The 111,165-nt window shown below is 40.6% G+C and overlaps 5 protein-coding genes, 2 long non-coding RNA genes and 1 pseudogene across 9 annotated transcripts; 3 read left to right on the top strand and 5 right to left on the bottom strand.

The window, feature by feature from the left end:
* The first annotated feature begins 3,933 nt into the window (after window positions 1-3,933).
* Window positions 3,934-14,088, top strand: LOC146361525 (uncharacterized). Its single transcript, XR_014799397.1, has 3 exons — window positions 3,934-4,057; window positions 11,662-11,824; window positions 12,170-14,088. It is a non-coding gene; the product is annotated as an uncharacterized LOC146361525 (long non-coding RNA).
* Window positions 14,089-15,923: 1,835 nt separating this feature from the next.
* On the bottom strand, window positions 15,924-49,667 carry LOC146361526 (protein NLRC3-like). 2 transcript variants are annotated; one of them, XM_084920711.1, is made up of 10 exons: window positions 49,606-49,667; window positions 48,018-48,155; window positions 47,835-47,933; window positions 27,450-27,525; window positions 27,057-27,285; window positions 25,118-26,903; window positions 22,728-22,901; window positions 21,930-22,100; window positions 21,167-21,213; window positions 15,924-21,034 (listed from the first exon to the last, which is right to left on the bottom strand). In XM_084920711.1, the coding sequence occupies exons 2-10, from the start codon at window positions 48,104-48,106 to the stop codon at window positions 20,475-20,477; spliced, it is 3,231 nt and encodes a 1,076-aa protein (XP_084776837.1). In that variant the 5' UTR covers window positions 48,107-48,155; window positions 49,606-49,667; the 3' UTR covers window positions 15,924-20,474. The 2 variants fall into 2 exon arrangements, with proteins under 2 accessions (XP_084776837.1, XP_084776838.1); XM_084920712.1 differs by lacking the exon at window positions 49,606-49,667 and adding an exon at window positions 49,169-49,276.
* Window positions 28,940-30,226, top strand: LOC146361527 (zinc finger BED domain-containing protein 4-like). Its single transcript, XM_084921248.1, has 2 exons — window positions 28,940-29,468; window positions 29,719-30,226. The coding sequence occupies exons 1-2, from the start codon at window positions 29,104-29,106 to the stop codon at window positions 30,224-30,226; spliced, it is 873 nt and encodes a 290-aa protein (XP_084777374.1). The 5' UTR covers window positions 28,940-29,103.
* Window positions 49,601-55,434, top strand: LOC146361528 (uncharacterized). 2 transcript variants are annotated; one of them, XR_014799395.1, is made up of 5 exons: window positions 49,601-49,708; window positions 50,167-50,287; window positions 51,028-51,226; window positions 53,445-53,552; window positions 54,048-55,434. It is a non-coding gene; the product is annotated as an uncharacterized LOC146361528 (long non-coding RNA). The 2 variants fall into 2 exon arrangements; XR_014799396.1 differs by having other exon boundaries at window positions 53,448-53,552.
* Window positions 55,435-62,519: 7,085 nt separating this feature from the next.
* LOC146361529 (uncharacterized) lies at window positions 62,520-67,202 on the bottom strand. Its single transcript, XM_084920733.1, has 7 exons — window positions 66,769-67,202; window positions 66,439-66,684; window positions 66,045-66,302; window positions 65,013-65,315; window positions 64,643-64,912; window positions 63,110-63,193; window positions 62,520-62,963 (listed from the first exon to the last, which is right to left on the bottom strand). The coding sequence occupies exons 1-7, from the start codon at window positions 67,008-67,010 to the stop codon at window positions 62,897-62,899; spliced, it is 1,470 nt and encodes a 489-aa protein (XP_084776859.1). The 5' UTR covers window positions 67,011-67,202; the 3' UTR covers window positions 62,520-62,896.
* A 2,264-nt stretch (window positions 67,203-69,466) lies between these two features.
* On the bottom strand, window positions 69,467-71,238 carry LOC146361530 (protein NLRC5-like; annotated as a pseudogene).
* Window positions 71,239-76,310: 5,072 nt separating this feature from the next.
* LOC146361531 (uncharacterized) lies at window positions 76,311-92,281 on the bottom strand. The gene is made up of 13 exons (XM_084920735.1): window positions 92,024-92,281; window positions 91,819-91,902; window positions 91,610-91,672; window positions 91,110-91,193; window positions 90,019-90,089; window positions 85,125-85,186; window positions 84,757-84,812; window positions 84,069-84,283; window positions 83,120-83,385; window positions 82,073-82,186; window positions 81,557-81,698; window positions 79,533-79,573; window positions 76,311-79,273 (listed from the first exon to the last, which is right to left on the bottom strand). The coding sequence occupies exons 1-13, from the start codon at window positions 92,131-92,133 to the stop codon at window positions 79,010-79,012; spliced, it is 1,572 nt and encodes a 523-aa protein (XP_084776861.1). The 5' UTR covers window positions 92,134-92,281; the 3' UTR covers window positions 76,311-79,009.
* On the bottom strand, window positions 92,269-93,885 carry LOC146361532 (uncharacterized). The gene is made up of 5 exons (XM_084922360.1): window positions 93,643-93,885; window positions 93,310-93,558; window positions 92,916-93,173; window positions 92,394-92,696; window positions 92,269-92,293 (listed from the first exon to the last, which is right to left on the bottom strand). Exons 1-5 carry the CDS (start codon window positions 93,882-93,884, stop codon window positions 92,269-92,271), a joined length of 1,077 nt encoding a protein of 358 aa, XP_084778486.1. The 5' UTR covers window position 93,885.
* Window positions 93,886-111,165: the final 17,280 nt, after the last annotated feature.

Consider the following 111,165-nt stretch of genomic DNA (forward strand, 5'->3'; position numbering starts at 1 on the left):
TAATGCCTGATGCATTAGTTGTACACGGAAGACATCATGCTTTCTTTATATTGCCAGATAAAATAATTTAATAAATAATAATTTAAAAAAACTTGTATTAAATAAGAAACAAATGATGGTGGTCACAGTGGCATCATCAAAATATAAAAACTAAAAAGTAAGCAGAATGTGATGGGATCTGACTACTTCCTGAAATTCTTCTTTAGCTGTCATTAAAGTGAACAGTCACACAACACATGGCCATTTTTATGCATAGTTCCCTGTTTTAAAAGGCTCAAAATTATTTGAACAATTGACTGAAAAGCAATTTAATGAGAATGTGAATAAGCCATACTTATAACTATAGTTAGCTCTAAAAGTTCTTTTAGCGAGAAAGCAAAAGCTTCAGAAGCCAAGATTAAACTGAAAATGATAAAGGAGAGAAATAGATCATGATCTGAAGTATATCATATCATCTGCCAAGAATGCTGGAGGCTATGTTATGGCATAGGCATGTATGGCTGCCAGTAGAACCAGGTCACTAATATGTATTGATGATGTGACTGTTGATAGAAACAGGCAGAATTCTGAAGTGTACAGGGTTATACTCTCTGCTCAGATTCAGACAAATGCTGCAAAAATGGTCGTACAGTGCTCCACAACGCAAATAGATAATGTCTCAAAGCATACCTCTAAAGCAGGGGTTGGCAACCCTGGGCACTCGTGCCACAGCTGGCACGCGAAGGGTTAACTGATGGCACAAGACGCAGTGAATTAATCTGAGAAGGTGCATAAAAAAATAAATGGTTGGGCCAGCGCTGCACATCGCAAATTAGCTCGCATAGACACATTAGTTGTGCCGCTTCTTAATGACGGTATCTTAGCTAACAACCCCAAATACCAGATTCAACTTGTAATTGGTTAAAAATAACTTAGCCTACCAGTGAGAGGAACGCTGCTAACTGGCAGGTTTTTCAAGCGATGTTGAAATTTCCACATTCCGACACTTCAAATGCTTCAGGAGCTGTCCGCTCAGGCTACATGTTCTCTCACTGCCAAAGCGTAACATTTTACGCTAGGTGACAAATGGTCAACATATTACGTTTTCGGCTACCCACCACGTTCCTAAATGACGACCTCGGAAAAATGAGGAAATATGAGAACCGTCTGGCCTGAATCTACACATGTTCGCTCTTTTTCTTCAAATCGCTTACAAACACGCTATTTAACGTCATTAAAGTCCTGGTTAAGGTTAGGAATAAGGTTATGGTTAGGGATAAGGTTAGGTTTAGGACCGGAACACATGGCTGGAATGTATATTACGGCGGGACCGTCATTTCAGCCATAACCCGGCGCGGACCATGAGAAAGCACGTCCAGCGATTTAGCTGAAAACATCGGAAGATCCGTTTTGTCGGCCATCCAAAGGTTCAGCAGTAGTGCACTCTCAGCAGCTGCAGTCTCCACTTCACAATCGCTGCAGGATATGTCCAGAAAAATCGCTGGACAAGCTCGTAGGCAAGAAGTGAAGCAGCTCATGGTGGGGAGAAGTGAGGGGGAGAGCAGACACAATCTGACCACTACTGGCACACTTTTGCACCAGAGGTCTTCGGAAAGCTTTTATTTTGATATTTCCTTTGATCCGTACAATAAATTTGCATGTTAGCCTAAATATTTAGTTTTCTGTAACATTTAGATTTAACACTTAAGCATAAGCTTTTATAGAGAAAACATCAATAACAGTAAGTAGGTATTTATACCCATCGTTATGATCAGATAACGCTTGCATATTGCACAGGTCAGCTTGGAACTGATTAAGAGGTCTCGGGACAAACACTGAAATGACTGAAAGATTAATAGGCTCTGTTTTGAGTTTTGTTCAAAAAAGAATGACTTCATATAGGGAAAAATATATATCACATGTGCAGGACACCTTAAACTAGTTTTTTAATTAAGCAGCAGGGCAGAGCAAAGTCGGGGCTGTATCAAGACACGAGGACTAAACCCCAATTCAACCAGACCCAGAACTGATCCGGAATTAAAACAGGATTACAACAGTTCAAAATCAGGACTACTGAGGACTTAACCAAGACAGAACCAGAATCAGAACTAGATGATAGTAGCACTAAAAATCATCATATACCTGCACTACACTTGTTTTTTTTTTTATTCTACCCAAAGTCCACTATTTAGATTGAGAAAAGTTTATATAATTATTTAGCCTTGTTGTGCAAACAAGCCTGCAGAACTTAATAAATATAGAATTTGAAAAATAGCAAACCTAAAAAGAAACACTAGGTACAAGATACATGAGTACCTATGATACGGTGATACTTTTGGTAAACAACCATTTGACTAACATGTGTGTCTCACCTGCTCTTGTTCCATCTCTGTTCTGTCCTCTCTCTCTCCGTTCCTCTCTCTCCCTCTTTGTGCTGACAATCATCAAATATACAGTTGAAACCAGATATTTACACACTCTTCAGATCAAAACACAAACACTTTTTTAATTGTAACATCAAATCAGACTAAATGTTTATTTTCTTAGATTGATAAATATAAAAAACACTTTTGTTAACTTTAAGAGTAAAGAGAGAAACTATCTGTATTTCTTAATTGCAAATGGCACCAAACTGTATTCAAACTGAGCCACATTTATGGAGCTCCACAATTCTTTTTCTGGTGTTTTGGTTGACATCTCTTGCTTTTCCCATGTCACAGAAACAGGCTCTGTGTTTTGCCTTATATGCATCCACAGGTGTGCCACCAATTTACTCACATGGACTCTACTAACCTATCAGAAGCTTCTTCAGCTCAGAATGGAATCGTCTGGAGTTTTCTTATTAATTAACAACAAACTTAGTGTATATGTACTCCTAAATTTGATCAAAGTGATAATAAATAGACAGATCTCTCTCTCTTTATTCTGACATTTAACTAATTCAAAATATATTTCAATATTTATCTAAAACAAAAGTTTACTCTAAATTGATGTTGTACAGTAAAAATGTTTTATGTTTTCTCCCTAAAGTGTATGTAAATATCTGGTTACAAATGTGAATATCCTGCTGTGTACTGAAATTCCTCTTGTTTTGCATAGAAATATACTGAACAACATACAAAGCATAATACATAAAATAACATTTACCTGAGTTTTTTCTTTGAAAGAACCCTCTAATGTCCATTCTTATATTTCAGTACATAACTGAAACCGATTTAGTCGGGGAGGGTAAGAACTGAAAATATGAAATAAACACACGTAAGCTAAGACTCTCTAAAAAAATAGCATTTGTTCGGCTTTTCATTTCGCCATTTGTTGATTCATTTGAAGAGCAAGTAACGTAATATTGGTCAAGTGATCAGTTTGATATCAATCTTTCGTGATACACCGTCATATTTACATTATTTGTACAGTACGAATGATTTGCTTTGGTACCTGGTCGAACTTAAGCTCTCCTTAGTATGGCTGGCTCCGTTTCTCCAACAGCGCACTCACAGGCAGCAGCTGCCCCGCCCTCTCGCTCAGTCGCTTAGTGCCTGAGCTCGGATCATACCAATATCAGGGGGGATTCACGCACAGTCGTAAATTCCCACAGTGTGCACTATGTGCTTCGAATATTGTGTGTACTTTTTGTTTTATACAGTTGTCAGCCAGACATCTAACTATGAAACAAATTACACTCCAAAAGACCCCGGGCTTCTGACAAAACAACCCGGGCTTAAGCCCAGTAAGCCACCCCGACGCTCCGCCCCTGGTACTGGTTTCATCTTGCACGCTTTTAACCAATTTTTGCACGTCGCCAAAACTACCAGGATGAGATGGGTCATAATAAGCTCGTTTCAATAAAAGCTGCTCAGCCATGTGTGTATAAAAGGCCCCAAAGTTCATAGAATAGTTTTACTGGCGTTTATAAGTTTATATAAGTTCATGTAATATTCAGTCTTGTCAGTTTGGGCCAGCCCACCTTCTAGTGACATCATCCGGTTAGTAAGGTGGGCAGTTTAATGTCGGATGAGCAGTGTTGGTCCGGAGGGGGTGCACTGATTCCTGGGGAATGTTATGTGTGCGTAAATGACAAGTAAGTAGTGACCTGTGTTGTATTTTGCCTTTGTTTGTGTCAGTACTGTAGTATGTTACCATTTAGGAGCTAATGTAGTCCATAGTTGGAGCGGTAGGCCACGCATGCAACGCGTGAGTTCACCCTCATTTCATATGCTAATTTATGTTGTTAGCTTACCCCGGTTTAGCTTTGTTGACGCATGTACGGTCGCTCGTATGTCCATAATGTCAGTCCTGTGTTATCAGACCTTCTCTGTATGTTGTATGTGATGCTTGTGATTGTTTACTTTGAAGTAGCGGAGTTTGTAGCGAACAATTAGGTACGTGGATTAATAAAATAGCGAATGTAGTTTGACCGGAAGTATGGTGTCCCGCTTGCCCTTCACAATAAGAGCATTATAGCGGATTATAATGGGGGGGCGCTTTTATTTTTGTACAACTACCGGAAGTAGTTTCTGTGTACTGACGGTTGCTTAACCCCGCACTAATGCTGTTTAGTTGCATAGTGTGAGCAGTTTGAAGTGTATTATATTTTTCTGATCTTTATATGTGATTATGTTAACTATATTGTATTATGTTTATATTTGAGTATTTGACTTGTCTATTCTCTTTATTTATCGTTATTTCCCTTGTTTATTTCCTTTGTAGGAAACCACACACACACACACCTATGTACACTCGCTGTGTTTACAGCCCCAGAAATTGAGTGGTAACAATAAAGTGCCTCAAACGGAACCGCAAGCTCCCTCCTTCTTTCATACTCTGGGACAATTTGGCCTTAAGTGGTGTTCTGGCCGACACACCGGGGTGACCGTAGTGCTCAAAGACTGAATCAGTGCGACAGCCGTGCCTATCTTTGATATCTCCACTACAATGTGTGATCTTTGAAGTTATGTTTAAATATGGTTTTATTTCAGGATCAACCTGGTTATTTATTTCATGTAATGAGTTTCCAAAAATATTTATTTGATGTAATGAAACCAAGAGATTTGAACGGGGTAAAACAAACAATGAGATTGATTCTTGCAATGCTTTTAAAAGAAAGTTTTATTTGATGTAATGAGTTTACAAAACAGTACATCTGATGTAATGAAAACAATACATTTGATTGAGGCAAAAACAAATCATAACATTGATTTTGTAAAACTTTTCCAACAAACAAAGCTAAACATTTATTTATCTAAAAGTAAAAAAAAAAAAAAAACATTGAGAAAAGTAATAGGGAAGAGAAGAAATACTGATTACTAGTCTAGCCAGAGAGTGTATTTCTCCTCGATGACTTTGTGGATTACTGTCCTGGTAACCTCCGTGACGCTGGTGTAACGCCAAGTTATATAAGGACTAGTTTTATTTCAAGGGATGAGTTGACTGACTGACGCGCAGAAGAAATAGTTCTTTATGGAGCCTAGATGGTGTGAATGATGAGACCAAAGACTGCAATATCTTGTACCAAAAATATATTGAATAAATGGGGGAAAGGGGGAAATGGAACAAAATAATTAATACAACACACAACATAAATGTCCACAATTAAATGATAAGTCAATCCTGTGATTTTTTTTTTGTGCAAGAGTCCTTTTGCTAAGAGTCCTTTTTGGTCCTTTTCTTTTTAAAGTTCACTTTTAAGGTATTCCTCCTTAGGGTCCAGCTTCATACAGTGGGGAATATATGTCCGTAATCCAAAGACGGCTAAGTGGGGGAAAAGAGGGGAAAACAAAGAATGGTCCTACCGGCTCGTCACTTCAATATGAAGAAGATTAATTCAAAGGTAGGGAACAAAACCTGACCGCTGAGGTGAAATGAATTGAGGGGAGAAAACGCTTTGTTTTCCAACACCGTTCTAAATGCCATAAGCGTACAGCCACAGCAGGAGTCGAACCCGGAAGTATCCCTCTACAGCCGGTTTTCAAGGTTGCCGCGACGTGGAAGGAGCCAATCAAGAGAGGGACCTCAAATCAGCTGACATGGGTCATGTGACAGGGAATAGTTGATATGGGTTACACTGGCGTCGATTTCTTGCAGAGTGCTCTCTATGTTCCGGGCGACTCAGAGGTCAAAGAGATATGCCTGAGCAATGCCTCAGCCGCTGGTGGTGCAAAGCCTTCTAGGTGCCGAATTTGTAATAAGGTGCTGGTGAAATGTCCATTCCAGAATCTTTTACAGAGTTCATCATAGTACCGGAAAAAGTAATATTTTTCTAACGGGAAAAGACAAGAATGACATCTCTGCGAGGGGTGGGAGATCTCACATCCTTGACAGACATATTGCCGGTGTTTCTGGATTAGCGAATTAATTATGTATTGTACCATTAGTTTAGTGAGTTCCAAAACAGCGGTGGGGAGCAGACTTGCAGCCTCATCGTCCACGGCCGAAGGCTGTCCACGACTCTCTTCGCGCTCTCGGAAAAGAGCTCGGCAGACAGGATCCCCCAAAGCCCAGAGCTCCTTGGGCTTAAGTGAGGTGCCCTGGCGGACCCTGAAGAGTCGCCGGGGGTCTGGTCTGGGGATTGCCAGCCGAGAGTCGCGAGTTGGAGGTGGCTGGGTGAGTTCCAACCTTGAGGGGATAACGGCGGCTGGGTCTCTGCAAGCATAGCAGCCAGATCTGGTGGTGGGCTGGCCAGAGGCGGTGTAGCCAGATGCCCTGGAGGGCTCGGCGGAGGGGTAGCCAGATGCGCCGGAGGGCTCGGCAGCGGGGAAGAATTAGCAGAAGGCTCGAAGAATGCATGAGCCGTAGCTCTGAAACTGTCCTGTGTGAGCATTGTCGGGGGGTTGTGTGAAGAAGAACTGAGCGCTGTGATTTTAAAAAGGACTGGTAGAGGAGGAGGCTGGGTAAGGGGCTGGATGAGGGGTGGTGCTAAGTAGAGCGTGTTGGCGTTTTTTTGACGATAACCATTTCCACTGAACTCTGACTCTGCTTAAAAAGGTCTAAGATTTTCCACTCTTTTTGCCCACCATTTTCAACCAGTCTTGCGTTACAATTCGGAGCATAGTGTTGAAAACACCAAACTGGCTGTTTGAAAAGTCCAAAACAAATTCATCTGTGAGAGCGTCTTGAGTTATCTGCCGGCTCGCTCTACAGTACCAACGACAGAATGGCGTGCTCCATGTTTCCCACTGCGTGTATGTAACGATTTTTCTCACCAGGTTTAAAGGCTGTTGCTGCTGTTCCTGTTTGAAGGGTGGATACGCATGAGCCTGTTTGAAGGACGGCTACGTCTGCGTGTGTTGATCCCTGGTTAGCGATTGTTGCGAGCTCGTCTCCCGCAGGCTCTTCTCTACGGGGGCCCCTAGAGACAAAGCACGTACAAACTCCAAAACACATGCAAACTCCAAAACGCGTACAAACTCCAAAACACATGCAAACTCTAAAACACGTACAAACTCTAAAACACGTACAAACTCCAAAACACGTGCAAACTCCAAAACACGTGCAAACTCCAAAACACGTACAAAATCCAAAACACATGCAAACTCCAAAACACGTACAAAATTCAAAACACGTGCAAACTCCAAAACACTTGCAAATTCCAAAACACTTGCAAACTCCAAAACACGTGCAAACCATAAAACACATGCAAACTCCAAAACACAACGGAAGTGCTCCAGGACGCTAGGGGCAGTGTTGAGCTTTTGTTACCTAGTAACTACACAAGCCAGGAAGTACCAATGACCGGATTTGGGCTGTATCCCAATTCAGGGTCTGCAGCCTTAAAGGCCGCATTTTAAGGCCGATTACGTCACAGCGACACGACGAAGGCTGTCCCAATTCAAAGGCTGCTCGAAATGCGGCCCTCAAATGCGTCCTTCATGTCCCTGAATTTTAACCCTTTAGAGCCGGTCGGAGCGGGCACGCTCTGTTTTGCGTAACTATTTTTAAATCCCGGTAGCTCTGAAACCACGTAAGCTAGCGCAATAATTTTTTTTGCATATGAAACCGGAGGAGTTGTACTTACATCTTATGCCATCAGCTTGTCCTCGGTCACAGTTTCCTTCCACATAAAGCTTTGCAAAAACTGCATAAAAAGCACTTGCAGCAACAAAAACATAATATTCCAGAAACACGCTTTGCCGATCCGATCAGCTGTTCATAACACTTCCTACGTTGGAATAGACGTCAGCGCGAACTTTTGCATGTCCGCCATTACCTGCCCGAAACCGGAAGTGACGTCATTTTCGCGGAAATGTAGTTCTTTTTACCATCAGGGCCTTAGGGCCTATACTGGTCTTTTTAAAAGTTATCTTTGACTTTATGACTTTCTGTGTCTTTTCTGGGATGCTTAGGACTCATATTGCACTGCTGGAAATAGTTTATTTTGATGCATATGCTGCTTTTTTTGCAAATTTGCAGTATAATATTTATTTTCGTTTTTCCTGCACTATATAAAAATTGGTATATTTCAAAAATAAAACTATGAAGACCACTCAAAATAAATTTCCTGTGGTAGGAAACTATTTTGTGCAACTTTTTTGTATTTACAGTTTTGAGGGATAAGCCTCTTAAATTTCTCTAACTAGAAATATATGTTAAAAAAGCAAAAACGATTTTCAATTTTTTTGTAGTTTATTGCACTTTTTTGCAATTTATGTAATTACTATGCACTTAATGAATACATATTATTAAAATCTGGGCTATAATTGTTGTATTGATGTATAGCAACTTGAAATGCTCCCAAAAATGGCTCCACAGCATGTAAAAATATAATATAAGCTCTGGCTGACTTGGTTCTATGGTAGGTCTTAAAGGGTTAAGGATGGGTCGGTGTAGCCTTCATGGCCCAACATATCCCAGACTTCATAGCGCAGCGGTGGGTGTGGATAATTTTGCCAAAAAAAACGGCGGAAGCGGAGCGGCCGAAGAGTAAACTTTTAAAAGTAAGTACTGAATATTATGTCACTTATTTATGCGCAAATGTTTTTATAATGAAGAACATTAAAACATTGCCGACATGTGGCCAACAGTAAAGTTATGTGCCATTAGCGATGTTTGTACTAACTTGTTTTTAAAGCCTTTACTTCAAAATATACGCCGTTCAATAGTCGGCCTTAATCTTACAGAGAATGTGATGATTTTATGAGTAATTAAAGTCAGTCATATATCCACAAACACAACAAGCTGAAAGTCAGCGAATGCTGCTCGGTTTGCAGTCCTGAATATCACGGCACAAGCAGGATTCACTGCACTGTTAATGTTAGCTATGTTATATTGCTGCCTCTGTTCGGTGGTGTCGAGCCAAACGGACTTTAACGTGTGTTCGAACGAGCTGACGGTTCACTCGTTAAGCTGAAAGAAAGATGCTTTAATCACAGGAGTCACACATGTGTCCACTGTACCATCTGGGAACTCTTCTTGTTTAGCACTCGTAATAACACAAACACTAAATCCTCCTTCTCTTGTGCTGTTTTGTAGCAGTGTATACACCTGAGACTGTCACCTGTCTGTCTGTCCTGCACTCTCTCTTTTTCCTTCTCTCTGATTGTGTAATAAAAGTATGAACATGTATTTATAAGTTACACTTGTGTTTGAATCCTGCAGCTTATCACACATTTGATTTCCATGTGTGACAACTGCAAGTGTGCAGAGTGAGGACAGACTGAGGGACCCACTGCTGCACATCATCTGTGAGGCTTTGCACCCCTGATGATCCACCAGGACAAACTCAGCAGTGTGTGAGGAAGAGCCAGCAGCAGCTGACAGATGGAGAGAATAGACAGACTGTTCCCTGTTTGTGAAGGACTGCTAGAAAAGTTTAAAATCACTGACTGTCTGTCCTGAATCAGTCTTATTAGGTAATGTTCAAATAATTATATCATTCCAGTGTTTTCAGTGTGGGAGAAAGTACTCAGGGTCTTCAAGTGAAACACTATGAAAGACAGCAACAAGTTAAATGTTCAGAAACCTAAAGTATGTATCAGCAGCAGAATGGACCTAAAAATAAATGTTTGTTTCAGTTCTATGAAGCTTTGAGTATTTTGGATTAGTAGCACTGCTGTGTTTGTTGCATCATATTATTGTAATTGTTTATATGCTTTATATATTCTGAGCTAAGTTGATCTATAGTGTTACATCATATTCTATAAGGATGTTATGTGTTTGTATACTTTCTGCCCAGTTTGACCCATTTAGCAGAAGTCAGCCTGTTTAAGGCTCTGACGTCTATTCTGTATGACTTAAAGCAGTTATGACATGGTATGATTTTCTCACCCAATAAAGGAATATTTAATATATCGGTCTACTCTTCATTTTATCAGAAACAATTATCACAGCTCGTACATTTCCTTTTTATACATATATGTTAGCAATGAGCCAAATTTAGTAATGCCAACATACTGAAGGAACAACATTTGTCTCTTATATATGATACACCTATATATGCACTGTCAAAGATACTTGTCTTTGAGTGAAGATTTAAGGTGATAAGACATAAATAACTGCAACTTGAACTTGAACTGTACTGAAGCTCAGTATTTGACACAGATTTCACGTTAACTGCCGTAATAGCTAATAATGATTAATATAATAACTATAATATTGGCCATATTATATTTACATTACCAAAGTGATATGACTTAAGTCTCATGAACAACATTAGCTAATTGTTATTTACTAGCTAATCTGAAAATGACCGTTCAGTACAGAAATGAAGCCCAAAAATCATGTTTTACAGTCCTGTGGTCTCAGCCTCAGATACTTATCAAATCACACAAAGCTCATGTAGAAACAAATGAACAAAATAGGTTCTCCTTCATTTCTGTCAAACAAAGCTGTATGAAATGTTTCCAGCTGTTAGTATCATGGTTGCTAGGCAACCTGGGCAGTGCAACGGAAACTAGACCGTCCCATACAGCCCATGTGTTGAGAAGGGTCTGGCTGCAGCCACTGGGGAGCCCCATATTGGGACCTCCACAGTAACCGGAAACACGTGATCTCCACAGTAGGCGGAAATACGTTCCCGCATGGAATTTTTTTTTTTTTTGTCTCGTTCCTGCATGGATCATTAACCTTGCAAATCCATCGTAAAGGTTGGTACAGAGTCTTCCATGTATAAATTTGCTGTTAATAATTATATAATTCTAGGAATCATCTACTTTGCTTACACTGATGTTGGCACTTTGTTAGCGTTACAACTGTCATACCCCTGAGGTATCTAAACTTAAGTAAGGAATGTGTGCACTTTTAACACCTCTGACTAGCATTTAGTGGTCCCTTTCAAACGTATTTGATTTTTGCTTGTTATTGAACAAATTCACTTCACTGCTTTTCACTATCTGACATCAATGCACATTGTTCCATTTACTTCATATTGCGCTTTATTCATGTCTTTCATTCCACCTGCATCAACATTGTAAAGTTTGTCACAAAGAGGTTTATACATTTATAAATACTAATATTCTCTATTCCATTCTGTTCTGCTTTTTTATTGCCCAGATTTTAGTTAGACTTTGTTAAATTGTCTGTTATATGTCAATAGATACGTATATCACAAATAAAAGTGTCTTGTAAATTATGTTTTTGTAAAGAATTGTCTCCCCAAATCTCTTACATGCTAACTGTAATGTGTTATTTCTGCTAAAACCTGAACTTAAATGTGTATATGGTGTTTATCTGTTTTTCTCTCTGTTTTAGATCCACATATCAATTTGGAATTCTGCCACCAAGCCAGAATTGCAGGAATGCACCACGTGTTGGCTGTTTCACTGTCCTCTGTGCCCCACTTTCAGCCCTACTTTCAGGGCAAAGATCAAGGAGCAAATAAATGGACACATTAAAAATGCTATGCCTTTCAAAGGTATGTTGGTATTAAATATACATCATAGTTAAAGTTATAAATATGCACTTCTTTTCAGCACTTCTGCAGTCTCTTTGTTGACTTAAAAATTGCTTTTCACATGGTACCGTTCAGCGTATTCATCAGCAAGAGAAAAAAGTGTGTTTTCATTAAATATTTTTTTTCCTGTTCACCACATTTCTTGACAGTTCTTGTGATCCACACCATTTTGCTTTCATTATTGAGGATGGCTTGGATATTTTTGTTAATATGTACAATCTGATTGTTAGATAAACTGATTGCATTCTATACAACTACATTTAAATTACATGTTGTTGTTTTTCTTCTTTTTTTTCTCTGTTACAGACAAAATGATATGCCGGTGCACTTTCACTGCCCTGTCTGTAACATGACAGTCATACAGCGTGGGGATATGGCAAGTCAATTATTGTCATGTCAGCATTCAGGACTGCTCCCCACTGAACTCTCTGTGGAGCCCCATCTCCCTCTCGATGTCTTGTCTCCAGCATCTAAACCATTTTCTGAATCTTTGGTAGAACATTCATGTGCTCTACCCTCTGTGCTAAATGAAACTGCGGCTTGTTGAAAGTCCATGGAAATGAAATGCCCTCACTGTGGTCTTAGTCTTCTTAAAAAAACCCTTCAAGGCTCACATGATGAGGAGGCATTCAAACAGGTCAATAGATGTTTGCCTGGCCTGTCATCTGCAGTGTTTTTGTGTAGAGAGACTTCTTCCTCTTTGTTTTTCAGTTTGCAGAGGACATGGAGCTCTTTTTAAATGTGTTGACGAGCAGAGTCTACAGGTCAATGCGATGTTTGACGCTTAATGGACAGATGAAGGCACTGGCTGTTTGTTTGTGTTTTTTATGTGTTGTTGGGTTTTTTTTTTTCAGTGTACAGAATTCCAATTAAGCTTATTATAAAATGTTGTTCACTTGTTTTATGTCCATACTTATAGTAAAAATTTTAGTGTAAATGTAACAGCTAGGGATGGGTATCGTTTAGGTTTTATCCGATAACGGTGCCGGTGCTTAAACGGTGCTCAAACCGGTGCTTAAAGAATGGAGAACACAAAATTGGTCCAGAAACCTCTCATGTTCAGCTGTTTTTTTGTAAAAAGATAACAATGTTAGCCTTTTCTGCAGCTATAGGGCATATATGGTATCATTCTTGGCTGGAAGCAGTGCTTAAACAATGGAAAAAACACAAACTTTGTCCAAAAACCTCTCATGTTTAACTGTTTTCCACTTTTTCTTTGGTCATTTTAGCCTTTTTGGCCAGGGTGAAGGGAGTATCTGCCATCAAACAAGAAGACAGCCGCATGTAACTACGACATGGTGTTTGCTAGTTCACCTTACATGCATTAATGTAATAACGTGGTTAGCCTACTCAACGTAAATTACACACGAACAACATTAAGCTACTCACACAGAGAAGAATGGCTGCTGCTGCCATCATCATCATTTCTGCTACACTGGCAGGGCTAGGGGCCAGGACTCTACTCTTCGGGTTTTTGGGGGATGTTGCTAACTCCGGGACCGATAACAGGCACCACACCCGCAGTAGATGTGCACGGTGTGAGGTCTCGCAGCAAGCTATCAAATACGGCGCATTTCTCGGCTTTTAAAAAAAACGCTATGCGTCGCCAGGTGTTTCATCGGATTTGAGGTGTTACCTCCTTTGCACAGTATCAGCTTAAAGCACTTGTTGCAGGCTGCTGAGTTTGCATATTTTGCTGTGAAGTACAGCCAGACTTTTGACCGCTTCGCCTTGGGCATTTTTAATCTGTAGCTCTGCTCTAAAAGAACGTACGTACCTGGACCCGCCTACTATCCTCGGAAACGTAAAATGATTGGCTAGAATCTAAAGTGTATCACAGCTCAGGAAAAAAAAAAAGCACCGAAATAAAGCACCGAAATGTGCGCTGCTTTTCGCTCTGGTTACTACCGTTTATGACAGAACCGGTGCCATCATGGCACCGGATACCGGTACCCATCCCTAGTAACAGCATTGTTTATACTTGTAACTTCAAAGAAAAAAGCTTACAGTTGCTATTAACATTAATGTATTATCCTGTAATCAATAATATTTTTATACATTTATGCCCTCTGGGCTCTATCCTGACTACTACACTGCAGTGGACCAAAAGAATGACACAGGTTTGATCTTCAGGATCTAATAGTTGTGTGTGTTGTGCATGACATTGCAACGCAAACATGTATTTGCAAGATAGACTGGAATAAATTATGATGCATCAAATATTACACAGGCTGCAGAGAGTTTTTGTTGATACAGACTATTGAGCTTTGAGTTTCCCAGTCAAACTTAGCTTTGAAGCACATGCTAAAAACACTTTTACTCTTGTGCATTTCATAACAAGACACCATAGCCAAAATATTAACAAAATATATATTAATAAAAGATTCAAAGCTGCAGCACATACAGCAACAAACACTGTTAGTAAATGTGTCCTGGACTTTATGCAGGTACAGAAAGTGCTGCTGCTGTAAGTAAGCATAACAGCTTCCAGATCACTTATTTTTCTGGAAAGATGGCAAGAAGGGAATTACTGCTCATTTCTACAATCTCACAGATCTTGGAATACAAGCCTTTGTCCCATGAAAATCACTTCACAGTACTAAGAGTCCACTAAAACATACAAATGAAGAGTGATCCTGGAAGAAATGGGGCACACACTAGTGAACCTCAACAATTGCAAGACGGCCTTGTCCCCGATGCTTATATGAAAAATAAATAAATAAATAGGAAGATTTATGAAACCATTAGGACTTTATCACCTTTTTATCTGAAACGTTACTGGTACTATATATGACCTAACAGGCATTTAAAGAGTAAAAAAAAAGAATGTAGATAAAATTTTGGTTTTGATGAAAAGGACTGGAGCTAATTTAAAGAGTCAAGTCGGTAAAAGTAGATAAATGTTTTAATAAATACACATTTTACAGCATTTTGTGAACATACACAAAAGTGGCCATTTTTGGCAACGAACAAGCTGAGAGAGAGTTTTATAGTTTTTGCTCTCCTTGAACAAAAATAACAGTGCATAATAATGTTGATGTTAATCAATTAGATGTCCCAGACTCTGCTATTAATAATACAGAAGTCCGTCGTTTATCGCGGGAGTTACATTCGCTACGGGAAGTAGCCAACTTTATTTTTTTTACAATTATTATAGATGTTTTAAGACTGTAAAACGCCTCACTACATGCTTTATACACTTTCCTCAGACATGCATGAACATTTTCACACTTTTCTCTTTTGTTTAAACACTCGTAAAGTTCAACCCATCATAGAAACATAAGTCCAGTATTATAAAACGAAACTGTGCAAAATGTTTCGTGGGCAGATTTATATAAATTCGACAAGCTAAACGCATTCTGTGCTGTACAGCAGCGGTCCCCAACCTTTTTTGCACCACGGTCCAGTTTAATGTCAGACAATATTTTCACGGACCGGCCTTTAAGGTGTTGCAGATAAATACGACAAAATAAAATGATACAAACAAAGACAAAAACGGTGGTATTTTGTAAATATAATAATAAACACGAATTCGGCTGTGTAATTGTGTATCTTTATGAGCAGTGTCCTCCTGAAATGCGCCAACAACATTGCGAGTAACGTCCTCCTCTCTGCTTCTTGATGCTCTCTGGTCGCTATGGTAACGCGTAAATAGTTCTTTCAAAATAAGACACACGACCACAACACGGGAAAAGACCCAGGGAAACCAACTCAATGGACCGCTGCAGGAGACACTATACTAAGTTGGTCTACAGCAATCAGAACGCACAACACAATGTACTGTAAAAAAATAAAAAATAAATCAGCGAAACAGTCCACAAAAGGTGAACCGCGTTATAGTGAGGGACCACTGTACAATAATTTCCAGTAGCACTGCTGATATATGAAATGGTGAGTTTTGAGGTTGTCTTCAAACACGTGCATTGTACTAGAAAAAGGTGTTTGAAGGATTAAAAATGTAAAAAGTAATGACTAGTTTATATTTATGAAAAAACCTTTATGCAGAAAAAGTAGCAAAGAAACAAAAACATAACACATGGACACTTTTTCCACAAACAAGCTGAAGGGATGGTGATTTTTTTTTTTAATAAACCCAGAGTGTTAAAAAAACACTTTAATTTATTACATTTATTTATCAGCAGCATCAATAGAAAAAAAAAAAACAACACAATTTCGTTTTAGCTGTCAAAGTCGATTTCTTGCTGTCAAAAAGTCATGGACTCTGTGGCTCCTTTAAAAACCAGGCAGCCTAAGGCTAAACCTGAGCCTTGGTTTAATGAGAGCAGTCGTGCTGTTAAGAGGGAATGTCGTCAAGCAGAACGGAGGTGGAAAAAGGATAAACTGCATGTATCATTTCAAATTCTAAAAGACTGCTGGCATCGCTACCAGAACACTGTTAAAGAGGCAAAAATGGAATATTTTGCAAATATTATTTCTTCCAACTGTCATAACCCACGTGTGTTGTTTAGGACCATTGACACTGTTCTTAATACTCCATTGAATGTCTGTTTGGAAGTTTCTCCTGAGATTTGCAATAATTTTCTGAACTTTTTTATTGAAAAGGTTGTCACCACCAGGGCTCTTATCACAGCTCCTGACTCTGACCCCTCTGTCTCTGTCCCTTGCGCTGCTGTTTTCACTCAGTTTGAGCTTGTGACGCTCTCCACTTTAGAGGATGTGGTTCGCCATATTAAGCCCACAGGTTCCCCACGGGATCCTGTCCCTCCACAATTCTTTAAAGAAATTTTTCCTAGTATACAACAGTATGTCCTTGACATTATTAACAGCAGTCTGTCTTCTGGTATGGTTCCTGCAAATTTCAAACATGCAGTAGTACAGCCACTGCTTAAGAAACCTGGCCTTGATCACACAGTTTTAGCGAACTATAGGCCTATTTCCAAGCTGCCTTTAGTCTCCAAGGTTTTAGAGAAAATTGTTTTTAGTCAACTGAAAGATTTTCTAGATGAAAATGGAATCTTTGAGGTTTTTCAATCAGGTTTTAAAACCCTTGACAGCACAGAATCTGCATTATTAAGGGTTTTTAATGACATCCCTCTGGCATGTGATTCTGGTAACCATGTTGTTCTTGTCTTGCTTGACCTAACTGCTGCCTTTGACACCGTAGACCACAATATTCTAATTTCTCGATTACATGATGTAGTGGGTATTGGTGGCACTGCACTTAATTGGTTTAGGTCTTATTTGTCAGATAGAACTTTCTCTGTCAGCCTTCTCGGTTACGAATTGTCTTCTGCTCCTCTGTCATGCGGCGTCCCACAGGGCTCAATTTTAGGGCCACTGCTCTTTTCACTGTATCTACTGCCTCTGGGTTCTATCCTTAGAAGGCATGGGATCTCATTTCATTGTTATGCCGATGACTGCCAAATTTATTTGCCACTAAAACACAAGGATGGCATCTCCATAAAACCTCTCTTGACATGTCTAGATGACATTAAAGCTTGGTTGGCTCTAAACTTTTTAAATTTTAATGAAAAGAAAACAGAAGTGTTGGTGTTTGGACCCAGTGGTCCCTGTGAGTCCTCCTCTGTTGTTTTAGGATCCCTGGAAGTCTATTTTAAATCTGTTGTTACTGACCTTGGTTTTAAGTTGGACAGTGATTTTAAATTGGACAACCAAATCAGAGCAGTGGTGAAGTCCAGTTTTTATCATTTAAGGCGACTGGCAAGAGTAAAATCTTTTCTTTCGAGGCAGCACCTTGAAACAGTGATCCATGCTTTTATTTCTTCCCGTCTGGACTACTGTAACTCACTTTATGTGGGGGTCAGTCAGTCATTGCTCTCACGTCTGCAGCTGGTTCAAAATGCGGCTGCACGACTCCTAACAGGAACTCGAAAAAGAGAGCATATAACCCCCGTGCTAGCCTCTCTGCACTGGCTGCCTGTGTCTTTTAGAGTTAATTTTAAAATTCTTATGTTTGTTTTTAAATGCCTTCACAGTCTTGCCCCGCCTTACCTCTCTGAGCTTCTTCATCCCCACATACCCTGTCGGTCTCTCAGGTCAGCTGACCAGCTGCTCCTGGAGGTACCGAGATCCAGGAGGAAGCTCAGAGGGGACAGGGCCTTCTCTATTGTGGCTCCAAAATTATGGAATAATTTGCCCATGCGTGTTAGAGAGGCCCCTTCACTGTCCAGTTTTAAATCACGTCTTAAAACCCACTTTTATTCCTTGGCTTTTAACCTCAGTGAGACTTCGTTTTCTCTTTTAATTGAAGTAGTTATTTAATTAATGATTTCACTCTTCTTTTCTTTGTTTTTTTTATTTATATCTCATGTAATTTTATTTTACAGTTCCAATGTACAGCATTTTGTGTCAGCTGTGGTTGTTTTAAAGTGCTTTATAAATAAAGTTGATGATGATGATGATGATGATGATGATGATGATTTAACTGAAGTTACGTGTTTCCGGTTAGTGTGGACGTCACGTGTTTCCGGTTAGTGTGGAGGTTGCAATATGGCGCTCCCCAGTGGCTGCAGCCAGACGCTCTTGCATGTGTTTGCAACAAACTTGCCGTTTATTTTGCAAATCGAGCTCAACACTGCCCCTAGCGTCCTGGAGCACTTCCGTAGTGTTTTGGAGTTTGCATGTGTTTTGGATTTTGTAAGTGTTTTGGAGTTTGTACATGCTTTGTCTCTAGGGGCCACCGTACTTCTGCACTTCGCGTGTCGCAATGAGGCTCAAAACAGCCCAGTCAGACGAAGTAAAGGCAATCTGAGGTGTTAGAGGGCCAAAACTTTCACCGGCTTTTAGTTGGTAGAAATAGACCTCGCTCTCTCTGAGGCTGAAGGCGTAGCCTCAAAATCCACTTGAGCTGAGACGGAATCTCTCTTCCAAGGGGTTAGTGGGTGCTGGCTGAACCCTACAGAGATGCATTTGTGTGACTTGCGCTGGCGTTGCGGAAGCTCTGTAGCTGGTTACAGGGGTCTGGGCGAGCAGGGTCAGGTTGGCAGGTCTGGCGTCCATGTTGTTTAAGAAAAAAGAGAGAAGTCTTTTTTCTTTTCTGGGAGGAATAAAAAAAAGAGTTAAATTTAAGCCTAAATGTTAGATTATTTATCCTGAGTAAGAGCCAGCCAGTGAACCTATAGCAGAGAAGGTAAATCGGCCCTGTAACCGATTGGCTATCTGGGGTGCCGTGGGAGCCACCCATTTGATATGTGATTGGCAGCGGAAGAAGTTAGGCACGCCTCGGAGGCAGAGTTGGTCTCGGGCGCAAAGTTTCGAAAATAGGCATAAATCATTTTATTGGGGTCATAAATCACTCAGTTTGACATAAGGGGCCTACCACCCTGAACTCACACATGCACCGATAAACACAGTTCCAACCCCCCAATCCAGGAATTCCCTCTATAAACCACCACTGTGCAATAACCCAACTGTATACACTATTTATATGCATATATTATTTCCTTTTTTAACCTGACTGTGTATTTGCAGATTTTATATATTTTTTCTGTAAATACTGTCCATATGTATATAGTACTGCAGAAACTGGACAGCCCACCCAACCCTCTCTACATGTTTGTACTGTGTAGGAGATGCTCTGTATCTCATTGTACATCTGTATAGTGAAAATAATAGCATTCTATTCTATTCTGTTCTATTAAGCAGATGCTGTGGCATCTTTTTTAAGGAAAATGTATTTCAATATGTATTTTTCAAACAAAAAGACAGTTGCAAGTTCAACATAATTTTACAAATATGCCCTTTTTTTTAAAAAGATAAATCTATTAAACTGTAGTTTTACACAGTAAATCCATATCACCTCTTTGATGCATTGAGTGTAAAAATGACACAAAAAATGAGAGGAAAATAAGTTTCAGTTCCTGTAATTTGCTGTGGGTTTGTTCATTAATTAACTGATATGTTGTATAATTATGGAAGTCACTACAAAAGTGGTTTGAAAACATGGTATTTAGTACATGGTATAATATTTTTATGAGTATACAACATCAACAAGTATACATCAACAATCTGTCAAAAGGTATGATTATGGTAATTTTACAGATGGTGTAGTTTATAATACCAAAACTGATAAAATTACAGAAATAAAAAATACAATTAAGAATATGTGAAGTGTGAAGAATAAATGTTAAATACCTGTGAATTTACAGCATAAAATTTGCACCATAAAATATAATCAGAATTATTTTATTTAATTTACATATAACATTTGTTTTTAATTTTAAAAGGTTAATCACTCCTGGGAAGGTTCACCACTGTTCCAAGTTTTCAATGGGTCTGGCAGTAGTCAAGCCTGATGAAATTGAACTCAGCTTTCTAACAAATGTGGTTAAACACACTTAATTAATGGTTTAACAAAGAGTATAATTTCCTTTTTCACACAGGGCCAAGTATGTTTGGATAACCCTTTTCCCTTAATAAATGAAATAATCATTTCTGAACGGCATAGTTGTACTGTATTTGTTCTCTTTGTCTAATGTTAAAATTTGTTTAAGGATGTAAAACATCCGAATATGACATATGCAAAAAATTAAGAAGTCAGGAAGGGGTGAAATACATTTTCACTGAACTGTATTTACAAATCAAACTGTCTGTTAAAGTAACAGTGTTTTTTTAACATGATCAGATTCTACTAACATGAACACAGGGACACTGAAGCATCATATACCCTGAAACGAAACCCAAATCCTGGATAAAGAGGTTCAGTGAATGTGGTGTTGAAGGTATGGATGTGGATCAGAGTGTCAGAGACTCTGTAGAAGGATAGAGTGCCAGCAGGACAGTCCACATACACTGCTATTCTACCTGAGGCTGATGTGGAGGTGGTGGAGGAGGAGAATGAAGAGGGGATAGAAGATATTTCTTTTCTATCATGCCAGGCAGAGTATCCACTAGCAGAGCAGATTAGAGTCCAGGACTGATCATTCCATCCAAACACACAGTTATGACTGTCTCCTCTCCTTCGGATTCCTCTGTAACTCACCGATATAAAGACCAGTCCTCTCCATTCAACCTCCCAGTAACAGCGACCAGTCAGACCATTTGTACACAGTACCTGAGGCCACCAGTCAAATCTGTCTGGATGATTGGGATATGACTGATCCTCCTCTTGATATGTCACCTTCCTGTTATTGTCAGACAGTTTGAACTTTCCGTTTGCTGTATTTGTGTCAAGCTTGATTTCACAGGAATCTAATGGAGAGAACAAACACAATCCAGTTGCAGTTACTGATCTGTTCATTGATTGACACTTTGATGTTGATTTCTGATAGAGATGTGGATGAAGAATACTAAATGTTTGTTGTAGATTAAAAACACACTTACATCTGCTTAGACCTGGTGTTAACCATTCTGCTCCAGCAGGTTCCCATCTAAAAAGGTTGGGGGGAGGGGCTTTTAGCATGAAAATTGCACAGATTTCATGATATATATGCACTGATAATATTAAGGAAGCAATATGACATATTAAAAGACTTGAAAGTAGTAGGCAAACCTTAAGCGTACCTGTAAAGCACTTTGAGTCAGCTTCTGTTGTTTTAAAATGTGCTATATAAACAGAAATGTCTTGACTTGACGTTGAGTTACAGAAACACCCTTCTAGAGGCTTTATGATGCTAATTATGCAGAGTTATAGGCTGACACACAAGACAGCTTTTTTTCAGTAACCTGAATCCTGAAAAAGCTACAGGGAGCTAGTGAAGGGACGTTATTAATGGGGTAATATTGAGTCATTTGTGGAACTTTTGTATATACTCTAACAATTGTTCAATAGTCTAGTGGTTTACAAATTTGGTGAATAACAAATCCGCGGATCAGTCCTTTGAAGACAAACTAATTCCTTTTGGGTTTGTGTCAGGAAAGGCATCTGGTGTTAAATTCTGCCAAATCAAATATATCCAACTACCTCTAGTGGCAGTCTCTTGTGAATAACAGAGCAGTCAAAAGAAGCTTTCTTTCTAGCATGTACTCTAAGAGACATTAAAGTGGTCATTTAAGTATTTAAGAGGCTAAAATAAACAGGGGCTGAGTTAAGGACATGAAAAATGTTTCCACCTTTTCTTTCCAATGTAACATATTGTCTTCATACCTAAGAGTATCCAGCCTCCAGTGCGGCTCCTTCAGTCCAGCCAACAACAACTCCACCGAGTGTCCTGGATTATTGTAGCTCAGGTCCAGCTCTCTCAGATGGAAGGGGTTGGAGTTGATAGCTGAGGCCAGAGAAGCACCGCCTTCCTCTGTGATCAGACAGCCTGACAGTCTGGAAACAAACACACATGCCCTGTGTTACTGTTGTTTTGTCTGTACAACTAACGAATATGGATGCCTAACATAGGTGATGACGAACACATAACAAAAAGCCACCCAATCCAGATCAGGGCTGGAAAGAGGGCTAAATTTCTGGTTACTTGTAATGTGCCCCTCTGTGTTGTGGTGGACAAGAACTATTTTCATTGTAACACCTGATTGTTCTTTAAATAGTTTTAAATACAGTGGTGTGACACCCCACCCCCCTATTTTGGAATGGCCTAGTCAAGGTCCTGACCTGAATCCAATTGAGATGCTGTGGCATAACCTTAAAAAGGTGGTTCATACTGTTTTGCAAATGCTTAATTGCAGTTGTTGCTGCTGAGGATGACCCAACCAGTTATAAGGTTTAGGGGGCAATCACTTTTTCACACAGGGCCATGTAGGTATGGATTCATTTCCCCTTGATAAAAAAAATGGCATCATTTAGAAACTGTATTTGATGAGCGCCGGTTTAGGTCAGCGGGATGCCGCATGTCTTTGCTTCTCTCTCTCCCTCTGCATTCCAGTCAGTCTCTACTGTCCTTATCAAATAAAAGGCAAAAAAATTTACAAAGAAAATCTAGTGTCAAGCAATCACCTGAGAATTTCCAGTCTACAGTTCGGACTTTCCAATCCAGCTGCCAGCAGTCTTGCTCCTGAATCCTGCAGATTATTGTTACTTAAATCCAGGTCTCTCAGAGTAGAGCATTGAGAGCTAAGAGCTGATGACAGTGCTTCACAGCTTCTGTCTGAGAGGTTACAGCCACATAAACTACAGAGAAATAAAAACATAACGAGTAAGCATATATGTATCAAAATTAAACCATAAAATAAGGTAATATAAAAAATAAAAACATTTTTAACTTTTAATGTTAGTTTTTAAGAAAAATGTTAACTAACATTCCAAAATAATGTGTCATACTAAATACCATGACATAAAAATAATCTTGTTTGCTGATCTTAAAAATAGGTAAATGCAGAGTAAGATGAATGTCTGGTTCTATTGTAACCGAGGATGTGTGTGTGGAGACACCATCTCCACCCTTACTATTCCACATGTATGAGGACTGATCCCCACAGTGCAGGTGATGTGGATATTCTTGAAGACCTGTGATGGCCACACTAAATGCCCTCATGGCTATAGTAAGAACCATGCATGTTTTTTTCAGCTGACTTTGATTGGAACACATTCAGAGAAGCCTGAAGCTGGAGTGATAGGCTCTTCACTCAGAGAACCTGTGTTACAATGTAACCAATGATTCTCTATCAATCAAGACTATCTCTCCACCTTTCATATTCCATACGTACCTGGGCTCTGTAAGACAAACTGAGAAGAAACTGAGCGAAAGCAACTGCTCCCATGGGAGCAGTTAAGTTTGAATGACACGTCATTGCCAACGGAGTGTTCGATTGTGTGCACACCAATGTGTCCATCACCAAGAACTTTTACAAAGATATATATATATATATATATATATATATATACCCATGACCTTGTTGGGAGACGTTAACAAGGGATAGCTGGCCCTGCCAGATACTATGCCCAGCGGCTAATGGGTTGGAAGCCATCTAGCTGGTATACCCCTATGCCAAACTACCATTATGAGATTACATCACTCCAAGCAGTCTGAACCTCAAATGGTCTTAAAGGCATGGTCTTCAGGCCATATCTTCCTGCACTGACCTTAGCAAATGTTTACATTATGAAGTACTAGACGCTACATTCCCAGTTAATTCCGAAATAGAATTTAAAAATCCTGCTCTTACATACAAGGTCTTGAATAATCAGGGCTCATTTTATCTCAATGACCTTATAGTACCATCTCAACCCATTAGAGCACTTTGCTCTCACTCTGCGGCCTTAATTATGTTTCCTAGAGTATTTAAAAGTAGACTAGGAGGGAGAGCCTTCAGGTTTCAGGGCCCTCTTCTGTGGTACCAACTTCCAGTTTGGATTTAGAAGACAGACACTTTCTCTACTTTTAAGATTAGGCTTAAAACTTTCTCTCTGCATTTAATTATTAGTTATTATTACACAGCATATTGTTGTCCTATCCCCCTTCCTTCAGTCCCAACTGGTTGCAGCAGATAGCCGCCCCTCCCTGAGCCTGATTCAGCTGGAGATTTCTTCTTGTTAAAAGGGAGTTTTTCCCCTACCACTGTCACCAAAGTGGTTATTCATAGAGGGTCATATGATTGTTGGGGTTTCACTGTTTTTCTCTGTATTATTGGATCACCTCAATGATCCACGAGAGAGCATCATCTTAGTGGCCAAGACAACTAACTCTGTAACACACAAACAGCTGATCTGTTGTCCTGTGGCCCTGGGTTCAAAAAAGGTAAGATAAGGTCCTGATGGTCAGTGGCTCAGTGGCCAGTCGTTAACTGATTATCTTGAAGAAGTAGTAGGGGTACAGCTCAACAGAATGGCTGTTATGGGAAATCCATGAGTACATCAGGAAGATGGCCACTACTGACTGCGTGCTCAGTGAATAACTCAGGGGGTAGAAACCAGAGAAAGAAGAGGAGCAAGGAGAATAACCATCATTGAAGGTCAGGCCTCTGCAACGTATGTACCATCACTAGAAAGGGGAAGTGGCTAACATCCAAAAACCCTACCAGTGGCTAAACAAAGTTGGACTGAAACACAGCACAGAGGCACTAAAGATACTCCGCAGGACCCTTAAGCTCCCAGGAGGACCTGAGCTTGAAGGATAAAGACCACCTGGGTGGAAGAGATTTTTTTTAAGCCTCAGTTGTCAACTTTAAGGCCATTAACTTGAGCAACTATTGCTGAGAGCAGATGATATTGATGATTGATGTATGCCAGAGTGATAAATACATTGATGAGTTACCTAGTCAACATGATTCTGAAATCCCTGCTGGCGACTGACTTTCAGTGAAAAAGTGATGGACAACAAACTAATCTGCTCCTATCTGGGCACCATTTTATGTTCAAAATTGCAATAGAACTACATGTGTACTCACAGAGCTTTATTGGAGATTTTTACTACTGGTAGCAATTTCAGAAAAGCCTCCTCTGAAGTGAAGTATTTTTTCAAGTCAAACACATCCAGATCTTTTTCTGAAGACAATAAAATGAAGACCAGAGCTGACCACTGAGCAGGAGACAGTTTATCTGTGGAGAGACGTCCTGATCTCAGGGACTGGTGGATCTCCTCCACTAAAGAACGATCATTCAGTTCATTTAGACAGTAGAAAAGGTTGATGCTTTTGTCTGTGGACAGATTCTCATTGATCTTCTTCTTGATGTACTGGACTGTTTCCTGATTAATCTGTGAGTCATTTCCTGTTTGTGGCAGAAGACCTTGTAGGAGAGTCTGATTGGACTGCAGTGAAAATCCCAGGAGGAAGCGGAGAAACAAGTCCATGTGTCCATTTGGACTCTTTAAGGCCTTGTCCACAGCACTCTGGTAGAAATATGTCTTTGTAGAATGTCTTTTCTTTGAGGTTGATTGTGATTCTTCCAGCATATTTACACCAGAGTTGATGAATGTCAGATGGATATGGAGAGCAGCCAGAAACTCTTGAACACTCAGATGGACAAAGCAGAATACTGTCTTCTGGTACAGTCCTCTCTCCTCTTTAAAGATCTGCGTTAATACTCCTGAGTACACTGAGGCTTCTCTGATATCGATGCCACATTTTGTCAAGTCTGATTCATAGAAAATCAGGTTGCCATTCTGCAGCTGATCAAAAGCCAGTTTTCCCAGAGACTCAATCATCTTCCTGCTTTCTGGACTCCAGTGTGGATCTGTCTCAACTCCTCCATCATATTTGACATTCTTAACTTTGGCCTGAACCACCAGGAAGTGGATGTACATCTCTGTCAAAGTCTTGGGCAGCTCTACTCCCTCTCTGGCTTTCAGCAAATTCTCCAGAACTGTAGCAGTAATCCAGCAGAAGACTGGGATGTGGCACATGATGTGGAGGCTTCGTGAAGTCTTGATGTGGGAGAGGAGCTTGCTAACCTGCGTCTTATTTTTAACTTGCTTCCTGAAGTACTCTTCCTTATGTGGATCAGTGAATCCTCTGACCTCTGTCACCATGTCAACACAGTCAGGAGGAATCTGATTGGCTGCTGCAGGTCGTGTGGTAATCCAGAGGTGAGCAGAGGGGAGCAGGTTCCCTGTGATGAGGTTTGAGAGCAGCACATCTACTGAGGCGGACTTTCTAGGGTCAGTTAAGATTTTAGTTCTGTTGAAGTCCAGAAGAAGCCGACACTCATCCAGACCATCAAAGATGAACAAAATCTGCATGTCTTCAAACCTGCAGATTCTTGCTTCTTTGGTTCCAGTAAAGAAATGATGAACAAGTTCCACCAAGCTGAACTTTTCCTCTTTAAGCACATTCAGTTCTCTGAAGGTGAATGGAAATATGAACTGGATGTCTTTGTTGGCTTTGTCTTCAGCCCAGTCCAGAGTGACCTTCTGTGTTAACACTGTTTTCCCAATGCCAGCCACTCCCTTTGTCAACACTGTTCTGATCGGGACTTTTCTTCCAGGTGAGGTTTTAAAAATGTCTTCTGCTCTGATTGCGGTTTCTGCTCTGTCTAGTTTCCTGAAAGATCTTTCAATCTGTCTGACCTCATGTTCATCATTGACCTCTGTAGTCCCTCCCTCTGTGATGTAGAGCTCTGTGTAGATCTGATTCAGAATGGTTGGGTGTCCTGCTTTAGCGATCCCCTCAAACACACACTGGAACTTCTTCTGCAAAGTGGATTTAAGGTCATGGCAAGCTCCAGCATATGTTTCTAAACGAACAGAAAGGAAAGATCAGTTAATCAATTACATTACATATTTCAGCATTTTACTATTTTAATATAATTTTGTCTCCTTTGGTTCTTTTTAAACTTTCAAGTCCCCCATTTATCTACCACCTTAAATATTCATAGAAATCCTCTTACTGCTCTGCAGGCGGTCAGCCAGCTCCTGCTGCTTCATTCTTCTCAGGACATGCACAGTGATCTTCATGAATGCCTCTCTACTGCTCATCCTTTGTTCTTCATCCTCACCCTCCAAAACATCCTCATTGTCCAACTGACTCTCCAAGCATTCTGGGTAACCGTAACACAGAACCTTTTGGATATTCTTCAGCTCATTTTTCACAAAAGTGATGACGTTGTCCTCCAGCAACTAGAAAACAATAGACTATTCTGACCCAAATTACCAAAATAAAATGAAAATATGAAGCACAACATCACATTGACATGCTGATAAACCATTGGTCTACAAAGTGCATTGCATAAAGCACAGTGAAAAAGATCAAATGCAAAAGTATTTGTTTTAGATGTACATACCATAAATATGGAGTCCATGTGTGTTTGATGCTGCTGGGCATGACAGCTGGGAACGTTTGATCTCTTGTGGTCCATTCTGTAGAAGAATCATGAAGAATTACCTCACATTTGTCTGCCAATACACAAACAAACAAGCTAAAGGACTGTTTCATTAAGGACAATAATTTCCTGTCCTTAATGAAATGCTCAGGAGCTAGATCCTTATAGTCTATGTCTAATTTATTTGACTGGTTTTATCTGGACACGTCCCAGTGTGATTAAGTTCGACTAGGAAGAGGAGCAGTTGTGTGATCTCTCACAGACAGATGCAGTCTTTAGAGAAATTTTGGTAAGTGACAGTAATAAAACATGGATAAAACTGCAGTCTGATGTGTGACTCTGCTAACAAATATCAGCTGAACAGCGTCAAGTTGGCATTTCCATCCAATCAATTTGCAATAATAGCATGATTAACTGTAATAAATCTCAAATCTGTTGGCATCTGTTGTTGTCCAAATCAGATCTATAGTGAGTCCACGCACCACTCTCTCAACTCAGACTGGGTCAGATCTAAACAGGAGAAATTTCTAATTTGCTTTTATAGAAAGTATTAACCACATTTCAGTAAGCATGTTCAATATTTTTCCACTGTGTCATTTCTCATTATTGCACATAATTTATGGATATTAATGGTTTGATTTCTTTGCATGTATGGATTGGCTGTGTTTTTACAGACATCTGTTTAGAATTTCATGTCAATAGCAGCTTCAGAAAATTGGTGATGTGTTCAAAACTTATTTTACCTACTGTATCTAAAGTAATAAATTACCATAACGGAAGCAGAGAGAGCATATTGAGCTCTAAGATAAGAGAAATAAGATAAACCTTTATTAGTCTCACACGTGGGAAATGTTTTTAGTCACGGCAAAATGTACAATTTTGAGCAATAAAAGTTAAGAAAAACACAATAGAATAGGATAAGATAAAATAGAATAACATACTACACATCAAGAATCAAATACTTTATATACAATAGAATAAAGTGCTATACAAAATAGAATATAATGCTCTGCTATAGTAGGAAAAAAATTGCACTTGGTAATAGGGATGCACCGATACCGATACCGGTATCGGGTATCGGCCTCGATACCCCATTTTCTAAAGTACTCGTACTCGTTAAAAGTCCCCCGAAACCGAGGACCGATACCACGGTCTGAGCCCTGTCTATGTTTGAGCGGCATGTAAGGGGTTAATCACAGGCGCCGAGTGCCCGCCCCCAGGCCCCGGCTGCATCCCAGAGCTGGGAGAAGGCGAGGCGAGACAAGTCAGTCGTGTGGAACTATTTCAAAGTGAACGAAGACGCGAAAACAAAGGCGGACTGCAAATCGGGCTCAGCGAAATTGTCCAGAGGAGGCTCAAAAGGTAGCGCATTTAACACAACAGCATTTAAGTAATTTAATCAAGCACCTAAAATCCCAACATGACAACGACTACAAAGAGTTTACCCACGCTTATTTACCCATGCTTATTAGCACAGAGGAGCATAGCTGATGCTTTAGCAGTGGGACGGAAAATAGTTGGGCATTTTAAACATTCCGCGTTAGCCTACTCCCGCCTCGAGGACATTCAGGGACAGCTCAACCAGCCAATAAAGAGACTGCAGCAGGACGTACAGATGCGCTGGAACAGCACGTATTACATGCTCCAATCCCTCATTGAGCAAAAGCGAGTGCTGGGCGTGTATGTGTCCGAGCATGAACTCCCTGACTATCTCACCGCTCACCAATGGGCTCTTATGGAGACGACTGTTGCCATCCTCGCCCCCTTTGAGGAGCTAACTAAAAAAGTGAGCAGCTACGACGCACTAGCCTCTGATGTCATCCCAGCTGTGACTGTGCTAGTGAGACTTCTAAACAGAGAAACAGACGAGGACCACGGTGTCACGACAATGAAAGCAACCTTACTGGCAGCTGTCAAGAAGCGCTTCAGTGACGTCGAGACCAACCCACTGTGCTTCATCTCCACCATACTCGACCCAAGGTAAAGTCTGTGTGCTATAGGTATTCAATGAGTATAGCTACAGTACTAAATGTAAGATTATTTTACATCTGAAATATTATATATTTGTAACTAAAATACACAAATACAAATGTATGCAATATATATAATATGAAATACATTTCCATTATTACCAGAAAGTCAAATGGCTGGCATTTGTCACACTGGTTTAGGGGAAACTAAAATCAGTCCTATTTTTCCACATATTAATACATTTATGAATTTTGTGCAGGTATAAAGATCGCTTCTTCTCCAATAACACTGCTCCAGAGGCCAAGCTGCACCTGAAGCAGGAGCTTCAGATGATGTCCAGAGCTGAGGCAGAGGGGAGTCGGGCAGAAGCTGCAGAACCTCCTGCTAAACTGTTCCTCAAGGCCCAGGCCAGCACTAGCAGCAGTCTGGACACTGTATTTGACGAAATCGCTAAGGAGCAGCCCCAGGCAGCACAGCCGCTGGCAGCAGGTGCTGCCATTGAGCTCGACACATACCTCGGAGAGGCCCCAAGCCCTCGTGAAGACAGTCCTCTGAAGTACTGGGGTGTCAACAAAATCAGGTTCCCCACTTTGGCTAAAATAGCCCGTAAATACCTCTCAGCCCCATGTAGCAGTGTGGAAAGTGAAAGGCTTTTTAGCTCAGTGTCACACATTATAGATGAAAACAGAAACAGTCTGACTGCTGATAATGCAGAAAAGCTACTTTTCTTAAAAAAAACCCTGCCACTCACTTTTTCTCTCCATTAAGTGGAGATGAAAGCAGCACAGCGGGAGGTGAAACACTGCCTGAGGGAAGCAAAAGACACCTACAGGAGGAAGGTGGAGCAGAAGTTCGAGAGGAACAATATGAGGGAGGTCTGGAATGGTGTGAAAACCATCACTGGCCACAACATCAAGAACAGCACAGTGGAGGGGAATGTGGAGAAGGCAAACAAATTCAACAATTTCTTCAACACGTTTGACCGGCACACAAACCCCCACCCTCACCTTTACTACAGAGCCCTCTCCCTAATCTCCTACCTCCCTGCCCCCCCCTCCCTGACACTATGACATTCCCCTCCTCCTCCTCCAACCCCTCTCTCAACAGCACGACAGCCTCCCTCCCCCCCTTCCAATCCACTCCCAGTGTCACAGTTGACCAGGTCAGGAGACAACTGAGAAAGCTTCGCCCCAGGAAGGCAGCAGGCCCAGACAACGTGTGTCCTAAGATGTGAAAGGCGTGTGCTGCTGAACTTGGGGAGCCGCTACAACGAGTCTTCAACCTCAGCCTGCGACTGTGGAGAGTGCCCGCCCTCTGGAAGACATCCTGCATCGTCCTGGTCCCCAAAAAGAACCGGCCCAATGAGCTGAATGACTTCCGACCGATGTCACATCTTATGAAGACTCTAGAGCGGCTCCTCAACCTCCTCCGACCACAGGTACAACATGCCCAGGACCCACTACAGTTCGCCAACAAGGCGGATGTCGGAGTGGAGGATGCCATCCTGTACCTCCTACACAGAGCCCACTCACACCTTGACAAGAGAAAAGGCACGGTCAGGATCCTGTTTTTTGACTTTTCCAGTGCCTTTAATACAATCTGGCCCTGTCTGCTTCAGGAAAAACTAAACAGGATGCAGGTGGACCCCTGCCTGGTCGCTTGGATCTGCGACTACCTCACTGACAGACCACAGTACATCAGGCTGAAGGACATCACTTCTGACACTGTGGTCAGCAGCACAGGAGCACCACTGTGCTGTCCCCTCTTCTCTTCACCCTGTACACCTCTGACTTCTGCTACAACTCTGAATTATGCCATATTCCTAAGTTTGCAGATGACACAGCCATCATGAGGTGTATTTGGGATGACCAGGAAGAGGAGTACAGGAGTCTGGTGAGGAACTTGGAGTCATGGAGTCACACAAACCACCTGCAACTCAACACCTCAAAGACCAAGGAACTGGTTGTGGACTTTGGGAGGTCCAGACCAGGTCCACTGCCAGTTCAGATAGAGGGATGGAGGTAGTCAACACATACAAGTACCTCGGGCTGTGGGTGGACAACAAACTAGACTGGTCATGCAACACGCAGCACCTGTATAAGCTGACTGTACTTCCTCTGGAGGCTGAGGTCTTTTAACATCTGCAGGAAGCTCCTGAGGATGTTTTACAAGTCGGATGTTTCTGCTTCTTAATTCAGATAAAACTGAGGTTATTTTACTCGGCCCTGAAAATCCTAGAAATATGGTATCTAACCAGATTCTTACTCTGGATGGCATTACCTTGGCCTCCAGTAACGCTGTGAGGAACCTTGGAGTCATTTTTGACCAGGACATGTCCTTCAACGCACATATTAAACAAATATGTAAGACTGCGTTCTTCCATTTGCGCAACATCTCTAAAGTTAGAAATATCCTGTCTCAGAGTGACGCTGAAAAAGTAGTTCATGCATTTATTACTTCCAGGCTGGACTACTGCAATTCATTATTATCAGGATGTCCAAAAAACTCGCTGAAAAGCCTTCAGTTAATCCAAAATGCTGCAGCAAGAGTACTGACAGGGACTAGAAAGAGAGAGCATATTTCTCCTGTTTTGGTTTCCCTTCATTGGCTTCCTGTTAAATCCAGAATTGAATTCAAAATCCTGCTCCTCACATACAAGTCTTAAATAATCAGGCCCCATCTTATCTTAATGACCTTGTAGTACCATATCACCCTATTAGAGCACTTCGCTCTCGCACTGCAGGCCTACTTGTTGTTCCTAGAGTATTTAAAAGTAGAATGGGAGGGAGAGCCTTCAGTTTTCAGGCCCCTCTTCTGTGGAACCAGCTTCCAGTTTGGATTCGGGAGACAGACACTATCTCTACTTTCAAGATTAGGCTCAAAACTTTCCTTTTTGCTAAAGCATATAGTTAGGGCTGGATCAGGTGACCCTGAATCCTCCCTTAGTTATGCTGCAATAGACGTAGGCTGCCGGGGATTCCCATGATGCATTGAGTTTTTCCTTTCCAGTCACCTTTCTCACTCACTATGTGTTAATAGACCTCTCTGCATTGAATCATATCTGTTATTAATCTCTGTCTCTCTTCCACAGCATGTCTTTATCCTGTTTTCCTTCTCTCACCCCAACCGGTCGCAGCAGATGGCCGCCCCTCCCTGAGCCTGGTTCTGCCGGAGGTTTCTTCCTGTTAAAAGGGAGTTTTTCCTTCCCACTGTCGCCAAAGTGCTTGCTCATAGGGGGTCATATGATTGTTGGGTTTTTCTCTGTATCTATGAAGCGCCTTGAGGCGACTTTTGTTGTGATTTGGCGCTAAATAAATAAAATTGAATTGAATTGAATATCATCATAGAGAAAGTGTCTGACAATTACTCCAATCTATGGTTGGTATCCATAGCCAGTCTTGTCAGTTATCTAATTGAGGGGGTTCAGGTGTATGCAGAACAGCAGAGGGGACAGGACATCTACTTTGCTTCTGCATTGACCCACTTCCTGTTTTTGATTTCCAAACTCATTCTACAGATTACCATCCAATGCTGCCTAGCTACAGTTGTCTCCGACACCTTTCATTCTCATATGTGTGCACCCTGCTTGACTCCTTTGTTACCATTACTTCCTTTGTTCCTCCCTTTTCTTGAAGTATTTGTTCACCCCAGCCACCTCCATCCTTTTTGTAAAATCCACTGCAGTCTGGATTTCCATATTTTATCAAATTTCTCATTAGCACGCTCAGTCCGTAAGTTAAAAAACACAAAAAGACTTTCATGAAATATACTGTATTCTGTTTTTTACAAGCATCAGGTAAGAAAAACTGTTTTAAATGAATTGTTATATCTCAAGAACAAATGAGCAATGAACAGAACAAATTATGTAACAGTTTCAGAATTTTCGGCATAGAATTAAGTTAAAGAAAAAACAATTACTTGAATAAAAGTTTTGAGGCAAAATATTTCCCATGGAGCAAGCTGGCTCCTTCTGTCAAGGAGCAGAAAAAAATCTTCCATTGGGAATGATTTGTCAGATATGGGTCTAGGTAACAATAATACACTATTCAAATAAGGCACGGCGGGATCTGTGGTCCCGCCGTGCCTTATTCTCGCCACACCTTCGTCTTGCAGGAACTGCTGGCACACTCCAGCCACATGCGGTCTAGCATTGTCTTGCATTAGGAAGAACCCAGGGCCTACCGCACCAGCATATGGTCTCACAAGTGGTCTGAGGATCTCATCTCGGTACCTAATGGCAGTCAGGCTACCTGTGACGAGCACATGAATGGCTGTGCGGCACCCCCAAAGAAATGCCACCCCACACCATTACTGGCCCACTGCCAAAACCAGTCATGCTGGAGGATGTTGCAGGCAGCAGAATGTTCTTCACAGTGTCTCCAGACTCTGTCACATGTGCTTAGTGTAAACCTGCTTTCATTTGTGAAGAGCACAGGGCACCAGTGGTGAAGTTTCCAATCTTGGTGTTCTCTGGCAAATGCCAAACAGGTGTTGGGCTGTAAGCACAACTCACACCTATGGACGTCGGGCCCTCATGTCACCTTCATGTACTCTGTTTCTGACCTTTTGAGCCGACACATGCACATTTATGGCCTGCTGGAGGTCATTTTGCAGGGCTCTGCCATTGCTATTTCTATCTATCTATAATAAATATATAAGAGAATACCTTCTGAAGTCACTGTATGTGTGCATATAAACACAAACTGATATTATAGACACATACAGTACCTTGAAAAAGCATTCATACCCCTTGAACTTTTACACATTTTGTCACCGTCCAACCACAAACTTAAATGTTTTTTGATTGATTGACTGTATTGATTGGTTTTCTGTGATAGTCCAACACAAAGTAGCACATAATTGTGAAGAGGTTTGAAAATGTACTGCTGTACTGAAGGTTTCCAGTGAGAGTGGGGACCAAGAACCCAATGGTCACTCCAAAATCCAGAGATCCTGTGTGGAGATAGGATCAAGTTCCAGAAGGATAACGATGACTGTGACCCTCCGGAGAGCTAAGCCTTATGGTAGAGTGGCAGAAACAGAAACCACTTCTCAGTGCAAAACACATGAAAGCCCACTTGGAGTTTGCAAATAAAGCACCTGAAGGACTGTGAGGAACAAGAGTCTCTAGTGTAGTATTACTAAGTCCTACATCAGACAGGGTCAGCAATACAAACTGAGACTCTCTGACAGATAGTCAGTAACACAGTAGAATTTGTGACACCCATCCTGAGCAGCTTCTCACTGAAAATCTTCTTCTTTTCATTCAGCAGGGTCTTCAGGTCACTGATGATCCAGATCTTGTTCTTGAGAAAATGGTGTACAGTCCTTGTTTTAGATGATGGCATCCTCACAGGCCTCAGTTCTAGACACTAGGTCTGGAGAAAAGCAGGTACCACTCATCAACTACCCAATACCACCACAGCAGTGAAGTATGGTGGTGGAAGTATCATGCTGAGGTTTACTCAGCAGCAGAGACTGGTCAGGGTTGAGGGGAAGCTGAATGGAGCAAAGTATAAGCATACCCCCAATAAAAACCTATTCGATAGCATGCAGGACCTCAGAATTGGCCAGAACTACACCTTCCAACATGGCAATGACCCTAAGCAAACAGCGAAGACAACACAGGATTGGCTTAAGGATAAGTCTGGATGTTCAAGAGTTGCCCAGCCAGACCCTTGACTTGAACCATATCAAACATGTCTAAAAATACCTGAAAATGGCTGTTCACTTACATTCCTATCCAACCTGACTGACCTTGCAAAGACAAATGACAGAAAATACCCCAATGTAGGTGTGCAAAGCTTGCTGTATCATAACTAAAAAGACTTACACCACATTCCAAATTATTATGCAAATGATATTTTTCTCTGTTTTTCCTAAATAGTCGATTCAAATGACAGTTGCCATAATTTTCGAGTCATTGACCAATAGAGTATAATTGAAATGTTACTGAATAAAACTCCCAATGAAAACAGTGTTTTTTCAAAAATAAAAAACTTAAAATGCACTGTTCCAAATTATTACGCACACAGAGTTTCAAAAGATTTTATAGGTTGTAGAGAATGGAAAATGGTCATTCATTGAATTTGCAGCATTAATAGATCAATTTCACTGACATCAAAAGCTATTTCAATCAAAAACATCTTAACAAGCCAAGTTACGTATTAACATTAACAAGCTACATCCACTTCTCTCAGGCCTAGGCTGCTCACTAGGGCTGGGTATCATCACTGATTTCTATAATCCATTCGATTTCGGTTCTCAAAGTCCTGATTTGATTCAATTTAGCCTCAGACAGTCAGAAATATTATAATTCTGATCATTTATCAGTACTGATACACATGAGACTTCATCAGAATTGTGAACATCACAGCAGATGCCTTTGTGTGAAAGTAACTGAGAATAAAACACAGAAAACATGAAGGAGATTTTCCTGGTCTGGCTTTTTATAGCAGATAACCTTAAAAATATTCTGCAATTTTGCATAATTTTAAGAAGTTTAAATTTCTTCAGTATTGAACAGCAGAAATTAGGCTTTCTTGTCCGAGGTCATTTAAGTGAAAAAGAAAAAGACAGTGCTGTAAACAACGGTGGTGGGTAATAAGCGAATGAATAATGCAGAAAACAGAGATTTGATACGGGAAACTGTTCTTGAAGTACAGAGAGAGAGAGAGAGAGAGAGAGAGAGCTGTGCATGAAGTGTGATTTTTATCGTGGTGGAAGCAAAACAGCAAAAGTCAGAGGGAATTCATGACGACATTGATCAAATGTGAAGCGTAGTTTGCTGATTCTTTTGCTGCTGGCTCGGCGAATTTTGGTTGGAGAGAGACAAAACCTGCAGCTCAGAATCAGCGCAAAAAGGACGTAAACACAGAGCGGACCCGACGCATCAGAATCGCTAAGCTCCGACAGTGTGTCCGTGTACGGGCCGTCGGCTGAGAAAGCCGAGAAAGACAAAGCTGATTCTGATGCGTCGGGTCCGCTCTGTGTTTACGTCTTTGTGTGGAATCCGTTAATGAATTGATATCGCTTTATTCAAGCTACTCACCTCTCTCATCCACCTGCACTTTCAACAGGACCACGGGCAATCAGAGAAGTCCTGCCCCTGACTATCTCTGATTGGTTTAGTCCACGATAGGGGCATAATGTGTGTCTGTTGTTGACCACAAGGAGAGTTGCAGAGATTTTTTTTTTTTTGTTACCCGAACAGTTGGTCGCACAGGTGCGACCAAATATTTTTTTTTAGTCGCACCACTGAAAAATTTGGTCGCATTTGCGACCAAATTGGTCGCACTCTAGAGCCCTGCGCGGTATAAGGTTGTAATTGCAGTCAAAGATGTGTCAAGTACGAACTAAGTAACGAGTCTGAATCCTTATGTAAATGTAGTTTTTTCTTTTTTCTTTTAATACATCGATGAAAAAAAAAATACTGAAATTCAGTTTCAAACTTTATGTTTTTGTTATTTGTAATATTTTTTTAATTACTGTTACATCAGGCTAAAATAAGAGCTAACTGAAAAGTAACATTAAGTCAGGGGTGTCCAAACTTTTCGTAAAGAGGGCCAGATTTGGGAAGGTGAGAATGTGTGGGGGCCGACCATTCAGCCTGAAATATTTTGAACCATTAACATTAAATGCAAATGAATGATTTTACAATATTTTGTAATTTTTTTTTTCCACACACAAATTTTATTATCAATTATTTATTATTAAACATTTTTACCAAAATCATGTATTTGAAGAACACATAAAATGAAGAAAAACTAAACATCTAAATTCAAAACATGTGAACAGGAAAATAACATTAAATCCAAATCCAGTTTATTTATATAGCACGTTTAAAAACAAAAAGTTTGCCCAAAGTGCTGTACAGAAACACAGGGTAAAACACAAGATACAACCACTGACACTCACATAAAACACAATAAAAACCATATCAACTCAAGCCAGTCTGAACGCTATCGAAAAAAGGTGTGTTTTCAAAAGCATTTTAAAAACAGGAAACGAAGATGCCTCTCTAATATTTAAAGGCAGCGTATTCCAAAGTTTTGGGGCCATAACTGAAAAGGCTCGTTCTCCTCTACGTTTAAGCCTTGATTTTGGGACAACCAACAGCAGCTGGTCAGCTGATCTGAGGGTCCGTGAAGGAATATAAGGCTGAAGTAACTCGGAAAGGTATGGGGGAGCAAGACCATTAACCTCCTAAGACCCGAACTCTTCCACAGCATGCATTTTTAAATTTCTCTTTGATATTTGGGCTGATTGGGCATATTTTGGGCCCGATGAATGTAAAAACAAAGAATTACCTGATATTTTTTTTACCTTATTTTTGTTTTTAAGAAAAATGAGAGCCACATATGAGGATATTTTTTTAAAATTTCGATAGAACAGTAGCAGTATAATGTCCTCGTAAGTGGATATCAGGCCCTTGTAGAGAAAAATTGAGTATTTTGGTCTAAATAACCCAAAATGCGATGTCCACATATGTGGATGCCAGGTCCTAGGAGGTTAAGGCATTTATAAACCAGTGTTAGGACTTTGAAATTAATTCTGTGATGAACAGGAAGCCAATGAAGAGAAGACAGGATAAGTGTTACATGTTCATAGCTGTGGGTACCAGTTAAGAGGCGGGCAGCAGCATTTTGAATGAGCTGAAGACGAGCAAGAGATCATTGGCTGACTCCAAAAAACAGTGCATTACAGTAGTCAAGCCGTGTTGAACTAAAGGCATGTATTACCTTCTCCATGTCACGTCTTGACAAAACTGGCTTCAGCTTAGCTATTTGCCTCAGCTGGAAAAAGCTTTTTTTGCAACACCGAACTAATATGTTTGTCCAATTTAAAATCTGAGTCCATAATGACTCCCAAGTTTGTCACATGCTGCTTGATATAACACCCTAGCCAACCACAATTTACGAGCGGGCTACATGAAATATTATTAGGTCTAAATACAATCACCTCTGTTTTACTCTCATTGAAACTCAAAAAGTTCAGAGCCATCCAAGCTTTGATATCTTCAAGGCAGTTCAAAAGGATTTGGATGGAGCCTGGGCAATTTGGTGCTAAAGGCAAATAAATTTGGCAGTCGTCTGCGTAGCAGTGAAAGGATATTTCGTGTTTTCTAAAAATAGACCCCAAAGGGAGGAGGTATAATGAAAAATGAAGAGGGCCAAGGATTGAGCCCTGGGGCACCCCACAAAGAAGGGGGGCTGAGGTGGACTCAAAATTTTCAACTTTAACACTAAACGTTCTGCCACTCAAATATGAGCGAAGCCAATCCAGTGCTGCACCTTTGATGCCAACCAGGTGTTCCAAACGAGAGATAAGAATATTGTGGTCAACAGTGTCAAATGCTGCAGTAAGATCTAAAAGCACAAGGATCACGGAACTTCCACAATCAGTAGCTAAAAAGATATCGCTAAAAACACGTAAAAGTGCTGTTTCAGTGGAGTGTAGATGTTTAAAACCAGACTGAAAAAGTTCCATGATGCCATTAGCATCAAGAAACGTATTCAGTTGGGTAAAAACTATTTTTTCCAATAACTTTGAAAGGAATGGAAGTCTTGAAATAGGTCTAAAATGTGAGCAAACTAAAGCGTCAATGCCAGGTTTTGTTTTTTTTTTTTACATAAAGAGCTTACAATTGCATGTTTAAAACCATCAGGAACCACACTGGAAGTAATACTGCTAGCAAGGACTGAGGTTCCAATTGAAGGGAAAACCTCTTTAAAGAGCCATGCAGGGATCACATCCACGGGAGAACCAGAAGGTTTAATTTGTCTAACCATCTCGTTAAGAAGTGTAATTGAGATGGGTTCAAACTGGTATAAGGCAGCTGAACAGGGACTAAACGTGGATGGGTCATATGTAGGAGGTACTATTGCTGACCTGATGGACTCAACCTTGTTTACAAAAAAAGAAAGAAACTGATTCCATCTATTAGCAGAGCCTTCCAGGTTGGCAGACTGGGGCACATTTAAAATAGAACTGATGGTCTTATAAAGTGTGCGGGGATTATGACAATTTGATGCAATCACCTGAGAAAAATGGCTGTTTTTCTCATTTTTCACTGTATTTTGATAGCATTTCCAACAGTCCTTTAACATTTCAAAAGAAACCTGCAATTTGTCCTTCTTCCACTTTCGCTCTGCTCTCCTGCATTGACGTCTGACCGCTCGGGTGGATTCATTTAACCAGGGCTAGGGAATACATTTAGGGCGTGTGGCGGGGCGTGTGGCGGGGCGTGGCCTGCGGTGCCGTGCAGAGGAGGCAGACGCACCTGCACGGCATCCGCAATCACGCCCCGCCGAATTAAATATTGTACTGGGTCCTGTGGTTGGGTTGTTGGTGTTATGTTGAGCTGGCAGCAGGAGAGCTGCAGCTCTGAGTGCGAATGTACAGCAACCGTGTAGGGATCAATAAAAAATTATCAAAATGCCACTGGGTCTGCCGTGTCTCCCGTCCTGGGTTTTGGCACCACTGTAAACATACACGGCATGGGCACTAAACAAACTAAACAAATAACTTGCCTGCACTAATGTGAAGGGTGATATTGAGACCTTGACTGAAGTAAATGGCCCCGGTCTGGCTCAAAAACAGTGGTTTTGATGTGCAAATTGCCACACAAGTGAGAGTCACTTAATCTTGCCCTCACGCGGTTCTTGTTCATGTTCATGACCTAGAATGCCTTCTCACACAAGTATGTTGAGCCAAACAAGCTCAGCATTTTCTTAGCAAATATTCAAATCTCTTGGAACCTGCCTTTATCCAGCTGGCAGTAAAAGTCAACAAGAGAGAGCTGTTGGTGCTGACTGCGATACTCGGTGTCACACTGCAGCTCAGTGAGCTCCAGTTGCAGATGATCAGGAGTGTCATCAGGGTCCACGGACAAAAGGGAAGTAAAAAGTGTGAGATCCTTTTCAATATTTGAAATGTTTAGCACAGAGTACTTGTTTGTGAATAATACAGTGGAGTTTTATAGCTTTACCTCCTTCTTTGTTTACTTTGTTACAGACTAGGGTTGTTAATCCATTTCGCTCCCCAGCCATGACAGGTGCCCATCCGTAATAATACCAGTGACTTTATTCCACGGTAGTTTCATGTCATCTAAGGCGGAACAAGCAGCAGAAAATTAATCTGTTCCTCTTGTTTGGTCCTTAAGGCTCTGGAGGTCAAGTAGCTCTTCACTCACGTTCATTTCATTGTCCACTCTTCTCAAAAAAATCAGTAATTGAGTGGTGTCAGATGCATCCGTGCTTTCGTCGCAAGCTAATGAAAAAAAGTCAAACTCCACTCCGTTTGCCTCCAACTGTCTCTTTTTTTTTTTTTTTTTTTTTTTAATTGAACTTTTAATTGCAAAGCAGGAAAACAGCAGTCACCAGCACATACATACACAGGACAAAGAGGCATCTACATGTATAGCAGGACATGGGAGGCAGAAAGAAAAAGCCAACAGCAATAGTAATAAACAATGAAAAAGGTTAACAATCGTCCCTTTGTTGCCAGGCTAAATCCCGTAAGCCCGATTTCAACCTCTGAGCAGAGGGAGTGTCCAGATGGGCCAAAAAAGGGTCCCATATGCGATAGAAAAGGAAAGGTTTGTCCTTAAGTGCTGTAGAGAAGGCTTCCATTGGCACAATACATATCACAGACTGTAGCCACTGGTTGACAGATGGAGCCTTATCAGAAATCCACAGTACCATAATGCACTTTCGAGCGTAGTGTAGCAGTATGTGAAGGAGATCTTTGCTGCGAAAGCCGGCAGGTAGCTCATCATTTAGTCCTAACAAGCAAGTCCTTGGACCCAGATGCAGTCGGCAATGAAATATAGTACATAGCTTATCTATGAGTGATCTCCAAAACTGTAGAATAACAGGGCAGCTCCACAGACAATGAAAAAAGGAACCAACAGCAGACTGACATTTGTTACAGAGATTAGGCAAAGCTGGAAACATCATGTGTCTCTTCTCAGGTGTAATATAAAGCCTATTTATAAGTTTAAACTGCCTTTCCCAAATAGAATTAGATGCCAAGGCTTTAAAAGGACGACAACACAACTCATCCCAAGCTTCAGCATCTATAGCGCCTACGTCTGATTCCCATTGGCCCTTGATTTTGTCAGAGTTATCCATTCTAAGATCAGACAGAATGTTATAAATCTTTTTAGTGATACATTTTAGTTGGGTAGTTTTTGCCATGAGTGATTCTATAGGAGAAAGACCAAACCCTCCATTAAAATCCTTCAATTTAGAAGTAATATAGTGCTTTACCTGAAAGTACTTCAAAAAATCCTTATTGGTCAGACCAAACTTGCTTTTCAGTTGATTAAAAGTAAGAAGAGAGTTCTCATGAACAAGATCACCCACTGTATTAATCCCTTTTTGAGACCAGTCCGCAAAACCAGCCCGAAGACCAGGTAAGAAGTCAGGGTTTTCATGAATAGGAGTAAGAAGGGAGAAACAATTATAATATCCTTCCAGGCGCCTGACTTTGCGCCAAATAATGAGCATATTCTTTAGCACCATATTATCTTGTGTTAGAACTGTGGCTTTGCCTGAGGAAATGTATAGCAGGTTCCGCAACGGAATGCCCTTTAAAGAAGCGGACTCAGCGCTGAGGTAAATAGAATCCGGATCGTCCATAAACCATTCTGTAAGAAATTTTAACTGTGCAGCCAAGAGGTATTGTGGGAAGGAGGGAGCGGCAAGACCACCTTTCTGAACAGGCAAACACAGAAAACTGTATCTCAGCCTAGATCTTTTCTTACGCCATATAAAAGAAATAATTGAACCATTTAATTTTGACAAAACCTTTTTGGATAGAGCAAGCGGTAACATCTGGAATAAATACAAGAGGCGAGGGAGGATATTCATCTTGACCAGATGAATACGACCTAAGAGAGACAGAGGGAGGCTGCACCACCTATCCAAATCGCGATTGATGGTCTGAATTAAAGGGGTGTAGTTCAGACTATACATTTCTTTTAGATTTGGTGAAATCTTTACTCCTAAATAAGTGAAACCGGAGGGAGACCAACGAAAAGGCTGAGAAATGTTTGGATCAACCTCATTTAGAACAGAGAGGGGCATAGCCTCACTTTTAGAAAAATTGATCTTGTAGCCTGAGAAGGAGCCGTATTGGCCAATTAACGCAACTAATCTAGGAATTGAATGAGCAGGAGAATTTAGAAAAATTAAGACGTCATCTGCATAAAGTGAAATCTTATGTTGAGAATTGTTCAAACAGAGTCCTTCAATAGCAGCATCCTTCCTAATGGCTGTGGCAAGGGGTTCCATAGCCAGGGCGAATAACAAAGGGCTCAGCGGACAGCCCTGCCGACTGCCACGTTCGATACTGAAATTGTCCGACCTATAACCATTGGTAATCACTGCCGAAAGAGGGGAAGTATAAAGGATCTGGATCCATTTAACAAAGTTGTCACCTAAACCAAATTCTTGAAGTGTGAAAAGAAGAAACGGCCATTCCAGACGGTCAAAGGCCTTTTCAGCATCAAGTGAGATGACTAGAGCTTCAGGGTTAAACAAAGACGAGTGCTGAATAATGTTAAGTAGGCGCCTCACGCTATGTGTGGAATACCGCCCCCGTATGAAACCAGTTTGATCATTCTTAACGACCGAAGGTAGTATTGGCTCAAGACGTACAGCTAGGACCTTAGCAAGTATCTTCAAATCAAGATTTAAAACAGATATAGGCCTATAAGAAGCGCATTCTTCAGGAGGTTTCCCCTTCTTCAAAATTAGCGAAATATTAGCCTCCATTAAGGAGGGAGGGAGAGTGCCTGCCTCAAAAGAGGACAGAAGCATCTTATACAGTGGGGAAGTCAGAATCTTACTAAATTTCTTAAAAAATTCCCCCGTAAACCCGTCTGGACCCGGGGCTTTGTTATTTGGAAGCATCTGAATAACTTTCAAAATTTCACTTTGCGTTATAGGTTTACATAAATCATCCCTTTGGATTTCAGTAACTTTAGGTAAATTTAGTCCCAAGAAGAAGTGATGCATACCTTGTTCCAATGTCGATTTAAACTGGGAGGTATATAACTGCTTATAAAAAGTTTTAAAAGTATCATTAATAATTAAATTGTCATATTTAGGTAAACCAGATGAGTCTCTAACACATGGGATATTACAACCAGCACCCTTATTATGAAGAAGATTGGCCAGATAGCGGTTAGGTTTATTAGCAAACTCATATAACCTCTGCCTCATGAAGAAAAGAGATTTCTCAGCCTTTCTTGTCAATAGTGCCTCCAAAGCTGTTTTAACCACCTGAATGTCATTCCTTAATTGCTCTGAAGGTGATTCATTATGTTTATCTTGCAGTTCGTGCAATTCCAGTAATAATTTCCATTGTTCCATCTGATTTTTCCGCTTCAGGCCTGCTGAATATGATATAATCAGTCCACGGGTGTAAGCCTTCAGGGTGTCCCAAAGCAGGCCTGGAGAAACTTCAGGGGTTGCATTAACCTTTAAAAAATGTTCGAGCTGATCATTTAAAAACATTTCGAATTTTGGGTCGTGAATCAAAAAATTGTTAAATCTCCAGGCATGAGACCGAGGGACAGGATTTAGATCACTTAGCTGAACAAAAACCGGCGCATGATCTGATATAATAATATCGCCTATTGTGCATCTCAAAATGTTTCCCAGTGATCGTTTGGGGGTGAAAACGAGATCGATTCTACTACTTGTTCTATGAACACCGGAAAAAAAAAAAGTAAATTCTTTATCGTTAGGATGAAGAGTCCGCCAGGTATCAACCAGATCAAGTTCGTTACAAGTATCTAAAAGTGCTTTGGCCCTTGTAGACATTTGAATTTGTTTAGGAGGGGATCTGTCCTTAGTTGTAGAAAAACAACAGTTAAAATCACCGGCTATCACAGAATTATCACAAACCCAGTCAGAAAAGGAAGAGAGAGTATGAGCAATAAAGTCGTTAGACTGTACTGGTGGAAAGTAAATATTCAGAAATGACACCGCCTGACCACCTAGGGTGCCCTTTAAGGAAACATATCTACCAGACTTATCACAAATTGTTTGGTCAACTGTCAGCGGTAGGTGTTTATGTATTAAAATGGCTGCACCGCGGCTCTTACTTGTAAAGGAGGAACTAAAAACTTGACCGACCCAATCACGTTTCAGTTTTAGATGCTCCTGAGGAGACAGGTGAGTTTCTTGCAACAAGGCAACATGGACATTCTCCCTCTTAAGAAAACTCAATATTTTTTTCCGTTTAATAGGGTTATGTATACCTCCTACATTCCAGGAACAAACATTTAACACTGAATTATCACTTATCATACAATATTTGAAATAAGCATGGAACCACGCTCAGGTGACCAAAGCATAGCTGATATGTAGGGCTCCCAAACACTGCTCTACAACACCAGTGGGAAGTAAAATACACATAGAAAAACAAACGTCCTGCTTTGCTAACAATTAACAAAAAACTATTTACAAGAAACAGAACCGTCAAGAAACCAGAGAGTATGGAGGTCAGACAAAGGTCTCCAACGCCCAGCGGGGGGCGCAAGCAAACTTTCCAACTTGGACATAGAAAGATGCTGGACCAGAGTACGAGTCTTTTCTTAATCAGTAACGTGAAATAGCTGCCCGCCCGCAGCTAAAACAAGGATTCGGATTATAAATGGCTAAATAAAATAGTCTATATGTATAGGGTTATTATCTCCGCGCAGACCCGGAAAGAAAAAAAGAAAACAAACAGAAAAAATAACAATAATAATAAACAGGAAAAAAAAATAAGTAAAAAGAAAGGAGGAGACGAGGGATTGGCGAATGCCTCACGTATGGGACAGGAGCACAGATCAACAGTCCGCTGGAGCCACTGAGGATGAGCGCGGTCCCGCCCCTTGAGGCACGTTATCCAGGTAAGCTGAGACTGCTTCTAGAGTTCTAAAAGATTTCTCCTGGCCATCGATCTTGATCCTAAGGACAGCCGGGTACATCATGGCGAAGGGGACATCCATCTCCCTGAGGCGTTGTTTGACGTGGTAGAATCCCTGGCGTTTCTTCAGAGCAGCGGCAGAGAAATCCTCGAATATCATAATAGGAATGCCGTTATGAAATAAGGACTGCTTCCTCCTAGCCGCTTGCATGATCCGTGCTTTATCCTGGAAGTTGTGGAGCTTTATGATGACCGCGCGGGGCCGCTGGGCACTGGAAGGGAGGCGTGCAAGCACCCGGTGGCAGCGATCAATTTTAACAGCGCCGCCCTTGAAACTCACAGCCACCAACTCCGGTAACCACGTTTTGAAAAAAGACACAGGGTTGGTACCTTCACTGCCTTCGGGTAGCCCAATAACACGTATGTTACACCGTCGGCTCCTGTTCTCCAAGTCATCAATCTTATCCAAAGCGGCCTCCAGCTTAAGCTCCACTTCAGAAATCTTGGTGCCATATCCCGCTGTAACATCTTCCTGCGTTGATATACGCGCCTCTGCCTCCTTCATTTTAACATCCAATGCAGAGATGTTAGCTGCGCATGTTTCCAGTCTTTTCAGAACCGGGTCAATCTTCTTCTCAAAGGAGGTCTCCACAGCCTTCAGCACCTCCGCCGATATCCTCTCCACCAATTTGTCGACGTCCATTTGGCCAAGAAGTGGGGACGACTGGGCCTCCGCCATTACCGTTGCAGCATGATCGCTGAGCGGAGGGTGATTTTCTCCGGATTTGCCCGGTTTTGACCCGAGGTTGAGCTTCTTCTGAGTGCTTGGCATCGTACGAAGTTTAAAAGTCGAAATAAACAGAGACTTTAACCAAATAAGACATATATAAAGGCCTAAACAAATGCCAGGCTGCGGGAGCGGGCGAGAAACACAGCTACTCCGCCATTGACGTCACGTGACCCCCCAACTGTCTCTTAATATCAGATGAAACTTCTTCAATTCTTCACACCACAGTGTTACGAGCCAGGCAAACATTGGCAAACTCTTGCTTCTTCTCAGGACAAATGTTCTCCACCATTTTCATCGTGCAGTCTTTTACAAATTCACCCTCAGAAAAAAGGTTTGCAGTGCTTGGCAATCAGCCTTGCCACCTCGTAGCTTGCCTTTGTGGCATTTTCATTTGATTCACGGGATCTTGCGAAAAAGCGCTGCTGTGCCGTTAAAATTGCTTCAAGTTGCTTCAATTTTTCACCACGTACTTTCCCAGTTAGCGTGTCGTAGTTAGCATGTTTCGTCTGGTAGTGCCTCTTAATATTGAATTCCTTGAAAACAGCCACAGTCTCTTGGCAGATTAGGCAGACACAGTTTAGTATTTCAGTGAAAAAATACAACAATTTCCACTTATCTTGGAAGTGGCCGCCCTTTATGTCAACTTTCCTTTTTTTTAGTTAAACTTGCCATTTTAGAAATAGGGTTTAAAAGGATAAGCACAAGGGTCACGCCTCAATGGTGTGGCCATAAGTCTACAGCCATCTTTAGGTGAAATATAAAATAGCGTTATTGTACGTGTGTATTTTATACTGTGGTCAACAGTGTTGACGGGCGTGTATTATTGATTTTATGACAGAGACCGCGGGCCAGTGGAAATTTGAACACGGGACGCATTCGGCCCGCGGGCCGGACTTTGAATATGCCTGCATTAACTGAAATGATTTTGGAACTTGTATGTTTTAAAATAATGATAATAAAATATAATACTATTTATTAGTTTGTTTAAAACAATTCTCACACTTTGCCTGAAGAGGCTTTGCTGGATATGTTTATAACTCATAATCTTCAATGTCTTGAGTGAAATGTTTTCAAAAAGTTCTTTGTTTTTAATCTAATACCTAATAATTAAAAACTTAAAGTTTTTTTTTTGTTTGTTTACAAGAACAAAGCTCAGTATTATAGATGCAAAACCAAATTTTTGTTAATAAAATAATTATGTCAGAGGTGTATTTGTGTTAATGAGGTAGGTTTTAATAAGTGTCCCATGTCCCTTTAAAGTCCTCATAAACCATTTGTTTGACCTTATAAACCACATATTTGTCAAAAGGGACCATGTCTCCATCGACCATATTGGAGTCAGGTTGATGGGTATGAGTCTTTACTGACTTCTATACAGAGTGTATGTGGTTTAAAGAGATCCAAAGTTTTTTTTCAGATTTTTTAGAACACCACGGCCGTATTCCCAGGGCTCTAGGACCTCAGGAAAGGGTACTCCATGTAAACCACCATAGGGCGGGTTTGGAGAAAAAGGCATTCCACACCACTTAAACCTGTGTGTGTGCGTGGATATCAATATCAGTCCACCTTTAACTTGAATCCTTTACATTACTGGCTCATATAAAACTCATTCAAAATGGATCAAACACATTTTATACAGTTTTACAGATGCAATTTACCTCTCTGCAGCAGGCCATCCTTTTCCAAAATTGGTGGCAATAACTTTGGAATTGTTACTCTTTAAGGACACACAGCTGGGTTCAGGTCCAGGTTGGTTCCTGTGAATAATGATGGAGCAGTGATGTGAGTGCTGAGCTGTGACATGGAGAAGAGTCATGGACAGTTAGAGATGGTCATCTCACCTCTGAGCTTTGGTCTGGCTCTCATGTTCCCCACACAGAGTGGTTTTAGAGGGAGGGACTCCCTCCTGTCTGTCCTCACACTGATCCATGCTGCTGAATTCACATCCACATCAGCTCACACACACTTTCTACCTTCACCTGGAGAGGAAACACAAATCATTCATGTGCACATCAACTGAAATCCTCCTTTCCATCGTGCGTGCTGTCCAAATATCAGCTGCTTATTTTCTGCTTTATCTCAATGTAAGCTGAATGCAGTCAGACAGCAGCGTGAGGCAGAGGAAGCTGTGCTACTATCAATCCACTTGACTGGAGTCGTGAAGCTGTAGCCCAGCACACACACAATGCATTCACTGACACACTTAATTGGATTCTCACTTTTAACTAAAAAAGTCAATTTATTTTGATACCTGAACTATATGGCTGCCTTTGCCTTAGATCACATGTCTGCCTGGGGGATTTTCAATACATGCATGTCTTTTTGGAAGCATATAAAAAGAAGAATATATATAAGAATATATGAATCTTCAGAAATCCTACTTTAATATAACTCACCTTACCTGAGACTACAATAGCCAACTGTGCTTGTCATAAAACCTGGTGGGAAATGGTGTCTTTAGAAAAGTGGTTATAAATACACAATCCAACAGAAAGCCTATACTATATCCAAAGGCCAGGACAGGCAAACCTAAAAACATATTCCAAAACCAACATAATATAGACTAGTTTTCGTCACAAAATACATCGCAGTGGTGGAGAAAATTAAAAAATAATTAATAGAAATTGGGGTAGATCTTCCCTGAACTACCATTATATTGCTTTAGGACAGGGGTGTCAAACTCCAGGCCTCAAGGGCCAGTGTCCTGCAGGCTTTAGATCTCACCCTGGGTCAACACACCTGAATCACATGATTAGTCATTACCAGGCCTCTGGAGAACTTAAAACATGTTGAGGAGGTCTTTTAGCCATTTAAATCAGCTGTGTTGGATTAGGACACATCTAAAACCTGCAGGACACCGGCCCTCGAGGCCTGGAGTTCGACACCTGTGCTTTAGGAGAACTCACTCTGCAGGTTAAAAATGATACATAACTATCTTCAGAAAGCAAGAGAGGGAATTTTGATAGACAAAATATTCACTGGGTTTATTTACCGGTTTGTTGGTAGCGTTCCTGCAGCTCCCGAAATGTGTTTTCCGTCAGCAGTTAATCTGACACTAGTTAGTGCGGCTGCCCGCCCCCCGCAATGCAGTTCAGGTCGCATTTAGCTTGTCAGTGAACGAAAGAGCAGCGGCTTCTCTCCGCCTCTTCCATAGACTGATCGAGTAAGGAAAAGCTGCCTTCATTCATCAGTAAGTGGATCCACAGTAACAACGACTTGTTGACTATCAACTAACTCTGCTGCTGTTCTCATTCCCGGACTCTGATCACACGCAAAATGGCGAGTGGTCGGGTTACCTGTTGGCCTAGTCGTGTGAGTTCGTCACCTTGAACTATGAAGCGGCAGATTTGCGCCGTTTGTGCTGGAACTAAGCTGCACACAGCGGATGTTAACCAAAAAAGAAGAAACATTACAGACTGCTTCCATTACCTTCACATGGAGATTAATACGGAGACGATCGTCTGCGACACCAGTTCTGGAAAGTGAAAGTAAACTGAGAACGAAATGAACTCCCAACGAGGAACTGGGAGGGGTGAGTGTTAGTGCTACGTTTGTGCAGATTTGTGCAGGTAAAATTAGCGTTTGTGCTGCTACTGTTTCTAAGATATAACGATTTTAATTCTTACGGCCTACGCTGTATAACACCAGTGTCTGTGGCAGTGAGTTTCAGCAGCTGTGGAGTTATGCACTTTTATAGAAGACTGTCCACTTTTTTTAGGCTTGCTGCATATTAAGTTTTTATTAGTTTACATTTTAGTAACCCAATTTAGTCAGCGGAAAGGTCGATATTTCTTTTGTTACCAGTGCAGAAACGTACACAAGGTTGGCTAAAGTTTTTATTTTTTTTCTGTGGAAAACTGAGTTACATGTGGAGTAATTCATGTATGCCTTTTTTACATACCCAGTTTGTCTCTATGATTTTGTTTTGAATTATATATGTTCATTATTATTAATGTAGCTGTCTCAGAAATAATGTGTTTGCTTTCATAGGTTGTCACCTACATGTAGAAAATTGAATATTCCACAGCACTTAGGCCAGGGATGTTCAACCTGCGGCTCTAAAGCCACATGTGGCTCTCTGGCCCCTCCACTGTGGCTCTTATAAGACCAAGTAAGTTATGTTTTATTATAAAGACAACAAGAAAGGGTTCTGTTAACAGTTTGTTTTTTATGAAATATCTGCATTGACTATTCACAGAATGTGCAAGGCTTTTAAAAGTGAGTTAATGTTTCTTAGCTTCAAAACTATTTGCTGTAATTTTCAAGTTGGTTGCCCATGTTTCCTAATTTTCAATTTTTATGGAAAGGACTCACTTAGCTGGCTTCATTTTAACAAATACTTTTTCCCGTTGTAAAGGTTAGATGATTTATTACAATCTAAAGATAAACATTTTTATTTGCACTTGCATAGCTTTCACGATACAAAAACTCATTTTCTAGATATTTATAAGCTCTTTATTTTTTTCGGCTTTAGACACGTTTTGTAGCAACAGGGGAAAAGGGGCCCTTTGAACTGAAAAGGATGCTGACCCCTGACTTAAGCCACGAGGTCAACACAAAACAAATACAGAAAAATTATTGACAGAAAAATGGAACGGTTACTTTCAAGGCTACAGGTGAAGGTGAATGGGTGCGTAAAAGCACATATACATTAGACTGACAAAGAAAAGAGTGTTAAAAGATTTTTAATTTAGAACTTTAACTTTATATGCAAAACTGAACTTACTGATAACACACACTAGCCATATTGAACACATGTAACTGTAATGAACCAAATAAAACAGAAAAATGCAGGCAGCACTCATTATACTGTGTATAACACAGCATGGGGTTGTATATTTTTCTTTTCAGATGCTCCCGTCACTCCATTTCCCAGGTCATCATAGAACTCCCACACACATGGAGCTCTCCTGCAGTATGTGTAATGCCCCAAACCACCACTGGTCATCATTCCATGGAAAGCAATTAATGCCCTCAAAGTGAACGACTTTCCTTGGTGAACCAGGTTGGAGGGAAATTCACTCAATGGAAATTCTGTTTGGTTTGCAAGGTCAGTATCAATCCACAAGATGTCTCCAATCTTGTAGCTGTGAGTACCTATCCCTGCACTAGAGTTGGATGTCTCGAGACCACTTTTACGTGATCTTGTCTTGGTCTCGCTGTCTCGGTCTTGCTTTCTCAGATCGACATAGTGGACGGGAGATTTGGAGTCAACCATCGGCGGAGCGGGGGGGGGGGCCTTACTGGGCTTAAGCCCAGGTCATTTTTTCAGAAGCCCGGGGTGTTTTGGAGTGGAATTTGTTTCATAGTTAGATGCCTGACTGACAACTGTATAAACCAAAAACTACACACAATATTCGAAGCACATAGTGCACAGTCGTAAATTCCCCCTAATTTTGGTATGATCCGAGCTCTGGCACTAGGCGACTGAGCACAGCACTTACGCGTGTGAGAGAGGGGGGAGAAGCTGCTGTCTGCGAGTTTGCTGTAGAAGAAGTGCAGACAGAGGAGAGATTAAGTTTGACCAAGTACCAAAGCAAATTTTATTAATCCTTTATTTATCCAGGTAAAGAATCTCATTGAGATTAAAAATCTCATTTCCAAGAGAGACCTGGCATCATGGCAACAAAAGTCACATAGTGACGAAAGTCAAATCATTCGTACTGTGTAAATATGACGGTGTATCACGAAAGACTGATATCAAACTGATCATTTGACCCATGTTACGTTACTTGCTCTTCGAGTGAATCAACAAATGGCGAAAAGAAAAGCCGAACAACAACAACAATGCTGTTTTAGCTTACATTTGTGTTTATTTCATATATTTAAAGCACTAAATCAGTTTCAGTTATGTTCTGATGAACACAATGGACATAAGGAGCTTCTTTCAAAGGAAAAACTCAGGTAGATGTTGTTCTATATATTATGCTTTGTATGTTGTTCAATATATTTCTATGCAAAACAATACACAGCAGTATATTCACAGTTGAAACCAGATATTTACATACACTTTAGGGAAAAAACATAAAAACATTTTTTTTTTTTACTGTTAAACATCAATTTAGAGTAAACTTGTTTTGTTTTAGATAAATAAATATTAAAATATATTTTGAATTAGTTAAATGTCAGAATAAAGAGAGAGAGCTGTCTATTTTTTTTTTTTTTTTTTAATCACTTTCATCAAGTTCATCACTTTCATTCATCAAATTTAGGAGTACATGTACACTAAGTTTATTGTTAATGAATAAGAAAACTTGGAGCTTAAGCTTCTGATTAGGGATGGGTATCGTTTAGGTTTTATCCGATACCAGTACCAAACCGGTACTTTTAAAACGGTGCCGGTGCTCGAACCGGTGCTTAAAGATTGAAGAACACAAACTTTGTCCAAAAACCTCTTATGTTCAGCTGTTTTTTTTTTTTTTTGTTTTTTGTTTTTTTTGTAAAAAGATAACAATGTTAGCCTTTTCTGCAGCTATAGGGGATTTATGGTATCACTCTTGGCTGGAAGCAGTGCTTAATCAATGGGGGGGGGAAAAAAAACACAAACTTTATCCAAAAACCTCTCATGTTTAGCTGTTTCCCTCCTTTTTCTTTGGTCATTTTAGCCTTTTTGGCCAGGGTGAAGGGAGTATCTGCCATCAAACAAGAAGACAGCCGCATGTAACTACGACGGTGTTTGCTAGTTCACCTTACATGCATTAATTTAATAACGTGATTAGCCTACTCAACGTAAATTACACACGAACAACATTAAGCCACTCACTCAGAGAAGAACGGCTGCTGCTGCCATCATCATCCGTCATCATTTCTGCTACACTGGCAGGGCTAGGGGCCAGGACTCTCCTCTTCGGGTTTTTGGGAGATGTTGCTAACTCCGGGACCGATAACAGGCACCACACCCGCAGTAGATGTTCTTGATGTGAGGTCTCGCAGCAAGCTATCAAATACGGCGCATTTCTCGGCTTTTAAAAAAAAAAAAACGCTATGCGTCGCCAGGTGTTTCATCAGATTGGAGGTGTTACCTCCTTTGCACAGGAGGTAACACTGTGCAAAGGAGCACCTTAGAGCACCTTAAAGCACCTGTTGCAGGCTGCTGAGTTTGCATCTTTTGCTGTGAAGTACAGCCAGACTTTTGACCGCTTCGCCTTGGGCGTTTTTAACCTGTAGCTCTGCTCTAAAAGAACGTACGTACCTGGCCCCGCCTACTACGCTTGCAAATGTAAAATGATTGACAAAGAAATCTTTAACAGTTTGTTTTCTCCTTCAAGCAGTCCCACTGGCATATCATCTTGATGCAGTGTGCAACATCAACCCTGATAAAACAAGGGGGGGTTGGCAGACTGGGCTCCAAGAAGAACATGAAAGCATTCATTAAGGTAGGACTTCAGATCAGGATGAGGAGTGAAAGCCTTGACCAGAGCTCCCAGAATTGCCAGAGAAGAGTCACTCGCAGCTTCCTTTGTCACAGGTGCGCCTGCACGAATCCATTCTGTCAACCAGTTTGCGATGGCATTAACATCATGTTTCTCTGATAGCATTTGCACCACTTGGACACCGGGGCAATTGTTTTCTGTCAGAATACCTTGATAAAGGAAGATATGGCCAGATTTGCCATTAGCTCTCAGCAGTTTTCTCAAACTGAACCGGTTGCATTAAAACGCACAGTTGGGGGAGAGTTTTTTTTTTTTTTTTGACAATGTCTTGTAAACATGCATCCGAGTTTGACTCCAGTAGTGACAGAAAAATCTGTCCAGTCCAATATCTCGGATGCTCTCACTGTGAGGAACACTATATTTTAATAATTGCAGAGATGCAATGGGATCCTTGTCTCCTAATTCCAAGTCTTTTCTCTCTTGTTTGGCTTTTCGCAGAGTGGCCAAATTTGGAAGGTGGCTTGGCTCAGGATCTCCAACATCCATCAAATCTGCTGCCTTCGCTGACCTCCATACAGCTGGTTCCATTCTGCCCTCACACAGCTCTTTAGCGATCTTTTCATGCAGGTTTTCAGACATGAACCACTTGGAGTGGCCAGTGTGCAGAGAGAGATCTGTATTTCTCATGAAACACTGGAGCACCATTGGTTATTAATTGCTGGCTGTCTGTCATATGACATTTCTAACTGGCCATGACACTCCTTAAAGTCACCTCTAATGTCCAGATAATTATTGGTGACAGTTGGATGGACCTTTGCTCTTCGGAACACAAGTGTACATGTATTTTTGATCTTCTTCCATACAAGATTGTTGATGATATGAGTCCAAGTGCCAGGCTTCAAAATTGTGTATTCCCTTTTTTGAGAAGGAGTCATTTGTCATTGTACTCAAACCTTTTTCAGGAATAAATTTAACCCAGTCCTCAAAAGCTTGATAGTTTTCTTGTCCAGGGAAATGTAATGTGACTCTAACTGTCCTTCACTATTACTTTCTAGATTACTTTCCTGATCACTGATTTTCAAAGTTGACCAGATGTTGTGTCTATTTAGCTTTACAAAGGTGTACAGGGCCTTTACTGACATCTTGTCTTCAGCTCTTTCCAGACTGGGGCAGCTGGAGTGGCTATTTTTGCCATTTTGGACTATGGCCTCTTTTGAATTGCAAAAATGGAAACCTTGTCTACAGATGGCTTTCGAGGCATCTAAATAAAAAAAACACACTATGATTAGGATGGAGCAAAAACATGATTTCTGACCTATTTATTCAGCCAGGAGCAACCCCTCCCCCAAGTTATCCACCAATCTACACTTTGATATTTTGTGGAATTCTTGTTTTTAAGATAGAGCTATTTAATTTGAGTTTTATTGACTTGAGTCTGAGTGTTTAACCCATTAACACGTACTGTACAGCACTTTAGTCCAGTGTACTGGATGTTTTTAAAGCTTTAAAAACATAATGTTTTTAAAGGTTTTCTTGGATTTGCAAATTTGTAATTGCTGTATTTTTGAAAATGTTTAACATTGGAAAAAAAATCACTTTGATCCGGACAGTTAGCTATATCATGTATTAACTCAGTAACTAAAACCTCAGTATTAAATGTACACTTACCTTGTCCAGAAATCAGATTTAACACGCTGTTGTAAAAATCATTCAGACATAGTAATGCCAAATAATACTTTTTTTCTGCCATAAAAATGTGTATTTGATGCAATAGACTGCTAGCTTGTTTGTTTTTAGGAAAGTGTTCATGGGAGTGTAAAATGTTCAAATGTAGTTTTCAATAAAGTTTTTTTTTTTTAATCCCCTCTAAAAAATAAATCCTCAAGTATTTGCGTCTTAGTTCTTCACAGAACTTTATTGAACAAATGAACACACAAAGCAAAAAGTCATTTGAAAAAGACATTATTTTTTTCAGCAGTCATACCATAACAGCACATCTCCGAAACTGTAGCAGCGCAAACGCTAATTTTACCTGCACAAATGAAGCACTAAAAAAGTAGACCATTTTGGTCTGATTTGGAGCAGTCTGGGGGGATGGTGATGTCATCAGCCAAAAATATAACTTTTAAATTCTCAGAAACTGTAGAAGCACAAACAATAATTTTATCTGCACAAACGTAGCACTAACCACCCTGCCTATTTGCCTTTACGTTTCAAGTGGGTGGGGGGTCAGCTTTACTCTGCTGTTAGAGAAACTGCTGGAAAGACAGCGTTGGAGAAACGTGAACATTTTATTTGTACTGTATAATCTGCAGATTCTGACAGAAATCTGCAACTATCCTTTGAAGCACCGCTCCTCTCTAAAACAGCAATAAGGATAATCATTAGGCCATGTGTAAATAACAAAATAACTATAACTTAATGCAAAATTGGGAAAAGAAAAGTCCGAAACAAGTCTTTATATTAAGCAGGGGCATTTTTAGCCCAATTTGGGGGTGCTGAAGCACCCTGCAGAATGTATCAAAGCACCCCCCCAAAAAATTTCTTACTTTTTTTGACAATATTTGCTGTTTGTGTGACACACTGCTAAAAATATAAAAACCATACAGTACTTGGTTCAGACGTAATATTTTAACAACAAAAGTATAGATACCCCCCCCCCCCCCCCCCCCAACTGCCCCAAAAGGGTTTTTCCAGCCCGCCTCTCCCCTACTCTGGCTCTAGCGCCCTTTCTGCCAGAGCAATAGTTAGGTAGGAGTCAGACCATCTTTCCTTTTAGCTGAAAAAAATTACACCCAGGTAACCTGCAATGTTGAAAACGTGTTTTCAGACGATGTTTGCTACCCTACAATTCGTCCTACTCTGTAGTAAAATCAGCGACATTTGACCGTCCTGTTGCTCCCATTGAAATTTACGTAGCCTATTTCAGGGGTCAGCAACCCTGGGCATGCGTGCCACAACTGGCACTCGAAGGAAAATGAATGGCCGGGCCAGCGGTGCACATCGCAAATTAGCATTATATTTATTGCTAATGCACTCATATAGCACATTGACTTCTGAGGAAATTTTAGATGGCACTCATCATCAGAGCCGACCCCTGGCCTATTTAATATCTAAAACTTAAAATTGTCCGTAGCCTTCTGTTGTTACTACTGTCCTGTTTGAAATGGAATGAGAGAAGCTGCTTATTTTGTTATATGTGCATGTGCTGATATTAAACCCAAGGTACTAACTAGCTAACTGACTGGATGCCCATTAACCTTATAACTCCTGTTGTGTGTGTGTACAGAGAGACAGCCAGGTTTATAATGGATATAAGTAACTTTTTTCAAAAAAAGGAGCCACATTCAGGTTAAAGTGTAAGATCAAATGATCCGTCAGTCAAGAATAATGTTGGATCAGTGTTTCAATATTTATATCTTTTATTAGATGCATAGATGCATTTTCATATTAATGTAATTTTTTCATCTAATTGAATACAATCTATTTGTGTATGATTGTCAGTCCAAAGAGTGAGAGAGGAAAGAGGAGAACGTGAGGAGAAAGTACAAGGTCAGGAAGAACCAGGTAAGAAAACAGACAGGGAATAGTGACAGGCAAAACAGAAACTGTTAAACTGACAAAGAAAAACTCATACAATATGGAAGTGTTTATAATTTTTTTAATTCATATTTTGTACATTTGTACATTTCAAGGACTCTTCTATTTTTGGAGTGTATGTTTTATGTATCTGTATTATATTATACATACACATTAAAAGTGAATCTGTCCAAAAAATGCACTCAGTTTACTTTTTACTCACTATGAGCATCATTCATTATTCTTCCGCAGTAATTAAGGTTAGGATCTGTATTTTTATTCCAATCCATTCTTCATTTTCAGCATTTAAATAACCTTTATCAGATTTGATGGTTTTGTTACAGACTTTTAAAAAAGTGTTTTGCTTTTCTTTCACAAATGTGGGGATTAAATTGTGTAAGAATCTACAAAACAGTGATGTCATGTTTGTCAGAGAGACTTGATGAATTTAAGAAACTTGTGATTTAATAAAGAAATTTGCAGACTTGCACAGAGATGGTAAAATTATGACGACTGATAACAGAGACGAAGGCAACAGACGACGAGGACAGGGAGGAACAGGGGTTTAAATGCACGAAGACAGTCAGAGGGAACTCGGGACAACTGGAGACATTTAGGGATGCAGGGACTGACAGAGACAGGGAAGAAGTCTCATCGTGACGAGCAAACTTTATCTTGCCTGGCGGGCAGCTCTCTGAGTGCTCAGCACCCCCAAGGCTCTGATTCTAGAATCGCCGCTGATATTAAGGGCCATCAGTCAAACAATACTGTTTGGTCTGGGTCTAAACAGAGCGCGTTGTGTGTGACATCTTCTTTTGCGCATGCGGGCCGCTTTGAGGGTTCACACTAGAGCGCGTTTGCTGTCACATTTTATTTGTAGTGTGAACAAGCAGACAAAAAAAATCGGAATTGAGCATTAAGACCTGCAGTGTGAACGTAGCCTTTGTCAACACTAACAGAAACTCTCATGGGACTGATGTCTAACAGTGGGTAAATGGACTGATGTAGCACTTTTCTAATCTCGTGGGGCATCAGAGTGTTTTATACAACATGCCTCATTAACTCCTGTTCATACAAACACTTTTTTCCCTATGCTTAAGTGCTTTCTAATAGAGATGGCACGATACCACTTTTTTATGTCCGATACCGATATCATAAATTTGGATATCTGCTGATACCGATATGAATCCGATATAGTGTGTTGTTTAATCAATAAAACTGTTTTTTAATATCTTGCTGCATTTTGTATAAGTTCATACTCAAGTTTAAATAAACAACACTAAAGCTATTCTGTTATACCTGTGTGTAAAAAATACACTGCGCCCAAAATATTTCATAGTTCAGCAACACTGATCAATCTAATAAACTTAAACCTACTCCATCCTTCCTATTCTGGTATTTTACAGAGTACTTAGCAGAAATATTCAGCAACCTAACTAATAGGGTTGCAAACCAGTAGCGGAGCGGGAGGGTGGCTTACTGGGCTTAAGCCCGGGTTGTTTTTTCAGAAGCCCGGGGTCTTTTGGAGTGTAATTTTTTCATAGTTAGATGCCTGGCTGACAAGTGTATAAAACAAAAACTACACACAATATTCGAAGCACATAGTGCACACTGTGGGAATTTACGACTGTGCGTAAATCCCCCCTAATATTGGTATGATCCGAGCTCAGACACTAAGCAACTGAGCGAGGGGGCGGGGCAGCTGCTGCCTGCAAGTGCGCTGTTGGAGAAACGGAGCCAGGCAGACAGAGGAGAACTGAAGTTTGACCAGGTACCAAAGCAAATCATTCGTACTGTACAAATAATGTAAATATGACGGTTTATCACGAAAGATTGATATCAAACTGATCATTTGACCCATATTACGTTACTTGCTCTTCAAGTGAATCAACAAATGGCGAAATGAGAAGCCGAACAACAACAATGCTGTTTCTTTAGAGAGTCTTAGCTTACACGTGTTTATTTCATATTTTCAGTTGTTACCCTCCACGGCTAAATAAATCGGTTTCAGTAATGTACTGATATACAAGAATGGACATAAGGGGCTTCTTTCAAAGAAAAAACTCTGGTAGATGTTATTTTATATATTATGCTATGTATGTTGTTCAATATATTTCTATGCAAAACAAGAGGAATTTCAATACACAGCAGTATATTCACAGTTTAAACCAGATATTTACATACACTTTATGGAAAACACAATAAAAAATCTTTTACTGTACAACATCAATTTAGAGTAAACTTGTTTTGTTTTGGATAAATAAATATTGAAATATCTTTTGAATTAGTTAAATGCCAGAATAAAGAGAGACAGAGCTGTCTATTTTTTATCACTTTCATCAAATTTAGGAGTACATATACACTAAGTTTATTGTTAATTAATAAGAAAACTCCAGACGATTCCATTCTGAGCTGAAGAAGCTTCTGATAGGTTAGTAGAGTCCATGTGAGTAAATTGGTGGCACACCTGTGGATGCATATAAGGCAAAACACAGAGCCTGTTTCTTTGAAATGGGAAAATCAAGAGATGTCAACCAAAACACCAGGAAAAGAATTGTGGAGCTCCATAAGTATGGCTCAATTTTGAATACAATTTGGTGCCATTTACAATTAAGAAATACAGATAGTTTCTCTCTTTACTCTTAAAGTTAACAAAAGTGTTTTTTATATTTATCAATCTAAAAAAATAAACATTTAGTCTGATTTGATGTTACAATTAAAAAGTGTTTGTGTTTTTATCTGAAGAGTGTGTAAATATCTGGTTTCAACTGTATATTTGATGATGTTGGTGTTTGGCTTGATTGTCAGCACAAAGAGGGAGAGAGAGGAACAGAGAGGGAGATGGAGAATGAGGACAGAACAGAGATGGAACAAGAGCAGGTGAGACACACATGTTAGTCAAATGGTTGTTTACCAAAAGTATCACCGTAACATAGGTACTCATGTATCTCGTACCTAGTGTTTCTTTTTAGGTTTGCTATTTTTCAAATTCTACATTTATTAAGTTATGCAGGCTTGTTTGCACAACAAGGCTAAATAATTATATAAACTTTTCTCAATCTAAATAGTGGACTTTGGTAGAATTTAAAAATAAGTGTAGTGCAGTTCTATGATGATTTTCAGTGCTACTATCATCTAGTTCTGGTTCTGGTTCGGTTTTGGTTAAGTCCTAAGTAGTCCTGATTTTGAACTGTTGTAGTCCTGTTTTAATTCTGGATCAGTTCTGGGTCTGGTTGAATTGGGGTTTAGTCCCTGTGTCTTGATACAGCCCGACTTTGTTCTGCCTTGCTGCTTAATTAAAAAACTAGTTTAAGGTGTCCTGCATATGTGATATATATTTTTCCCTATATGAAGTCATTCTTTTTTGAACAAAACTCAAAACAGAGCCTATTAATCTTTCAGTCATTTCCAACGCCCCTGCACAGTTACCAGCTGTCAGCTACGTAGAAAAAGATCCTGGTGTAGAAAGTAATATTAAATAAATTCTAACAACAGATTATCAAGCTTAAATGTGCTGCTGTTGTTTAGCCGCTGGTTTCCTCTTTCTGGTGCAAAGTGGTCCAAAAACAAAGAAGAGAGACAGAAAAGCCGATCAGCTGATCATTGATCAGTTTCATGATTAAAGTAGCAACAAGAGAGGGAGCGAGAGGCAGTCGTTAAGCTTAACGTGGGGATGCGTTACAAACATTCAGAGATGAACTTACACACTTGCTTTACTTCTCTCTGGGAAAACTTCCTCGGAGATGAAATGCAGGTTTGGTAGCGAGGCTACAAATACACACAGCCGCTCTATCACGTGATGCACACTGCTCCCACGTGCTACGGTTATGAGCCGAGTTACGCCGTGTCGCAAGTTTTGTGAGGTGCTTTTTTGATATTTAATGGATCGGATTACATTTTTTATTTCTCTCCGATATTCGATCCAGTAATTTACGTCAGTATCGGACCGATACCGATATGTAATATCGGATCGGTCCATCTCTATTTTCTAACATTCACACACATTCAAACTCCAATAGATACATCAGAGAGTGACTTGGTGTTAGTAGCTTGCCCAAGAATAATTGACATCCAGACTGGAGCAGTCACCAACTTTCAGATTAGTAGATGCGCTACCTCCTGAGCTAAATCCATGGAACAAGTAATATACAATGTGTGATGCATTAGTTGAGCCCACAGCTCACACAGAAACCAAACATACTGTACAAATGGCCATCATCATTTTAAAAGGCTCAAAATTATTTGAACAACTGACCGAAAAGCAATTTCATGTGAATGTGAATAAGCCATAGTTGACTCTAAAAATCCTTTTAGAGAGAAAGCAAAAACTTCAGAAGAGACCAAATCAACAGTCTGGTTCATTCTTAAAAAGAAGCAATGCCAGCAAAAAGGCCTGAAAGATCACAGAAGACAGGAAAAGTGCATGATGACAAAATTATTTCCATGGTTAAGAAAAACAATTTCACAACATCTAACCCAACATCTCATCCAAGAGAGCACATAAGCATCTCAAGGGAGGAATTTGGTATTAAAAACTACCTTTATACACTGTTCAGGAAATAAAGGAAAACTGAAAAACACATCAGCTCTCAATCATTTAGTCCAGTGACTTTTGAGCCTCTGAAAATGGGGCACTATGTATAAAAATTGCTATAAATCCTGAATAGTTAGTACAACATTTCTGTTAAAACCCTGGAATTCAAGCTAAAAGATGACACTTCAATTTCATATTAATTGGCTGTTTAAAATCCACAGAGACAAAACTACAACAGCTGTGCCGCTGTCCAGATGTGTGTGCATAGACTGAACTACAGATGATGATTTGAGGCATGCTCAAATCTTAATGTTAACAGACAACCCACTCTGCATCCTGAGTGCTAAACAATACTAATCTCACTAAACCCACTCAGTGTTGTGTGATGACATACTCTCTCTTAACATGTATATGATAATAAAACCACTCTCAGTGTTGTTATATATTTATAATTCCCATATCAAAAAATGTAAGAGTTGTGTGAAATTTTAGTGCAATATTTTTAAAGACAGACTTCAAGTTTTACATTTTTATAAACTGTTTTCAGACAAGATCACATTTTGTATATTTACATGATTAAAAGTGATGTCTGTAAACTGATTTGATTTTCACATGTATTTCATAAAATCAAAATATGCACCATGTTTTGCACCACACCTTTATTTCTTGCATTAGTTCATTTAAAATAAAGAAATGACACTCACCGGTATCTTTGTTGTCATGCCACCTGACTGTAATGTTATTGCATGACTACTGTGAAAGTCATTATGACATCTTTATGTTTGACTGACACATGAAGTCCAGTATAGTTATTGCAAAAGTACCAAAAATAAACAAAGTAACTATTATACCCTTGCTTTATTTTTTTACTTTTTTAAAATAATTTAATCACGATAAAACAATCTGATGTGTAAACATTAGGATGACTGTTGCATAGCTTCAATCAGAACTCCATAAAACAAAAATCTGCAGAACTTTCAGAAACAGTCTGAGATGTGCTCGTCTCTATACAAATACTATTTTTAATAATGACATAATAAAGAAATACAATAAAGAAAAATAAAACATTCTAAAGTAGTTATTAAAGCTTACCGAACCATTATTGCTGTTGTACATTACAGATTAGCAAGAAACAATTATGAGACCATAAAACCACAGCTCCCTGATGACGACGATGATGATAATGATGATGACGATGATGATGATGATGATAATGATGACGATGACGAGTGCTTCACCAGATCTCAAACTGTTTGTGTTCCTTGAAAGCTGCTCTGTGCACCAAGTTGTTGCTGAAGAGTCTAGATAGAGACCAAAGCAGAGAGAGCAGACGTCACTCATTCACACAGAACAACATGAATCCATGTGAGCTCAGACTGTGAATGATTCCTCTGAGAGTCTGAGGAGAAACTCCTTCACTGATGGGGACTGATTCATGTTGGCTCACCGCACACAGTCGATGGAGGGGTTGATGGAGAGCAGCTGCAGTAACACATCAGTCGAAGCATCAGTGATCTGATTGTGACTCAGACTGTAACACAAACACAACAAGTGGCTCTAATTGATCGCTGCAAAAAATTTCTGGCACAACTTCACCTACTTCCAAGGTGGTGCAGAACAATTAAAGAAATCATTTTAAAACATTGGCATATCCTTCAAAATGACCCAAACTTATTAGATACCTTTAAAGACCCATGATAACCTACAGGAGAGGAAGGAATATTAAAGATAGGCTTGTTAGAGCTTGCCAGGACGCTAATACTCCAGATAAAACCCTGATAAGCCATAACCTACAAGATAATTTCAAGTGTGGGGCATGCATTAATTGTCAATACACCAAAAATGTTAAATCATTCAAAGACCCTATAGGTGACAAAACCATTGCCATAAAGGGCTTTATCACATGCAGAACTAGAAATGTAATCTACATGATACAGTGCCCATGCAATAAAATATATATAGGAGAAACATCCCGCCCTCTTAAAGATCGAATTAATGAACACAGAAGTTCAATCAAGAGGAATGATCTAACCAGCCCTGTTGCAAGACACTTCAATGATAAACATCCAAATTCACCATTATTTTTTCTAGGTATTGAAGCCATTAAACTAAACCAAAGAGGTGGCAATATAAATTTTATCCGGAAAAAAAAAAAAAAAAAAAGCATTTTGGATATTCCGTTTTAAGAGTCTGCACCCCAGAGGTATGAATGAGGATTTTTCTATCAATGAGATTTTGTGAACTGAACTTTTTTTATGTTTTTATCCTAATTTTATCAGTTAAATTATTCTCACATGAGTAATGTTTATTTAATTAATTTTATTTATTTTTTCAGCCAAAGAAGGAGTAGAATTCTAGACATCTTTTCTTAAGTCTACATTTTAAGTCTACATTTTAGAGATTTTACATTTTAGAGACATAAATAAGGACCTTTTAACAAATGTGTTCCCATGTGATGATGTGCTCTTGTTTTATAATTCAACTGCTGGACCAACCTCCTTTCATTATTGTATACTGCCCTCTGTCCCCCTTTTTTTAATTTTGCATATTTATAGCATCCTTCTTATGAACACGCATGCGTTATTTTCAGACAGGTGGGGATTATGTACTCCCCCCCCCCCCCGTCCTCATCATTAGTGATCTAGTCCAGTATGTACTTTGGCGTGACATAGCCAATTAACCAATACCTACCTGTTATATGTCAGCTGATCTATCTATGAAGTTTTGATTGGTTAATTTGATTTTTTTTTCTGTTTCCTGTCTTGTATTTAAGCAATTTTCCACAATGTTTTACTATGACCCTGATGAAGGCCACAAGCCGAAACGCGTTGGTCAATTATTAAAGTTGTTCATCTTCCCTTAAGTGTTGCTGGAGTTCCTGCATTCTAAGTGATCACTGCACATTATATTATTGTAGTGTGTGTGAACAGGCTGATGGTTATTGGTGCCTCCCAGAGAAGGATCAGTGTGTGACACTCACTCCAGGACTTGGACTTTGTGCAGATGTGTGATGAGAGGGAGCAGCAGCTGGTCAGTGAGCTGACAGTGACTGAGGTCCAGCTCTGTCAGCCTTTCACACGAGTCCAGCATCTGGACCAAAGACCCACAGACCCTCTGATCCAGCGTGCTGTGACTGAGATCCAGCTCTCCACCCAGGGCTCCACACAGGGACACCGCCCGCCTCACTGTGTCCCTCTCACTGTTCACAGGAACCAGAGACAGCAGCTGGACGAGGACAGTTTTACTGACTCTAAACAGGACAAACAGAGCAAAGAGAAACTGTCAGGATGCATCAACACCAGTGTGAACAAGCTTCTCGCTGGTTTAGACTCTTCTGTGGTCTTTCCCACCTGAGGTGGACCCTGTGGAGGACAGGAAACAGCAGGTCCAGCACGCTGTCCTCCACCTCACAGTCTCGCAGGTCGAGCTGTGTGTCCCAGTTGCTGTGTGTCAGGATGGTGGAGACGGCCCTGCAGTCATCAGCAGTCAGACTCAGAGGCTCAGGCTGATCCTCCTCTGGTAGCTCCACACAGGAGGAGCAGGACAGATCCAAGCTGTGCTGCAGAGTCCTCAGCAGGCCTGACGCTGCCTCCTGCTGGACGTCACAGGCAGCACAGCAGTGGATGAACCTCAGCAGCTGATTCCTGTCAACACTGCAAGGAAAACACATGGAGACAGAAAAACTGAATTTATAGATGCTGTGAACAAACTGCTAGCTTGAAGAAAATGTGTTGATCTTTGAAACTAAAGGATTTTGAGAACAGCATCTATGAACTAGCAGCAAATACATTATTGTAATTAGATGCTGGATTTATGAACTCTCATGTTATTAAACTAGTGACAAAGTCACACTGAGTCCAGTTTTGCCAATAAGCCTTCAGCTTATTGTTTGAGCAACTGTCAAAAGTAGCCAACAACACATTCATGTAATATTTCTAATTATAAAATTACTAATGATTAGTAAATATCATTCATTATTATTTGAAGGCAAAGTTAATTAATGATCAATTTGCCACTTGTGGATACAGTAAAGTTTTACTGTGTAACTTTTTTTTTATTTGTAAGAAAAGTAAATTTATATCACGTTCACTCTGCCTGCTGTTTTTTTATTTTATTTTGAAGACTTTAAAAGTTTCCTTTTAGTTTCTTGTTCAGCTGTTCAGAAAATCTTTTCCACGCAGTAAAAGTAAAATGTTAGTTTATGTTAAGTATGTTATTATGATAACATTTATTAAAAAAAAATACATTTTAAAAAAATAATAATAAATTAGGTAAATTAGGTAAAGAAATGCAGTCCTCCATGGCAGCGGCTGAATAAAGTCCAGTGTGTTGTTCAGCACTCACACAGGTGCAGCACAGAGAAACGAGCTCTAATATCTGACCTGAGATGAGAAACTTTGTCCAGCATGAAGAAGATGGACTCTACTCCCTCTGCTGGTATGGAGGTCCACAGGAGGTTCAGTTTGACTCCGTCTCCGTGTTTGAGGATGAAGATCAGAGCAGCACAGTCCACTGAGTCCAGCTCTCTGCAGCTCAGGTTGATCACATGACCAAGTGACCTCAGTAAACTGGGCACAGCGTGACTGTCATGAGCTCTGTAGAGCTCTCTGATGGAGCTCATCACAAAGCTGGGACTGGGCCTGAAAACAAACAGTTTATTTCCAACTTTGTTTAAAGGCTCCATAAACTGCTGGTTAAAGATGAGACAGCATTTCAAATCCTCCTGATTAAACAGCAGAAACTGTGTTTGGTAAAAGATCAAACTACATTCAGCACCTTTTAAACACAATCCTGTCCAGAAAGGGAAGCAGACGTGTGGTTCCCTCCTGTAAGAAGAGGTTCTTCCTCAGGTTCACAGTGATGGTCTGAGCTGACGCCTGCTGCAGCAGATAGTGAAGAAGCTCCCAGTTCAGACAGGAGGTCAGGTCTCCACCAACCTTACTGAAGAAGGACAACGTCAAGTCCTTGTCCTGGATTTCATGGAGGAGACACAGAAGCTGCTGGAAGCTCTCTTCACTCAGTCTGCAGAGATCATAAATATAAAATAAGTTTTAAAGTAAAAATGTACATTTTATTTGGCCTGTGATGTTCAGGAAAGACATTTACTTGACTGTTAGAGGACCATCATGGAGCAGCAGTGTAATCAGACCCTGAGCAGGGATGCAGGTCTCAGTCAGGTCCAACCGTCCGACTGTCCAGTATCTCAGCAGGGAAGCCAAACTACTGACAGCCCTCAACAGTATTCTCTGTGATGGTTGAGCTTTCTTAGGCACAAGAGAAAGCTCTTCCACAGCCAGTGGACAGACCACTCTGCCTCTTCTTACCCACTGAAACAGGAGCAAGGACATGTCGATGGAAAGCCTGAAGATCAAAGAGACAAAAGAGCAGAAATGATGAACACCAAGAACCAAAGATTCAAAGTGGACAGCAGATAAATGGTGTTAGAAGAACAATAGAGAGTCATGATTTCACTTCCTGCCTCAGACTGTGTAGTTGTGTTGTGTGTCTAAAGAGGAGAGCGGCTCCTCTGACAGACATCTTGCTGGGTGTGAGGATGAGATCCACTTTAGAGCCACACAGTTTGAGAACTCTCCCCACAGACCAGCAGCTTTTCCTGTGTAATTCTCCTGTTAACAGCAGCTGGAACCCCAGGAGCTGCAGCAGAGACTCCAGCTGCTGGGCCTCCTCTGTGGATCTTACAGACATGGATGTACACACACTCTGGAAGAAGTCTGGATCACAGCTGGATCACAGTGGAGATGAAATAAGAGAACATGCTGGAAATATTCTGCAAATGAAAAAATTAATTAAAATCTGTCTTATTTACCTGAGCTGTGAGATATAAGGCAGACACTGCAGGAAACTCCTCACTTCACTCTCTTCATGTGAGCAGCCTGTCAGCTCCACTTGTTTCTTCTCTGGTTGGAGTTTCAGCACTTCCAGGAGGATGGAGGTCTTTCTCTCTGAGAAGTTTGTGGACCAGACTGCAGGAGCTGACTGGAAAACTGACTGTAATGATGGAAGGACACTCAAACCTGTTTTAGTCTCATAAGAGTACAGGTCCATGAGGAAGTCACACCATTTCCTTTTAAGAGGACTGTTTTGGAATCTACACACTAATGATAACAGCTCCAGTATCTTCCCTCCTGTCTGCTGTTCTCTCTCTGCTGCTCCGATGATCAGATTAATTAAGAACTTATTTTGATCTGAGAGATTTTCTGATGACTGAAAGAAACTTTAGATTCCAAGATGATATTTATAAATAATAAGTCAATATTTTAATTCTGTGTCATAATTTCTGGACGTAGCCTTTCTCTCTGCCTTCTCTCCAAGCACAACACATTTGAAGTTAAAGACAGATGAAACATGTATGAGGTTATAAATAGATTAATATGCATACAAGCAGTATACCTGAGTGAGTGGATGTTGGGTAAACACTGTAAGAGAAACTTGCTGACAGACTGGTAAACAGAACTTCTGTGATCCCAGTGGAGGCAGACTTTAACCTTCTCTGCACTTTTCTGCAGGATTTTTCCAGCTTGGTCATAGAGTTGTGTTTGACTGTTTACTGAAAGGTGCAGCTGGTTCTCAGCAAAGTGAAGTAAGCTGATGTAATCCACCCCCACCTCACTGAGAAGACAAATAGTCCAAAGCTGCCATGATAAGAGGTCAGTCCTACAAATGGAAATTCATTGAAGAGCTTCATATTAATTGACAAGTAATCAGATCGTAACAACCATGGAGTCTATTTTGTTTATTAATCCAGAACAGATTTGAAATATTTGTTCTTTTCATTCTAGATTCTGCACCACAACAACTGCAAGACGTTGCACTGACCACTCTGCAACAGGTCCATTCCAATTGTGCTGTTAACATGTACAGGCTAAAGACTGATGCACAGAACTTTAGGTTGCATTTTGCCATTTTTGGTTACCCTTAGTTTGGCCACTGAATTAAAAGTCTGCAGAAAGCATTTTATCAGCTAAAGCTAGAAGAGCTTCAAGACGGTTTAAAGCATAAATTTCAGTGAATTCCCAGTTTATATGTTGTAGAGAATTTATGAAGTTTTGTGATTCTTGCTCCATCTCTTCTTTAGTTACATTAACATGTGTAAATGACCACGGCAGACCCGGGTGTACATTCATGCTTTGTCGCATCTTTATTCAACCACTTTTTCCACACACGGTTGCTGTAACCTTACAATGGGCCGCAGCTCTGCCGCTGCGAGCCACACACATCAACAACAACACCATGACAGGACCCTGCACCACTCTTAAGCTGGCGAGGCGTGATTGCGTACAGGTGCATCCACCTTCCCTGCTGTGGCACTGCCGCCACAACATTTTTCATCTATCAACAGATAATTAGTGTTCCACTGAGTTTGAAAAAGTATTGTTACTTCTAAAATCATTTCAAAGTTTTCTAACCCATGATTTAGCATGACGGGGTTGGTGGTGGGTCAGTGATGGTCAGGAAAGGCATATCCATGGAGAAATGCACAGACCTCTACAGGCTAGGCCAGAGCACCCTGACTGCCATTAGGTATCAGGATGAAACCCTTGGACCCATGTTAGACCCTACACTGGACCCTGGGTTCCTCCTGCTGCACAGCAATGCCCAGCATCATGTGACATCCAACAAAATACCTCTGACCTATCATGTTTTGGTCCATCCAAAATCACAACAAGGGTTTGACGAAAGCTTTGTTTTGATAGCATCAGTGAAGCATGGTGGTAGCACTATGATGATTGCTACAAGTGAGAAAGCTGTAGTTAAAAAAATCATGAATGTGTGAATTTATCAAGAGAAAAGGGAACGGCTCAGATAGACATGTATCTTTTAAATGGAGAGTAAGTGTACTTTGAAAGATGTGAGCAAACATGTAAATTACATGCTCTCACTTACCTTTGGAGTTTACTCAGACATCCTAGTAATGGTCTCACTCCTTGTTTTGATACTGTGGTATCCTCCAGGTTCAGCTGTATTTTCCTCTCCTTACTCTGGCTGATTATATAGGACACAGCATAGCATTGCTGAGGATCGAGAGCCTCCCCACTCAGATCAAGGCAGTAGTCCAGTTTATCCAGAAGATAAACACAGGCTTCAGCAGACTGAGACTCATAGAGACACTGACATAAGAACAGCAAGTCTATTTCACAGTCCTCAGTGTCACTACAATCTACAAAGGTGGTCACCAAGTGTTTGAAGAACAGACCAGATGTTTCTCTGAGCTGCTGAGAAGTAAACAGAAATTGTAAAAAGTCCATGTTCTTCTCATTCAACAGTCCACACAAAAAAGGAACCAAATGCTTCATGTGGTTGATGTCGTCAGTTAGACACTGTTGGACAACACTTCTGATCCTTTCTGGGTCCTTCAGGAGCCACAGAGCTGCAAAAACCTCCTTAACCATGTAGTGGAGAAAAGCACACAGGGGTTTCTTTAGAATGGGAGCGGTTTGAATTAGAAGTCTGTTCATAAAGCCCAAATTAGAAGACCTGCCAATCTGGAATAGTAGTGATGGGGGTAGTGATGTCAGGTCCACATTTTTTCCTTCTGTTGCATAAAAAGCAGCTTCAGCTAAATATAGTATTGCATTGCGCTGGACGGCTTCATTTTCAGATGTCTTGCCAACATTTCTCTGAATGCAGAAATGGAGGATATTGAGGTATATTTTGGTAACTGTGCAGGGATGCGGACAGAAAACTGTGCCCTCAAAACTAAAGCAGGCAACCACCATCAGAGCGTACATGGGGACGTGGCACAGAGAGAACAACTCCAAGTTACACAAAACTTTGTTGAAGTGTTCCTCACTCAGATTCTTGGATAAGTATTCTCTGATGCCCTGCTCACTGAAGCCTTTCACTTCCACTCTGAGACAGTCCCAACCTAACAGGAAGTCTGCTGACTCCACCTCTGGTCTGCAGGTGATGATGATCTTTGCTTCAGGTAGAAGAGTCTTCTGTATGAGCTTAAACACCACAGAAGTAGAGGGGATATCTGTAACGCCATCAAAAATGATAGTAACATTGTCAGCATTATTCTTTAAGTCCTCTAAGACCTCATCTTTGCCTTCATCTGGTTCATTGAACACACTGAAGAGAAGATCCTTCAGTTTATAGACCTCTGTGATGTTGGGTGTTTCTCTCATATCAAAGTAGAACATGTAATCTAGATCCTTGTTGTCTTTCTCTGACCATAGTTTCAACATCTGATGGACCACAGCCGTTTTCCCAATTCCGTTTTTCCTACCAAAAGGATTTTTCTTTCATACGTTTTCAGTAGTTCACTGGGGGAAGTTTCCTGTTTGTCCTCAGGTATGTAGGCCTTTAGTTTTTTAGTACGAACCTTCCTGCTTTTCTTGATCTTTGATTTTTTTTTATTTTGGATGGTGAAGCCTGTCCTTGTGTGTCTAACACAAGTGAAGTGTACAACAAAGATGTCTCCTTGTTGAACAGGACTGCTTTACTTTGGGTCCATGATCTTTCTGAAATCTTCTGAGCTTTGGATTTCAGCTTTTGCTGGTATCTGTGGCACGGGCTGGGGCCTGAAAGAAAGGAGTTGTGGGAGAAATTCATTAAAAAGTAATTTAGTGATTTAATTCATGTGTCACTGAACAACACTGCATTTTAAATGAGTGTGTTCACATGAAATTATGCCACGGACTTCAGTTTGTTTAAAAATACTTTGTAAATACTGTATATCTATGTTGGTGTCCTCCTTGAAGGAAAAGCAGCTGATCCAGTAGTTCAGGTCAAATTTGTCTTTCAAAGAAGAATCTGTCTCTGTATTTTCCAGAACAGACTGTGAGCTTTCTGTGGATCTCTTTCTTGTTATATCAATAATCCTGAGAAACTCATAGCAAGCTGCTTCCCCCTTTTTTATGACAGAGTCCACAGTTCTTCTGCTTTTGTCAAAGTCGTCACCGTCTGTCTTTATATCACTGGCTTCTTCCTCTGAGAAAACTGCTCTCTGGTACAGATTCTCCACAATCACAGCAGTGAGCCCCTTTAATGTTCTCACCAGGTTGAGTCTGGCCCTCCTGACGTACTCCACTGCAGACTGAGGAGTACAAGCTATGTTTCCTTTATTTCCTGGATTTCAGTAGTTTCTGTTCAAAAAATGTGAATTTAAACAAATGTATTTTATTTCAAAGATTCAGACTATTAAATATAAAGCATGCTAAAAGAGTAGACTTGATCTCCACCCAACACTAATTTATCTTAGATTGGTGTCCCACTGATCACATCCTGTGTCAAACAAACTGGTTTAAAGGGGGGGGGGGGGGGGGGGACTAAAACTGCATTTAAAACAAACACACACAGAACTGCTTAATTTAAAAAACAAATTTAATACGGACAAAAGTAGAATTTTCTTTTCCACACTTTAATTTCATGCTTAATTATTGAGCCACTGTATTTTATTTTTGATGTTGCTCTTGATCCTATCACTGCTAGGCTTTATTTTAAATTGATGTTTCAAGTGTATTTATAATTTATTCTCAGTCTTCTATTGTTTTTCCTGTCTATTGATTTTATTTTCTTATTTTCTTTAAATAATTTTTTTCTCTTCTTTTTGCAAATAAACTTGTAACTCTGGTTTTGATAAGTGCTACGCATTTACTCATTTTACATCCTCAAAACTTTCTCAACACACAGCGAGTCTTAGTGACTTGCATAGTAATCTCTTTAAATATGCATGTGTCACATGCTCATGTCAATGATTATTCATTCATTCATTCATTCATTTATTTGTTATATAATAACTCAGACATTCTCTAGCAATATCTCCACACATGTCTGAAACTTACTCCAAATTCATGTTATACATTTTATATTTTTTTAAGAACCATATTCGTCTCAGCTCTGTTTTTTAAACATTTTATACTTTAAGTTGAGTTTATTTAAACTCCAAACCTTGTACCTCACAACTGGGAGATTTTAACATAAAACAGTGGAGCTGCTCTTCCTTCTTGTTTTGCTTCTTTATGGTTATTAACCTGCCAGCATGTGCATGTTTCCAGAGGAGAGGGGATGCATGTTCTCTAACTACAGACTACTGATCCAAAAACAGGCTTTACTGAATTGTATATATTTTTTAAGTAGTGTTGTTTTGTTGAGTCACCATTTCACAGAGTTGCATTAAATACAATAATATAGATGTATTCTTCTTCATGTAGGTCTACTCCAGTCATAAAAAAATAAAATTCTTGTCTGTATATGTGATATATACAACCATATTCTTGTGCTGGACATTCTAGGCTGGAATTTCTAATCCTTATATTTTGATCTAAAAACTATAAAATGTTATACAATAGATTTTTGTTTAAAAAAATAAAAATCTAAAAACCCCTTTGAAACCCTGTACTCAAAGCTTCTTCAGTTTACCATGGACCAAGTAAAAGTGAAGATGGTTGTGTCCAATTTGAAGGCTCCCAGGTCCTCATATTTGCAGATCACATAAACAAATTGAACAAACGTTAAAGACAAAAATCATAATGCATAGCTTCCACTGTGTGACTCATTGATACTTGTTCAACCTATACATGAACCAAAAGTGACCAAAAACCAAACAGCAGATAAGCTTTAGTACAAAGAGACGACTGATTTTGTTGTGTCACTGGCAAAATTATTAAATTAAGCATTTACAGAAATGGTTACGATGTAGCACCATAGTATCACACCCTTTAATGTCATATACCACACGCTTAAAGACAGAAGTAGTTCAGATTTACTTAGTATGTGGAAACAATGCTGTTTGTTCCCCTCTAAGCATTTTTACTTACAGCTCTTTAATGGTTTTGTAACACATACAAATACTGTATCTACGTTTCTTTCTTCACCCAGGTTTGAATTATTTTACATTTAACATCCACCAATTTAAGCAATAGCCATCATTTTATCAGCTAGTTAAGAATATCTGGTTTCTTCAAAGCAGTCACTTTATTGTGGATCTCAATAAGACGTTTCCCAGTAAAGATGCATCAGAAATTAAAAGTATAACAATTATTTTTGAGAATATTTTACAGCTTTTGGTCATGTAGGGAGTATTTCCTACACTGCTGTTATCATCATCATCACTGAAATAAGCCAACTTAAAAAATGTATGAAATTGAGCTAAAAATGTCTGCATAACATCAAAAAACCATCGTCATTAATGAGACCCATGGTCATTAAGCGAGGTGCTGACCTCATTATGCTTCCCACTCTTCAGCCAAAGCAGTAATGAAATACACACAGTTTTTAACTGTTCTGTTGCTCTACTATAGGTGTTGTGCAGCTAAACTCACGTAATTAGATACACGGGTTTGGTTAATTCCACAAATGTTTCTTCGATGTTTTTTTTTTTCAGGTTTGCAGTATTACACAACCACAGTTTGCAAAACATAAACAAATGGACTACTTTCATAACCTTATTCTGGCTTCTGCTCTGCAAGACTTTGAAACACACTTCAACCATAAACTCTCCGTTTTTAATTACACCTCAAAACACATTTGTTCACACTTGTATACACTTTATCATTACCATGGTCATGCATTTGTTCCCTTGATAAGACTTTTATAGTTTTGCTTTGTGGTTTTATTCAGTTATTTTATTCCTTTGTAACTGTATGCGTTTTTAAGTTGTTGTAGTAATGTAATATCACTTATGGAGTCTAAATTGACGTGTTTAAATTTGTCCTTGATTTAACCCACAAATAATTAAGTGAATTAGGTGATTATTCACTTTTCGTGTAGCTCGGCACACGCAGAGAAATCATTCAGGGGTCATGACTGTGAAACAGGCTCCTTTTCAAAGATATACACATCACAAATGTCTCTGGATACAAAAACATCAACAACACAAGAAAGAAATATCTGTTTAGAAACATCTGGAAAAACACAAGAAGACTCTCACTCCTCTTTAACTTTCATAGCTGAAAAGACTCTCAGCTGAGCTCCAGGTTTCATCATTTCCTCTTTTCTTAGTGGATCCTGTTTTTGTTTTTTACTAAATCTTTATTGCTTCGTGGTTTTCAGTCCATCGTATAAGTGAGGGACACAGACCAGAAACAGAGGAGAGCAGGTAATCACTGTGAGCTGAAACATGACTAGTTTAAATATTGACAAGATACTTTGAATAGGAAGAAGAAATCATCTGTGGTTCTCATGTCATAACATAATTTAATATTTAAAGAAAAACCTAACATTAAATTTGTGTATCAAACAGGTATTGTGATTTTTTTTTAATGTATTTTACAGTCACTAACTCATCCTGTAAAATAAGACACAGAAAAAAGCGTTGGTTATGCAGCACAGTGCAAAAGTCTTGAACCACCCATCACATCTTTATATTTCGCTTCTAAGGATTCAGATGTTTCTTTAATTTTTAATGCAATAATTCTCCAGGTTTATTTGACTGGTGACCTAAATATTAGTATTAAAAATGAATTTGAATTTTAAAAGCTCCTTCGCTGCTTCTATGAAATTATCCTTCCCTGTCATTTATAAAACAGTGATGTGGACTCTGGCTGCTATACTGTTAGTGATGAAGACTCTTAGTGAACACATCTGTTTTATTTCTGCGTTTATTAAAAAAAATTCTGGGACGACAGTTGAATAATTACTGGTTGATCTCCAGGACTTCACAAACAACAGAAAACATGAACTCTTTCTTTATTGTTGACATTTTGTTTTCATATCTTATTCTGTAGTTTTTATTTATTGATCTTAAATCACATTACTTCACTATTTAAACTCTTTCTGCACAAAGTTTGAACTAGGAAGTCAAAACCATCCGTGTTTGGCCTTCATAAAGGATTCGGTCGCTTCCTGTAATCATGACGGAAAAAATACAACAAACTCGAACAGCTGTGTCTGTTAGAGACCCTGCACTACTTTAATAATGGTTTTATAAATGTATTAACTGATCATTATTATTCTTATAAACTGTTATACTGTCTGCTGTAATTTTACAATAATCCTTCCGCTGAGTAAATTGGGTGACACATCGTGGGATAAAGAGCGGCAGCCATGACCTTATAATGACCTATAAAAAAATCATGTATATCACATAAGTTACAGTCGGAACATTTGTGTCTCTCTTTAAACGTTTACAGATCAGTTCATGGTTTCCATGTCGGCACAAACAAGTGTATTTAGGTGATTACCGTGTAACGTTAGGGTCACATATCCTGAACATATACGGAGAGTTTACTGTGTGGATCCATTTTAAAGAGGAAATAACTAGTATCACCTTCTAACGCAGCGATGTTCCGTTATGAAACAGACTCGAAGTAACGGAGGAAATCTGACTTCAAACCATCTTTTAAAAAAAAAAAGTCGTAACATACCTGAGCAGCAAAGCAGAGCCTCCCAGCTGAAATAGCTTTAAGCAGACCATTCCTCTCTGAACCTGTGGAGCTTTCACAACAAATAACCTGAATTCAGCTTGATGAACAGTCTCTCAGGTCGCTCGATCTGCTGTTTATAAAAGAAACGCTTCCTGTGGCTCTGTTTGTAGGTTCTGCTGGTGTCCACAAGATGTCGAGCTCGGAGCAGCAGAAAGATGACACGAAACACTTCTGTGGATTTTTATACAATATTTTTACTGAGAAAGAGAAGTTATTAAAAAAAAACCATGCAAATCACATGTAAATGGTTTGGATACAAATAGATAATCTATAACAAGCTGGCAGCAGAGATTGTAAAGAAATATAGCAAAATATTTATATAAAATATTTTAAGTGGTTAAATAGGACTGGATTGGTTTTACTGTAGAACACAGACTATGTACAGCAACACAGTCATAAAGATCCTAACATAATAGGTCATTTCTTTATTTGATATATAAATACATCTTAAAGTTTGTTGACTGCAGACTACTTATCAATATAAGCAAAGAGATGAGATATCAAGATGTAGAGCAACCATCACACTAGCCGGTGTTGTGCCAAAAAGTGATTTCCAATGTTTTTTGATTATTTTTTTAAATTTATTTTGTCATGAATTTGCTTATATTGTTAAACAGACAGCAGCCAACAGGATTTAAGAAAAGGTTATATATATAAATGAGCTGTTTTAGAAACATCTTTATGATGTTTTATTTGTCACAATATTGTGACTCTTGTGCACATCAGTCTTTAAAACAAAGATTTTCAGCTGGATAAATAAAGGATATAAAAAAGTCACTTTCACAGATTATAGAGCAACAAGTCATTTACAGAAGTTTAAATATGGAAATCGCTTTTTTGCGCACACAAGCACTCTGCACAGACAGAAACTGAAGGAGATTTGTGATGAAATAGTTAAACGAATAAAGACTCAAACACTTTGTGGAAGCATGCAAGAAAAACAACATCCATTATTTACAGGTGATCTACTCATGCCCAATTCTCATAAAGAATTAGATTTTCCAACTGCTTTTTTATGCTTCCTGTGTAATTATCTCATAGACAGCAGGACAAAAACATGCAGGTTCACTATAGTCAGACCATCATGGCAGCTTCTAGCTTTTTCTGACAGTGTGACAAGAATCTCCAGAAACCTTTGCTGTTATCACAAACACAGCCGTCTTCTCTCTGTGTGTTTTATTCTGTAAGTAAGTCTGTTGTGCATTGCATTGAATTACCAGTAAATGAAACAGCCTCATGTTTCCTAACAGAACAGGGAGAAATCAGTATTATTAGGTCTGGAGTCATTACAGTTAACAGCCTGCTGGTTGTAATCATCTTAGTGCTTTTCTGTCCCTGTTTCTATGGAGATGTGTTAATCAGCGATAGTCTGGCACAACAAGTAACCTTGTGCCCAATTATGCAACTCTTTTCTTGTTTCACAGAGGATCATTATCAAGATATGACGACAGCAAAAGTTTTGATAAGGTGTCACTGTGGAGGTGGGTGTCCATACAGCTGTGTCAGGGTTGGGTTAGCTGAGCTGTGATGTCACACGTGACTGTTTTTAGTGGTGGAGGTACGTTGCACATAAGGTATAGATCACAAAGAAAATGTAGGATGTCTGAATACATATACTGTATCACACTCAGTATTTCCTGAATGACACAATCATTGAGACACAATCAGATCAATTACAGACAACTGGCCTCTTATTATTTATTCCCTGAGTCCACATGCAGCTGTACATTGATGTGAAAGAAAAAATATTTATTTTAAGCAGACAAAACTTGAATTGAATTATAAAAGAGGTCCATTAACGAGTAAATTTTCATTAAAGTGTAACAAAGACAAGAGAGACAATTATAAACTAAAACTGATGGATATGTTTATGATATTTTCTTTCAGTTATCTCAATGTACCAAACATGGTTTTATCCAGACTGTTTACTCATTACATCTTTACTCTCATTGGTCATTACAGAGTCTCTCTGCTCTGTCCTGACTGAAGCATGCAGACCAGAATAAATACAGTTATCACAAAAGTACAAAAAATAAATATGGCCAACTTCCTGCATTGATAAAACAGTTGTCGTCTTTGTTTTGTCTTAATAAGAAAATAACTGAATAATCATCATTACACAAGCATCAGATGTAAAACTGGAAAAATTAAAGGAGTGAGACACAGCTGGGAAACAAACAAGACAACGAGGCACGGAAACAAATGTAAATACAAGGCAAAGAGACAAATGACTATCAAAATAAAACAGGAAGTAACTACACAGAGGATCACGTACCCAAGATGAAAACATGACGAAATGATACAAAAGGACACATGTGAGGCTGTACTGAACCAAACCACAAATCAGTAAAAATAAAGATATACTCAAAATGTAAACAGAACACGCTGGCTGCTCTTTGTCTCCATATAAACTGTCCTCTTAATCATCAAAGATAAAAAGAAAAAAATCTGACCTAACATCAAAGCTCATTTGATCTAATGTTGGTGTGTCCTTCACTGCTGATTCCATGAACAGTATCACACTCCACCCAATATTTTCACAAGCAGAGTAAAAACTACGATTCTCTGACGATGACAACTGCTTCAGATCTGCTCTGTACACAATGTTGTTGGACTTCCTCAGTCCAATACTCCAAACCAGTAAAGTCAAAAAAGTCTTAATATTCACAAGACTGTGGTCACCTCACTTCATGTGGAACATACACAGTTCAGTTTATTCTGGGAGCTGTAGCAGAAAGAAAGCAGCATGAAGCTTCTTAGCTGCTCTTTACTCATGTTGGATTTCAGGGAGCTCCTCAGTCTTTTACACACATTGGTACTTATTTTTACCTCCAATACACTCAGCCCAGGAGTATGCATGAAATAGAGTGACCGCACACCATCTACGTATTCACTGGAAAACTAGCTTCTCTGTTCTCACATAGAGAGCTGTGTACAGTCTGTGTGAAAGCAGATATTTAATGTCTGAGGGTTGATAATTTCTTCACCAGGTCGTTCCTACATATCGTCTTTAAGATGTTCTCCATCACCTGCACAGCTCCAGTGATCTCATATGTCTGCACCATCAGATCTACTGTGTCATTTCTGTCTGCTTTGGACAAATAGTTTTCTTTGATGGGTGATATGTTGTTCCACACTTTAGTCTTCAGGTGCCACTTAAACTTCTTGAATTCTTCATCGTTTAAATCTTCGAGGATATCGGGAAGCATCACCATGATTTTCTGTTAAAATCAGAGCATACTGTCAGTCTGTAGATGAGGCTTTGCAGGTCATAATGAAAGGAAGTTGAAACCATAATGGTGTACACAGTGAATAGAAGATAGCCTTACAGAGAGCAGAGATAAGAAGTATAGTTCTTTAGTTCCTCACATGATCCATATCGTTATTGATAACAGCACACTCATTGAGTCTATACAGAAGTTAGCTAGAACAGATTCAGACACTGACAATAAACTTTGTCCAAACTGAGATCAGCCTCACCTCTGCTGGGATTCTCCCATCTGCAGAGAAAAGTAGATGATCTGCAAGGAGCCAGGGATAAGAATTATAACACGCAAGCATTTACAAGAATTGACGAATCTTGAAATTAAACGCAATGTTTTTGTATTGCAAGTCCAAAATATTTATTGTAAATCACATGTCCTGTGTTTTTTTTGAAAAAGGGTAAGTGACACATTTGGGAAAAAGAAAATAAAAATCTCCTACAAACAGCTTGTATTAAAAACCTCTATGGATGAATGTGGCCAGAGGCAGCAGGTGAATGGCCTCCTGAAAATGTCTGACAGCCCTTGAGTCAAACAAAAAAAAGTTTCTATTAAAGGCATTTTAAGCCATGTTAACCCACTCAGATGTTTGGACAAGGTGCTGCCAGTCCTGCCATAGAACTGCTAAGTCTTGCTTTCCAATCTAAGGAACACTTAACTTCATGGCTTGTCTCTATTTTTTCTAATTTGTGCCTCCTTGTCTCCTCCTGCCTGTGAATCTCAGTTCATCATGCTCAAGGATATCTAACTTCCTAAACTGCACCTGGACAAGAGAAGAGACTTGAAGGATGAACACATCTAATTGATCCTTTTACCTGTAGATATAGCCTAAAACTACAGCATAACTGTTGCCTTGTGTGTTGAGATTCGTGATCAGCAAAAGTGTGTTCTAAACATTACTTGCAGACTTCCACATTTCTGGAATCAGCTTGTCAGGAAAACTCAGATTCGGCTCAGTGCTTCAATATGTTCACCACCTTCTCACTAACTGCTCTGCAATTTTAATCATACATTTTTTTTTATTTCTTTGACCAAAAATGGTTTATTAGATAGTCATCCTGTTAAATTACAGCTGGCCGTTTTTTTTCTTCTTCTACATTGTATTGTTTTTTTTTTTCAGTGTTGATATTATATATTGTTTTGTTTGTAGGTTAATTGCAGGAATTTCTTAAAGTTAGAAATACCTGGATGACTTCTAGTTTTTGGGTTCTAAATTCAGATGAAAGTGAGGTTATTGTACTCGGCCCTAAAAATCTAAGAAATATGGTGTCTAACCAGATTCTTACTCTGGGTGGCATTACCTTGACCTCCAGTAACACTGTGGGGAACTTGGAAGTGTTTTTTGACCAATATATGCTCTCCAATGTACATATTAAACAAATATGTGGGAATGCTTTCTTCCATCTAATATCTCTAAAATGAGAAATATCCTGTCTCAGAGAAACACTGAAAAACTAGTTCATGCATTTATTACTTCTAGGCTGGACTACTGTAATTTATTATTATCAGGATGTCCTAAAAACTCCCTGAAAAGTTAATCCAAAATACTGCAGCAAGAGTACTGACAGGGACTAGAAAGAGAGAACATATTTCTCCTGTATTGGCTTCCCTTCATTGTCTCCCTGTTAAATGCAGAATAGAATTCAAAATCCTTCTCATCACATACAAGGTCTTAAATCAGGGGTCCCTAATCCCAGTCCGCGAGGGCCGGTGTCCCTGCAGGTTTTAGATCTCACCCTGGGTCAACACACCTGAATCACATGATTAGTTCATCACCAGGCCTCTGGAGAACTTCAAGACATGTTGAGAAGGTAATTTACCCATTTAAATCAGCTTTGATGGATCAAGGACACATCTAAAACCTGTAGGGACACCGGCCCTCGTGGACTGGGATTGGGGACCCCTGTCTTAAATAATCAGAACTGGAACCAGCTCCTAGTTTGGATTTGGGAGACAGACACCCTCACTACTTTTAAGATTACCCTTAAAACTTTCCTTTTTGATAAAGCATATAGTTAGGGTTGGATCAGGTGACCCTGAATCCTCCCTTAGTTATCCTGCAATAGGTGTAGACTGCAAAAGGTCTCATTAAATACAAATAGGCATCACAGCTTCTTAAACACCTGGAGCTCAAAAAGTGCTAAAATATGAGGAAGAACTCAAAGTCAACATGGATTAGTCAAGATGAATATTGTGCTCTATTCCTTTCTAACATGTCCAAAGAAATTTCAGGATGATGACCTGTTAGATCTGCTTCATGCTCCCAAACCTCTGTGTCGGTTTGGTCTCGGATGGTTAGAGTCACTTCATCTGTGTTCATTGGAAGGCGGATCACAAATGTTGGGGAGTAGTTTGGTCCAAACTCCATGTCAAACTCAGCTCTCTGAAAAGAAGCATAGCATCAGTATCTTTAACTATGGCAGTCTCATTAAGTGATTGTAACCCCATTCCTCTTATCATCTCATGTCTCAATTCATATGATTGACATAGTTTTGTACACCTAAGGCCCAGATTCAGTTTATAGTTTCCTCCACTGTAGACACTGATATTTCTGCCAATAAATCCTTACATGGTACCCACATGAACATAAAACGTACAACATCTTGATTCAAAAAGTCAAACTAAATGTTAAATGTAGAGAATATCTGCATTTCAGACAAAGGCTGATTATTTTTGATATTGCTGGTATTATTTTACACACAGCTTAATGCCTCCATTTCATTAAAGTACTGGACAACTTTTCTTCAGAGTACTTACTTTGGGTTGGATTTTATTGGCCATGGGACAGTGAACGGTGTAGGTCGTATTTTTGATGAGGTTACACGCAGAAGGCACCAGGATGAAGTGGGAAGGTTGATGATGCTTGCTTACCTTAAGAGTCATCAGAACATTTTATATAGAGTTTTATCCCTACATGAAACTATTTAGACAATGACACCAAATAAAATCTACAAATTTTAAGAAGGGATACACTTGAACCAGCAAACATTTGGCATTTTAATTGAAACTTCTATGATTTGTTATCATGACACTATTTTTCTAATTAACGTTTGTTTTTCCAGAAAAAAATGCATGACTGACAGCTAAAATGGGTTAGGGTCCGAACAACACAACCTCCACGCCATCTGCCATCACACATTGTGACAGTTGGAGAATTTTGGTAAAGATGGTGGATAGAAGTTTAGATTACTGGAGAAAGTTTTTAAAACCTTACATGGGCAAAGTCAGCTAGCCTTAATCAGGTGCAACTACTGGTTTCATACAAGTGTTTCTTTTAATTTCCAAAACATTGAATTAAAGTTTATTTACATAAAGCTTTAAAGTAACTACCAAAGTAAGGAGCCAATTGTCTTTTAAATATGGCTGCTATGTAACACACTTGCTTTTACAAGGATTTTGATAGAAGTCATCAGTTTAAGATGACGATGTTTTTTTAGAAACACTTTAAACTGGCTGTGGGTTGGTGGGCAGCCATAATGTCTAAACACTGTGTGCTCCACAAAGAAGGAAATGCTACAACAGCAACAGCACAAGTCAGCTTTTCACAGCCTGTCCACAAAGAAAATCAATTATTATTACCAGAAATTATAATGGGACTTATTTGTAAGTGAGTCATTTCTCCCACTGCACATCTACACTGGAACACATTGTGGTTCCACCTGCCACATCCAATTTTAATCAATGTTCACATTCATTGTTGGTAGCTACAATTCCAAGTGAATATAAAGCTACACAACTATGCACTAAACTGGATTCTATTGACACAATGAAAAAGATGAAGCTGTAAGAATAATGAATTTTTACCTCAGTCATGGGGATGTTTCTTGGCAGAAGAAGCACATTGATGTTTTGAGTCTGTTTTGTGTGGTTTGGTGGACTGAGGAACAATAAAACTTGCCCCTTAACTTGCTTGTTCCAAATGCCCTTCAGGAAATCCAGGACAAGGCCAAAGGCAGAGAGGTGGGGGTTTTCGACTATCACATGAGTATCTGTGATCTTTAGTGGTTTGATGAAGCTCATTGCATCATCAGTGAAGTGGGCAACAGACAGGAGGCCATCAGAGAGCAGAGCTGTGAAAACACAGAGTCAACAGACATGTATTTATCTGAACACCCACTGATCCACTCATTTTAACTACCCACTCTTACAAACAGCCTTTTTATCCCTTTTCTGACCCTCTTATCTGTTCTCTGATCCTTTCTTTTCAACATGCTGTCTGGAATGAATTCATATTACTAAGATCATCATCAATCACTTCAATATGACCATGCACTTTCACTTTCTCCATTTTCAGTGAGTGAGCTCATGTGCACGACTATGTTCACGTGTGACTCATAGTGAGAATCTGTATGTATATTTGTGCCCATTCATATACACATATAGCGACACACACACACATAGTTGAGTACATGTAAAAGTCAATCAATATGAATTATCAAGGCTGAAGAAATATATCGGGGAAGCAGAGAGCATGAAAATAAACAGCCTGCTCTCCAAAGATCTATCCAGCATGTACTCTCAGCTTCAAGAGAATAACAACACAACACAGCTGGAACTGAGCAATATTAGAAGAACATTTGGGAGAAAGAGGTGTCACACAACACCACTGCCAAGTGGCTGGTGGACCTAAGAGCAGACTGCAGCAACCACCCAGAGCAAGAGCCAGTCAACATCACAAAGGCAGACATACAACAAGTCTCTGGGGTGAGTGGGTGATTATTGTGGGCATTACTGTCAAAAATAATCTGCTCACCTTCCTGTGTTTCACAGTGTGGGAAGTGTAGCTGACGGACAGCATCCTCACAACATTTGATGTCGAACAGTGGCCCTGCAGCCATCTTTCCAGCTGGTTGGAGGAAGCTCTCATCCCACTGGATGATTTTGTACAGGAGCTCTGCCTCTCGAGTCATATCAAACACCAGTCCAGTCAGAATACAGTGGAACAAACCTGAACCAGGACACTTGAACCTGCAGGATATAACAAAGATTGTATGACCTTCGATCACTGACCAAAAAGGGAAAAAAAAAGAGAGAGAAATACTAAAAAAAAGATTTTCACTAGTTTGTATTATTCTTTCAAACTGTAGCACACAGACAAAAGTAAAATATATATCAAAGTTAACGCAGATATTTAGTCCTGTAGCACCTCCACTAATGATGAAAGAATGAAACATAAATTGTAGTAGTTTCTGTTGGTTGTTCAAAGGAAAGCTTGTTTTATTTTTCTACATTTCCCTAATTTTGACTTCAATGAGATGAAAAACACAGCAAAAGATTTTCCTGTAGTGTGCATTAAAAGTATTATCCAAAATTTAATGCTAAAATGCTCCCAGAGGTCTGCATAATCTGTGTTGTTCTAATTGTGAGACATGAGAACAACAGAAATTTACTGAGAATGTGACATGAAAGCTGTTACAGCTGTGGATTTATGATGTTGTTACCTGTAGGAGATTTGTGCACATTCATTTTTTACTTCAGGTATGAAGCTGGATGGAAGCTGGAATTTAGAAAGAAACATTTGTTAATAAATGGTGAAAACTTAACTTAAGCATGCTTTACAGATAAATTGTTTGTACAGTGTGAGAATACAGGGCTATAGAACCTGACAGTAAATTTACTAATCAGGATCCCACAGAAAGGGTATAAAGCTAAAGCTTGATGCAATATGATAATTATTCATGTGTAGTGTAGTGAAGTTTGTTCGTTTCATCTTACAAATTCACAACAAGCATTCAAAGAGTTTGTTAGGATCTACCAATCTTAGAATCTTCAGATTATTCTGAAATATAAATATAGTTTCTTTTCTCACCTTCTTCACATCTTTGGGATTTATGTCTGGTGTATTTGGACCCGGTTTGACCTCAGAGTCATCTGATGGGAGAAGACAAAGAGCTGTTGGCAATATAAACTATACTCTAGCTCTCTTCATAAGATCTGAGTCAGTCTGACTTCAGCAGCTCAAGGTTTCCTGCCATCATTTTTCTCTCAGAAACTTCTGGATTCCACCTGTGGAAATACCTGCTGCTGTTTCCCCATTTATCGATTTGGTTAAGTTAGCTGGTAGCTGTCCAATGCTGAAGCATGTTAGCTACAAACAATTTAGTTGAATATTTGTATTCTCTAATATTGTCTGCTATGTGGATAGACTCACTTTTCAGTTAGACTCTACAGCTACAGCCAACGTTTTTTGTGTTCAATATAGACCGAGTGGGCTGTTGTGGTAACTGTTACTCTCAGTTTCAAGAATAATCGTCTACTTACAGTACTGTGGAAAAGTCTCATTCCAAACCTAATTTATTTATATTTTGCTAGGAAATGTGAGAAAAAGGTGTAGTGATTTATTTAGCTTTTTTATTTTTATTTACTCTTTTGCAATTTTAATTATTTCCAAAGTCAATATTTGGTATGACCAGTTTTATTCTTCAGCACAGTCTGAGCTTTCCTAGGCAGCTTTCTTGTCATTTCTTTAAGTAGTCTTCAGGAATAGTTCTCCAGGCTTCTTGAAGGACATTCAAAATTCTTCTTTTGATGTTTCTGCCTTTTGTTTCATTTTCTGTTAAGATGATCCCACACTGCTTCGATAATGTTGAGGGTCCAGATTCGGGAGAGGTCAGTGTATGGCTGATAGTGTTCCACTGGGATCACAATGGAAAACACAATGTTCTCACACACTTTCTGTGTTTATAATTCCATCAACTTTGAAAAGATCTTCGCCACTGGCTGAATTACAGCATCAAACCATGACAGAGATTCCAGTGTTGTCATCTCTCATGACCTTCTCCAAACATATTGACAATAATTTGAAACAAAAATTCTTGTGTAATTGAGCATACAGAGCCTTTTCTCTCTGTTTCCCTTCCTTAAGAATGGCTTCTTTACCCCGATCCTTCCACTGAGACCATTTCTGATGAGACTTTTATAACCAGTAGAATGATCAGCTGATGGTCCAGACACCTCTCTTAGGTCCTGTGTCAGGTCTTTGTTCGATTCCCTCCTATTTCTTAAGAACATAACAATAAATAAAAAAATAATTTTTTTTTATTTATTTATTTTTAGGAATGATGAAATATGCTAAGTTTTCTGGGAATAGCTGAGAATCCCCATGTTGGTACAAAAATACTATTTTTATGCCTGCCAAACTGTGTTATCTTTGAAAATTTTAATAGATTCAACTAAAAAAATGGAGAAAAAAATATGTGATTTTGCAACAAGTTATTAGAAGAAATTGCCTAAAGAAACAATTTAAAACTTTTTATTACACAAATTTGTCTAGTATGTGTAGACAAAACACTGGTTTATTTGTTGTTGTTTTTTTTAGCTTAAATAATTCATTGGTCAGTCTTAACTGGCTTTAAAAAAACCCCAAAAAAACATTATTGTGAAAGTGTGTTACGGTTCTGGGTCATTTTGACCCGTTTTTTGCAGTTTCTTATATTTTGGTAAATTTCTGTATTATGATTTATGTTCTGGTTCTTTAGTTGTGCTATTTTGATTATTATTCTAGATTTAGTTCAGTGTCAATCTGTGTCTTTGTAAATTGTTTCTTGTTTTACTTTGAAGGTTCATGTCTGATGTCAGTGTGTTCAGTTTTACTTCCCTCCTGTCTCATTAGCCCTGATCTCTCCCAGCTGTGTCTCCCTCCTGTTTCCCATTCCCTGATTACTCCCTGTGTATATAAGCCCTGTGTTTTCCTTTGCCCTCTGTTGCGTCATTAATGTCTGCTCACCCTCATTTTCACTGCGTTCTGTAGTGATGGCCAAATGAAGCTTTCTGAAGGATTGGAGCTTGTATTGAAAAACGGTTCATTACTCGAAGCTTTTCAACACAGTCCTCTCTGGTGACATCTGGTGGCCAAAAATATGAAGAGCAGCTTGAATCCACAAAATAAAACCAGCTGCTTCATTATGATTGCCCACTCTACAGAGTGGAATTCTGTCTGATATTGGGCTGCTGTTGTGTTGCTTTGAACGTGTATTTTTTGGTGGTTAAAAAAATGTGGTTTATTTGTTTAATAAATAGTTTTGACCAGTAAACTCTCCTTGTTTAAACATGCACCATGGTTTGGTCTTTCTTTGCTTGTGACTTCTTGATGTTGGTAAATACAATAATTGAAAAATACCACGTTACATATAATATATACATATAATAATGCACATTATGGAGTATGCTTCTGCTGTGAGGTCCCGCCTCCATGTACTTATGCAATTAATCGCTAGACGGGTATATTTATAAATAATATTATATTAGGGAAATTTTCCTATACATATTTTTGACCTGGGGGTAGAATTGATTGTGAACTGGAAAAGGAAAATGCTTATGAACTTGCAAATTAAAAACATGATGCATTTAAGGTAACCCTTTTTCATTTTTATTTAAAAAGAGAATTTGTTCTAGTGTGCGATGGCCGAACCTGTTCCTTTTCGTTGAGATAATTTCTCCTGCCTTAAGGAAAATCCCTTCACATGGCACAGAAGAGGCTGGAGTGCAGAGAAACTGGTAGAGATGCAGTTACACAGTCTACCTGGGCCCCACAAACTATCAGCTAAAGAGAATAAATAAATTAAATTGCTGCACATTTTGTAGACTAACATTTTCAGATTAATTAAACAATAAAATATATATTTTTACAACATTAAATGTAAAGAGTCAAGTGGAAGTTTTTCTAAAGTTATTTAATGATATTTATATTATGGAAGCAGATTTTTGACATTTTACCTTTTTCCCGTTTTCAGATATAATAAACACGCACAAAACAAAAGCAAACAGCCAGAACACAAAGCTGGAAAACCCACCCCATCGACCAAAATCAACTCAAAATACTCCCACACAACAGAACCTCCTCTATTCCTCGCTGGCTCCAAATCTCTCAGTGGAATGATCAGTGGTTCGCTATCTGTCACCATCAAAACACTCCACAAATCCCACGAATGATTCACTTCCTTATAAACCATTGAATCAGATACCGAAGCAGTTAGGTTCTAAATGAAGCTTCGGACGTCACTGATCACGTGACTCTGGCCAAACGAATCAAGCTTCGACACAGTGCTTCTGAAGCAGTGTGTTGATTTTTTTGACACATGCACCGGAGCGTCAGCTTCAAGCGGGCCATCACTAGTGTTCCGTTTGCCTGCCTGTTAGTTTATTTGTTTTCCCAGTTTAGTTAGTTTTCTGTTCTTCTTATTTTCCTGTAATAAACTGAGTATCTTAAGTTCACGTCTGCCTCCGTGAGCCCTGCGTTTGGGTCCAATCCTGCCTACCTGCACAGCACACAGCCATGACAAAGTGGTCATGGAAGTGGAATGAAAGGTGGCTGAAGATTTTTGCATAGTGCAGTATTTTAGTAGTTATTTTCCTTTGTGTATCTGCTTCCTTACAGTGGCTATGTTTACAAAGATTCTAATATTCCCATTTATTGGCTATAAGACTAAACAAAATAAAAATGTAATAAATAGATACAAAAAGTCAGGATGAACACTGCCAAACTCAGTTCTGAGGTATGGGACCTTTTCATAACATAATTCAATCTTAATTGGTTACTTCAAACTTGCTGGACAATGTTGCCATCTTGACATAAATGCACAGCGACATAAGCTTCAACTGATTAAAATATGAGAGCTGCAGCTTTTAAAATTTCATCTGAGTAGAATTTAAAACAAACCTTTTGATGGTTTAATGTTATGTTTTATTTAGAGGTTAATCACATGAATATGGTGTTATTGATGGCTAATATTAAGGGCCTGTTCACTAGCAAATTTGAGTAAAGGCTGAAGGGGTTGTTTTAAAAGTTATAAAACACTTTTTTGGCTCTAAGGTCACACATTTACAAGAGCAGATCAAATAATCTCTCTCTTTGGATATTTTTGTTGATGTTGTTACATTTTTCATAATTCAGTATAGCGCAAATCATGACAAAAGTCACGTCAAGGTGCTTTATGTTGTAAGGTAAAAAACAGTGTTGGGCAAGTTACTTTGAAAATGTAATTCAATATAGTTACTAGTTACTTCTTCAAAAAAATAACAGAGTTAGTTACTGAGTTACAATATTCTAAAAGTAACTAATTACCAGGAAAAGTAACTATTGCGTTACTTTAAAAAAATTTAAATATGTAAAAGAACTTGATGGAACTTACTGAAATACTAATATATAAATTACTAAATATACTTGAACATACTAAAATATGTATTCAACTGTTTGTTATAATTTGAATATATAGCTGAAATAAATGGGCACTTAATAGAAGGGACTAACAGGAAACACTGTACACTAATCTAAACTATTCAAATGTTACCCTGTGATAATATGAAATAAAACACCAATCAGATAAAATTTTGTAATTGTAGTAGAGCTTTTTTTTCTATTTGCAATAAATAATACAGTAAAACACAATAGATGTTTTAAACCTTGTCTTTGATCTCTTTTTAAGAGAAAAATATTTTTTTCTACTTACTTCCACTTAAAAATTGCTACCTTTGAATTATCCAGACTCTCGATGACGGTGTCTCATCACTGTACGTATGTACAATGATGAGACATAGTTTGTATGTGAACACCCGCCCAAGTCTGCCTCTTGTGGGTTCACCAAGACTACTTTACTCTTCCTCAGCCAATAAGCAGCACTTGTGCGAAGAACTGACATTTGTAAGACTCAGATACTCGTGTTTGTTCCTTACTTATCTTCTGAGAGAAACTACTGAAGTCGTACCTATTGATGAAGCTGCCGCCTGGATTTCCAGCATCTCCACTTCAAGTTCCTTTGTTTGCTCCCCCTCTGATCTACAACAACACAAGAAAAGCAAACTTTAAATGTGCATACATTAGATGGCATCACCTTGTATGTGAGGAGACTGATTCTGGATTTAACAGGGACCCAGTGAAGAGTATCCTGTCCTACCATAACTCTGAGACAGGATTTTAGAGATATTATGGAAGAAAGTAGTCGTGCATATGTCTTTATTATGTGCACTGAAGGACATATGCTGATCAAAAACTACTTCAAGATTCTTCACAGTGTTACTGAAGGCAGAGAAAATGCCATCCAGAGAAAGTATCTGGTTTGATAAAACGTTTCTAAGATTTTTAATAAAATCAGTTTAATCTGAATTTAGAAGCAGGCAATTTGAGTTCATCCAGGTCTTTATGACTTTAAGACATTACTGCAGTTTAAATAATTCTTGTGTGACAACAGCAATCTAACATTAGTACAGAGCAAAGTGAGTCAGATAGTTATGCCACAGAACCTGAACAGGAGCTTTTAAAAGGTATTTTGAAAAGCATATATCTTTTAAAAAAAATCTCAGATTTCTGCTATAAATGCTTGTCCTCGAAAACAGCTAAATGCCTGTTTGTTTTCTGAAGCTGGCCAGACGTTTGGATTCCTGTTGATGTTTGTCTGACGTTTGGATTCTGTAGCTGTGTACTTCCCTCTGCCTTCATTGATTAGTAAGCTAATTAGGAATCTGTCATAACTATTGTGAAGCAAATGAAGTTAGAAGTGACTTACATAACAGACTTCTTAAAGTTTTTTTGTTTCTTTTTTTAGAGTTTCTGAAGTGCATCTTTTGTTTTTCTACTTTTTCCTCAGTACCCCTGTACTCTTTGACAGTCGTTTCTGCTGTAGGTCTTTGATCAACTCAGAATAAAAACTCTGACTTAAGTGCTTGAAAGCTCGTCTCAAGGTAAAGCAAATATGTTGTTGTTATTATTATTTTGGGCATTCTACATTCTGTGAATGGTTCCTCTGAGAGTCTGAGGAGAAACTCCTTTACTGATGGTGACTGATTCATGTTGGCTCACCGCACACAGTCGATGGAGGGGTTGATGGAGAGCGGCTGCAGTAACACATCAGTCAAAGCATCAGTGATCTGATTGTGACTCAGACTGTAACACAAACACAACAAGTGGCTCTAATTGATTACTGCACATTAGCTGGAAGATACATAAAATCAATGAGGTAAACTCACAGTAATGATACAACTGATATGTTTGTCACTGTGATAAAGAAAAACAAGACAATCCATTGTGTAAATGTCAGGATGACAATCATAGAGACTCTGCAACACTTCAGAAAAAAAAGATAAAAACTATATGAGCTTTGCTTTTATATAAACCACATTCTTAATTATGATATTAAAGAAAAATATCTAATTGTTATCAAACCTCTTTAACCTGATTTTACTATCTTACACTACTGACTAATATGATCACAGTATTGATGCTTTCGAGCCAATATTTCCATCTAATGATTATCAGAGGACTGTTAAAGACTTCCTCCCTAATGATGACGAGTGCTTCACCAGATCTCAAACTGCTTGTGTTCCTTGAAGGCTGCTCTGTGCACGATGTTGTTGCTGTAGAGTCTAGAAAGAGACCAAAGCAGAGAGAGCAGACGTCACTCATTCACTCAGAACAACATGAATCCATGTGAGCTCAGACTGTGAATGATTCCTCTGAGAGTCTGAGGAGAAACTCCTTCACTGATGGGGACTGATTCATGTTGGCTCACCGCACACAGTCGATGGAGGGGTTGATGGAGAGCAGCTGCAGTAACACATCAGTCGAAGCATCAGTGATCTGATTGTGACTCAGACTGTAACACAAATGCAACAAGTGGCTCTAAGTGATCACTGCACATTATATTATTGTAGTGTGTGTGAACAGGCTGATGGTGATTGGTGCCTCCCAGAGAAGGATCAGTGTGTGACACTCACTCCAGGACTTGGACTTTGTGCAGATGTGTGATGAGAGGGAGCAGCAGCTGGTCAGTGAGCTGACAGTGACTGAGGTCCAGCTCTGTCAGCCCTTCACACGAGTCCAGCATCTGGACCAAAGCCCCACAGGCCCTCTGATCCAGCGTGCTGTGACTGAGATCCAGCTCTCCACCCAGGGCTCCACACAGGGACACCGCCCGCCTCACTGTGTCCCTCTCACTGTTCTCAGGAACCAGAGACAGCAGCTAGAGGAGGACAGTTTTACTGACTCTAAACAGGACAAACAGAGCAAAGAGAAACTGTCAGGATGCATCAACACCAGTATGAACGAGCTTCTCTCTGGTTTAGACTCTTCAGTGGTCTTTCCCACCTGAGGCGGACCCTGTGGAGGACAGGAAACAGCAGGTCAAGCATGCTGTCCTCCACCTCACAGTCTCGCAGGTCGAGCTGTGTGTCCCGGCTGCTGTGTGTCAGGATGGTGGAGACGGCCCTGCAGTCATCAGCGGTTAGACTCAGAGGCTCAGGCTGATCCTCCTCTGGTAGCTCCACACAGGAGGAGCAGGACAGATCCAAGCTGTGCTGCAGAGTCCTCAGCAGGCCTGACGCTGCCTCCTGCTGGACGTCACAGGCAGCACAGCAGTGGATGAACCTGAGCAGCTGATTCCTGTCAACACTGCAAGGAAAAAAACAAATGCAGAAGTACCGAATGTTAAAGAGTGTGTTGTAGATGATTTTAATGGGTGTAATTGGGCTTGTTTATTTCTCTTTCAGTTAACTGTTGGACAATCTGATCAGCAGGTCTCGTTAATTAGTACAAAGCTAAAATGTTGACCTTTGTAGGAAGATTAACCTATGTGTTCATATTACATGAAATTTACCACAAATATCTGACCTGAGATGAGAAACGTTGTCCAGCATGAAGAGGATGGACTCTACTCCCTCTGCTGGTATGGAGGTCCACAGGAGGTTCAGTTTGACTCCGTCTCCATGTTTGAGGATGAAGATCAGAGCAGCACAGTCCACTGAGTCCAGCTCTCTGCAGCTCAGGTTGATCACATGACCAAGTGACCTCAGTAAACTGGGTACAGCGTGACTGTCATGAGCTCTGTAGAGCTCTCTGATGGAGCTCATCACAAAGCTGGGACTGGGCCTGAAAACAAACAGTTTATTTCCAACTTTGTTTAAATGATCCATAAACTGCTGATTAAAGATGAGACAGCATTTCAAATCCTCCTGATTAAACAGCAGAAACTGTGTTTGTTAAAAGATCAAACTACATTCAGCACCTTTTAAACACAATCCTGTCCAGAAAGGGAAGCAGACGTGTGGTTTCCTCCTGTAAGAAGAGGTTCTTCCTCAGGTTCACAGTGATGGTCTGAGCTGACGACTGCTGCAGCAGATAGTGAAGAAGCTCCCAGTTCAGACAGCAGGAGGTCAGGTCTCCACCAACCTTACTGAAGAAGGACAACGTCAAGTCCTTGTCCTGGATTTCATGGAGGAGAGACAGAAGCTGCTGGAAGCTCTCTTCACTCAGTCTGCAGAGACCATAAATATAAAATATGCTTTAAAGTAAAAATGTACATTTTATTTGGCCTGTGATGTTCAGGAAAGACATTTACTTGACTGTTAGAGGACCATCATGGAGCAGCAGTGTAATCAGACCCTGAGCAGGGATGCAGCTCTCAGTCAGGTCTAACCGTCCGACTGTCCAGTATCTCAGCAGGGAAGCCAAACTACTGACAGCCCTCAACAATATTCTCTGTGATGGTCGAGCTTTCTTAGGCACAAGAGAAAGCTCTTCCACAGCCAGTGGATAGACCACTCTGCCTCTTCTTACCCACTGAAACAGGAGCAAGGACATGTCGATGGAAAGCCTGAAGATCAAAGAGACAAAAGAGCAGAAATGATGAACACCAAGAACTAAAGATTCAAAGTGGACAGCAGATAAATGGTGTTAGAAGAACAAGAGAGTCATGATTTCACTTCCTGCCTCAGACTGTGTAGTTGTGTTGTGTGTCTAAAGAAGAGAGCGGCTCCTCTGACAGACATCTTGCTGGGTGTGAGGATGAGATCCACTTTAGAGCCACACAGTTTGAGAACTCTCCCCACAGACCAGCAACTTTTCCTGTTTAACTCTCCTGTTAACAGCAGCTGGAACCCCAGGAGCTGCAGCAGAGACTCCAGCTGCTGGGCCTCCTCTGTGGATCTTACAGACATGGATGTACACACACTCTGGAAGAAGTCTGGATCACAGCTGAAACACAGTGGAGATGAAATGAGAAAATACAGGATGAGCTACATTGTTAAAAACCATATTATGTACTAATATGATATTGAAAACAGAACTTTTAATGTAATAATTTGGTAATTTCTAGATTATTGCTGTGCAATTACAAAAGTAATAACCAGTTAATTTCCAGTAATATCATATCAAAATTCCGCCATAACCATATATATATATATATATATATATATATATATATATATATATATATATATATATATATATATATATATATATATATACACACATACAGAAACATCTCTGCTGAGTATGGAGTGGAAGTCCTGAGGTCAAAATGGGAGACACCCCCTAGGATGGTCGAGAATGACCATGCGGCCATAGTGAGGGTGAAGCTAACGGTGGTCCCAGTGGTAATTGGAGCACCCAGTCAGTGACCCCCAAACTAAGCGAGTGGCTCCAGCAGATCCCAGGATCAACATCCGAAGAGGGCAGTCCTAGGAACAGCAAAGATACTGCGCAGGAGCACAGGAGCTCTCAGACCTTTGGTAGACGACCTGAGCTTGAAGGATAAAGATTGCCCTGCAGGAGCGAGAGGGGATTTTTTTTTTCATGCATATTCTCCCAAAAATTCTGCAATCCAGTTTTCAACAGATTAGGTGAGGGGGTTGGAGGTATGGTATACTCAGAATATAACTATCCATGCCCAATACATTTTGTAGTGGTTTATTTCTAATAATAGGCATTTCATAGCCATTTTTTTTCAATATGACAGCCCGTATCTGTGAAATTGTCGCTCAAAGAACTGAAAATTTCATCATGCTTGCTTTAACATTGTTCTTTTTTTCAAAACTTCTAATTTTTCAGTATGCAAGCAGGCAGCTTGGTGCTACTTGCTGCAGGAGGCTGGATCTTTGGATGTCTAGAGGTCAATCAGTGATGAAGGCGCAACAGGTCGGTGGTGTTGAAACCCCCACAACCCTGAAATGGACAAGCAGAAGAACATGGGTAGCATCTTATCCTTTTAACTACCCCACCAAGAAAAAAGAAATGGAAAAGTTTATGTTTGCATTTCTCATTGACTTGGGTGAGGAATAACCACAATCACTTATACTTTTTTCAATAGACTCTATAGTTTTTAAAATATTGATATCTACCAAATGGTTGAGATGTCTCTTAATGGTTTATGTACAAAATGTCATTCAAGTCACTGGATATAGTTTATTTCTAGTAGTATGTGACTGAACTTTGCTGGTTTTCATTCCTTCAAAGGAAAATTTTGTATTGAATAACAAAATATTGCATTTAAAAAGTGATTCAGAACAAAAATACTCATATTTGTCCCTCTGATTAAATGCTAGTGCAAGATCTGGACCAAGCTGAAACTTGTGAAGAAGTTGTCACAAAAGAAATCAGGGAGGGTGGGAGCATCTTTTCCTCTTCACTGAAGGTAACATTAAAGATCATGGATTCCCCTTGATATAGCAGCAAGTCGTGGATGATACCAAATTAACTTGCTCGACAGAACAATTTAAAGCCCCACTTATCTTGTTTGTTGGCAATATAAACTGAAACTGAACTATAGGTGGAGAGACACAGCCCTTTTGCTTTTCTATGAGGCCACGAACTCAGAAACACTGTGCTTGTATGTGTATGGTATCAGAAGACACCGCTCATGAACAATGTCTGAGCAAACACACAAATTCCCTCAGTGGTCCCTTGGACCACTGTAAGCAACATTAGACATGTGCACTGTGGTCACGCCAGCATCGAATCCATGCAAGTAACATGGTTTATTAAAATAATCAAATTACAGCATTTACATTTATGTTAGACTACTTTTAATTAACTGCTTTAGCCCACTTACAATGAAAATTAAAAAAAAATCTTGTTCATGACCTGTGTAGTATGTTAACACTATTGGAAGTAAAAATAACTAACTCTAATTTTGAAAACACAACTTTCTTTTCTTTTATAAAGCTCTGACTTGTGTTATGAGTATGAGTCTGTGGTCTGGGAGATAGTCCTGTAACTCTCTGTCTGCAAAATACAGGATATAATGACCAATGTTGGGCAATTAATTATATAGTTACTTCTTTAAAAAAGTAACTGAGTTTTGCAAACAACAACGTTTTCTGCAGCTGTTTACCTAAAAACAGGCTTTTTTTTTAAAATAAACATTTCAAACTATTTACAGAACAATCAGCTGTTCTGCATCAAAATAATTTCTGTCCACTATGAGATAAAGGAGAATAACAGCCTGATACCTGCAGGCCTGACAACAGGAGATGTATCACTCTTGTAACATTCAGCAGTAGCCTCATTGTTCTGACACACACAACAAAACTATTGACTACACTACACACTAACTACACAAGATTTGCGCTAAATGTTGCAAATCTCTCACATCTCAAAACCGCCGTCACTCCTAAAACTTCCCCCCTTCCTAAACAACTAAATGCCATGTTGCCATATTATTTTTTACTGGTGGACATGGTACATTTTTCTACCAACAGGAAAGGGTGGGTTTTTTTTTGGATTTGTTTTTGCTCACAGGCGGAGAGCGTTTTTGAGCGCTTTCCTTATAAAACGTGTTTTTACCGTTTCTTCTTCTACCGTTTCTTCAGTAAATATAAACAAAGATAGTATTCAGGAAGAAAACCAAACATTGCATATATTTTAATCATAACTCTGGTTTTACGTGGCCTATCAACACAATTTAAAAACTGGTATAAAGTCCACACTTTTTCCGTCAATTGTTCCATCTGTCCTGCTCACATCTCGAGTAGTTGTACACGTTGTCACTAACGTGGTTTAACTCCACATCAGCCACGCCGCTTTGCTAGCTAAAACACTGGTGTTGGCACATAAGGATGCTGTCATAGCCTGTCAACGACGTTGATTAGCTGCGTATATACGAATGTGAATCGCATTATTGGCTGGAGCAGCCAGTCACCAGTCACTTACTGACTCACACTGCAAGACAGAATGAATTGTAAATGTATTTACTTTGATTTCAATTGAGATTAGATTTTTTTTGTTCGCAATGCAGATTTTCTGTGCGCGGAGACCGTGCCAGTAGTGCACGATTGCGCACGTGCGCAGCTTAGAGGGAACATTGCTCATGAATCAGTCACAGGAGCACATGGTCTTGAGCCATAGAATTGTTTAGTGTCCGTCTAGTAATTGTGAAACATTTAATTATAATTTTGACAATTTGCAATATTCATTTACCAGCTAGTGCCATTTAATTAAAAGGGAATTATTATTATTATTTTATTATCATAAGTGATAATTATGATTTCCATGTTTACTTTTTAATTTTAAATATTTACTAATGTTAACTCAGAAAGTTAAAAATTTATAAATAAATGAGTATTTATTGAAGAATTTATTGAGGAAATTCTTTCAGCATATTCTTGCTGTGCTAACACTTAATGTGATTTATTAACAGCAATGGATAAGGAAATGGGTCCAGTAGATTGATTTTATGGCAAATAATTAATTTTAATAACATTTACGTTAATGTTTGAATTAGCAAAATAAAGTGAAAACTTAACCATTTGGTTGAGAACTTTCTGAAGAAATTTTAAACGTTTAAGTTCTTTTTTTTCCTGTCAAGTTAAATACTTATGTTCACTAAGTCCTCTAACACTATCATATGTCAAAATTAGGGATGGGTACCGGTATCCGGTTCTGACATAAACAGTAGTAACCAGACCAAAAAGCAGCGCACATTTCGGTGCTTTATTTCGGTGCTTTTTTTCCCCTGAGATGTCATACACTTTGGATTCTAGCCAATCATTTTACCTTTCCGAGGATAGTAGGCGGGCCCAGGTAGGTACGTTCTTTTAGAGCAGAGCTACAGATTAAAAATGCCCAAGGCGAAGCGGTCAAAAGTCTGGCTGTACTTCACAGCAAAAGATGCAAACTCAGCAGCCTGCAACAAGTGCTTTAAGGTGATACTGTGCAAAGGAGGTAACACCTCGAATCTGATGAAACACCTGGCGACGCATAGCGTTTTTTTAAAGCAGAGAAATGCACCGTATTTGATAGCTTGCTGCGAGACCTCACATCGTGCATATCTACTGCGGGTGTGGTGCCTGTTATCGGACCCGGAGTTAGCAACATCCCCCAAGAACCCAAAGAGGAGAGTCCTGGCCCCTAGCCCTGCCAGTGTAGCAGAAATGATGACGGATGATGATGGCAGCAGCAGCCGTTCTTCTCTGGGCGAGTAGTTTAATGTTGTTCGTGTGTAATTTACATTTAGTAAGCTAATCACGTTATTAAATTAATGCATGTAAGGTGAACTAGCAAACACCGTCGTAGTTACATGCGGCTGTCTTCTTGTTTGATGGCAGGTACTCCCTTCACCCTGGCCAAACAGGCTAAAATGACCAAAGAAAAAGTGGAAAACAGCTAAACATGAGAGGTTTTAGGACAAAGTTTGTGTTTTTCCATTGTTTAAGCACTGCTTCCAGCCAAGAGTGATACCATATATGCCCTATAACTGCAGAGAAGACTATTGTTATTTGTTATTTTTTTACAAAAAAAACGCTAAACATGAGAGGTTTTAGGACAAAGTTTGTGTTTTCCATTGTTTAAGCACCGGTTTGAGCACCGTTTAAGCACCGGCACCGTTTCAAAAGTACCGGTTTGGCACCGGTATCGGATAAAACCTAAATGATACCCATCCCTAGTCAAAATGATTACTATTATTACTATTCCTAGGAACCAAAGTTTAATCAAAAACTTTGCAACTAAAATTTTTTTTTTGGTTTCTGACATTCTGGTTGTTAGAGCAGAAAACAAACCAACCATTTACATCCAGAGTGCCATCAGGTGGATTTTTGTCAGCATTACAAACCATAACCACATGGGATAGATGAATCAATTACTTGGAGTACTTGGCAGTCTTCTTCTTCTTCTTATATATAGGGACTCTTGTTTCTGCCTTGTTACACTACTATTACCACTTTATTACACAGCTATATTTCCAGATTATTACACACAGTTTTTTGGCTCTTATCATTCAATTACATAAATTTCAACATAATATTGCTCAACTATAACCATTGTTACTATTATGATATTACTTAAATATCAAGTGGTCATTAATTTAGTAAATGTATAATAATTCCCACATCATAATGTTCTTCTTTCTGCCTTATTACCCTACGATTACCCCATTATTACCGAGCTGTAACAGAAAGTGTAAACAAAATTACTTATGCACCACCTTTTTGTCTGCCTCAGAAAATTAAGGCATATACTTTAGTAAACTCCTCTCTTCACTTTCTTCTTTACATCACTTTCTTGAATTTAACATCTAAATCAATTCATTCTACACTCATCAAATCTAAATCAAATCTAACCTTGTTTATTTTATAAACTGTTGTTTTGTAGTTTTGTGTAAGGGCAGGTAGATAAAGTCACAAATATGATGTTGATGACAAACAAATAGCACAAGACAAAATCATCACTTTACAATTTATGGAGCTTCAAATATTTCTATCACTCCTTTTACAGCACATCTTTTCTTACAGATATTTGTGTCAGGTCTGACGGTGCCCCGACCGGTGACCTGTGTGTATGTGTGTGTTTGTTCTCCTCTCTCTCGCTCTGTTTTTTCCTCTCCAGCCCCGCTGCGATTGTTAAGCGGTCGCGTAGCAACGGGAGATCTCCGACCCGGAAGTGCTGCCACTCTGAGCTGTCCCACCTGCGATTGATTCCTCGCCAGCTGCTGCCAATCATCCACCGTCGTTGGCAGAGCTATTTAATGGTGTGGCTGAGTGACAGACAGTGCTGGAGTATTGCACCAAGCCTGGTAGTGACTCGAGCTCAGCAAGGATAAAACAAGTGGTTGATAGCGGAGGGAGGCTAATCGTGTCTGTTTTGCCTTTACTCAGGAAGCGAACGAGACAGAGAGACGGAAGGAGAGACGTCACTGATTCACGGGAGTTGTGTGGACACACGAGGGGAGACGGGGAGAGGAGCACTGAAGGGACTTGCACTGTGGATAACTGTGGATTGGCTTCACTGTAAATAAAGACACTGTTCAACTTTAACGAGAGGTCCGCGTCTGGGTTCACTAATTCACCACCCTTAACAGAATACTTCAGCCATCAATATGGATCCAGCCGACGCCGTCCCGGTTCTGCGGGAACTCTCGATTCAAGGTGAGATGTTGGAACGCCATGAAAAAATGATGAAACGTGTTGTTGATGAACAAACTGAGTTAAAAATTCCTTTTAATTCAGCTGGTCGCTGCATTAAAAGGAATTTTGCTAACTCCTCCTGGGGCTGCAGCTAATGCTCCGCCGCCCGGGCCATCTCTTAGCACAGCTGCCGGTCCCTGAAAAGTTTAATGGGGATTTGGATAAAAGCCGGGGGTTCTTAACACAATGTTTGCTCATTTTTAGAGAGCAGCCTCAGGCTTATTTCTCCGATGGGGCCAAGGTGGGGTTAATGGTGGAATTAATGACTGGACACGCTTTACAATGGGCCCAGGCCGTGTTAAGCATGCAACCTGCTACCTCTTATGAAGATTTTTTGTGCAAATTTCGTTGTGTTTTTGACAAGGGCTCCAGCGCCGACAGCGCCGCACACCGCATGTTTTCTCTGAAACAAGGACGGAAGAGTGTGGCAGACTTCTCTATTGACTTCTGGATTCTGGCTGAGGAGACCGGCTGGCAAGAAAATGCACTACGAGGGGCCTTCATAAACAGCCTGAACGAAAATCTAAAACGTGAGTTGGCCACCAGAGAACTGCCAAAATCACTCAGTGCTTTGGTGAATGTGTGCATTCAATTAGATGAACATATGCGTGGACGGCGGCCAGCAGGCGGCTACAAGACTTCAGCAGGACCCCCTCTCGAGTGGAGACGGGAGCGGGAGGAACAACCATTAGAGGAAGAACAGCCCATGCAGATCGGTCGAGCCAGCTTCAGATCCGTGGACCGACGAAGAAGACCACAGGGGGGTGAGTGCTTCACTTGTGGAAAGAGAGGACACTTTGCTGATAAATGCCCAGAGTCGGGAAAAGAAGCTGCCCGTCAGTAGCCGTGGGCATACTGACGGGCGTCACCACAAACATCTTGCCCCACCTTAGCTGTCCTGCCAAATTAACTTTCAGTCCTGTATTCACCCATGTAGTGCTCTAATCGATTCGGGGGCCGAACAAAGTTTTGTTGATGAAGCCCTGGCCCAGAGGTTAGGCATACCTGTTGAACCCTTACCAGAGGTCCTCCAGGTGGCGGCTCTTAATGGTGCCCCCCTAGCTAGCATAGCCCATCGCACTACAGATTTAACTCTCTCTCTCTCCGGAAACCACCTCGAACAAATCAGCCTGTTCCTGTTCAAGGCTCCTCACACTCCGCTAGTTTTAGGTTACCCCTGGCTCAAACGCCACAACCCGCAGATCGATTGGGGAAAAGGCAGGATAACTGGGTGGAGTCCTCAGTGCCATGAACAGTGCTTGCGTTCTGCTACAGCTAGCCAGACGCCCACCAGTCCGTCTTTACCAGACTCCCGATTTGACTACAGTTCCAGCCGAATATCACGACCTAGCCCAAGTGTTCAGTAAGGAAAAGGCCAAGTCTCTCCCCCCCCATCGTCCATACGATTGTGGGATAGACTTACTACCTGGCGCTCCCTTGCCCACAAGCCGTCTGTACAGTATCTCGAAACCAGAGCGAGAGGCAATGGAGAGCTACATAACAGACTCACTGGCGGCCGGGATAATCCGGCCGTCCACCTCTCCTCTTGGGGCAGGTTTCTTCTTCGTTGAGAAGAAAGATAAGACACTCCGCCCCTGCATTGACTTCCGAGGTCTAAACAAGATAACCGTTAAGAACAAATACCCACTTCCTTTACTCACCTCTGCTTTTGAACTCCTTCAGGGAGCAACCATCTTCTCGAAACTTGACCTCCGCAGTGCTTATCATCTGGTCCGAATCCGCCAGGGGGATGAGTGGAAGACGGCGTTCAAGACGCACCTTGGGCACTTTGAGTATTTGGTGATGCCATTCGGGCTCACAAATGCTCCAGCGGTTTTCCAAGCCATGATAAATGATGTTTTACGGGACTTCATTAATCACTGTGTTTTCGTTTATCTAGACGACATCCTCGTGTTTTCTCGGAGCCCAGCTGAACATGTCAAGCACGTGAGAATGGTGTTGCAACGCCTGTTGGAGAACCGGCTATTTGTAAAGGCAGAAAAGTGTGAGTTTCACGTGCAGACTATCTCATTTCTGGGGTTCATCATCGAGGAGGGACGGCTGCGGGCGGACCCAGTGAAAGTGAAGGCAGTGGTGCAATGGCCTGAACCCAAGAACCGTAAGCAGCTGCAAAAGTTTCTGGGATTTGCCAATTTCTATCGACGGTTTATCCGCAATTTCAGTCAGGTCGCCCTGCCTCTCACCAAACTAACCTCTCCTAAGCAGCCGTTCCAGTGGTCTCCCGGTGCTGCACGAGCTTTTGAGAGACTAAAGCACCTTTTTTCCTCCGCTCCGGTGTTGGTGCAGGCGGACCTCAGTCAACCTTTTTTTGTGGAGGTGGATGCTTCAGACGCAGGCGTGGGGGCAATCCTATCCCAACGGGTAAACGCAAAGTTACACCCCTGTGCCTTTTTCTCTCGACATTTATCTCCTGCAGAGAGCAATTACGACGTTGGAGACCGGGAGCTCCTTGCCATAAAGTTGGCTCTCGAAGAGTGGCGGCATTGGCTCGAAGGCAGCGAGCATCCTGTAGTAATCTGGACAGACCAGAAGAACGTGGCCTACCTCCAAGCAGCCAAAAGACTGAACGCCCGGCAGGCCAGGTGGGCTCTATTTTTCACACGGTTTAACTTAACCATCTCTTACAGACCTGGCTCCCGCAATCTCAAAGCGGATGCATTATCACGCCAATTCACCCCGGATCTCGACCCAGAAGAGAAGGAGAAACCCATTCTGCCCTCCTTGTGCTTTGTGGGGGCTCTGACCTGGGAGATAGAGAGGATCATCAAGGACGCTCAGCGGTCAGAACTTGATCCAGGCACAGGGCCAGAGGGGAGGATGTTTGTTCCCATGGCGGTCCGAAGTAAGGTCCTTCACTGGGCCCATACGGCCAAGTTCGCCTGCCACCCAGGTAAAAACCGCACTATTTCCTTTTGGCAACGTTTGTTTTGGTGGCCAACTCTAGGGAAGGACGCTCAGGAGTACGTGGCAGCTTGCCCTGTTTGTGCCTGGAACAAGGTCTCCAGTTCACCTCCTGCTGGCCTCCTTCGTCCATTGCCTGTACCCAGACGCCCGTGGTCTCATATCGCACTGGACTTCGTTACCGGTCTTCCCCCCTCCTCAGGTAACACGGTCATCCTGACCATAATCGATCGCTTCTCAAAAGCTGTTCATTTCATTGCTCTGCCTAAACTCCCTTCAGCCCTGGAAACTGCCAAGATTCTGACACAGCAGGTGTTCCGTCTCCATGGGGTTCCCCAAGAAATTGTGTCCGATCGGAGTCCCCAGTTCATGTCCCGAGTATGGAAGGAGTTTTGTATGGAACTGGGGGCCCAAGTCAGCTTATCGTCCGGCTTCCACCCTCAAACTAACGGGCAAACGGAGCGAGCTAATCAGGAACTCGAAGCGATGCTACGTTGTGTAGTCTCGTCCAACCAGTCGTCATGGAGCGATCAACTGGCTTGGATCGAATATGCCCATAATGCTAGCATGTCGGCAGCTACTGGAGTTTCCCCGTTTGAGGCCTCCCTGGGGTACCAGCCCCCGCTTCTCTCTGTGTCGGAAGGGGAATTGTCGGTTCCTTCAGTCCAGCACCACATGCGGCGCTGCCGACAGGCATGGCGCGCCACCCGAACCGCCCTGTTGAGGACCGCCGAGCAGAACAAGAGACTAGCGGATCGCCACCGCGTTCCGGCCCCCGCATACCGGGTCGGGCAACAGGTATGGCTTTCTGCAAAACATGTTCCTCTAAGGGTCGAATCTAAGAAGCTTGCCCCACGCTTTATCGGTCCCTTTTCCATCCAAGCAATATTGAACCCTGTGACTGTCCGTTTGGCTCTTCCCCGTTCCATGAGAATTCACAATGTCTTTCATGTATCCCAGGTGAGGCCAGTCCGGACCAGCCCTTTGTGCCGGCCCTCCGGGCCCCCGCCACCCGCCCGGATTATCGACGGCGCACCGGCGTATTCCATTTCGCGGATATTGGATGCCAAGCGCCGCGGTAGGGGCTTTCAGTTTTTGGTGGACTGGGAAGGGTACGGTCTGGAAGAGCGTTCTTGGGTGCCGCGGGCCGCGATTCTCGATGATGACATGGTGAGAGACTTCCGCCGCAGGCACCCTGATAAGTTTGCTAGGTTGCCGGGAGGCTCCCATTAGAGGGGGGGTACTGTCAGGTCTGACGGTGCCCGGACCGGCGACCTGTGTGTATGTGTGTGTTTGTTCTCCTCTCTCTCGCTCTGTTTTTTCCTCTCCGGCCCCGCTGCGATTGTTACGCGGTCGCGTAGCAACGGGAGATCCCTGACCCGGAAGTGCTGCCACTCTGAGCTGTCTCACCTGCGACTGATTCCTCGCCAGCTGCTGCCAATCATCCACCGTCGTTGGCAGAGCTATTTAATGGTGTGGCTGAGTGACAGACAGCGCTGGAGTATTGCACCAAGCCTGGTAGTGACTCGAGCTCAGCAAGGGTAAAACAAGTGGTTGATAGCGGAGGGAGGCTAATCGTGTCTGTTTTGCCTTTTCTCAGGAAGCGAACGAGACGGAGAGACAGAAGGAGAGACGTCACTGATTTACGGGAGTTGTGTGGACACATGAGGGGAGACGGGGAGAAGAGCACTGAAGGGACTTGCACTGTGGATAACTGTGGATTGGCTTCACTGTAAATGAAGACACTGTTCAACTTTAACGAGAGGTCCGCGTCTGGTTCACTAACTCACCACCCTTAACAATTTGACATTTACCTGAGCTGTGAGATATAAGGCAGACACTGCAGGAAACTCCTTACTTCACTCTCTTCATGTGAGCAGCCTGTCAGCTCCAGTTGTTTCTTCTCTGGTCGGAGTTTCAGCACTTCCAGGAGGATGGAGGTCTTTCTCTCTGAGAGGTTTATGGACCAGACTGCAGGAGCTGACTGGAAAACTGACTGTAATGATGGAAGGACACTCAAGCCTGTTGTAGTCTCATAGTTCTTCATATGGGAGTACAGGTCCAGCAGGAGATCACATTGACATTTCTTAATATAATCATCACCTATGTATCTCTCATTAAAAGGGAATGTTTGATATCTGCACACTGATGATAACAGCTCCAGTATCTTCTCTCCTGTCTGCTGCTCTCTCTCTGCTGCTGCACAGAACAGATTCACAAAGAACCTGATTTTTTCTTTGTGTGACCACCAAGCATCAACACTGGAACGATAAGAAGGAAACATTTATTGATGATTTGATCTCAGCTGCATAAAAACAACCACACACTCACACTGTTTTACACTCTTACAACACAAACACTCATCCTGCTCTAACACATCTGCTACACCTGCAGGTGGACACACAAAGTGATGAAGACTCTCTGCTGTCTGAAATCTTCACCTGCTGCTCACTATAGAGCTGCTACCATCATCATCATCATCATGCTCAGTAAAGTTCAACAAAGTCAGGAGATAAAGTGCAGCTTCATGTAACTCATTCATTTACTGAGTTACTCACTGAAGGACTCATTGAGTTTAATTTCATGCTGTTTCCATGGCGATGATGGATTCAGGTGTAAAGGATGTTTCTGGCTGTATCACTGCAGCATAGAGATGGTTCACAGCTGCTTTGATTTTGAAGCTGCTCTCATTTTCAAAAAGCCACAAACAGTTTGAACTTTGACTTTAAACATTTGATGTCACGTTGTTGTTGTTTTAAGAGCAGCTTTAAACAGGACTGACTTGTCAGCACTGAGCTACGTTCTTCTTCTTCTTCACATCATGTCATGATTCTGCTGCAGGTCAAACATGCAAGTTTCCTTCAAACACATGTGCACTCCAACACTCTCCTCTCTGCTGCATGAGCTCAGTCACATGCTGACCTTCATTCACACAACTTACATCAACTTATTGAATTTAACATGAAATCAATTCATTTCTACATTTCTACATCTATCATATTTAAATCAAATCTAACCTTTATGAGAACTTCTTTACTTTAGATCCTGTTTCATCTGAGATTTATAGAAAATATGAAACTTCATAGCAACAAACAGCTGAACAAGTCAGTGAAACACAGTGGTGTACTGAGCACGTTTCCCTCTGAAATATGACAGAGTCTGGATACATTTACAATATGATCCATGTAGATACAGTCACAAATATGATGCTGATGACAAACAAATAGCACAAGACAAAATCATCACTTTACCATTTATGGAGCCTGAAATATTTCCATCACTTCTTTTCACAGCACATCTTTTCTTACAGATATTTGACTCATGTGAAGAACATTTCATTTACCTGAGCTGTGAGATATAAGGCAGACACTGCAGGAAACTCCTCACTTCACTCTCTTCATGTGAGCAGTCTGTCAGCTCCACTTGTTTCTTCTCTGGTCGGAGTTTCAGCACTTCCAGGAGGATGGAGGTCTTTCTCTCTGAGAGGTTTATGGACCAGACTGCAGGAGCTGACTGGAAAACTGACTGTAATGATGGAAGGACACTCAAGCCTGTTTTAACCTCATAGCACTTCACATGGGAGTACAGATCCAGCAGGAAGTCACACTGATATTTCTTCAGATCATCATCCATGTCAGTGTTAATAAAAGGGAATGTTTGATATGTGCACACTGATGATAACAGCTCCAGTATCTTCTCTCCTGTCTGCTGTTCTCTCTCTGCTGCTGCACAGAACAGATTCACAAAGAACCTGATTTCTTCATCTGGATCCTCAAAATCAACACTGGAACAATAAGAAGGAAACATTTAGTGATGATTTGATGTGAGCTGCATAAAAACAACCACACACTACTGATGGACTCCATCTTGTCCTTCCTGTACATAATGAAGCTCCATGTTAAACACATCTTCCATCAGAGCAGCTGAACACTGTTTTACACTCTTGCAACACAAACACTCATCCTGCTCTAACACATCTGCTACACCTGCAGGTGGACACACAAAGTGATGAAGACTCTCTGCTGTCTGAAATCTTCACCTGCTGCTCACTATAGAGCTGCTACCATCATCATCATCATGCTCAGTAAAGTTCAACAAAGTCAGGAGATAAAGTGCAGCTTCATGTAACTCATTCATTTACTGAGTTACTCACTGAAGGACTCATTGAGTTTAATTTCATGCTGTTTCCATGGCGATGATGGATTCAGGTGTAAAGGATGTTTCTGGCTGTATCACTGCAGCATAGAGATGGTTCACAGCTGCTTTGATTTTGAAGCTGCTCTCATTTTCAAAAAGCCACAAACAGTTTGAACTTTGACTTTAAACATTTGATGTCACGTTGTTGTTGTTTTAAGAGCAGCTTTAAACAGGACTGACTTGTCAGCACTGAGCTACGTTCTTCTTCTTCTTCACATCATTTCATGATTCTGCTGCAGGTCAAACATGCAAGTTTCCATCAAACACATGTGTGCACTCCAACACTCTCCTCTCTGCTGCCTGAGCTCAGTCACATGCTGACCTTCATTCACACAACTTACATCAGCTTATTGAATTTAACATGAAATCAGTTCATTTCTACATCTATCAAATTCAACCTTTCTGATGAGAACTTCTTTACTTTAGATACTGTTTCATCTGAGATTTATAGAAAATATGAAACTTCACAGCAACAAACAGCTGAACAAGTCAGTGAAACACAGTGGTGTACTGAGCACGTTTCCCTCTGAAATATGACAGAGTCTGAATACACTTACAATATGATCCATGTAGATAAAGTCACAAATATGATGCTGATGACAAACAAATAGCACAAAAAAAATCATCACTTTACCATTTATGGAGCCTCAAATATTTCCGTCACTTCTTTTCACAGCACATCTTTTCTTACAGATATTTGACTCATGTGAAGAACATTTCATTTACCTGAGCTGTGAGATATAAGGCAGACACTGCAGGAAGCTCCTCACTTCACTCTCTTCATGTGAGCAGCCTCTCAGCTTCACTTGTTTCTTCTCTGGTTGGAGTTTCAGCACTTCCAGGAGGATGGAGGACTTTCTCTCTGAGAGGTTTATGAACCAGACTGCAGGAGCTGAAAAAACTAACTGTAATAATGAAAGGACACTCAAGCCTGTTTTAGTCTCACAGTCCTTCACATGAGAGCACAGTTTAAGCAGGAAATAACACTGGTATTTCTTCAGATCATCATCATCATCCCTGTCATCAAAAGGGAATCTTTGAAATCTGTACACTGATGATAACAGCTCCAGTATCTTCTCTCCTGTCTGCTGTTCGCTCTCTGCTGCTGCACAGAACAGATTCACAAAGAATCTCGTTCTGTCTTCACCTGATGTCTCATCATGAACACTGAAACAATAAGAAGGAAATATTTAGTGATGATTTGATTTGCATAAAAACAACCACACACTACTGATGGACTCCATCTTGTCCTTCCTGTACTTAATGAAGCTCCATGTTAAACACATCTTCCATCAGAGCAGCTGAACACTGTTTTACACTCTTGCAACACAAACACTCATCCTGCTCTAACACATCTTCTACATCTGCAGGTGGCTGCTGCCGCTGCTCTCTGGGGAGGCTCCGACGGCAGCTCTGAGCCTGCCTCCCCAGCTCCCGGAAGTGACAGGCACAGTACTCCCTCCTGTTTTCCATTCCCTGATTACGTCCCTGTGTATATTAGCCCTGTGTTTGTCCTTGCTCATTGTCGCGTCGTACCCTCAGATTCTTCCTGTGTGTTTCCGGTTCCAGTATTCATTGTCCTATTCATGTTTTGTTCGTTGCCAGCAATAAAGTTGTGGTTTTCTGTTGAAATTTGGCTTCACGAGTCCTGCGTTTGGATCCTCACCTCCGCCTGCCCGCACACAGAGTCATGGCAGAACAACGCGACCAGTAATGGATCCAGCGGACTCATGTTTTGCCTCAGAGGAGGAGTATCTCGCACAGCTGAGGGATTATTGCATACTTCACTCTGTGGATCACTTCAAGAGGCAACTGGAGGTAGTGTTTTTTGATCATTATTTGTCGTCCACTACCTCCGCTGTCAGCTTTATGGACATAAAAAGATTAAAACAAATAATAATTGATCTGAGAGCGAGGCTCAGCTTCGAACTGTTTAGCATAGGCAATCCGGGGAAGGACAATTCAGCTGCCCTCCTGGAAGCCCTCGCCGCTTGGTATTCTCGGCACCAGCGGCCTTTCTTGCCAAATCAGTCGATCCACCCTTAAAGAAGAAACTGCACCCTTGCCATCCTCACCCCATCACACCTCCACCTTTACCTCTGGTGTTAGTTAAGGCAGCAGTCATGGGGACTGCAGCGCAGTTAGAGGACCTGTTGGCCCAGTCAGGCTACATGGAGACGATGATTCTCTCCTGGGCTTCCCCAGAGGCTGAGTTTGTGTCTGTTGCCACCTCTGGACCCCTGGAGAAAGTAGAACCTGGTGGGTTTCGGTCCTCAGTTCAGTTAGCTGCCCTGCAGCCACCTTCAGCTCAGTTTCCAGTGCCCCCTGCCCTGCAGCCACCTTCATCTCGGTTTCCAGTGCCCCCTGCCCAGCAGCCACCTTCAGCTCGGTTTCCAGTGCCCCCTGCCCAGCAGCCACCTTCAGCTCGGTTTCCAGTGCCCCCTGCCCAGCAGCCACCTTCAGCTCGGTTTCCAGTGCCCCCTTCAGCTCAGTCACTACCACAACCAGACTTACTACAAACTTTGTTACAGTCCATAGCCCAGTGCTTTCATCCAACTAGTCAGCCATTCATCTACACCCTCAGCCAGGGGTCTCATTACCTTCTGGCCCAGCATCATTCCCTGCTGGAAGCTCGAGTGAGCCAACCCAGCACTTCACGGCTCCCACGCCGCTGTCTGTCTCCGCTGGCGGTTCAGGAGAACCCGGCCAGCATCGTGCCTCGTCAGCCGGAGGGCCCGAGGAGCCCGTCCAGCCTTGTGCCTCGTCAGCAGGGGGTCTTGGAGGACCCAGCCAGCACATCCTCATGTCTGCTGACGGTTCCGGGGAGACCGTTCAGCCACCACCTGCAACCTCCACACCGCTGCCTGCAGCATCGCTGCCTGCCGCCTCGCCGCCTCGCCGCCGTCAGGTTTCGTCAGCCGCCTCGCCGCCGTCAGGTTTCGTCAGCCGCCTCTTCATCCACGTCTGGTCCAGCCTCGTCAGCCGCCTCTTCATCCACGTCTGGTCCAGCCTCGTCAGCCGCCTCTTCATCCACGTCTGGTCCAGCCGCGTCAGCTGCCTCTTCATCCACGTCTAGTCCTGCGGTTGCTACTCTGCCATCAGATCCAGCTCGCCTTCGCCAGCCGCTTTCCAGGCCTCTAGGTTGGCATCATGGCTGTTGAGGGCGGCCTCCTTAACGAGGTCATCGTCGCCGCTGGCTTCGCGGCCGGCCTCCGGACCTGCTCTGTCGCCGCCGCTGTCTTTGCGGCCGGCCTCCTGATTTGTTTTGCCTGCGTTGCTGTCGCCGTCCGCACGGCCGGCCCCCTGAACTGTTTTGGCCCCGTGCTGTCTACCTTCGGGTCGACCCCCTGAACATTTTTTGGACTGATGTTTGACCCGGTTTGGTTCCGTTCCCCTACTGCTAGATTTTGATCTTTGGACTGTGTTCCTGAGCTCCGGTGTTTTTGTTTTGAACTGTTTTCATTTATGTCTGGAATCCTGCTCCTTGTCTTTTGTTCTGCTGTGGTTTTCTGTTGAAATTTGGCTTCACAAGTCCTGCGTTTGGATCCTCACCTCCGCCTGCC

The sequence above is a fragment of the Perissodus microlepis genome, chromosome 23 (assembly GCF_051167445.1).
Source record: "Perissodus microlepis isolate ML-2025 ecotype Zambia chromosome 23, ASM5116744v1, whole genome shotgun sequence".
Taxonomy (NCBI): domain Eukaryota; kingdom Metazoa; phylum Chordata; class Actinopteri; order Cichliformes; family Cichlidae; genus Perissodus; species Perissodus microlepis.

Excerpts from the sequence above, each read along its gene's own strand:
- LOC146361527 (XM_084921248.1), top strand. The coding sequence starts at position 29,104 with ATGCGCTGGAACAGCACGTATTACATGCTCCAATCCCTCATTGAGCAA. Across the intron at positions 29,469-29,718 it reads TCCACCATACTCGACCCAAG|GTATAAAGATCGCTTCTTCT; the intron begins GTAAAGTCTGTG and ends AATTTTGTGCAG.
- LOC146361526 (XM_084920711.1), bottom strand. The coding sequence starts at position 48,106 with ATGGATCAGTGTGAGGACAGACAGGAGGGAGTCCCTCCCTCTAAAACC. Across the intron at positions 47,934-48,017 it reads AGCCAGACCAAAGCTCAGAG|GAACCAACCTGGACCTGAAC; the intron begins GTGAGATGACCA and ends CATTATTCACAG. Across the intron at positions 26,904-27,056 it reads GGCTGACCGCCTGCAGAGCA|AAACATATGCTGGAGCTTGC; the intron begins GTAAGAGGATTT and ends CTGTTCGTTTAG.
- LOC146361529 (XM_084920733.1), bottom strand. The coding sequence starts at position 67,010 with ATGTCCTTGCTCCTGTTTCAGTGGGTAAGAAGAGGCAGAGTGGTCTGT. Across the intron at positions 66,303-66,438 it reads GACAGGATTGTGTTTAAAAG|GCCCAGTCCCAGCTTTGTGA; the intron begins GTGCTGAATGTA and ends GTTTGTTTTCAG. Across the intron at positions 63,194-64,642 it reads CACAAAGTCCAAGTCCTGGA|TCTGAGTCACAATCAGATCA; the intron begins GTGAGTGTCACA and ends TTTGTGTTACAG.
- LOC146361531 (XM_084920735.1), bottom strand. The coding sequence starts at position 92,133 with ATGCTGGACTCGTGTGAAGGGCTGACAGAGCTGGACCTCAGTCACTGT. Across the intron at positions 91,903-92,023 it reads CACAAAGTCCAAGTCCTGGA|TCTGAGTCACAATCAGATCA; the intron begins GTGAGTGTCACA and ends TTTGTGTTACAG. Across the intron at positions 90,090-91,109 it reads CCCTCCATCGACTGTGTGCG|ATCAGAGGGGGAGCAAACAA; the intron begins GTGAGCCAACAT and ends GTGTTGTTGTAG.
- LOC146361532 (XM_084922360.1), bottom strand. The coding sequence starts at position 93,884 with ATGTCCTTGCTCCTGTTTCAGTGGGTAAGAAGAGGCAGAGTGGTCTAT. Across the intron at positions 93,559-93,642 it reads GATGGTCCTCTAACAGTCAA|ACTGAGTGAAGAGAGCTTCC; the intron begins GTAAATGTCTTT and ends TGGTCTCTGCAG. Across the intron at positions 92,697-92,915 it reads GACAACGTTTCTCATCTCAG|TGTTGACAGGAATCAGCTGC; the intron begins GTCAGATATTTG and ends TTTTCCTTGCAG.